The 133,935-nt window shown below is 32.6% G+C and overlaps 9 protein-coding genes and 1 long non-coding RNA gene across 10 annotated transcripts; 4 read left to right on the forward strand and 6 right to left on the reverse strand.

The window, feature by feature from the left end:
- Positions 1-11,147: 11,147 nt before the first annotated feature.
- On the reverse strand, positions 11,148-14,748 carry LOC132724376 (uncharacterized). Its single transcript, XR_009624898.1, has 2 exons — positions 13,790-14,748; positions 11,148-13,193 (listed from the first exon to the last, which is right to left on the reverse strand). It is a non-coding gene; the product is annotated as an uncharacterized LOC132724376 (long non-coding RNA).
- Positions 14,749-18,343: 3,595 nt separating this feature from the next.
- On the reverse strand, positions 18,344-28,672 carry LOC132724377 (metabotropic glutamate receptor 3-like). The gene is made up of 7 exons (XM_060709228.1): positions 28,487-28,672; positions 28,150-28,282; positions 25,755-27,093; positions 22,805-22,959; positions 22,316-22,479; positions 19,144-19,253; positions 18,344-18,670 (listed from the first exon to the last, which is right to left on the reverse strand). Exons 1-7 carry the CDS (start codon positions 28,633-28,635, stop codon positions 18,498-18,500), a joined length of 2,223 nt encoding a protein of 740 aa, XP_060565211.1. The 5' UTR covers positions 28,636-28,672; the 3' UTR covers positions 18,344-18,497.
- Positions 28,673-34,930: 6,258 nt separating this feature from the next.
- On the reverse strand, positions 34,931-37,440 carry LOC132724382 (uncharacterized). The gene is made up of 2 exons (XM_060709235.1): positions 37,077-37,440; positions 34,931-35,166 (listed from the first exon to the last, which is right to left on the reverse strand). Exons 1-2 carry the CDS (start codon positions 37,312-37,314, stop codon positions 34,931-34,933), a joined length of 474 nt encoding a protein of 157 aa, XP_060565218.1. The 5' UTR covers positions 37,315-37,440.
- Positions 37,441-38,922: 1,482 nt separating this feature from the next.
- Positions 38,923-45,445, reverse strand: LOC132724387 (UDP-glucose 4-epimerase-like). Its single transcript, XM_060709239.1, has 10 exons — positions 45,336-45,445; positions 44,726-44,853; positions 44,038-44,135; positions 43,193-43,306; positions 42,218-42,394; positions 41,569-41,749; positions 40,963-41,048; positions 40,202-40,279; positions 39,771-39,885; positions 38,923-39,589 (listed from the first exon to the last, which is right to left on the reverse strand). The coding sequence occupies exons 2-10, from the start codon at positions 44,850-44,852 to the stop codon at positions 39,546-39,548; spliced, it is 1,020 nt and encodes a 339-aa protein (XP_060565222.1). The 5' UTR covers position 44,853; positions 45,336-45,445; the 3' UTR covers positions 38,923-39,545.
- Positions 45,446-47,412: 1,967 nt separating this feature from the next.
- Positions 47,413-50,174, reverse strand: LOC132724378 (carbohydrate sulfotransferase 8-like). The gene is made up of 3 exons (XM_060709229.1): positions 49,931-50,174; positions 49,081-49,172; positions 47,413-48,668 (listed from the first exon to the last, which is right to left on the reverse strand). Exons 1-3 carry the CDS (start codon positions 50,031-50,033, stop codon positions 47,613-47,615), a joined length of 1,251 nt encoding a protein of 416 aa, XP_060565212.1. The 5' UTR covers positions 50,034-50,174; the 3' UTR covers positions 47,413-47,612.
- An 892-nt stretch (positions 50,175-51,066) lies between these two features.
- On the forward strand, positions 51,067-61,300 carry LOC132724379 (galactosylceramide sulfotransferase-like). The gene is made up of 2 exons (XM_060709231.1): positions 51,067-51,528; positions 59,946-61,300. The coding sequence occupies exons 1-2, from the start codon at positions 51,509-51,511 to the stop codon at positions 61,096-61,098; spliced, it is 1,173 nt and encodes a 390-aa protein (XP_060565214.1). The 5' UTR covers positions 51,067-51,508; the 3' UTR covers positions 61,099-61,300.
- A 7,978-nt stretch (positions 61,301-69,278) lies between these two features.
- LOC132724383 (uncharacterized) lies at positions 69,279-71,895 on the forward strand. The gene is made up of 2 exons (XM_060709236.1): positions 69,279-69,309; positions 69,717-71,895. The coding sequence occupies exons 1-2, from the start codon at positions 69,279-69,281 to the stop codon at positions 71,660-71,662; spliced, it is 1,977 nt and encodes a 658-aa protein (XP_060565219.1). The 3' UTR covers positions 71,663-71,895.
- A 10,619-nt stretch (positions 71,896-82,514) lies between these two features.
- Positions 82,515-83,456, forward strand: LOC132724384 (uncharacterized protein K02A2.6-like). The gene has a single exon (XM_060709237.1). It carries the CDS (start codon positions 82,515-82,517, stop codon positions 83,454-83,456), a length of 942 nt encoding a protein of 313 aa, XP_060565220.1.
- An 893-nt stretch (positions 83,457-84,349) lies between these two features.
- Positions 84,350-89,957, forward strand: LOC132724385 (uncharacterized). Its single transcript, XM_060709238.1, has 5 exons — positions 84,350-84,667; positions 85,484-85,956; positions 86,206-86,354; positions 86,515-86,654; positions 87,155-89,957. Exons 1-5 carry the CDS (start codon positions 84,375-84,377, stop codon positions 88,926-88,928), a joined length of 2,829 nt encoding a protein of 942 aa, XP_060565221.1. The 5' UTR covers positions 84,350-84,374; the 3' UTR covers positions 88,929-89,957.
- Positions 89,958-93,373: 3,416 nt separating this feature from the next.
- LOC132724380 (protein tyrosine phosphatase type IVA 2-like) lies at positions 93,374-120,113 on the reverse strand. The gene is made up of 5 exons (XM_060709232.1): positions 119,163-120,113; positions 118,135-118,227; positions 108,095-108,225; positions 106,958-107,032; positions 93,374-103,786 (listed from the first exon to the last, which is right to left on the reverse strand). Exons 1-5 carry the CDS (start codon positions 119,277-119,279, stop codon positions 103,675-103,677), a joined length of 528 nt encoding a protein of 175 aa, XP_060565215.1. The 5' UTR covers positions 119,280-120,113; the 3' UTR covers positions 93,374-103,674.
- Positions 120,114-133,935: the final 13,822 nt, after the last annotated feature.

The following is a 133,935-nucleotide window of genomic DNA, read 5'->3' on the forward strand; positions in this document are numbered from 1 at the left end:
AACTTAAGCAAATAGATATTTATCTTACGTTCCGCAGGAAAAGGGGGCGGTAATTCTGATGTCTTCCCCTAAAAACCCCCCCGGGGTGAGTGTCGAAAAAGGGTTTAAAAATTGAATATTTTTTGTCCCCAAAGTTGTTCTTTTTTGTTTCTTGACCCATAAAAAAGGGTTTAAAACCCCCCTGTTTTGGTAAAAATTAAACCCCATTTTCTGGTACGGGGATAAGTGCCTTTTTGGGTTTTTATTAAGTTTATTTTACAGGTTGGGTTGGAAACCTTTTATAAAACGGTTGGGAACTCTAATTTTGGTAAAGGTTGGGGCTATTTTGGGGTTTTGGGTAAAAAAATTAAAAATTTTCAGCATCCCACTTTTTTAAAAAAAAATAATATTTAAAAGCAAAAAAACCCCGTCCCCAAAACAATTTTTTACACAAAATATAAACAACAATAATTATTTTCAAAATTTTACTTTTCATAAATAGTCAATAAAATTCACGTGATCATTTTTTTTTTCTTCTAAATGTATTTTCTATGACTATGGTACAGCATGAAGTTACATGAAAGTTTGTTTGTTAATGTATATTCCCCGATCTAGGACATCATATATAAAAACTGAAAAGTACTCCACTGAGGCCCAAAAGCCTAAAATCATAAAATTTGAAAACCCTACATATATGAACAGAAGCACTTAAAACGGGGAAATATGAAAAAAAAAATATAAGAAAGAAATCTACTAAGAATTCAATTTTTGTGATTTTTACGCCTTTTCTTATAGTCCGTTTAGTATAAAATCACTCAGAATATTGCCAGTCCCGTCATATCCAAAGGAAAAAACCCAAACCTCAGTCGGACCCTCACCTTACATTTGGCAAGCATACAACTATGGTAAATACAAACAACACGGATTTTACACACACAATACATGTCAATAAAACGATTGTCATTTCGTTTAATTTTTTAACATTTCTAACACCTTAAAGTGGTGTCTATTTTCAGTCCAAACCCACCTTACTAACAATCATTATAAAAAAAAAACAAAAAGGGAAATGCAGACAGTACGTTTTTTTAAATAAACAAAAAATGCAAACTGTAAAAAAAGGTCCCGCTCAAGCGGGTGCTGGGGGTTCGTGGGTGTTGCCTTGCGTCAACCAAACCGACTCTAAAATTTTATTAATTTTGTGATTTTAGTTTGGGTTCATTTTACCAATTTTCTTTAAAATTCTGTTTTTTGTTTCTAACCTTAGTCAAAACTCTATAGGGTCCTTTTAAAATTTTAATTTTTCTATGAATCCCAAAAAAAAGTTAATGGATGTTCCATAAAATGGAAGTTGGACAAGTCCTTAAAATGTCAGCTTAAGGGTGAATATATGGGGAATACAACAACAAAACAAAAAATCATTTCGTCAATCTTAAATAATTTAAAAAATTTTTACATTTTTAATTAAAAAAATCTAAGTCACAGGGTGTATGGTCCTAACAAAAACATCATTATTCGAAATAAATTCACTTAAGATGCCGCCCTAAGGGGTTTTGTTTTTTTTTGGAAATTTTAAAATAAATCATGAAAAAAATTTTTGAAAAATGTAAAAATTAAAAAAATTCTTTTTGCAAGTTTTTTAGATCCAAAAAATACAAAATTTTGTAAAAATATTCAAAGATTTTTTAAATTTTAATGTTAATTTTAAAAGGTGGCCTAGTAGCGTTCTTTTGTTTTGGAATTTTTCCTTTTTAAACTAAAAATTTTCTTCAGTAAGAATTTTTTGAAAATTTCTCTAACCAGGGGACGTGCATCTAAAAAAATAAACTCAAACTCAGCCCACGAAAAAAAACATTCTTCACTTGTGTATAAAACTCAATTTTGACAAAGGTACTTTGTTTTTCTTAACATCAAATACAACTACATCTGTGTTAAAATTAAACCATGTTTGTTATAAAACCCATATATTGTACCGGTAATAAGTACATTAATCAAAGGTAAAAATAATACATGTTAACAATTTAATATAAAATACATGTATATTGAAAATAGTAGTGTTATATATGTTACAAATATAGATACAAATAAACAAGCTATAAAGTAATGTTGCGGGTTTTTTTTATATCTCTGTGCATCTACAAACTATAATGAGTAGTATCTAGGCATTTGCATACACATAATGCCGAAGAGAATTAGAAAAAAAATATATGTTTACAAGAAAACAAGACATTTTTTATGAAAGAAATCCTGGAAATGATACATGGACCAAAAGCCAAATCGATCAACCCAAGAGGAAAACTGGTAATTTTAATTTTTCCTCTTCTTAGACTGATTTTAAATATTATTTGTGATGAAGCTGAAACTGACCATTGTTCTTTGTTCTTTCTTACTCTCTATGCCTAAACTTACAAAGCAGTTGTTTACTATCTTGCTGGAAAACCTTTTGATGACACTGAGTAGAGTATAAAACTAAAAGCGTTATTTATGTATAGAAACGTTTTCTGCAAGCTTATTAATAATAATAGTTTGATATTCAGTCAACATGTTTTCAATATACCTATACTCGATGAGCTTAGCAACCATGATCGGAACAACACAAACACAATGGAAGATTCCCGCAGCTATACTTAAGCGCGTGAATTTTGTCAAATGTCGTCTGCGACTGGTTACAGCTGATGATTTCCTTTTGTAAAGAATTGAAAAAGTAACAACGTTACATATTGTAATGAATGACAGAGGAAAGACACAGAGTACATATATTACAGATAGTTCTCCCATTTTATTGTGTTCAATTGAATAGTTAGAGAAGATGCCTTTACACAATAAAACTGCATTTGTCAGGTTAATTCCTACAAGTAAAATCAAAAGCGAAATAAAGCAAAAATGTGCTCTCCTTCCAGCCCCCTTTGTATTGAATTTTAAAGGAAAGCAAATACTCAACATTCTTTCAGCACAAATACAAACAATGATCCAGGACGAAAGTTGAGGAAACGAGAAGCCAATTGTTAAAAAAGGTATACATGTTTCTCTTAAGGCAAAATGCATTGTGGTCAAATTATAAAATATTTTAAACAGCAAACAAAGACCATCAGAGGTGGACAAATATATAAAGTATGTTGCACACGCAAGTTTTCTTGTGTTTTTTCCTCTCACCCACACAATAAGTGAGATTAAATTTCCTAAAAGTCCTATAACAAATAAACATATTTCAATGTAATGCAATGATACCCCTATTTTTTTTTTAAATATAGTAAAGTCATTCGAGTATCTAAAATTTGTGACATTCATGTCTGTATTGCTATCATTCATGTATGTATTGCTATCATATACATCTTTAATATCATAGTATGAATGAGGTTTATCACCCAAGTATGTATCATCGATATCTGTTGTATTTGACATATTATTGATCGGGTTTATAGTGTTCATTTTGCAAATCAAAAAATAAGTTTTTTGAAAAGTTTAATGCATTTTAATGTTCGTTGTCTACCCTTTACTTGTATATAAAAAACATTAGAAACTGTAGAGAAAATACAAACAAAAAATAAAAATCATTCTATTTTATCCTTTACACATTTCTGTTTTAATAAAAAATTAATGGAAAAATCACTTGCTTATGATACGAAATAATTTAATTAATTAATCATTTATCAATCACTCAAAATGGAAATTGTGTAATTCTTATGGATGTTAACAATTAATTGACACTCTCAATAAGTCACTTTATTATATATTCCAGCTATATGTTAAGAAAAGTAACATTATTTTCTTGTCTCTATGGTAATAAGGCTCCTCGTTAATTGTCAACTAAGATTTGGTCTTGACTTATCATTGAAGCTGCGTTTATATCAACATATGGTTTTCGTTTTATGCTTGCTTGTTATTTTTCAATTGCCTTAAACAGTTGTAATTGTTTTAGACTGAATATTGCTTGCTTGATATTTTTCTGCCAAACTGTACTCTTATAAAAAGTTATTTTGCCAAAAGGAACACTTCTTGTATGCAGTTTGTTTTTGCCATATTGCACGATTCTTGGTTGTAGTTTTTTGCTAGATTGCACGATTTCTTGATTGCAATTTGTTTTGCCAAATTACACGATTTCTTGATCGCAGTTTCTTTGCCAAATTGCATGATTTTTTTTATTGCAGTTTGTTTTTGCCAGATTGCACGATTTTTTATTTGCAGTTTGCCAGATTGAACGATTCTGAACTCATTTTGTCCAGCTGTTGAAATCAAAGTTTTGTTTAAGGCATTTTTTTATATATCTTTTGTAAAAAATTGCAAGCCAGAGCTATGAATCTGTTCGAAGGCAAAGTCAGGTCAAGACATACATCTACGCATTGAAGACATTGAAGACGTAATCAAATTAATTCGATGAAACAGTTAAAATGTTATTCCAAATATTTTCTGATATTTTTTTTTCATTTAAAATTTTCCACATGTATTTTTGTCATAAAATTTTTGTTTATGGGTTTGTATGAAACAAAATCCTGAAGAAACCCGTCAAGCTTAAATTGAAAATTTTAAAACATTTTTCTTTTTAAAAAGTCGAGCAAAAACTGTAAAATCCCAAAAAATAAAATAATCTTTAAAAATGTTACTTTTTCAAGAATAATTGTAATTTCACAAAGGTTTTGAAAAATTTTTTACAATTTTGTTTTGGGTAAAAAAACGATTAAATTACCCAGCTAGAGATTTTAGTTGTTTCTCCAACACATTTTACACGATAGGAATTTTTCTATTTCAAGTTATTTTTAGTATTTATATGCCATTAAATGGTAAACAATGGTTATTAATGCCTTTTGTACCCAAAAAAAATTAAAAAATTTTTAAAAACTTTTTTTTTGAAAATTTTTTTTGAAAAAGTTTCCAAAAAAAATTTTTTTTGGGATTAAATTTTTTTTTTTTTTTGGGGAAATTGAGAATACTTGTTTTAAAAATATTTTTTTTTTCCATTTTTTGACAAATAAATTTTAAAAGTTCACTTTTGCTTCGGCAAAAAAGCACAACATGCCCTAAATTCTTTTAAAAGTTATAAAAAAATGTGAAAGGAAAAATTTTATTCGTTTTTAGGCATAATGCCTTTAAGATGAAATTAATTTTATAATGAAATTTTACCTGATTCCAAAATTTTCTTTTGTGTGCTTTTAGCTTAAAAATTGCAATTTTTTTTACGTAAAAGGGTTAAACTAATTGGGTGAAAAAAGGAAAAAAATATCTAAAATAACCCCAAAAATATAAATTTAAAAGTTGCGATTGGGTTTTGTAATTTTTGCGGGGGGGGTGTAAAGTGCACTTAAAGTTTACAATATTTTAAAAAGGGAAAAATACAAACTTGGTTTTACTGTGGTGTCATAAAAAACCTTTAATAGAAAAAATACAAAAATAAAAAATTATATGAAAAATTAGTAAAAATGTCTTTAAAAATACAGTCTTACCTGTCTGTAAGATAGTCAAACTTGTCGATAGAAATTAAGTGAAACTTGTCAAACAGTTAATCAATATATACTTGTTCGGTGAATTTTGTGAAAAGAAATACAGTAAAATTTGTCTATAGATTTACAGTCAAACTAATTTATAGATACACATTTAAACATGCCTGTAGATATACAGTCAAACATGTTTAAAGATATACAGTCAAACTTGTCTATAGATATAATGTCAACCTAGTCTATAGATACACTAACAAACTTGTTTATAGATACACTGTCAAACTTGTCTATAGATATTATGTCAAACTTGTCTATAGATATAATGTCAAAGTTGTCTATAGATACACTGTCAGACCTGTCTATAGATACACCGTGAAATTTGTCTATAGATACACAGTAAAAGGTACTGTCAAAGTTGTCTATAGATACACTGTCAAACTTGTCTATAGATACACAGTCAAAGCTTTTGTCAAACTTGTATATAGATACACTTTCAAACTTGTCTTTATATATACTGTCATACTTGTCTATAGATACACTGTCAAACTTGTCTATAGATATACTGTCAAACTTGTGTGAAACTTGTATGTAGATATAAAGTCAAACTTGTCTTTAGATACACTGTCAAACTTTTCTATAGATTCACTGTCCGTAGAATTACATCTCATATGCTGAATTTAAAGAATTTAGTTGTTATAAATTATATATAGTCTAATGCAACAGACTGTTCCAACTTTCGGAGCTGTAACAACGTCAATCATGCATGACATTTGTGTAATGGCTATAATGATTATTATTTAGAGGAACACAGTATAATTTTTACGTTATTAGATATGTTATTACAACAAATGTGAGTAAAGTATTTATTTTCCATAAAATTTGATTAATTTGATAATTGTGTAGACGAAAAAGATAATTACTAACGTTTAATATAGCTGGTTACATTATAGTTTGCTATTTTAATTTTCCGAGAATGTTATTTTTTCCCTTTAATGAAACCATTTGATAAATAACACATTGTCGTACATTGTTTTAATAGCATTCAAGAAACCATTTTGCTGTTATGTATATTATATTACCATAGAATGACTTTGAGATTGAATAGTTTCATCTCGATATAAGCCCATACCCTGGTAACTATCTGCTTCGTTACCTGTATTTTGTTTTTAGAAACCATTGGTTGTGCCATGCTTTACACGTGCTTGTGCGATACCATTTGCTAGTCATACTACTGGGGCTATAATTGCATTGAGATATACTTACATTGCACCAAGAGTCATACTTATGCCTAGGCCACAAATAAAACGGCCGCCGCCCGATTAAACGATTTTTACAACATCGGCGACTTGGACGATTTCGCGAACGCCGTAAGATTTTTAAATCTAATACCTTGCGTGGACATGAATGAAACTGTCATCGGGCGATTATGGGTCGTATCAATTGGTGTTACAGAAAGCATACAAAAACCGGCCGGACGCCGGATGATGTCCGGACGGCGACTGTGCAATTTTTAAACGGATCGGATGTCCGCCCGAGTGCCTTTAAAATCGGACGGTGTTTTTTATGTAAAACAAATCGTCCGATCCAAAAAAAACAGCGCCCGGGCCCTGCCCAGCAACCGGGCGAACCCCGCCAGATAACTTTTTTAACTCACTTCCTCCAAAAATTATCGCCCGGACGCCGTTAGCTTTTAAGTAGTACTTAAAACTCGGCGGCTGTTTGTCATTTGTGACTGAGGCATTATCAAGTGCGTGCAACATCGGCTCATGGTCCCGTTAATGCATGTTGTCTTCTCCATTATTGAATATTTGTGTGCGAAGCTTTTATTCAGGAATGAGACGTGATTCGTTACTTGTCATGTTATTATAAAAAATCGCTAATGACATTTAAGTCAACAATCCTACAAATACCACTTCCTTTATTCAAATTCATCAAACATAATTATCTAGTTACATGATTTACATAAACGTTTCATTTGACATTCAGAGAATATTAGTTTTTCCCTTTCATCGAATTTATTTAATATATTTCACAGAAATAGTTATTTCTATAACAGATATTTCATCAAAATAACCATTTTTGCCGTGACGTTTATTATTAAAAAACATAACTGTTTAATAAAAGATTGTTTAATACCGTTCTTTACAGCAGTCAAGAAACTTTGGTTGATCTGTTTTTTTTTTTTTCAAAAGTAATTTTTTGTATTTTCGGCTAACATACAGTAAACAAGCACGTTTTGCATGTTTTTCGCCTCTATGTAAATTCTCAATAACGCATACTTATACAGCAAGGTAATGTGCTATCCTAAACTAAATACTCACCGGTATGTTGTTGACGATCGACCCGGCTAGAGCAAATGACATTGTCATTCTTAAACGAGAAGACATCCAGCAAAGGGTGTCTTAAAATTCAATTGTTAGACTTCTGTCTGATTTGTCTTTCAAGAAAGCATGCAAAATCCCTGGCGCGATTCGAACCCAAAGCAATTGAAGTGTAACTGGTTTAAAATCAATGACCTTACCCACTCGGCCACGCACGCATGCTTTTCTACAAAATGCTCTTCACACTTATATCAGCCAATTGTTTCAAACTCTTGAACACATTCCTTTGAAAGATGGAAATGTCTTATGTGTGTTTTTTTAGGACAATATTTTGATGTAAGTCGAAAAAGACAACTCTTTCTATTCGGTGGTATAATGGGTTATGCAAGTTCTTTTTTATTACATTTTGCATTTTCATTGCAATAGAATAGAATAAAAGTTGGTATAGACACATTAACCCGAGAAGCGTAGTGATTAGAGCGTTTAGGTTATGAAAATGTTTTTTCGAGTTCGGATCTGCAGTCGCGTACATTTTCAGTATGCTTTTTACTTTCCAAATAGTCTTAATAGTTTTCCACATGATTGTTCATTTTCTCTTTTATAAACGTTTTATCATGACATTGTTTTATTTTAATCATTCAGCTGAAATCTAAACGTAGAAGGTGAAAAAATGTACATCATTATATCGAACTGAATAGTATTTTTAGATTGTTTTTGAATCTCTTAAATTCATTACCCACAATTTTTCACAATTTTGTCAAATTTGTATATATCCATTTGTTTAAAAAATGTACGAGGACCTAAAATACAAATAGCTGCAATGTTTCTAAAACAAGAAAAATAATGTAAGATAAAAAATGCATTTTCCAGGATCCGAACCAGGGTCTCAACACTTACGAAGCGGACACTCTACTACTATGCTAATATTACGGTTTGAAATGCTGAATAAGTAACTAATTAGGTTGCGATAAATCGTTTTTTTTATATAAGAATTTTCGACACTCCTATATGTCAATATTGATGTAAACAGATAATGAAAGGACTATATATATATATATATATTTATTTTTTTTTTGGTTTCACTGCGCACCAACACATTTTAGGTCATATGGCGCCGAAACAGGAAAGATGAATTCGGCTTACCTCGGGTGTTTCGAACTTAAAGCAACAGAGATATTTATCTTACGTTCACGCAGAGATAAACGGTGGCGGTAATTCTGATGTCTTAACCCTGAAAGACAACCCCTTAACCGCAAGAGGTGAGATGTCGTCAAATGGTGTAATAAAGTTAGACATGATATTTGTGCAAAGTTGATTCTTTTCTGATTGATCAGTTCTGTGACCTCATAATAGTAAGGTTTAAGACCAACCTGGTATTTGGTATAGAATTAAGACCCAATTTTAGTCGTGGTACAGGATAAGTGCTCTATGTTGGTTTTATGTTAAGACTTTATTTATACAGGTATGGAGTTGGAACCTTTTATAAGAACGGTGTGAGGACACTACTAATATTGGTACAGAGTTGGAGCTATGTGTGGTTTTTGGTAAAATTAAAAGATTTTCAGCATGCCACTTTTATTAAAAAATAAAAAAATAATAGTATAAAGCAAAAAATCACAGTAACAAAACAAGTTTTTTTACACAGAATACTAAACAATCAATAAATCTATTTTTCTAAACCTTACTTTTCATAAATAGTCAATAAAATTCACGTGATCAGTTTTTTTTCTTCTATATGTATATTCTATGACTATGGTACAACATGAAGTTATAAAACCTGAAAAGTACTCCACTGAGGCCCAAAAGCCTAAAATCATAAAATTTGAAAACCCTACATATATGAACAGAAACACTTAAAACGGGGAAATTTGAAAAAATATAAGAAAGAATTCTACTAAGAATTCAATTTTAGTGATTTTTTACGCCTTTTCTTATAGTCCGTTTAGTATAAAAATCACTCAGAATATTGCCAGTCCCGTCATATCCAAAGGAAAAACCCAACCTCAGTCGGACCCTCACCTTACATTTGGCAAGCATACAACTATGGTAAATACAAACAACACGGACTTTTACACACACAATACATGTCAATAAAAACGATTGTCATTTCGTTTAATTTTTAACATTTCTAACACCTTAAGTGGTGTTTATTTTAGACAAATCGCCACCTTATTACAATAATTATAAAAACAGAAAACAACAAACAATGGAAATGACAGACAGTACGTGTTATTTACATAAACAAAACATGTCAAACATGATAAAAATTGCGTACCGCTCAAGCTGGTGCTATGGTTCGTGGGGATGTTGCACTTGTACAGCCTCAACCAAACCGACTCTACAATTTTCATGTAATTTTGCTGATTTTAATGCTTATGAGGTATCACTTGTTACCAGATATTTCTTTTAAACATTACTAGTATTCTTGTTTCTACACCTTAGTCTAAACAGACTCTATACTGGTCACTTTAAAAATTTTAATTTTCATACTGATATCCTGATAAAAAAGTTAATGGATAGTTCCATAAATGGAAGTTGGAAAAGTCCATTATATAAAGTTCAGCATGCTAAGGGTAGAATATATCGAGGAATACAACAACAACAACAACAACAAAGTAATCATTTCGTCAATCATTAACAGATATTTGAATAAATATTTACATTTTTAATTAACACAAATCTAAGTCACAGTGGTGTATGGTCCTAACAAAACATCATTATATCGTAATAAAGTTGCACTCTAAAGATGCACGATCCTACATGTGTGTTGATATTTTTGGAAATTTAAACATCGAATCATGATAAAAATTATTGACAAATGTACAAATTTAAAAGGACATTCATTTATCCTAGCTAAGTCTATTAGTATCCAGAAAAACTACCTATAATTTGTCAAAATATTCAAAGATTTCTCTTAAATTTTAAATGATATAATTTTAAAGGTGTGCATCTAATAGTCAGACGTTCATTTTGATTTGGAATTTTCCTTAAACTATAAAAATATTTCTTAAGTAAGAATTGTTTGAAAATTTCTCTAACCATGGAGGCGTGCCATCTAGAAGAATAAACTCAAACGTCAAGACCACGAAAAGAAACATTCTTCACTTTGTATAAAACTCAATTTTGACAAAGGTACTTTGTTTTTCTTAACATCAAATACAACTACATCTGTGTTAAAATTAAACCATGTTTGTTATAAAACCCATATATTGTACCGGTAATAAGTACATTAATCAAAGGTAAAAATAATACATGTTAACAATTTAATATAAAATACATGTATATTGAAAATAGTAGTGTTATATATGTTACAAGTATAGATACAAATAAACAAGCTATAAAGTAATGTTGCGGGTTTTTTTTATATCTATGTGCATCTACAAACTATAATGAGTAGTATCTAGGCATTTGCATACACATAATGCCGAAGAGAATTAGAAAAGAAATATATGTTTACAAGAAAACTAGACATTTTTTATGAAAGAAATCCTGAAAATGATACATTGACCAAAAGCCAAATCGATCAGCCCAAGAGGAAAACTGGTAATTTTAATTTTTCCTCTTCTTAGACTGATTTTAAATATTATTTGTGATGAAGCTGAAACTGACCATTGTTCTTTGTTCTTTCTTACTCTCTTTGCCTAAACTTACAAAGCAGTTGTTTACTATCTTGCTGGAAACCTTTTGATGACACTGAGTAGAGTATAAAACTAAAAGCGTTATTTATGTATAGAAACGTTTCTGCAAGCTTATTAATAATAATAGTTTGATATTCAGTCAACATGTTTTCAATATACCTATACTCGATGAGCTTAGCAACCATGATCGGGACAACACAAACACAATGGAAGATTCCCGCAGCTATACTTAAGCGCGTGAATTTTGTCAAATGTCGTCTGCGACTGGTTACAGCTGATGATTTCCTTTTGTAAAGAATTGAAAAAGTAACAACGTTACATATTGTAATGAATGACAGAGGAAAGACACAGAGTACATATATTACAGATAGTTCTCCCATTTTATTGTGTTCAATTGAATAGTTAGAGAAGATGCCTTTACACAATAAAACTGCATTTGTCAGGTTAATTCCTACAAGTAAAATCAAAAGCGAAATAAAGCAAAAATGTGCTCTCCTTCCAGCCCCCTTTGTATTGAATTTTAAAGGGAAACAAATACTCAACATTCTTTCAGCACAAATACAAACAATGATCCAGGAGGAAAGTTGAGGAAACAAGTAGGCAGTTGTTAAAAAAGGTATACATATTCCTCCAAAGACAAAATGCATTGTGGTCAAATTATAAAATATTTTAAACAGCAAACAAAGACCATCAGAGGTGGACAAATATATAAAGTATGTTGCACACGCAAGTTTTCTTGTGTTTTTTCCTCTCACCCACACAATAAGTGAGATTAAATTTCCTAAAAGTCCTATAACAAATAAACATATTTCAATGTAATGCAATGATACCCCTATTTTTTTTTTTAAATATAGTAAAGTCATTCGAGTATCTAAAATTTGTGACATTCATGTCTGTATTGCTATCATTCATGTATGTATTGCTATCATATACATCTTTAATATCCCAGTATGTATAAATTATTTCACCCAAGTATGTATCATTGATATCTGTTGTATTTGACTTATTATTGATCGGGTTTATAGTGTTCATTTTGCAAATCAAAAATAGACTTTCAACAAGTTTAATGCATTTTAATGTTTGTTGTCTACCCTTTACTTGTATATAAAAAATATTAGAAACTGTAGAGAAAATACAAACAAAAAATAAAAATCATTCTATTTTATCCTTTACACATTTCTGTTTTAATAAAAAATTAACGGAAAAATCACTTGCTTATGATACGAAATAATTTAATTAATTAATCATTTATCAATCACTCAGAATGGAAATTGTGTAATTTCTTATGGATGTTAACAATTAATTGACACTCTCAATAAGTCACTTTATTATATATTCCAGCTATATGTTAAGAAAAGTACATTATTTTCTTGTCTCTATGGTAATAAGGCTCCTCGTTAATTGTCAACTAAGACTTGGTCTTGACTTATCATTGAAGCTGCGTTTATATCAACATATGGTTTTCGTTTTAAGCTTGCTTGTTATTTTTCATTGCCTTAACAGTTGTATTGTTTTTAGACTGAATATTTCTTGCTTGATATTTTTTTCTGCCAAACTGTACTCTTATAAAAAGTTATTTTGCCAAAAGGAACACTTCTTGTATGCAGTTTGTTTTTGCCATATTGCACGATTCTTGGTTGTAGTTTTTTGCCAGATTGCACGATTTCTTGATTGCAGTTTCTTTTGCCAAATTACACGATTTTTCTTGATCGCAGTTTCTTTTGCCAAATTGTATGATTTTTTTATTGCAGTTTGTTTTTGCCAGATTGCACGATTTTTTATTTGCAGTTTGCCAGATTGAACGATTCTGAACTCATTTTGTCCAACTGTTGAAATCAAAGTTTTGTTTTAGGCATTTGTATATATATATCTTTTGTAAAAAATTGCAAGCCAGAGCTATGAATCTGTTCGAAGGCAAAGTCAGGTCAAGACATACATCTACGCATTGAAGACGTAATTAAATTAATTCGATGAAACAGTTAAAATGTTATTCCAAATATTTTCTGATATTTTTATTTACATGTTATTACATTTTCCACAAGTAAGTATCCACATTACCGTTAACGTATTATCAGGTCATAAGTACGTTGTTGTTTTTTCTCAAATTTATAACTTCACAATAAATGTCAGACAATGTATCAAGCTATCAGGACGTTGTTTGTTTTGCTTTTTTTTTCTCAGCTTTAAAATAATTCACATTAAGTTGATCACAGGACAGCTATACATGCTCATTGATCTGCTATTTTCATATTGTATTATATACATGTATTTCTGTCATATATATTTATAGTATGATATTTGTGTGAACGAAGTCCTGATAGGAACCCGTCAAGCATGTATTGAAAATTTTAAAACCACTTTTTTACTTTTTAATCGAAGTACGAGCAAAACTGTAACTCACAAAATATAAAATAACTCTTACCAACGTAGTTATCACTTCTTACACAGAATAATTGTATATTTCACAAAGGTTCGAGCCAAATTGTTATAACTAAGTTTGTGTTTCTGGGTAAAACAAACGCATTCAAATTACCCAGCTAGAGATTTCAGTTGTTGCTCCAAACACATTCTACACTGATAGGATATTCTCTCATTTCAAGTATATATATAGTATTTATATGCCATTAAAATGTGTAAGCAATTAGTGGTTATTAATGCGCTTTTGTACAAAGAGAATTATGTTAAAGGCCCATTATGTTCTAAAAAAGCTTTTATAATTGTTTCTCAAAACTTTCTATTTTTCATGTTCTGTTAATATTAAGTTTCCAAAATATTACTTCTGGGCTAAACACTTGAACCATCTTTTGCTTTTCTTGCTGTTTGGAAAAAGTACAGTTATAGAGACTTAGTACTTCGTATGGAAGTCAAACTACTTTGTTTACGTTTTGCTATTTTTATGACAAATAATTTCAAGTTCAGCGTCATTTGCTTCAGGCAATAAGCACATAACATGCCCTAAAACTCTTTTAAAACGTTATAAAACTCATGTGAAAGGAAAATTTGTATTCGTTTCTGAGGCATAATGTACCTTTAAACGATGAATGTTGTTAATATAATGTAATGTTCACCTGATTCCAATTTGCATTATTGTGTGCATTTTTAGAGCCTCTAAATATATTGACAATTTCATTACGCTAAAAGGTCTGATTTCTAGATGTGTTAAATAGGAAAAAGATATTGTAATGGAATACCTCCCTTACAAATTTTGGACATTTCAAATGACATGACAATTTACGTTATACTTTCAACAGAAATCAACATGTGCATATATAATTCTATAAATCATGAACTGTTCTTACTTTAAATGTATTAACAATGATCAAATAGTGCTACCTTTTTAACAAATGGACTTTATTCCACGAAACACAACGTAAAACTTGAATGTCAGCATTGTTGACAGTTCTCTTTTAAGGATAGAAAACTCTCGCCACAAAATGGTCAGATGACCCTAATTTATTTCCTGATGAATATCTAATAATTTGGAACATTTACAGTTACTATAATATATCACAAAGTGAATATCTACAGACATTATTGGAAGATTCAGACGGCGCTTTCTTCTGTCATTTTCCATGTTTAAAAATGGCGGACACAGAACTTTGGAACTACTTATTTGTATTTCAGTCTGGCTTTTTATGAATGTATATTTGTTTACATTTAAACTTTCAGGATTTCTTATTTATGTAAAAATAATTGTAAGCCTGATTTGAGCCGGATGATTTTCTGTCTTTATCATATTTTATTAAGTGAGAACTGTATTTTATCTGCGTAATAGAATACGTCTGCATATATTACTACGCTCGAGTATTTTGGACCGGCTTTTTGTTAATATGTATTTTTAAATGTTATTTCAGATATGTTTATGTGGCTTTTCAATTAAGCCATATATGTGCTACTTATGTCTGTTAGAACTTTTATTGTTATTGCTATATTGTTAAATATTGTTAAAGACTGATCACTTGTTTGTTCTGCATGATGTTTTTGTTTCGTTGGGGGGCCTTATATCTTTATATACATATATAGACCGATTATGTAAAATATTTGATTATGTGACTAGCGCCTGTGCTCACAGCTGTGTTGTTACTGTGGTGATCATAAAATCTTCAATAGAAATATACAAATATACAACCAAATAGCTCTATAAATGCACAGTCAAACCTGTCTTTAAATATACAGTCTTACCTGTCTGTAAGATAGTCAAACTTGTCGATAGAAATTAAGTGAAACTTGTCAAACAGTTAATCAATATATACTTGTTCGGTGAATTTTGTGAAAAGAAATACAGTAAATTTGTCTTTAGATTTACAGTCAAACTAATTTAAAGATACACAGTTAAACATGTCTGTAGATATACAGTAAAACATGTTTAAAGATATACAGTCAAACTTGTCTAAAGATACACTGTCAAACTTGTCTATAGATACACAGTCAAAGGTTCTGTCAAACTTGTTTATAGATACACTGTCAACCTAGTCTATAGATACACTAAAAAACTTGTTTATAGATACACTGTCAAACTTGTCTATAGATATAATTTCAAAGTTGTCTAAAGATACACTGTCAGACCTGTCTATAGATATACTGTCAAACTTGTCTATAGATATAATGTCAGACTTGTCGATAGATATAATGTCAAACTTGTCTATAGATATAATGTCAAAGTTGTCTATAGATATAATGTCAAACTTGTCTATAGATATAATGTCAAAGTTGTCTATAGATATAATGTCAAACTTGTCTATAGATATACTGTCAAACTTGTGTGTCAAACTTGTATGTAGATATAAAGTCAAACTTGTTTTTAGATACACTGTCAAACTTGTCTATAGTTATGTCAAACTTGTCTTTAGATATACTGTCAAACTTGTCTATAGATATAATGTCAAACTTGTCTATAGATATAATGTCAAAGTTGTCTATAGATATAATGTCAAAGTTGTCTATAGATACACTGTCAGACTTGTCTATAGATACACTGTCAAATTTGTCTATAGATACACTGTCAAACTTGTCTATAGATACACAGTCAAAGGTATTGTCAAACTTGTATATAGATACACTTTCAAACTTGTCTATATATATATACTGTCATACTTGTCTATAGATTCACTGTCAAACTTGTCTATAGATACACTGCAAAACGTATCTATAGATACACTGTCAGATCTGTCTATAGATACACTGTCAAACTTGTCTATAGATACACTGCAAAACGTATCTATAGATACACTGTCAAACTTGTCTATAGATACACTGTCAACCTTGTCTATAGATACACTGCAAAACGTATCTATAGATACACTGTCTGATCTGTCTATAGATACACTGTCAAACTTGTCTATAGATACACTGCAAAACGTATCTATAGATACACAGTCAAATTTGTCTATAGATACACTGTCAACCTTGTCTATAGATACACAGTCAAAGGTATTGTCAAACTTGTATATAGATACACTTTCAAACTTGTCTTTATATATACTGTCATACTTGTCTATAGTTTCATACATAATGCACATTTACAACAGCTTGCTTATAGAAGACAAGAGCACTGCAAAGGCGGAGCAATATACGCTCAATGTAAATTTGTTTGAGTAATAGAAAAATCAAATTAGGGAATAGATCTAATCCAGAATTGTGTCTGTAAAATGTTCAATCTTTATGACACCATATGACCTTCAAAGAGGGGTATTTTTACTCTAGTTGCATGATTCATTAAATTAGGCAATGATATATACGAAATAAAGAGGCATAGTAGTTATCCAGAAAATATAATAGGTGTTTTCCTTTACCTTAATCTATATAAAGCAAGTGACTCCATGACAGGGCCAATTTTGAATGGAGGGTCATGATAAATATAACGTTAGTAGATATCTATAAATTGATGCTACATGTCAAATATCTATGCTTTATAGTTTCACACAATAATACTCAAGTTATTTTCCTATACACGTTTAAGTCGATATAAATCATGCTACCTAAATGCTAAACAATAGTGACAACAGGGGCACGATAAATTTCAGTTTTCAAGATCTACACGCTAAATGTCTAAGCTCTAGGCATTGTAGTTTCACAAAATAATACTTGAATGTGTTTCCTATACAAAAATGTATTAACTTAGTGACCACCGGAGCGGAAACCAATATTCGCAAAAGGGGACATTTAAATACCAGCTATGTTGTGGTCCACAATGCGAAATTACATGCCAAATATTAAAGCTGTGGTCAGCGTAGTTTCACACAAAAAGTCTCCCTGGGGCAGGGCAAATATTGAACCAACAACCATCATTCATATCAGTTTTGTGGAGGTTAATAAAGTAATGCTCCATGCTAAATATCTTCGCTCTAGACTTAAAAGTTTCGAACAATTAAACTAAAATGTGCGTTCTTATATAAGTCTATAAAATAAAATAATTTTTTACCTGTGTTCTGCACATCGTCTAATTGTAAGTGATATTTCTGCCGGAAAGTTTTAATTTCTGTATTTTGGTTAAACAATACAGAGCGGACACGAAATTTCAAAATTCACACAAGATAACTGTGACCTTGTCTTTGATCTGAGGAAGGTCAAAGCTGCGCTCTTGACATTGTCTCCATTTGATAATCGTGTCTGCCAAGTACACCAATACATGTAGTTTCAATTTCCTTCAACCGATTAAAAAGATACAGACCGGACACAAATTTGCTATCAGGTGGACGGAAGACCAGGTGTATAACAATAAAAACCGACTTATGTTCGGGCGTATAACAATAGAAATATTGTTTGAGGAACGTGTAGAATTTCTTCGAACTACACTGTGGCAAGTTATATACTTTGTAAAGGTTATATATTGCAAACATATTTTGCGTATGAGTATAAAATATGACCATGATGCATATAAGAAAAAAACCCGTGACTACATGTCACAAAATTTTATTCTTTCTCCAACATGTGATTATCGCGGATTTGTCTTAACTATACAAGTTATTAAAAGAGTGTTAGTCCAGCTTAAATTATGACCCTTTGGAATATAGGAAAGTACATGAATATGATTTGGACAAATTGAAAATTATAATACAACAGACAATGTAAAAATACTGTTTTAGCTATATACTGAAGAATTCTGAGACATTTAAACGGTGTCGTGTTATTTACACGGTGTCACAAGGGCTTGCACTAGCACTGCTCATAGGCACATATCTACGTTCATGCTGCACAGGTATTTCCATGTATATTTTACTTGGTGTGGTTGCCTCCCTCGACACGGTTTCACAGTCATTCGCAAAGCCATTTCGCGCACGCATATATATATGAGGGCTATCGACTGAAAATATACAACTGGGTATTGAAAACAAACACAATGAAGAACAAATGTGTTTATCCAATGACAAAAATCTGGGTGTCTAGGTAAAATAATAATAAAAAACATTTTTATGTAAAACTCGTGTAAAAACAAAAAAAAAACAATGTTATTGATATAAATTGATTTGAGGTTAAATATCAGAAAAAAAATACTTCACTATACTCTAATAAGATTCAAATTTTACATTGTAAAAACCTTTAGGAACATATATCTTTACCGTCACTGATCTATAAAAATTCATTCTAGGATAATATAAAATAAGCAAAAATATAATATAATAAAATATAATATTATATAATATAATATAATAATATAATATAATATAATTTAATGAAATGTAATGTAATGTATTGTAATATAATATAATATAATATAATAAAAATGTAATGTAATATAATATAAGTAAGAAAAAAATATGAAATTTGTTTGTTTACATTGCTTCTTTTGCCTGCAGAGTAATACTGCAAGGACAATTCCTATAATAACAGCTACCCCAAACAACGCACCCAGAACCTTCACCATAATCCCTTCAACATTCGTTTCCCTGTAAAAAACCCAACAGTAGATCACTTTAAGTCGCTGAAAGAATCAAAGCATTGCAAGCATTGAAGTATACAATGTATGGTTAGTAAAAAAAACTGTACTATGAGTTGATGTATGCACTGGCAATTTCTCCCATCTACAACGTAGAAGCGATTTTTTGACCCAAAATAAAAAGTACCACAGATTCTAGCTTTGGTAATGAAATGTTTTGACTATCAGGAGATTCGAAATCAATAGAGTAAAAGTTTTCATGTATCAAATCAGTTTTGCATGGATGCATAAATCTCAATGGTCATCTGTTTTATATCATATTTTTTAATATAAGTTAATGTTTTAGTTTTGAAAGTGGTATATAATTGTAAGAATGATGATTATTCAAATATTATTAATTGCGTTTTTTAACGTTTCCAAGTTAATGTTACCCATAATCACATACAATTCCACTATCCATGAGCAAAGACCGAAGACGCCGGCACGTACAAAACATTCGCTTCAATTCATTTCTACCGTGATCGTGTATATTGTTTTAAGATTATGAATAGCGGTTTACATTGGAACAGGATTTTTTAGCAATATGAATACTTCTGAATGTCATTTTAAATTTGAAAAGAATATACTTAAGCAATTGATAGATAAATCAAATCGAAATTTTAATGAGAATGATTACACCAACGAAAATACCGAAAGAAAACGTAATTAAACTAAGTGTAATCTTAAAATACTTTAGAAAAAAATACAATTAATAATTTAAATGATGACGATGATACAATTATTTCATGCTATCCATTGTTTGACTGTAATATATCAGATGATTATATTATGATAAACCACTTGTGAAATTTATAAAATAAAATATAATTTTCACGGTAGCCGGACTATATCTGAATGCGGATGAAAAAAATATCATAACTCAATGGAAGCACACTTGCCACATGTAATGACCTGTTTATTGCATATGTTCCGCAGCAATTTTTCAGACTGGAATTAAATCAAGCAATAACGTAATTGTTCTAATATATTTATTAATTGCTTGAAAATAGATATTTCAATGTATAAAATAAATAGTTAATCCACAAAAGTGTCAGCTGGCTGTCCTTGGTGTTCGATTAGATTATCTTAATCCATCAAGCAATTCGCCAAAGATTCAACATCCTCTCGACGACCTTTCTTTTGCGGACAACAGGTGAGTGATGACCAGGAATAGCCTTAATATGGGATGTTGGCACACTTGGCAAGTGCGCCAATATGGCTTATTTGCACACTTGCTCAAATACGGGATTTTCGCATGTCATATTCAGAAAAATGAAACGCATTTTTATTACTAATTATAGTAACATTATGCAATAATGCCGCATAAAACATTTTGCAAGCATAATAAAACGGGCAATGTAAAAGAGCTACAATTGACAATTATACACCATTTGAATCTACAAATATTTACCTGGAACATGGTATTTGTTCGCATACATATTTGATTGCAATGTATTTTTTGATGTAAGGAGGGTCATGTGACCCGTATTTGAAATTTGAAATTTGGAGGAGCACATAATATGTTAACCGTACATGTAAGATTGGTAAGTCAACATTGCATAGTTTATTTATTTATTTAATTATTTATTTATTTATTTATTTATTTATTTATTTAAATACTACAGCTAGAATGTAAATTACTAAAAATGTTTCCCACAGGGAACCTTTTTAACTTTTTCAAATATTGAACGACGTTACATGATCACCCAGTTTATACGGGTTGTAAAGGAGAATTACGTTTGGTTCATCGAAAAAAACTTCCTTATTCGGGTCGAAGCTCATCTGACTTTTTTAATTTCTTTTATTCAAAAATACGTGATCATGCCTAAAACTCGGCTTAAATATCAAACAGGAAGATAGTTAAAGTATTTATCTAAATGATCATGTGAAACTATAGGATTGAAAATTTGAATAATGTTTTTCAAGTTTGTTTTTGTTGTTTCATGAAATATATTTATAGTACAAAGATTGCTTTAAGATTTTTATTGATTTTTTTGTAACTTGACAATTAAAGGCAACTTTCATAGTGATTCCTATAAAAGAAAACATTAATATGTGACGCCCATTATAATTCATTCATCTGCATTAAAATGAATTATCAAAAGAAAAAAAAGATCCCAAAATCGTAAACTCCAAAAAAAAAAACTTTCGCGTTACCGCATTGAAGATGAACGCTATCTGAATGTTAAATAGAGTAAGAAAAAAAAAACACTGAAACATACAGTCAACAAATTAATTTCCGTATTATTTGACACACTACTATCATTATTTCCGTGTTATAAATTTGATAATTTAAATAGAAAAAAAAATAAAAATTACTTTATTTAAATGCAATGTATGCGTATCCAGTTTTATTAATGCATTTAAACTATGTATTAGGCATATTGAATGATTATTTAGGATGAAATCTTAATACCTATTTGGGTTCTTCAAAGTAATAAAACAAAGCCCTACCACATTATTAAATGGACAATTATTGTGTAATATGCTCATGGACATTTTTATTTAACTTCATAAATGTCCCGGAAACGGACACGTCAAAATAATGAGGTAATTATGAAATAATATTATTTGATAATCGTTATGCTTATAGTTTTAAATAGAACTGTCGATAATTGAATGAAAATAGTTTTAACTAACAATAAAATTTCATGAATATATGATTTAATGTATAACTTGTATAAATGTACAGCCTTTGAATTTCACAATTTTATATCATATTCTTGCAAGTCTCGAATCAAGATATTATATAAATTATTTTTAATTCGTTTTCAATAACGAGGACATTTTTTCCTTTGGCGGAACAAAACGTCAAAAGAACTAAATTAGGAATAAACAAGATACATTATATACTAGTCACTATTTGTAAAGAAGAAAAAACACGTGAACAGCTGACAGCGTTTTTTACTGAAGCACGGTACGTCTTTCAGCCTTCTGTAAGGCTTAAGCTCTTTGCTTTTTCGTCACACCATCAACTGAGAATGACGCGTAAATTATCATTTATAAAATAGCAATAAAACTTTGAATACATACCCATCTTTTGAGTCTTTGTCAATAATGTCTGTGTCCTTTGATACCGCATAACAATTACTACATGCTTGTTTATTAGGACATCTTGAAACAATTGACACATCATTCGGATAGCTTATCTTGCTTGCCTCAAACGTAAAAGTGCCTTCCAATGGATACCTTCCAACCTGTTGTTCAACGAAATCATAAGTTGACTTGAAAAAATTGCTTTTTACCGTTCCAATAAATTTTTTGATAGGTAAAATGTCTTTCTTAGTCCAATTTGAGTAAAAGTCGTTTAAACACTTAATTTTGGGTCATTTTGCAAAATAAAATTTATTATTCAGGAAAAAAATGTATTAGCAAACAATGTGAAAGTTTAAAAAAAATATTGTTCAAATATGGACAAATCTGGAAAAAATCCTATTCCGTCATGTCAAAAACAAATTAATATCCAACAAAGAAATCTCAATATAAAGCTTTAAAAAGTAGGCATGGCGATGGAATACTTACTTCCTTATAAAGAAGCATTGATAGGTCGTCGTCATCTTTTTGTATGTTGTAGATTCTGTAACCTACATTTCCATCACCGTTTTTGTCAAAAACTTTCATCTTGTTCCCTGATCCATCCAAGTCCATCTTAATATTCAATATTTCATTAACAAGCCCTGTTAAAATGAAATAATGAACACTGTTTTGAACATCTTATATATAAACTTTCTACGCAAATGACCTTCTAGACATTATTAACACTGATTTTAAAGGTATTTTTACAGTTAACGAACTCATGATTTTTGCACACGACCAAGTACTTTTGGCTAAACCCCCTTGAATCTCTTCAGGCAATGTTAACGGATATTGAAACTTATTGTAATACATGGGGTTTGAAAATAAAAACGTCTAAAACAAAACCAATGATTTTTGAAAAAGGACAGGTATACTCAGCATACTTTTCATATTTATAGCACACCAATTGAACTTGTAAAATCATTTAAATAACTTGGAATTACTCTTTTTAAAAATGGCAATTGGTTTAGAACCCAAAACAGAATAGCTCAACATGCCTCATTTGCTTTACATAACCTGTTTAAAGTATTAACATAGAACTACCAATTTATCAGAAATGTAAATTATTTGATTCTCTAGTCGGTCCATTTTGAATTCAAAATCGGAGATATGGGGAATGCACGATGCTAAAGATATAGAATTAATACATAGTGAATTTTTGCGGAGAGTCTTAGGGGTCAAACAATTAACTAATTTGTCAGCGCTTTATGGTGAGCTTGGTCGTTATCCGTTACATATTACTAGAAAACATAACATGATAAGATATTGGTAAAAAAATCTTAAACTTAATCATTCATCACTCGTAAAGCAAGCGTATTTACTTCTCAAGTCAGATACAGATGTTAGTCGACATTTTAACGGAGAAAATGGACTTCTTTTATAAAAGACATCTTGTCAATTCTTGGCTTTTCACATATTTGGGACAATCAGTTTGATATAGATATACCATATGATACTATTAAACAAAGATTAATTGACACTTTTCTACAAACTTGGTAAGTATCTATCAATAATTCACCAAAATTACAAATATACTTCATATTTAAACATTCTTTTGAAATGGAAAAGTATTTAGATTATGTCCAAGACAGTAAATATATAACAGCTTTAACTAGATTTCGAACTTCCTCCCATAATTTATTTACAGAAACTGGTAGATATGAAAACACTCATAGAGAACAGCGAATATGTAAATCATGCAATATGAAGAGAGTGAATACCACTTTCTCCTTGAATTTCCCAACTACCAAGATCTTCGAACATATATTTTAAACCGTACTATTTCCATTGACTATTGCCATCATGAACTTGTTAGTCTCTTGTCGTCAGACCCAAAGAAAACTAAAGGTGCCTTAGCTAAATTTTTGTATTGGGCAAATCATAAACGTATCTCTTAATCTGCTATTTTTTCTGTCAGACTATATTAATGAAAATAAGTATAGTTCCTATAATAACTTGTATTCTTCAGAAAACTGTGTATTGTTAACTGTTTTTTTTTTCTGTACATGTCTGTACATGGGTATCATTGTTATTTGGCTATAAGCAATGTATTTTGTTTCATGCGTAATAAAATTCGTATTCGTATATAAAAACTTCTCGCATTTATTTTATTATACATTTACTTACCATGCCTGCAAAAAAACGAAACATATACAGTTGTATATTTATCTGTGTATATGTAACTTCATATGCAATTAATTACAGTGCTCGAATGTATGTTGAGTGTTGTCAAAAGTCAATATTATTATGATAATTGAAATGTATTTTGTATATGTTCACAGCCCCTACACTCTTAATTGATATTTTGTAATGTATTGTTTATGTGTTGGTCGGTAGCCGTAAATAACACAATAAAGAGTTGAATCGAATATGATTTTTATCTATTTACTAATTTGTAATAAATAAATGAAATAAACTTTATTTTTTAATGATTTAATGTACTAGTATCTAGACTAAACAAATGCAATTATGGCAGTGAACTATTAAAAACGTCCTGTCTGGTTTTAAAACATTGTTAACCTAGATTCCTACAAGGCGAATGGCCCCGATAAGATTAAGCCAATTATTCTTAAAACAACAATGGCATCTGAATACCTTTTTTACAAGACATGCACAATTTGATGTGTTTCATAAAGTATAAATTAATAAAGTAAGAAGAAAACTTTTGTATTAAGACCACACATTATCATATAAGTTCAGCTTATTATGTCAAATGCTTTGGGTTTTGTCTAAATGTCTTGAAAAGACTAAACAGTAAAAGCAAAGATATTATTTAAATGTTAACTCTCCAACTCTTGAACAACGTGGTAGCCAGTATCTTAAATGTTCATTCTCTTAACGACAATAGAAGAATTAGGTAACAAGTCTGCATTTGTCTAACAAATGTTCGCATCGATAAACACTACATTCGATGAAACTTAGAAGTTACGTTAAGGAGGCATTTTGAAACTTTTTTCCAAAGGTGTATGCTGAAATGGTTTTCGGTAGGTCCAATGACGCCTTGGATTTAATAAACAAGGTAATTTGGACAGTCTGTTGATAACTATGATCGGGAGATCTGACAATTACCAGCCGAAAAATGTACTAACATTATTCAAAGAACGATTTAGTATTCATTCATTTTTTATGCTAAAAGTGTGTGACCCATCCATGTATTTAACTTTTGAATCGATCGCATCTTTACTTTTCATTGTATTGGTATAAATAAGTCCCCAGTCAATGTCACCGCTACCGTAATTGAAAATATACAGTATACTACTAGTATTATATATGTATGGGTGTTTACTTATGTTATGACTTTTGATATTTTAGCTTGTATACAATATATGAAAGCGAATATTCTTATGCAATATGCATGTTAAGTGTTTTAGTATGGTTTTAAGAGATGCTTTCTTACCTTTTGTGTTATCCTTGAAATCTTTGCAAAGGTTTTTTGCGTGCGAACCACATTTTGATTTTAGAAATTCATTTGCACCTGCCAGGAGACTCTTTGCTGCGACGTAAGCTTGTGTATCGTATGTATCTAGTTTGAAGTTTGGATCCTGACTGTAGTCATTAGAGTCATTGCATTGCTCGACATGTGTTTTGTCAAAACTGAGATCAAAATAGCACTTCCTCTCGGCTTGAACAAACAGCATAGCCCATGGATCTTCGATGTAAGTCTTAGATTTTATGTTCTGGGCGTGGTTTCGAAGTTCTCGGTCTTTGTACATTTCGAGTGAAACGGTGAAAGAACCCAAAAGAATTTGGTTTTTGTCACTAGCTAATACGGTTGTATCACGTGCCCATGCTTCAGATCCTATGAAAACGAAATCCCCTCGCTTCATTTGTGTAGTGAAAGCAGACATGATCTTAATAAGATGATCTGGGTACAAGAAAACTACAACTATCTTTGCTTGAGCGTATGTTCTTAGTTTGTCATAGATTTGAAACTCGCTATCGCCCTCGTTAAAGGAAATGTTCTGAATAACACAAATCTTGTTAGAAGCTGCGAATTCTTTGACTTTATCTCGACCGGCTTCACCATAATCGCCAGCACTATGAATGATTTGTATGTAATCTGCATTCAACTTCTTCATCATTTCTACCATGGCTTTTGCTTGAGCATCATCCGGTGTAACTACACGCATGAAGTACGGGAATTTAGACCTGTCACTCAATGCCGGGCTTGTTGACGCGTAGCTTATCTGTACAAACTTCAGAAACGACAATGTTGAAGCTACAGCCATGCTAACAGTGCTTGTGTATTCGGCAACATAACCTAGAATTTTATCATCGACCTTCACAACTGTGTTGTTGTCAATCGAAACTCCATTAGCATGTAGATCGTATATTTTCCTTTGGACAACAGCTGGATTCCTACATGAATTGATGATGATTGAGCCCACTTTAAGCTCAGGATAGAAGTTCGAATAATCACCACTTTTCTTGTTTACTTTTTCTACGGCAAACCTTATAGATTCAGCGAGTTGGTATCCGCTATTGTCTGATATTGCACCACACTCTTGCGTACCGCTCGTATGAAAAATGGGAACTACACCAACTAAATATACGTCGCCTGGCTCAAATAAAACACGTTCTTGTAATTCTAATAAGGGCGTGCATTCAGAGCATTTCTGACCAGGTGAACACTGGGCTCTGCGAACGTCTGGCCACAGTAACTCTTCACCAGATGCACGGTAATCACGGATTTTATTCAAGTCCACTTTAACTTCATTGCCAATCATTTTACCTATCTAAATAACAGGAAAATGACATTTTATACACGGCATACTCTGTACAGTATCAGGGGCAGGTAACAGAGAATATATACGTCACTAACCCAAACTATGATAATAACTAGAATAGAAAATGCAAACAAGAAATCATTAACTCTTCTGTCAGCAAATTCTCACAATTCCCTGATTATATTTACATTTCCTATAAGCATAAAACATTCTACAATATATACACATTGTATTCAACAATTTAGAGCTAAAAGCAAAAGCAAAAAAGAAAAGTCTATATTAGTGCCTGTCAAAATAATCCCCTAGATTTCGGAACATTTAAAAAAGACTACGCCTCCTGAGTTAATAGATATACCGGAGCATAAATTGTTCAGTCGAGATGAAAATAACATGTCGTGTATAAAATAAACAGTTTGATCAAATACAAATTAGAACAGTGTTATAGAAAAGGGAAGAATTCGTGAACATAAACATTAAAACGATTTATATTAAACCATTTTATTTTAATAGTTGATTCAATTGCATTTCAGTAAAGATATAAATCGTTCGAGCTAACTCAAACACTATAAGCAGAGAGTTTAAGAAACAGGAACATAAATTTTCTTTTAGGTAACCCTTGTATCTGTTTATTTCAATAATCAATTTTAATTGCATTTCGTGATGTATTCAATATTTTACCGACCGTGAAAACACATCCATAAAGATAAAATGTTCGCGTTTGAAAAGATACAAAAAATGTGACATTCCTTACCATGCTTCATATCTTAAATAGACTTATTCATCTTTCATTCTTGATTAAACCACAGAACATTTGAGGGAAAGTTTCAAAATTTGTGTTAAGTGTATAGCGAACTATGCACACGATAATTAGGCGACACTGGTGTGTCAGCTGATCTTGGTCAGCACGTTATCGCACGGGTAGAATATGTTGCCGCCAACAGGGTAAAGGTTAATATGTTATTATCACATTGGTTATGCCAAATGCTGAGAAAATGAAAGATCAATTAAAGCTTATATAAAAGTATACTATTAGACCTTTCCTCAAAACTGTTTTAAAAATATTACCTTTTCGAATTTGATTTCATTCGAACTCTCTGAAGACTGGATATTAAATAGCTCATACGATGATTTGCCGTCCTTTTGCGTGACTGTCCCTGATTGGTCAAATTCCAAACTTTCGTCTTGTAGGGAATCAGGTCTTAATAGAGACGTTACCTTGTTTAATATTACGCTACCATTTTTACAGAACACAATTTATATTAATTATTGTAAAAGAAATTGCATGTTTGAAATTCAATTAGATGTAACAGTTAAAAAGCATTTAATAAATGTAAACGCATTTGCATTATACGATGATATTAACAGAAATAAAATAAAAAGCAACAAAATAGAAATTTCTTACGTCCAGGAGAAGTCGTTTTGGAAGTCGATTTGGAGTCCGGAAATAGCGTCGATCATATCTCCCTGCTTAAATGATTCAACAAATCCTGTACATGAACCCGTTTTTGTCTGGCAATATTCCGTCCGGAGTTTCGTCACGGCTTTGATCATAGTATGTACAGCTTTTATAGCGTAACTTATTTGCAATGGCTGCGCGTGAAATGATTTTATTTCATTCAGTAAAAAGAGGAAAAAAATTTTTACGTGAATGCACAACCAAGGACCTTTTGTAGAGGACATAAAATAGCCATTGGTTCGATTTAATTCTTTATCAAAAAAAAAAACTGTTGGGTAAAAACCCCGGTTAGTGCCGAGGGTTTGGGAAAAAATTTTAATAGGGGCGAAAGAACCGAACCCCTTTGATTTTAAATCATTTTCCCGTTATCCCCGTTTAAATAACGGATGTCCAAACTGCGTCTTCGAAACATAATGATTGACGGGGCGAGTATGAGACTTACCTAATGACGTAAGAAAAAATTTTGCAAACGTAATTTTGAAGGTTTTAAAACACAAATTCCGTTAATAGGAGGTTGGAATTAGGAACCCCAATGAGAATTCCTTAAGGGTATTTTCGAAATTTCGTTTACTTATGCCTTTTTGATCGCCCCGTCCTATTTAACGCTTAAAAAACTTGTTCTTAGTGTACAAAAGTTGTGTATCCTCTGACCATTTTTTTTTTCAATAAAACTGCAACCCTTTTCCCCTTTAAAACTTTTCCAGGGTTTTTACCATCATTTTAATAAGAAAAAAAAATTAAAAACTTTATTTTCATATCTTACGATACAAAAAACTTATATCTCTATCTCCACAGTTGTCTATAAACTAAAAAATTTTTAAAAACAACTTTTAAAAAATTAAACCCCATAGTTTTTTTTCCACTCAAATATAAGTTTTTTTTTGTAATTTAAAAAAATTATGTGGGCAAAATTTATAAAGTATTGACTGGTTACAGAAAATAGATTGTTAAAAAATTTTTTGTGCTTATTCCGCTTTTTAAAAGTGCTGACCCTTCTAGGTCTTTGTTTCAGCATATTTAATATTAAAAGATGATACGTTTAAGGTGAAAGGGCTGAAAGATTTCATTTTTACATTTTTTCTCTGAACGACCAACATAAACCGAGTACTTTTTTGTTTTTTTTCTTTGCTTCTGGGGTTTTTGTCCTTTAAAGACGATAATAGGAACCTATTGACCCTAATTTTCTTAATTAGGATAATTATGGGATAAATAGGAATCAATTTTTTTAGGAAATTACGTTATGGGAAAAACACTTTAATTAGCTTTTTAATTTAAATTATGGAAAATCATTTTTTAAGATGTTATCAGTATAGGGAAATCATTTCTTGAGGGGTTTAAATAGATGCGGGGGTTTTTTCTAAAATTTTTATTTTTTTTGGGAGCCTTTAAAAATTATTTTTGGAATTCTTTTTTGTTCAAAAAACGTTTAATTTCTCTGTCGGTACGTATAATTATTTAACAGAATATCTTTGTAATAGCCTTTAACCGTTAATTAACCCTATCTTTCCCAACCTGAAAATTTCCAAAAGAAATTTCCCTTGAGTAGTTGTTTTTAAAACATTACATTTTTGCGATTTTTTTGATCGCTGTTTTTAAAAATTTGTTCCGTAAAAATTTAAATTTAATGAACAAAAATTTTTGAAAAGGGAACTCCAAAGGGAAAATATATATTTCGCTCATAAAAGTAGAAAAGGCCTTAAAGATTACTATTTACCTGCGAATTAACGTTTACATGTCTTTGGTGACTTTTTAAAATTCCCAAAATTACATATGCCTATTTAAAAATTTCCCAAAAATGGTTGCATAGGGGGGGCTTTTTCAAAATTTGGATATTCCGGAAAAGGAAGGCCCTAAAAAAAAAAAAATGTTAAAGTTAAAATTTAACGAAAGTGTATCGGGGTTTTTCAATTACCATTATTTCATTTTTTCTTTAGAAAAAGTTTAAAAGATTTTATATAACCATGGAAAAAATTCTACTTTTAAATGATCCCATTCTTTGTGGTTAAATCTTAAATGCCGAGTAAAATTTATTTACTAATATCTAATTCCCCTTTTAACCCAAGTAGCAAGCAAAAATTTTTAAAAAAATTTCTGAAATGTGATGGAAAAAATAAAATTTTGATCTTTTAACCCCATGTACTTTTCTCATAACTTTTCTTTTCCAACTTTTTGCACATCTTAAATTTTTTAACTGATAAAAAAATTATGTATTTTTGGAGGGAAAATGGGTTAATAATATCTTCATATTTACGGTTGGGCCGGAATATCCCCCCGGGGGGACCCCCCCAATTGGGGGTAAAAGGCTTGCGAGTTACCGCCCGGGGGGGTTCCGGGGGAGGGATTTTCGGGGTCCGAACCGCAAACAAATGTCGATATTTTTTTTGCTATTTGCCTTTTTTCTATTTAAAGGTTTACCTAAATAGATATATGCTCAGGGAAAATTAAAAGTCATTTCATCCTAATATTTTTTTAAAAAGCTAGAAAATTCCTTTAAAAAACAAAGGGAAATGATCTCCTAAACAATATTTTTCCCTTTTAAAAAGACGTCATTAAAACCGCGGTTTTTTCAAAAGTGCGTTAAAAAAGACTTGTTGTTTTGGGGACGCGACTCTTTCCCCGGCCCCCCCATGCAGATGAAATTTTCCGGGATGGGTAAAACTCCGGGAAACGCCCTCGCTATGCAGAAAAATAATTCTGTTATTTAAGTTGTAAAATTCTACCCATTGTAAGAAAAAACTTGGAAAAGACTTTTAAATTTCCAGAACATATTATATTTAGGTAAAACCCTTTTAAATTTTAAAAAAATTGGCGAATAAAGCAAGAAAAAATATCTAACATATTTTGCGGTTTGGTCGGAAAATCCCTCCCTCGGAAACCCGCCCCTGGGGGGTAACCGCAGCCCCGTTTTCCGCCCAAAGGGCGGGTCCCTGGGACGGGTATTCCGGGCCAAAACCCCAACATATGACAGATATTATTATTTGCATATCAACTGGCGTTTCCCCTGGTTTTGCCCATGCCGGGAAATTTCATCTGGCATGGGGTGCCAGATGGTCGCTGCCAAAAAACAACGTCATTTTGCGCACTTTAGAAAGAACGCGTTAAAATGGCGTCGTTTAAAAAAGGGAAAATATGTGCTTAGGTGACTCTTTCGCCCTTGTTTTTCAGTTTTAAGTTCATACCTATTGTAAGAAAATAGTTATGGGTGGAAGACTTTAATTTCCATCACATTAAACATATTTTAGGTAAACCCTTTTAAAAATTAAAAAATATGGCGAACTCGGGGAACCCCCCATGGCGGAAACTCGGAAGCCTTTTTACCGCCCAATGGGGGGGTCCCCGGACGGATATTCCCTTTCCGAACCGAACAATGACAGATATAATTTTTCTTGCAAAGCAGACTGGCGTTTTCGTCGTTTTATCCATCCCGGGAAATTTTATTGGCATGAAGGATGCCAGATGGTCCGTGCCATACAACAAAAGGTCTTTTAGCGGGATTTTTTGAATGAAAACCGCGTTAAAAGACGCAATTTTAAAAGGGGAAATATTCTTAGGTGACGTCATTTTTGCCTTTTTTATTAATTCTTTTTTTAAAATTTTATAGCTATTTAGGAAAATGTTATGGGGTTTTTGACATTAATTTCCCTGAACAAAAATTTTTTTGAGGTAACCAATTTTAATTCAAATAAAGTGGCAGAATATGAAGAAAAAAAAATCTGACATATTTTAGTTCGGGTGGAATATCCCTTTTCCCCCGGGAACCCCCCCATGGCGTTAACTGGAAGCCCCGTTACCGCCCAAATTTAAAAGAAATGAAGATATTATTATTAATCGAAAATTTTGCGTCAATTAAAGACGCGTTTCCCGTTTTTTTTTTTTACAAAGAAAAAAAAAATTTACAGTGCGTAAAAAAGATAGTCAAATTTTTTACAAAAATTCAGAAAAGTTACTTATGCTTTTTTTTTCATTGTAATTTGATGAAATGACTATATATTTTAAAATACCTATAATATAACATTTAAATTTTTCGAAAATGTTTATATAAAATATTTTTGGGCCCCTTAAAAATAAAAAAAGGACTGTCCCCTTTTTTTTTAAATTAAACTTTACAGGTAAATCTGTGAATATTTATTAAAATTTTTTGGGCCAGTATTATTTATCGTTATGTTATTTTAATTGAAAAATTAAAAGGAATTAGGGCCCAAAGGAAAACTTATTCAATTCAGTTTTTCACTACTTTATAACCATAACGAGATAATGGGCTTTAAATTTACTCGAGGAATCTCAGAGTTATTGAGCCTCCTTTTTTTTAAAATTCAGCTATGAATGTTTACAAAATTAAATTTAAAAATAAGGTATTGGTTAATTAATGTTTAGAAAAAATTTTTCAAATTCTTTTTCATTTTTTTTTTATTTTAACTTGTCTTTGTAATGAAATTAAATTTTTAATAAAAAGTAATGTTTGTTAAGACGGGTTAAATGCATTGTTACAGTTATGACAGACGTTATTTTCGAATACGTATTTTTGGAAAAATCTTTTTGAAATGAAAAATAAACGAGATGAATGGATATTAAAAGAAATGGAAAAATAAAAACAAAATTTTAATTTACTTTACCCTTTTCGAAAAATTAAAAAATTGAATTTTTTCCCGGGTTTTGGTTTTTCAACTTTAAAAAAATATCTATTGTTATTCTTTATTTTTTTTTTTTTATAGATAAAAATTTTTAAAATAGGTTAAAATTTAAAAAAAGTCATTCAAAAATCTAAAAAAGGGGTTTTTGTTGTTGCTTAACGAAAATGCTTATTCCTATTTTACAAATAATTATAAATGAACATCAACCAAAAAAAATATAGTCATTGATTGTTCAACCCAACTTTGTTTTCTTGCTGATTTTAATTGGTCGTAAAAAAAATCAATTTATATTTATGTTTACTTCTGTATATACATACATCAAGAAAAACGGGTGATTTAAGTTTGGGGAAATTAAAAGAAAGGTGGAATTTAACTAAATTTGGGTTCCTTTCACAGGCGTGAAAATTTTTTAATTCTAAAAATGTATCTACTACGCACAAAAATATCTATACGCACAAAAAATCTAAATTTTACGCACAATAAATCTATTACACGCACAATAAAACTTCTACCACAAAAAAACATTCAGCAAAAAACCTTACCCTTTAAAAAGCAAATTCTATTATCCCAAAAAAATTTTATTTCTACCACAATCCCTTTTAAGCACAATAAACCATTTACACGCCTAAACCCACCCATCCAAAAAACCTATTTTAAAAAACATTTTTTATAAATCAGTAAAAAAATATATCAAAATTAGATCAGCACCCAGTAGAAAAGCTTTTACAAAATTTAAAAAAACCAAAATTAAAAAAATAAACGCTAGAAATAAATGTCCTGTAATTTCCCCAATGGGAAACCCCGCCTTATAGTGTAAAAACCAAACAAAACGAATTAACGAAAGACCCTTCAAAATAAAATTATATTTTTTAAAAAAAAGTTAAAAATTTTTAATGATTTTCTTCTTGTACTAATTTTATATTTGAACAAACCCGAAACGAGCTTTTTATCTGGATCAATCGTGCAAAATTTTGTATTTTAAAAACATTGCCCAGTCTCGTGCCGTTGTTGAAAACCTATCTGAAGCTCGTTTTTGTTTTTTGGTAGGCACCTAAAAATTTGGGAAAAAAGCCCCGGCCCCCCAGAGCTTTTTTTTGGCCCAGAACGCCCGAATAAAAAAAAACTAAAAAAATTTTGTGAGGAACCTAATTAATCAAATAATGTTAAAGTTAAGGCTTACAAGCAAAAAAAGCAGTATAACGTGTTTTTTGAACTTTTCGCGTTATAACGCCTTTATTCGCGTTATTTCGCCATTGGTTTCGCGTTATTACGCCTTGATTCGTGTTACTTCGCCTTTTGCTTCTCGTAATAATGCCTCTTGATTCGCGTTATAATGCTTTTCCAATAGTTTATTTCATTTCATTTGATACAATATTAGCAAGGCTTTAATAAATCTGACTTTGTCTCTTTAGGCTTGTTAATAACATAATTGTAACATGGTTTACGTAATATTTTATTTCTGAATAGTTGGAGTGTGTGAAGCTTGAATTACTTTTCATAACACAAAATTTGCCATACAAGAAAATTTCACAGAACTTAAAAATCGGTCGTCTCTTCAAATCTACTCATTTGTTAACCCCTTTAACCTGGTTATAATTCTCGATATATTACATCGGAAATGTGTGGTTTATATCACGCAAACTACAAATACATTGGATATTTTGACGTTACATGGTGGCTAATACAACACTAATACTAGGCTACCTTAATAAAATAAGAAAGGCAAGATAAACATTCAAAATGGCCGCGCCAGAATCGTCTATTCAACTGCATATATATAGTTTGTCCTTGCTAAATGCTGATGTGGAAGGTAATTATTCAGTGATACGTGATTTACATGTACAGTTATAAGGGAAATTATCTCACATATTGTGGACATGTATTTGGTTAATCTCCTACCTATAACTGTTCCATTGCTTGAATCCCTGTTCAGAATTTCAACAGCTTTCTCAGCGGCTATATCGTCTACCTGGCATGTTTCAAATGATTCTAAACCTGCAAAAAGAAAAATGTTGTTTGTTTTGTTTTAAAAACCAATATAATGAGGTTTTTATGTTATTTTTTTTTTATGCCGTACCAAAACCTAAACGATTGCTTCAGATAGGATTTTCAACAACGGCAACGAGACTGGGCAATGCTTTAGAATACAACAACTTTGCACGAGTGTAGTAGTAAAGAAGAGAAAAGATCAATATGAACTATGTAAATAACTTTAAACACGCCATTACGAACTACCTTTTAATTATGTATCGTCTTATTTTAAACAGGCATATAAATTATATTAGGGTGGTAAGTATACTATTCCGTAATTAAGACAGGTCATTTTCATCATCTAGATCTATTTTACAATATAATTTGTCCTTATAATTGTGTGGGTTTTTTTTTGACAAATTAGGAATAAAAAGATAAAGAGAAATAGTTTATTTCGGTAACCCACTAGTATATATTTACAGTATCGGCAGGTGGAACAAACCTAGTGCTATACCTTTTGATGATAGGAAATGTAAAAATTGTTTTATTTTGGAAGATGAATTTCACTTTATTTTAGAATGTTCCCTATATAATGAATTACGAAAAAAATATATAAAAAAACACTTTTGGGAAAGACCAAATATACCTAAATTTGTTACATTGATGAATTCAGAAAATGAAATAGAAATTAGAAACTTATCAATGTATATATTTAAAGCTTTCGATGTTCGAAACACTATTCTTTATAGTTAATCAAAAGTTTGTCCCAAACGCTGTATAACTGTATCTTACATAAACTTTTTACGTTTTGTTTTGTGATTTACTTCCTTATTAATAGGATGGTATCTTTCCTTAGTATTTATTTACCAGTTTATGAATTGAGACATGTTGATAGTATATTATATCTGTAGTTTACGTTTTCTGATTGCTAAAAATACTGTGTAACTTAATGATATATGTTTTATAAAGTGTGACATTGACCATTTGATTGTATTGTATGCTTTGTTATATGTACTGTGTATGCATGGACATATTGTCCAAATGTACTTTGAAATAAACTTGAAACTTGAAACTTGTTACATACAATGATTGACGAATTAAGTTGATGTGTAAGTGTTGAACCTCACACAATAACATTAAAGTGACATTACATTCACATTTATTCGCTGTTAAGTTCAGTTGAATTAGTGATATATTTCAAAAGATTGACCATCATAATGGTAATTGACCAATAATTGATGATGAAAAATGTTTATGATACCAAATAAAACGACCTGAATTATAAAAAAGACTACCCCGCTCGTTTAAAGAATTGAACGTTACCAATATATTCTTTAAGGTATTTATAGAAATTTCTTTCCATTGGTCACATAAATTATTGATTATATACAGTAAAATATAAAGTTGAATACAATTGTGGCAAAATGTCAAGTTGTTTTGATCTTTTAAGGTTCATTCACAAATTACACTTGGATGGGCGTAATGTCACTTTAAAAGAATTGCTATGAAGTTTGATTCACAGTGCATACAACGAGATACAACGCACATACACAAAGAGAACGCTTAAAATTACTTAATTAAAGTGACATTATGCCCATCTAAAGGTATATAGTGAGTGAACAGGTGAGAGTCAAAAAAATATTCATTTTGCCCTAATTCCTTTTGATTTAATTCTTTACTTCGCATAAACAATAAATAACCACCGGATTTAAACGAAATTTCAGTAAATATCATTTAGAATTTACCTTAACCTTCAATTTATAAAAAGACTGGGCAGTCTTTTATATTTTAGGCAGATTTTTAATTTTATCCTATATAATCTGTTGGCCAAACATCATTTAAACAGTCAATCTTTTGAAATATAATGTCAAATTCAGCTCAACTTGACAATGAAAATATGAGCATAATGTCACTTTAAATGAAACATAACTTACCTATATTAATAGGCAAATTTCCCACCTCATTCAGTTTTTCAATATACCATTTTACAGCTTCAACAGTCATTACCGAATCAATATCAACGTCCGTGCTACAAGTTTGTCCGCTACGTTCAAATACTCCAAACAGACCGGCCACCATAATGTCTCCTTGTACATTGATATATCCGTAACAACCACCATATAAAAATGTTAAAACAATTAAAGCCCCTACAATATGGGTAAATTGTTTCATCTTTATATTTCTGTTGTTGTTTTCTTTTCTTCAGTCACTTGCAACTAAGGTTTAACTGTGCGCATTTACTTTGTATCAAATAGGGTGCGATTAGTTTCTTCCTCTTCGTATTTATATCCATCAGTAATAACAACCATGCTTCAGCGATTTCAAAATAAGACGGGTATTTTTCTATGACGTGAAATTTAAAAAAAAACGAGAAACAAAAACCATACATATTTGAACTTGTTAAATATTTTCCTTGTTAACGACGTGAAGAAATCGAATTGTCCATAATTGAATCACATCACTCAACTAAACTATTTTATGTTTTATGTTTGTTTCGTAAATCGTGTTTAAATTTGTTTTTCTTTATTTATTTTTTTTTAACGTAAACTGATAAATATTTAAATATTAACTCAAATGAATTGATTAAATCATTATAAGAATAAATATATCGGTATATTCATGTTTTTATTTCGACAAAATCAGGGGCCATTGGTCTTTGAGTTACTAATACATTGTACAATGTTTTGACTTGAAATTTGAAATCAGATTTTAAACAATTTAAGTGCCTGTGCGTGAGAGATATTGTACTTTATTTCTCTTCTGAAAAGTCATTAAATTTAAGTCTACAATTTTCACCTATTAGTTTTTATGTTCTTGAGGGCTTTTCATGATTTACATATATTACATATATTTTCACACCACAGATTAATACCAATAGATTATTTATATTCCGATAAAATGCATAATACTAGTACTTAATTGTCATTAATGAAACATAAATTATGCTCCTTTTTGTATACTCTATTTCTAAATGAAACGCATCAACTTAAGTTTTAAAAAATAGGTTTGGACATTAAGGTCAAGTTGGAATATTGAAGTTTGGTTAATCAGATTTGATACAGAAATCTTAAATAAAACATTTTAATATGTAAAATAGGTATTTTTGTGTTAAAATACAAATACCTTATTTATAAAATTGTGAAATGTTGAAATTTATCATTTCAGAAGTAAAGTTATTCAAATTTACAGTATATTATTATTGTCTATATACGTGTTTGAAGGGGTAAGCTTTCAGAAAATGTCTGTGAAAGCTATGCATTTAGAATAAATGCCTGACAAAATGTTATATATGTACTTAGCGATATTCGGATTATATCGCCTTTTCCCGCTTAATACCATCATAAAAACGTGTTACCAAGAAAGGTTTTATTAGTGTAATGAGGTTTTGAAGTTTGCCGAACTAATATACCGATTTATTAAATTGGTTAAATATTATATCGACATTATATCGATACATTTAAGCAAAATCGACATTATATCAGTATTTATATCGAAATTATATCGGTATTTTTACGTTCATGGAAAATGGGAATTTCATTCCTTCTGAGATTAACAGTACAGTAAGATAAATTTTGTAGGACAGAAGAAGGAAAGAAGAGAAATTTGCCAGCGAGAGAGAGAACAAAAATTTTAACCCATTTGTAGGGGTGTGTTAAAATAGAAAAAAACGCTTCTTTTTGCTAATTAAACAAAGAAAACAACAATAACAGTAGAAGCAACAACAGCAAACAAACAGCTAATGCTACATTCGTAACACAACACAGTTTATACATGGTATAATGGCACGACCTTATTTAATTAACAATCATCGAAAGAAATTTCTCAAGGAGTAGGACCTAGATCATGTATCTCGGTGCTTTAAGCAAGAGAAACGTGTAGTCTATGACTAATGGCGGCAATTTACTTGTAACTGGCCATATATATGTTTACTAATTGAACATTAAGATCATTCTGTGTAACATCTATTCTTAATTGATGTTGATTTAAATTTATCAAATTAGAAAATAGTGCAAAATGTTCTTTTAGAATTTTAAACTTTATTTTTCAACTGCTTTCAAAAATATGCGAACACATAGCCTTTACATTTAACATCTATGACATTTTTATCCAAATACATGTCCATGCACTATTGTATTATTATTGCAATATAGTTAAGTGAACCCATGTTGCAAAATGTAAGTAAATATAACACAAAGAGAATAATAAGATTATAAGATCCGAAACGGAAAAATTGAAAATGGTGCAAGCTCGCTTTGATTGAGTCTGTTCATGGACAGTACTGGAAAGTAGAAGCTGCTGTGTATGGCCCCTAGCATCTGCTTAAGCAAAATAAACCCTTTTAAGTAAAATAATGATGTAATAATAAATAGATATTTTTGATAATATGTTTCTTCAAACATGTTTTATTTCTGATTGTTGTTAGTATACCATCTCCACGCATCTGTACCTGAAAGAAAAAATGTTTTATCCATTATCTACTAATTAATTGAATTGTGATTCACTATTGATAAATATTACATGCCTGTGTATAGCTTGATATAAAACTACATTAATAAAGATGAATTTTAGTAAAACAATCATAAAAAAGGCAACGCAAATGGACATTTAACATCTTTTTATCAACTTACAGACATCTGTTATATTCAAGCCAACGTTCCATTCAAGTTCCTTCCTGGCCAATGAAATGTCTGCATATGACGTGGGCGTGTCATATGATCGAGGTTCCTTAAATGCGATTGGAATCTACAGTAAACAAATAAAATAAATAAAGGAAATACTCGTATCTGTAGATATAAAGGATTAATCACTCAGTCTCAGCGTTTTTCCCTTAAATAAGTGTTTAGAATATCAAATTTTAGATAGGCTTAACCTGTTATTTAAATCAATTTTCTATTCAGATCTATTTAAGCTAATGCATGTAAAGCACTGTACGCCCAACGTGTAAACAGTTCAAGTGTAAATTATCTCTACCCTGAAAGAAATATCGAACCGAGAGAACTCTTTGAAGTTGATATAATTTAATTCCATTATTATTTTCTATATTATAAAGATCACTCACTGTTTTTCCTGATGCTTTTTCAAATTCTCTCACCATGTTGAGAGCTGAGCATGGACTTCCAGTCCCCAAGTTAAACACCTGTTGTATGATATAGTTTATAATGATTCCGACATTGAATAGAAAAGTTAAAATGATCTTTATTATATCATTTACAGAAATTTGGTAAAAATTAAAAAAAATAAATAAAATATATTTTGAAAAGTTAAAAACTAAACTTAATAAAGTTAATAAAGTTTCAGTAACACTAAAATGATACAATAACTTTTCCATCAGACCTTCTTATAAAATGTTTAACCGGTATTATGTATAAAACATCAATTAAAGGTGTGTTCAGTCGAGCATATTTTATCTTACATTTGTATAATGTATCTACGAAACATCAATTGCATGAATTCCATTGTTTATGAATTATTTCTAATATAATGATGTTTGTTATACATACAATTTTTAAATGTAAAATAACCATTTTTTCGAAGTTTTAAACTTGTAAACACAGTGTGAATACATATTGTCATGTTTGACACAGGCAGTTTCTTAAGAAAAGACAAAATTCCACAGTAATAGGGAATGCAGCTTCTCAAACAAAACAAGATCACATTATACATATTCATTAACGTTAGGAACTTCTTAAATTATTTTTTATAGAATTCTACAAAACATGTATTTTACCCAAAGATGGGCATGGTGTATCTTTTCATTTTCCCGCCGCGTCTTGATTTGCGTAAAATTTTATAGAACTTCCCTTTTGTTACTGTACAAACCTTATAACCGTTTATAGCTTCTATCTTTTTTAGTGCTGCAATATGTCCTTTTGCAATATCAACAACGTGCGTATAATCCCTCTCACCTGAATATATACGTCAATTTGTGAGTTAAGATTATTTCAGAAGATGGCAAAAATGTATCTGTGAATTCTACCAACTACAATTTACACTTTTAATTCAATTCACAAACATGCATAAGGGTGTCAATTTAGTTTCATATACATCCTGTTATAAAATATGGTAAAAATAAATTTTCATACTATATCGTAAAACAATTTATTACATGACAGCGCTTGATTTCCATTACATGTAAAATCATAAAAATAATAAAGATAATTAAGCATTTCTTTATTTAACAAATGTATAGTAAATCTTGATCTTTTTGCCTTTATATTTCGCAAGGAAAACTGCATAAAAGCACGCATAACAAGATAATTTTCTTAAATTTCACAAATGTTTTATGTATGTGATAAAAAGTAGCACATTCGTTGCCATATAATAATTATTAAACTTTATTTTAACTCGAAGAAACCTACATTTTCTTAAACTTGTTTTGATAAAAATTTTGTTACATAGGATATTATTTAAGGTCTTATCTTGTACCTGTTCCATCTATTGTTTTGTATTTATCACCATATATAATGAAATGATCTTGCTTTCCTAGTGCAGTCTTTGCGATATTCGGCATGAGGTTTGGTGGATTGTCTGTCATGATTTCTCCAATAAGCCCGGACTTGTGCGCGCCAACTGGGTTAAACAATCGTAGGGTAATAATACTCCAATCCTGAAAAATATACACTAAGATTAAAGAATAATATATATATATATTCACACACCACCGTAACTTCATGGCATCGTGTTTTCTTTTAAAGCTTTGTTTTTAAAAGGAGCTTCACTGAGGTCAAAAAGCCTTAAAACTTAAAAATAGATAAATGAAACACTTGTAAAGGACAAATCTGCAAAGGAGAAAAGCTGGCAAAGGATGAGAAAGAAATACACTAAGAATTTAATTGAATATCGATTTATTTTGCGCGATTCCTAGACTTATTTGAGTTACCTTTTTGTGTTCTTTAGCACAATGAAAATAATGACGGTGACGGGAATATCTGAAAATTTGCACACAAGTTATTTGTATAGACCTACATCAAAAGGTAAACAAATCTCGGAACTCGTATATCCAGTCTCGCCATTCCAAAAAAGTGAAGTCCTTTAAGTAGTACAATGAGTTGTCAATTAAATCCAAAATTCTAACCTCTTCAGCTATACATAAATCCTTCAAGACTTCCTCACAAAAATATTTTGTTCTACTGTATGGGTCGTTAACATCTCCAGCCGTATGCTGCTCATCAATTGGCAAATGATTTGGATGGCCGTAAACTGCTACGGAACTGGCATATATCATTCTATACACACCGTGGTTCTTCATTACCTGCAAGCTCAAACATGTTGACGGTATCATGACCAGATCTTAAAGGTAAAATTTCTATTCAAATGTGTACATTTTTTCAGTAATTTTGTTTTTAATCTTTGCTTAAAATGGCGAGCAAGTATACATTAATGTGTCTGGAAAGCTAAAACACCATTTCTTTTTCGAAGAAATATTGAATCAGCCTAAAGTTGTTAGTAGCTGCATAATTGTGAATTAGGCATAAACCTAGCTGCTGGTAATCAGCGGATTCAGCATCAAAATATATACAATTAAATGAACACTGACATGTATGTATCATAGAAAATCCATATCTATCATACATAGTTCTTCATATAGTAGCGAAAAAGCGTTACCCTTTATTGTGAACATTGTTTTAATATTACAGACGCTACAATTTTATTGTACACACAGTGATATTGCTAGCATGTTGTGTGTCAGCTTCTTGGATTGTCAATTTCGATTGAAAGACATGAAAAGCTATTATTCATGTACGTTACCTTACAACTACAACACTGTATGGTATGGGAGCGCATCGGTGACAAAAATAAATGCATGTCATTCGCGTAAGAAATCATTTATAAAAACAAACAAAAATAATATTGTTACAATGCTTTGATGGCTATTAATAAAAATAATTGGAAAAGATCCGTTTAATTTCTATTATATTTTCATCTTAAATGTATGGCATGCAATTCAAGTGGTGTTTAAAAGATAAAAGGTGGCGAAATGGAAATATGTAAACGATACATCTACGTTATCAGTGGCGCAAATTATGACGTTTGATTTGTTACTCATTACCTCTAAAAGTGTTACCAGCCCGACAACGTTGTTCTTGTAATAGTTCAAAGGAGACTGAATTGACAACTTATGTGACTTCTTAGCTGCCAGATGTATCACACAAGATACATTATTCTGAAACAGAGTAAAGATGTTTAATTCGATTCTTTCACACATAAACATTTGATTGGCATTCCTTACGTATAGGTTAAAGTTTATTAGTTCGTATTTACAAAAATAAATTGGTCAGGCGCGGCGTACTATTAAACTTTAACCTATACTTAGTTACAGCTAGAAAACCCTTTAAAACATGTCGCGTGCTCCAGATGGCGACATTCCGTTGCCTTCTATAAATGAATTACTGTTTATGATTACGTCATTTTGCCCTTATGAATGAACATGAAAATTTATACGCTACTATACGAATAAATGTTCAATAAAAATATAAGCTTTGGATATATTTCTAAGAATAAAATCTATCTCTAATTTCAAAAAAAGAACCAAGAGCTTCGTTAACGCCGTAAATAGTTACCTTTTTAGAAGCGTTACAACATTATCATTGACAAGATTATTTGAAAGCAATCGTGGGTCTTTGCAAAGTGAAACGAAATGGGTTAAAAAAAGTCCATACCGAATCGAAATACATATGAACAGTTATTAAGTAATATTTTCTTTTGCTTTCTCTCGTCGTAACCAATGCAATACATTGTTTTACCTTTTTGGCATGGAGGAATGCCACATGGGTAGTAGTGTATGGACGTTCTTTATATAAATGGAACCTCGAGTAATTTATTTCAACCTTTTATATATCATAAAACAAAAGATATTATGTGGTACCTACCCAAAACAGGACTAACTGTAATTACCTCTTGAAAGATAAGATTTAGACTTTCCTTATCCGTAATGTCTACATTGTGAGCTTGAACTGGTTTTCCAGTAATAACCTCTACTTGTTTTAACGCCTCTACAAATAACAGTTAAATATATAATTCATAGAAAGTGCTTTTGCCCATTGAGTCAATCTTTTTAATAGCTACTTTGTATTTGTATTGCATTTACTCTTAATATACTAATCGTATTGAAATATAATTATCGTATATATGTGTAAATATGTTAAAGTCTGGTCTCGTCTAGAATGATTCTGCAATGAAGACACTCATTATCGGTTCATATTGGTAAGATACGAGTATGTAAGTATACTAAGTTTATCGCATATTTGCTTTTTTTACGACTCATTTTAATTGAAATTTGATGTCCGAATGTATTTTAATATTTAGTTTTGTTTTTTGTTGTTTTTTTGTGAAACATATGGTATTATAAGTGAGAAACGTAGAAATGGTTTATTTGTTTTTAATATTCAATGTATGAAACGTTATTGTAATTTTATAAGAACATTGTTTGTCGAGTAAACAATACTAATATTTCATTTCAAATCATTAACAGTGTGCAAACGATCAACAGAAGTGTGAGCTATTTTGATATGAGACCTATTTAAAATGTCCAATGAAATTGCTTCTGTACCTCAATACAAGTAAGGGTTCACTTGAAATTTACCAATTTTAGAGTTGTCCAATCTATCGATGACTATCACGTGATAACCTTCTTTTAGTAATTCTACAACCACGTGACTACCGACATATCCAGCACCCCCTGTTACAACTATATGATTTTTAGCTGACATTCTACAAAACAACAATATGCCACGTATTTATGTGAGATCAAAGTAATTAAAGGCAAACGATTTTTTTCAATCTAACTATAAACTAATACCGAAAACATGACACCGTTGTTATTAGATTAAATGAATGAAGTTTAATGAAAATATAAATTTATACAATTATATGAACCTTGGAATGTAAACTTTTACAGCGGCACTTTGTGTCAAACGCCTGATTATAAAACCAACTACATATCAATCCCAGTTTTGAATTATATCGACTCTTAAACGTATACGTTGCATTGTACGAGTTAAATCTTGTAAAACATAAAAATGTATACTCATATATGTATAAACAAAATCTGATCAATCAAAATGAAAACCTGTATTAATATCAAAAATGGATTACAGCTGTACCTAAGATTTGCGGACAAAAAGGTAAAACAAACATGAAAACACCTCAATCTGTCAAACATAAAAAAATAAAACAAAATGTAAGCGTCTTACCTTGATCAGATCACATTCCACAAGAAAATAAATTACATTCAGTTCTGTGTAGTTTTTCTATGATATGTTGATCACATGTTACCAAATCAATGCCTGTGAGTTTGAGCGATTTTGTTCAATATGAAATTCTCTTACAATACATACAATGTATATATACGATATAAAACAGTACAAAAATGAATAGATGGGGAGACATTTCATTATAATGGAGGTCATAAGACCTCCCTATAGTGTCATAAGACCTCCCTATAGTGTCATAAGACCTCCCTATAGTGTCATTAGACCTCCCTTTAGTGTCATAAGACCTCCCCTATAGTGTCATTAGACCTCCCTATAGTGTCATAAGACCTCCCTATAGTGTCATTAGACCTCCCTATAGTGTCATAAGACCTCCCTATAGTGTCATTAGACCTCCCTATAGTGTCATAAGACCTCCCTATAGTGTCATTAGACTTCCCTATAGTGTCATAAGACCTCCCTATAGTATCATTAGACCTCCCTATAGTGTCATTAGACCTCCCTATAGTGTCATAAGACCTCCCTATAGTGTCATAAGACCTCCCTATAGTGTCATAAGACCTCCCTATAGTGTCATTAGACCTCCCTATAGTGTCATTAGACCTCCCTATAGTGTCATTAGACCTTCCTATAGTGTCATAAGACCTCCCTATAGTGTCATTAGACCTCCCTATAGTGTCATAAGACCTCCCTATAGTGTCATCAGACCTCCCTATAGTGTCATTAGACCTCTCTATAGTGTCATAAGACCTCCCTATAGTGTCATAAGACCTCCCTATAGTGTCATAAGACCTCCCTATAGTGTCGTTAGACCTCCCTATAGTGTAGGGGCAATCATTTTTGCATTACAAATTTAAAGTAAGTGTACAGGATTTAAAACGTTTAAACGTTTAGAACGTTTAAACCACAATGGAAATAAGTCGGCTTATGCCTTCTTTTTGTGTCATCCTTGGTATTGAATATATGGCATCAACATATGCACTTTCATGTTCAAATGTATCTCTTGATGTTGACATTGAATTTGTAGTTGTTTTATGACATGTACTTTTTACCAAAATAAAACTATCTAAAAAAATCTATAACCTGTCTATAAAAATTGGTGAGCGTATGCTCTGATTTCAAAATAACAAAGAATATAGTGCAGAACTGTAATTGCTAAACCAAAGCAAACATATTTCTTTCGCGGATGAATATCTAATTCCTTCTACGACTGCACACGCTGTCTCACTCAAATAATTGCGTTGAACATTTTATATTTTACTGCTGAACATTTGATATTTTACTGCTGAACATTTGATATTTTACTGGTCATTTTCTCCACCCTATCTTCATTTAAAGTTTAATACGACCTTGAAACTCTGACCTGTAAATGTTTAAGTTGGTAAAAAAAATTGGCCTCAATCTAATTATCCTCAAAGCTTTAAGCATACTACAAGAATTTATATCTTTCCGTAGACTTCTAGATATAAAAAAGACAATACTTTACTTCATTAAATAAATTACAGAAATTGTGAAAGTCTCAATGTTTAACATTATCACATCATCAATTTTGATATTTTCTTTTAAGTTGTTTTATTTATCAAAATTGATTAAATACTTAAGATAATGTTTAATAATCATAATAAAACAAGTTCACTGAATTTATATGATGTCAATTATTTGCTTTACTTGTGCTTACACCAAATGAAATAACCAAATAGTCATTAATTAAATTATTCATCTGACTGTTTCTTCACTAGTATGTTTTTTTACAGTCATTTCTTCCAATTACTTGCGACAGATGCAGTCCGTTCATAAGTAAACCGACAACTTAATAACAAAATTATTTTGCTATATATAAAACATCCCCTGACCCCAGATATAATAGTCTATCGTGGAGACGGTCCAGTACTCTTGACTTAAAAGGGAAGTATGACGTCACGGCGACGTTATCATTTGACAAGCCTTCTGCAGCAGGTAGAAAAATTCTCGTACGAAGCTTATTTGTTTTACATGTTGCTTTCCCTTTCAGACAATGACCAACGAGTGAGAAAAGTTATTGAACTTATTTTTACTTGTGATTTGCTTTCTATCTAGATAAATCATTCTTTGGCAACACTTCAACATTCAGCATTTTAGAAAAGTACCGTAATGCGAAATGATAGAAATAAATAATTGTAAATATTGAAGATTAAAATTCATAATATAAGTTAAAAAAAAACTTTCGTGAGAAAATAAAAAAGATTTAGTGTTTTTACTATTTAATAAATCTCTCGTATACTAAATACCCTGAAAGTAGTCATGGACGTTTTGCAATTTATCACTCATTGTTTGTCTCTTAAACAGAATGTCTGGTTCATTGTCATACCCAAATAAACGACAATCGTTCTCAACAATCTTTTTCAATTTTTGTATTAACTGTATTGGAACACTTCTAAAAGCTTGTACCAATGCTTCTTGATGCTGTGCCTTCAGTTCCTCTGAATAACTTTTACTTGCATACATAGCGGATTGAAAAGATCTTGTAAACGTGTTTTCGTCTATAACTCCTTGGTCATCTTTGAAGTACGGAATGTTGTAATACTTTGATATCTTTCCGCGAATTTGTGAACTCGACCAAAACCTCTGAAGCAGTTCAAACTGTGGAATTACAGATTTGTACTTTGTGTACATTTGATACATTTCAGTAATCCAGTTTATTGAGTGTCTATATTTAATTTCTGATTCAATTTCTTTAATTGTTATGATTCTGTTTAGAGTTGCGTTTTTGTTAAGATATTTATTCACTAGCACGGCAAGGTCGTCAGAAAAGGTTTCAAGCTTACCAATGAAATCAAAATTTGATTCACACGGATTACATAAAGAAGACATGGGATAAAAAAAACTAGACGTCATATTTTTATCATCTAACATCACTATATATTTAACAAGCTCTGTAAACGTAACATCATGTCCCAAGTTTAATGTCCTCGAAGCTGTGTTATTCCTAACTTTAGAAATTATGTCAACTCCTACGGTATACCAAACGTCGCTCGGATGATAAAAATACCCTTCATATAAAGAGAATAGTCTAGAATACGGATCTCTTACAAACATGAATTTGTGTCTTGAAAGCGAAGATATTTGCAGGTCTGTGAGAGCGTTATTGTAACTTTTTTTATTTCCAGTTTCCAAGTAGTTAAAAAATGTATCGACAAATGCAGATGCGCATTTTGGTATTTTACAATAGTAGAGATTGTTTGTTTTTGAAAAATTACTATGAACAGCTATTGAAATAATTTTGCACATCTCTTTTGCGTGTTCCAATCTTCTATTCACTTCTCGCATCTGTGCTTCCTGTGATGAGCAAAACATTATAAAACACTTGAATAAAAATACATGTGTTTAAGTAAACAAAGGTTGATAGCGGTAAGATATCAAATAATGAAATTAACAATCATAGTTTTGACATTATTTTACAATTTCAAGTCACGCTTGTGAAATATCTTTTACATCTTTTACATTCCTTTATTAACAAGCATGCATAATCAACCTGTACTTAATCTGCTAGATAGCTAAAATGGACTTGTCCATCTTAAATCTGGACAAAATGAATTATCTTTTAAGTGAACTCATAGAAATCACTACTGTCTGAATAACAAACAGTGCAGACCATTATCAGACAGCACTGACTGATCATGATCTGCACTTATAACATCGGTACTGTCAGGTTTAGGGTTAAAACAAAGTAACATACGAGTTCATTTACCATTGTCATTATCTGATCATGCAGTTTGATAGAGCTTACATTCCAGTCTCTGTTTTGATCCTTATAGCTGGCACCATTACTAAAATTGTTTCCTAAAAAAATCAAATTAATACCATAATCACGCGTACATATTTGGCCGAAACATTTTTCACATTAATAAATACTGCATACAAATTAGAACAAAATAATCTTTTTTTTTTAAACTGGTATTACAATAGTTTTATCTGCATGACAGTTCAAACACAAACATTTTAATATCGTTTTTATTCTAAATCCAATAATAACATGCATTTACAACTTAGGTATAAGATTTGAGTGACGAAACATACGGAAATCCGAGGTCCATATATTCGTTTAATTTGAAAAACATGTATTTGTTAATTGAAATTACAGTAGACATTTATGGATGTCATTTAAACAAAGACCATTTGCAAGCCTTTATATTCTTTTTTTTAAGTAGAATCTACATTTGTTATGTTATCCTTGTTGTTCTTTCGCCGTTATCACATTGATTAAAATCAATAATAAATGTTATTTATTTATACCTGAATCTTACTCTTTTGTATCATATTCAAACATAAAAACACGCTCCCTGTTGTCAAAATATGACACCCCAGAAAAAAGGTAACCAATGAACGTGCATCTGAATATGATATTGTTATCGCTTTCCGTTTTCCTGGCACCACAATAATACCCCAGCAAAAATAAGCCAATCAACGGGCATGCTTTGGAGTGCGGGTAACTGATACCTGCACTCCACTTAACTCATTGTGCATGTATATGTATACGATTTAACTATGACACATTTTCAACAAAAATGTTCCCCAAACTATGATACAATTATCTATACCTGAACCCATGAGAATAAACAAAACGAACGCTGTTAGAATGTATATCTGCAAACGTTGTAACAAACATGGAATTGTCGGATTCATCCCTCTGACCGGTGTCATACCTGTAGAATATGACTATTTGGAAAATCTGTATTTTTGTTATAAAGAAACAGACATAGATTAGCCATTACATGATTTGCTCTCCACAAATATTTTATTCATATTTTATATATATGTACACGCGTTAACAAGGTCTTTATTTAAGCCGACAAGCTCTTATATAAGTTAATGATTCTGAACGCAAAAGCTGTTCACAGTTATAAGGTTTATTAAGTTGATTTAACTAAACTTAAAAAATAACTTTACCCATTTACCTATATAATTTGATTCAATTCAAGAAATTAAGCTATAAATACAAAGTAAGAAATTCGTAGCTGTGTAGCATTTTGTTCACTTCATGTATCACCTTCCCATTTTTAGTTCTAGTATGTTATTTGTTATATCTGCCTTACAAAAATAGTAAACTGATTAACATGAGTATTCCAAAGACATAACGAGAAAATAAACAACAAACACTTCCGACTGATCACGTAAATTATCTACAATTATTTACCTTTAAAAATTAATTTCATTAACAAACGTCTTTAAATTAAACTTATATCCTTTTAAGAATATTTGATCTCACATCCTTTTAACCACTTCGATCCATTATTGCTCAAAAATTTAATTATTGTTAATTATTTCAAAAAATGGAAGAAAATAAAAAAAAAAAAACCTAGATGCCATGATAGTTACAATCTTTAATAATAATATAATTACCTTAAATACTAAATCGAGACACAATTGCACTCTTATATTTTGAAATGTAAGATATATTATATCCTTGATTTGCAATGACGCATTTTTGTTTACGCATGTTTCTTATTTACCAGCAAGATGAAAAAAAAACATTAAATGGCGTAAGATCTTGCCAATAGAAATATGAAAAATCCGAAATCACACACAGCTGCAGACAATTATGTAATTCTTTAAGGAAATTTGTAACGAAATAGAACTAAACAATATCTATAGTATACATGAAAAAAACTAGTTTCTGTCGCAAATCTATACTTTTTAAAAACATCTATAAACATCTGTTTCTTTATTTTTGTCTTTTGCAAATGAGATTTAAAAATCACAAAATAAACACAAATTCATTATTTGACGTAAAGAATCTAAAGTATTTTGTAAAAATAATTGTAACTGACCATACTTTGAGAATTAATATACGGATGTGGAGATGTTGTGTTTGTCAAGTGTAGATTCTGAGCCGCAAACTGTTACATATTTTCACTGAATAGACCTTTCAACTATACTTAAGTATCCTTATACAATCTATTACCATTTCATTTGTTGTGAATCAATGTTTAATTCAAATAAAATATAAAACCGTTAAAGTTATTCTTTTAGCAGAGAGTATGTATGACATAAACAAGCCAAAAACTGATGATTTTTGTTCTAACGGACATGATGAAAAGATCGGTGAACAAATCGAGTAGATAATATTTGATTTCATCTAGTGTAAAAGGATTATTTTAAGAGTGACTTATTTTACAATGAATTTTCGCTTAGTAAGGTACATGCAATTTTTATATATTTCAATGTTACATTTATTTTTTAAATATGCAAAAATAAATGGTCAGATTTTCTTTTTTTTAATAATCAAGAAATACGGTTGCTTTAAATGATACATCAATATATATAAACAATATTCATCATGCATGACGAAAACACTTTGTATTAAAACAAAGATACAATAAAATGCCTAAATATTATTACAAAATGTAAATAATCAATTAAAGTAGATAAACGACATTATTGTACCCTGTTTTGCCAGCGTAAACTAATCAATGTTACCCTGTCTCGAGATTACAAGCACGTGTTACTTCCGATCACTGTACCTTACTTGAGAGCTCGAACCACTCATGCGGTAACAAAAGTAGACTTGTTTTGTAACTATATATACTGTGATAATCCTTGCTATAAAATGACGTGCTCCAGAAATCAAGAAATCAAATGGTAATTTTCATACAGTGTGTGCTATGTTCTCTTTACATAATTATGCCATCATATCCTTGTTTATGATTCCTAAGGACAATCTAATTGATAAAAGCTGTTGTTTTTTTTTTATATTTGTTTTCATTGATTTGTATTTTTTATTGATTAATGTACTTCCCAGTGTATATATCTTACAGCGTTTTCAGATTGCTGTATTTATTGAAAAATGTAAACCGGCCAAATACTCTGTTGTCAGTTAATTACAAGAATAATATTGGGACCTGTCCTTAACATTGTATTGTAAAAGTTTTTCAATGGTTTCATATATTCCCTATGGCAACTGCATCTTTGACAATTCTAACTGACAGTTCCAGGTTGTATTTAATGATGTCAAAACCGGTGATCCCTCTAAAGCAATGAATACAACAATTGGAAGCTCGGTTTGATTGAGTCTGTTTATGAAAGATAATATTAAACAGTGCAACGTCTCTCATGATTCATAGCACCGGTTTAAGCGGTATTCAATCTCCGACACTAGCTAGCCGGAATCACTGTGGACAAGAAAAAAAAACTAGAAATGTGTCCATAGGACAAAGGTGCCCCCACACTTTACTGTTTTGTCAAACTTATGACTCTAGGTCAAATATTATTTTGGGCTACACATGACACAAATTGAAAATTAACAATTTTTTACTAAGCCAAGGGCAAATACTCTTCAAAAACTGAATAGATCCAGAATCAAGTGCACAACTACACATGCCAACCAACGTTACTTTAAAGTTTCATGACTTTGGGTTAAAAAACTTTTTGAGCTATACACGACCAAATTTGAAATTTGCATTTTTTTATTAATTCTAGGGAAATAACTCTAAAAATAAAGGATAAATCCACTAGCGAACCCCAAAGTACAAAACTACACATGCTCACCAACTTTCATATTAAGTTTCATGGCTTTAGGTAAAATAGTTTTTGAGCTAAGCACAACACAAATTGCAAATTTTCACTGGGTCAAGGGCAATAACTCTGACAAAACAGAATAAAACCGCAAGCAAAACCTCAGGTGCAAAACTGCACATGCTGACTAACATTCCTGTAAAGTTTCATGACTCTAGGTCAAATACTTTTTGAGCTACGTGCGACACAACATGAGAACGGACGGACGAACAGACAAGGGTAAATCTAAATACCCCCTCCCTGTAGTGGGGACACACATGAAAAAATACTGAAGTGAAATATGAAGTAACTTTTTACAGCTCAAAAATTGGAACTTGACACCTGCTGTAGTAAAACATAAAAATATAAAAATAATTAAAAGCATGAAAGTGTACGTCGTTTTAAAGCAGCATCAGACATTTCATTCTGTAATGACATGTGCCTCTTGACCAATCATTCGTTGATCCAATAATTCAAAGAGTTTTCGCCTTATCATTTTTTCAATCATTTTTTAGGCATTTTATATACATATGCAACAAGTTTGTAATTGTGTTTACAAGATAACTGTCTTTTGCAGATCAGGGTTGTTTTGTCCGAGTAAATCATATCTGTAAATCTATAACAAAGTTATGACAATCTAAGCTAAATTTAAACTTATCATTTGACCTTGACGGACAAGGTCATATTCCAATTACTTAACATAACATTTTATATTAGTGTTGTTTTGTCCAATATTAATAAAAGAAACCATTGATTAATAACATAGATATGCCCAATAGTACACAATTCTCTAATTTTACCTTTTGAGGCAATGTCACATTAAGGTCAAGGTGAGGTTAATTCAACTTCTCCAATATCTTGTCCAAAAGATTACTTCGCCTAAGTATATAGCCCATGCGTTCATTATTTACTGTTATAGTCAATTGTATCAAAGAACTGTGAAATTACAATAATTTGACAGACAAGGTCATTTATAAGGCAAGGTCAAATATGTTTGATCTTCTTTAAAACGTTGACCTTAAGGCAGATATTATCAACAATGAAGACAATTTAATAAAAAATAATAGCCAACTGTAGCAAAAGTTAAGCAAAATTCAAAAGATTGACCTTCAAGGTCAATGTCATTTGTGAATGAAAGTCATAAACAATTTAATCTATTTGATGGTCTTGTCCAAATGATTGCTGTGTTAACGTATGAAAGACATCAATTTATAAATAACAAAGTTTCAGCCAATTATCATAAAAAAATCAAGCAAAATGCAAACATTTGACATTAATTTAATGTACCACAACATGACTGTATCGATAGTTGTTCTTTCTTTTTCCATAAGAAAGTCGGGCTAAAATGGGTTCTGACAAGAACCCAGAGATTATAAGACCTGCATTTCACAAATAAGACGTCGAAAGAAAAATTTAAATATAAGGAACTAAATCTTCCCCAAACACAACAATAATTTCTTCCTGAACGATCTTTGAGGCAGTATAATAATTATATCACTGAATATACTAGGCTCCAAACAGCGCAAACAACGTTGACGTGACGATAAAATGCAAGGAACTAAAAATATCACAAACAAAACAATGATATCATGCTGAACGATCTTCAAGACAACTCTGATTTTGTGAGCATTTTTACCCTTATCGCATTGAAAACACGTAAATACCGGCAATGTGTTACAAATTACCGCTGGGGCGAAAAATAAGCAAAATGAAATAAGGCATAAAAAGGAAATGCATCTTACAGCAGCTTGTATAGATTTGAACTACGGCAAAACAACATGCTAATGGTGCAATTTTAAAGTACAAATATGTATACGATCTAAAGGGCAATATGCAATCTTCTTACTTAATCACGGAATGTCTAAATTTATGAAGACATAAGTTTGGGAAAGAAATCCTATTACTAAATATATGACTTATCCCCTTAAGATTCATAAAAATTCTTTGTTAATACTGATTATACTTTTATCACCGGTCAATGTAGTCTATACAAGATTAATGTCCAAAAATTCATGAACTAATATGTTGCACTTGACCGAACTTAATTATTTGTTACGTTCTCATTGGGGTTTGTATGGTTGCAAAGTAGGTGCAGCCGTCGTTTTACTTCTAGACTTCGTCTACCTTATAATCCATCTATAATTACTGCTGAACCGAAAGCCTTAAATTAGCATTGTCATACATTTCACAGCATTATGATAAGACATTTGTATTTTTTCAGACTACACGCGTTATTGTCAATTATAGTCCGGTTATATCATAATGAATGACAAAGGAACCCTTTTGCAATTTCATGATATTTGTAAACTAAGTCAGTCAACTTCTGTTGAATCCCAAGCCATAAAGGAATACTAGAAAATAAAAGATGATGCTTTGGCTAAATAATCCTTAAATTCTCTACCAGTAAATTTAGCGCTACTAAATAAGATTTTAAATCCTCAATAAATAATTTTATTTCATCTGAAATGAAATCAAATTTGAACAAAACTCCATTTAACATACTTCATGATATCAACGCTAGTTTTGACAAATTATCATCTCCATCTCACCTTAACCGTCAATATCAAGTTGTTCTACTAAGATGAAAAATTGCACATACTAAAACTATACATTCGGATCTTTTAACAGAAGGTGATGCTCTGTAACACCGCACTTTGGGGTCCAACGGACTTTGGGGTCCGACCCCAAAGTGAGTTTTAAACTTCGCATCGCACTTTGGGGTCCAACGCACTTCGAGGTCAAAATCGAAAAATTGACCCCAACGTGCGTAAATATGCTACATATCAACGCACTTTGGGTTCTAGAGGTCTGAAGCTGTTAACTGAGAGTTCTGCTTAAAAACTGAGTACTGACTTGTTACTGCTTGTTACTTGAATAAAGATGCGATAAATGTGAAATTGTTTGTCATAAAAGTAATCAAAACAATGTAGTATTTGCCTTCCATATAAAATACTTATTCTATTCACTAAAACTGTACCCATTCTTGCCAAAAAGCAACAGATGAAAAAGATGGTTCAAGTAATTGGCCAATGTGTATTTTTGGATATTATAGAAGAACATCAAAGTAAAAAAGCTTTTAAGAAAAACAAATAAAAGCATAATGAGCCTATAAAACATTATTTTAACCCTTGGGGGATCGATTCCCCACAATCCCCTCTATACTTCCAGTGAGAATTTTACAGGCTTTTAATGTACGACTACTTAAATAGTTTATGATCTTGTTAGTACTGCCTGTACGTTCTTCTACTTAAAGCCGCATCTACACCTAGTCAAATTACTTATTTGTCACATTTGGCTAAATAAATGGCTCTTTCAACATATTATCATGCAAATTTTTTACTGAAATGTCTTACGAATATTTCCCAGAATTTATACTTTTGTCTATGCAAAGTCTATCATATTTCTATAAAATGTGTAAATAAATGCAATTAGCTAAAAACAATGGAGTTACTGAAAGGTATACATTCTTTTAAAATATAAATATATATTTGTAGCTTAATAATTGATACAAATTCTTTATTTGATGAAAGTTCTTCACTTACTGATCAAGACCTAATTAAATCCCTATTGATTCTACTATAATTCAGGGCACATGTTTTTCGTATATTAAATACCTTGAATTCTGTTTACCATTGGATTTGACTACAGTATATCATTTTAAACATAATGAAAATTATTTTGAAGAACCCAAAGTGCGGTCGTTTGTCTGATGTAAAAAATGCATATGTACCTGTTTAACGCACTTCAGGGTTGAAATTTCCCAAAGTGCGTTATTACACTGCTCCATTTTAGGTATCCTGCAATGGATTCTTTACTTTACTGTCAAACATTCCCTTCTATAATGCCATGATCTTGCACATGTTCTTGATAGATTTCATCTACTCAATTCACTTAGAATTTTTTTGCCTCAAATGTATTTAAAACCCTAATCGGTTATATAAAGGTGGTAAACTTTTATTTAATATTTACCTAATTGATTATTCCAGCTCTTTTTAGACCTACTCATTATAGTGTTAGGTGTGATATGACGAGTAATGTGTCAGTGATGCCGTTAAACCCAAATAAACAAAGTGTTTGTATGTAAAACCCTCTGTTTTGTGAAATATAATTGACACATTGTCCATATACAATCCTTTTGAACTTACAAATTGTTATGTTTTCATGTCATTTGTTTTTTGTTTTTTCATATCATTAACTAATATTCTGAATACATTTTATTGCCGAGTCAGTAAAAGTTCTACCGCTATTATCTTAAATCAAAGCTTTCCATTATCTCACAACTTTATCTGCTGTTTTTTAGTTTGCTTTTTGTTTGTTTGTTTGTTTGTTTTTTTTTTTTTTTTTTTTTTTTTTTTTTTTTTATTTTGTTTTTGCTTTGCAAGCAACTTCATTACAAGCTTTTTTTAAATAACCTAAACGTGTACCTCCCTTATATACAATGTATATATATTGTATTTCATACATAATAAGCAGTTTGGAAATAGACATGTTCCAAGTAATTATCCTAAATAAAAAAATAATCTAAGGTTTCTTATAAGTTTTGCCAATAGTTTGGTAGTCTCTACATTTTTTAAAGCATTGCCTAGGATACAATGGGATTATGAGTATTTTATCATAACCGCCGTATGAACACACCTGCGGATGTATAAAATTTCAAATATTACAAGTTCATGTTAAATGTTGAATACTGCTTAAGCCGGTGCTATGGGCATGGACGGTAACTTGCACTTTCCAGTACTATCCATGAACAGACTCAATCAAACCGAGTCTGCAACATTTTAAATATTATCGTGTTGTGCGCTTTGTAGGGATTCTTTATTTCTCTTTATTTTACTTTGGAGGCGACAGTGACATTACAGAATTAATAACCTGCAGATAAACTCATGAAATTCTTTTTAATGTGATCAACATTCCATTTAAGATTACATTCTAGGTATGCAAGGAGGAATTTAAACTTCAATATATTGCAGAACAATAAATGCTGCCATATTAAGTATTGCGCAGATCAGTTATAAATTAAATCTATTTATTCAGAATATATTAAATGTTCATGTCTTCTTCATTTCATAGTCAGTAAGTTGATTGTATGTAAAAGGTTTTTACTGCAAATATTTACTGACTAGCAAACAGCTGCTGCAAATCTCTCGGGGCAAATGTACATGCATGGTTTTCATATTATATAAAACAAAACGTGTCCTTGTTCTTTTGTTTTTATTTCGGACAAACAAACAATTTTCAGTCATGTCAAGTGCGTGATTTCTAGCATCAACACGCAATTTCATGGAATATGTTACATACTCTTTAATCAAGATAAATTCTCCATTGTTTTTCAAAAGCTTGAACGCCACAAACATACAATTAATCCATGAATTTACAACATTGAATTAGAAAAAGTAAAGGAAACAGATGTGTCTTAAATGTTTAACAACATCCATCATGAAAATAAATCGGTCGGTCATGTCACGGACATCTGTACTTTTCGATGAAGGTGACAAATGATTCATATTTATCCAAATTACAGTACCATTCATTTGACCTAAATATGCTTATTTGCAAAAGATTTGTCCACTGGTGTTGCTTCCAGAGGTTAGCCAAAATCATTTTCCGGTTTCAGCACAATGTGACCTTCCTTAACTGTGCTTGTGCGTCGTAAAACAAAAGAAAAAAATGCAAATGAACTTTTGTTTTAAATACCTATGATATCATCTGAAGAACGTAGCAATAAATATAGAAAAGTTTGTAATATAAGTAGCAAAATATAAACAAAGTACAATTTTGACTTTCATAAAAAATACTAATTCACTATAAATGTTGCCACACAGCAATAGATGAAAAAAAATGTTCAGTCATTCTAACAATGAGTTACTTTTTGAAAACTATAGCAGAACAACTAACATTAAAAACTGTTAATAAATAAAAATAAAAGCATTTCTGAGACATAATGCGAAACTCTTTTTCAAACGAGTAGTAAACGAGACCCCTATACTACTCAAACGTACCAACTTATCATTCGTGCATCTTTTGCATTGATCCCTCTAACAACAAGGTGTGGACTTCAGTGATGTTATATTTTCTGGTCATTCATAATCATTGACTCCATACTTTAAAGTGTTAAAATTGAGTACCACTTAAGCTGGTGCTTGGGGCGTGAGGGATGTTGCACTTTTTCATTTTCTCTCATGTACAGACTCAATCAAACCGAGTCTGCAATTTTCATGCAATTTGTTGTGAATAATGCTTCCGAGGGATCACCTTTTGTCTAGATTCTTATATAATGTAATTCTTTAGGATAAAAAGATTGGTAGAAAAAAGAGCGTATTTTCATGAACATTAAAATCAAGCTTAAGATATATTACAAAATGGTTCTTTATTATGTAATGTGATATATTATCTCTCATTCTATTTCTACAATATTTTTTCTTTCTTTCATATGCTTATAAAAGATTTGAAAAATATGAAATATACAAATAAATGTCATTGACAGAAATAACATGCCAGTGTATATATGTTCAAATATTACCCTTCAAATTACTGAAACCGAAAGTGGTTAGTATTCTAGAAATACTTAAAGGTTTTTATATGGTTTTTTTTTTTTTTTTTTTTTTCGGTGTCCTGTTATAGATTCCAAATAGTTACTTATTGGCCTTTTACCTGAACCATCTTTTTTTCCTTCTTTTGCGTTTATGGTACTCATTACAGGAATATAAAGTGATGTAGTATACGGGAAATCAAAATACTACTTAACTCGCAATTCGATCATTTTATTGTAAACAAGTTCAAGTTCAGTGCTACTTTCTTCAGTTGATAAAAATCTTATATGTTCTAAAAACATTAGTTCAATGATATAAAACTCATTTTTCCCTTTCTAAAGAAGAATATATTCAGTGTTTCTGAGACCATATGTGCCTTTAACACTTAGCATCAGTGTACAACAGAGATAGGTCCCCTTGTGCATGGAATAGTTGCTGGATGCATACATATGACGGTGAACAGTCGTTTGATAATATTTTCAGGGTCAGATATATTTTTGCTTAAACTTTTTACAATTGTTTACTCTTTAAGGGCACAGATGATTACCGGATCGATAATTGGAACTTTGATGTATGTGCTTGTGAAACATATAATATCTCAAGTTTCATACAATGATATTGGTTTAAGACCCAAACTGATGGACGATATTTTTGTTAGAAAACGTCAACTTCAGAGCGGTCATCCAATTACAGAAAATAATACAGCTAAACATGAAGTTCGTCATATAGCATTTGTAAAGGTTCATAGAACAGGGAGCGCAACGCTTAAACAAATATTTCTTAAGTTTGGACACATCAGAAATCTGACGTTTGTGTTACCAAACCTCCGGTACACACACACAAGAGGGGTTATCAGTGAAGTGGAATCTTTAACAAACAAAAATATTCTGCCACCGCCAAAATCGCAGCCTTATGACATATTGTGTCATCACGTGATATATAATAGAAACTTTTTCAAAGCAATTTTCCCAAAAGATACTGTTTATATTGGCGCCGTAAGAGATCCTATTTCTCGATTCCAGTCAGCTATATACTTCTTTGAACCTAAGTACATACTTCAACTCCAAGGATTAAAACCATTATCAACATATTCCAGAAACCCTCTTCTCTATGAACCAACCGATCCAAGGAACTCAATGACCAATAACAGAATGGCAGTGGATTTTGGGTTCCCCATACACCTGTTTCCCGATCATTTAAGAAATACATCCGTCAATGAGATAAATGAATATATAAAGCAATTGGATACCGATTTCCAGCTTATTGTTGTAAATGAGCTCTTTGATGAATCACTTGTCTTGATGAAAAGATTACTTAACTGGAGCATCGGAGATATTCTTTATCTACGGAAACATGTAACAATTACAACGTCTAGACGAAATACTTTATCCGAAACAGATATTTTGAATATTAAAGATTTTCTTTACTTAGATTACGCGTTATATAATTTTGCTGTGAGTCGAATAAAAAGACAAATCAGGGAAGAAGGTGACACTTTCAAAAAGGAGGTGGCATTTTTCAAGAATGTAAATACAATGTTTGAAGACTATTGTAGTGATTTAAAGCAACAAGTCAGTCCTCGTTATTTTCCAGGTACAGACTCAAACAGGGAATTTGAATTCTCACATATTGATTGCCTGCTTTTGAAAATGAAACTATTAAACTCAGAAAAAAATAGTAATTAAAGCTTAGCTGATTACAAATGTAAACATAAAATTCATTCATGACATCTTATGCACAATCGATCTCTGCTTTTATTATTGTTTATAACAGTATAACTAACTTGCAATTAGATATATTTTATCATTTAACCGACACAAAAATTGGCATTTGTATATATGACAAACATATAAAAGTATTTAACTAATATATTTAGTATTGATTATGGCTGGTTGTCATTTACATCTTATTAACGACCTAGAAATATTTCCTAATCATGGTGCGTTGCATGCCCTTGTCTTTTATGTCCCTGTTTTCAGAAATTTGACAAGAAGCAAATAACTGACCTTCAATTTTAATAACAAGTGTTTGTCTTGATAATTAGTGTTAGAGGGATTATTTCATTTTTAAGGCCTATTTGGGTCCCATAATGCTATCATGTATACATGTATTTTTATGAACTTTTTTTGTGGTACCTTAATTGTTACAGTTTTTAAAAAGTTTCTCATTTGCCATATATTAGGTGAAATATATTTTGCTACCTGTGCTATTTGGTAATTGATATACATTTGTAAATATAATTGTTTAGTTATTTGTATTGTAGTCGATTGAAGTCAAATTTCTACTTTGTTTACATTTTGCTCTACCTTTACGACGTATATTAATGTGTGTTCAGCGCTTTTTTTATTAGTCGTTTAAAAAACATGGTTTGAATTCCTTATGTAGCATTATTAAACACATACATGTATATGATCTTCCTAAATAAAAAAAATGATTCAAGAGATGAAATATGCAATTTAATTCGGGAGGTACACTATTATGTGATATAAACTTTTCTATATCAGCAACATTTCATTTCCTTTGACCCTCGGAATACTTTATGATAAATATCTTGTTCAATGATGCTGTAGGTGTTTCAAAGATTTATCGTAAGTGTCCAGAATGCATTTTCCAGTATCTTTTGCTTGAGACAATAAAGCATTCCTTGTACATTACTGACGGAAATATGTTACACATTATCGCAGGGAAAATACCGTGGAATATCAATATATGCACTAAGAACCATTTTGAAAAAACAGCTTTTTTCCCAGTAGTTTCTACCAATGTCACATTGAACATAAAATGTCATATTTAAATATGATTATACATAGCTTATAAGATAAGCAATAAGCAAATCATTTTCTCAGTCAGTGTAAAGTCCATTTTCAAGCCGTCATTTGTGTCAAATCTCTATGAATGGGGGTGTCATAAGATAAGTATGAAACAAACAGCATTTATGCATGATGATTCATTATTATAATTATTCATTTTAAATATCCATTATTATACATTGTCATGCAGAGACTTAAATTACAGAGGGATAAGAAGATGACCAATTTCCGCCATGTTTTATAACATAACCGAGTGGGTTTACAATTTCATTCATTACCGAGAATAATATACATCTTTTTAATATTTGTTGTTTTTTGTTTTACATTTGTGCAACCTCTTTTTCATAACTTCTTTCGATTACCGCTACAAATTTCATGAAGCATGATAAATTTCCTCGTGTCATAAATGGTCTCTGAAAATCTCATGAAAATGTGAACTTATGGAAAAATCAACTTTAGTGAATCACGTCATAACTTCCTCTTTTTTTATTCATAGCTCTGACATTGTGTAATCTGGAAATTCGGTATAGTAGAAGCTGACAATAAAAGAATTGCATGAATGTGAAAAGCTGTTGACTTATGTCTGCTATTAGCTCAGATGAAGGGGCGTCCATGGCCGAATGGTAAAGGTCGTTGGTTTCAAATCATTTGCCCTTCACCGCTGTGGGTTCGAATTCCGATAGAGACTTTAAATTTTCTTTTGTGAGAAAGCTATCGAGCCAATTATCGGAGCATCGGTGATTCTACTCGGGTGCCAGTACGAGCCTGAAAAAATGCATGAAGAGGTGCACCTGAGGCACTAAGCCAGTAAAACTTGAAAGTCGCCATATGACCTTTACAGTGTCAGTGCAACGTAAAGTCCAATCAAGAAATCAATTTTAGGATATCAATTAGCAGCATATGGTCTTAAAACATATAAAAATTCGGCACACGCAGCTTAAGGTTTGGAGACGAAATATACCATTTTAGATTGTAAAAAGAATTACTTAAAAACAATTCATGTTTAATCTAAGCGAAATTTGTAAAGGAAGTTTATAAATGAGAACGTTTGATTGGTATAATAAACCCACGGATGTGTCACACGTACAGAGGGAAATACTGAAAAACAATGAAAATCAGAAACAAATATTAAGTAGCCTTTCTTATATATGTGTTTCGAAATAAACCTGTAGTGAATCAGTAAGTGAACGCAATTAATAACACCAACGTCTACGTAGTCAGTAGACAATTATATTTATAAATACTTGATTAACATGCATAACTATATGAAAATTATAAACAAATGAACAAATAAATGATCATTGGAAAATTCAAATTATCTGTCGATCTAAGACTTTACAGAAATAACAAATCAAGTTTATCAGCGGTCTGAATCCGTTGCAAACCAGCAATAAGAACAGGCCCGCATGGCGTGGTCTCTTTTTCTCTTCCTCTATATAAAGTCTTTGAATTTTAGTAAAAAGCACTATTTTCAAAAGCTCACCGGCAGAAACCGTTTTATTTTATTCCGTAGCGTATTGACCACAACAATAGTTTGAAGGTTCGTTTTCATGGCAATATAAGGCACAAAAGCTCTAGTCCAAGGAAAATAGCCGCCACAGACTCGCATGGCATGGACAGTTTTTCGTTTTGTGATTTGTTCTTTTCTTTCTGTATATAAAGACTTAAAGTGTTCGAATTTTCCTTAAAAAAAAACAACAAAAAAAAACGTTATTTTCTACAGCTCACTGACAGTAAAAATCTGTTGCAATTAGCAATAACATTAGTTTGAAAGTTACGGCAATATAAGACACAAAAGCTCTTGCCAAAAAATAGACTCAAGAGGCACGCCTGGTATGGTCTCCTTTTCGGTTGTCCATTTGTTCTCTCTGTATGTAAAGTCTTTGAATTTTCGTAAAAAAAAACACTATTTTCTGCAGCTTTCCGTCAGGTTACCATTGGTTTGATTCCGTTCCAAATTAGCCATAGCAATAATTTGGAGATTAGTTGTTACAGCGGTATAAGTCAAAAAGCTCTAGCCCAAGGAAAATATCCGCCAGAGGTTCGAGATCTCATGCCTCTTTTCCTGATTGCGATTTGTTGTTTTCTTTTTATTATTTTACGTTACAAATTGCATCATCTTCTTGAATGCACCATCAGAACCAAATTATTTTAGTGATTGTAATAATAATATAGATGTAAGTATGTTTCAAATTCATTAAAACACATGTCAGGTTCAATCTTCGCTGCGACGTATTTCTGGAAGTATTATGCCCCTTTTTAACCCATTACTTCATGAGCATTTTGTGAAAAATGGCTGTTTTCATTGAAAAGTCTCCCGTTACAAGTTCAAATTGCTATAATACTATAAAAACTGCTTCAACACTAATCAAATTTGGCACAAATGTTGACTGGACCTGATTGCCCTTGCAACAACATGCTCAGGCTTAAATTTTCTGTTACCATGGCAACGAGGGGACATCTCAAAATTGCCAAAAATCACTATTTTGCGTTGTTTTTTTTCCATCAAAATTGACTTCAAAGTGCTGCAACTTCTCAATGGATTGAGATAGAGTCAAATGCTTTTCAGCGTTGGTTACACGTTACCTTATGATCAATCTGGGGTCATTTACAGCCTCTCACAAGTCCAAAATTTTCTTGGCGATGAGGGGGACTCCGCCCCCCTTCAAACCCCCCAAACAGAAGGGGGCACATCCCCCTTCTGGCAACCCCCTGATGTATCTTTTGGTTGGGGGGCCGCGCCGAAAAAGAGGTCACTTTTTTTAACAACATTACTTAAACAAAAACAAGTGTTTGGGGCCTAAATAAGGCATTTTTTCATCATTTGAGACAACAAAAAGGGGGTGGGGTGAAAAAGGCGTTAAAAGGCGTGTATATGAAGTAATGGGTTAAGCCAATTGTAAATGAAATTTTGGGTTTCAGGAGAATAAATTTTTAAAGATTTTCAATGTATCTGTTTATATTTGGCATGAAAGTATGTTATACCACAATGCAAGTTGTAAATGATTTCCATTGCAATTAAATCATTATTGGAAGAATTATACCCTTTTTCAGGAATTTTTCTGTAAAATATTGGTTTCCACTGAGTACAGTAACTGGATAACTGATTTCACTAAATGTGTTGAAATGTGACATACAAGTATGTTATATCAAAACACAGGCCAAATTCGATTTTCTCTGAAATAAACTACATGTAATTGCAATCTTGATTTAAATGGAATTTAAAAATTGATTGAAAAGGGACAAACCCTGCAAAATAGGAGCTCAAATAAAATCAAGTCTTGATGTTCAATCAGTTGCTATTACTAATATATTCAATTCCTACATTGAAAAAAGCACTAATATTAATTTGATCAAAAAGTCATAATCGAGCCATTTACAACAATAAATTTGGTTACATTTTTGTCTACGATACTTCTTATAAATTTACCATCGGGCATATTGTAACTCCTTTAAAATTTATCGATAATAAGGTGAATAAAAAGTCAAGGATTTGGTAGGTTCTGAATGTTTTATTTCTGTTGGCACAGCATGTATCTTAGACATCAATAGACAATCAATCTTCATGTTTTCAGCGTTTATTATAACACATTTAACCACACTCTGAAAATACATAATTAACACATTCTAAATAAATATAACATTTAACATTCTTTCTTGAATTGCATAAAGCAAACAATCATAATCATTCCAGTGGCTTTTAATTAACATCAAGCATTTTATCATACAATATCATAAAACACTTATATACATTTACAACAATATATCACACTTACCAGTTTATGGAACTAAGTGTTTACATCAACACAACAAATACAAAACACTCTTCTCTCTCCAGTGTGTTGTTATTATCCTGCAAATTATAATAGAAAAATGTAATAGAATGTGAGATCATTTATTTATTTATTACTTGAGAGAAAAAAGATATGATACTATCGATCCCCCTTCTGGCAACCCCCTGATGTATCATTTTGATGGGGGACCGCGCCGAAAAAGTGGTCACTTTTTTAACAACATTTCTCAAACGAAAAAGAGTATTTGGGGCCTAAATAGGGCATTTTTTCACTGGTTGAGGCCTCAAAATGGGGGGACAAAAACCGTCAAAACACGTGTATATGAGGGAAAAGTTAACATTTTTGTTTGTTTGTTCGTTTCATTTTACGCCTTTTTCCAACAGTATTTCAGTCATATAGGCGGGTAGTTTCCTAACCATCGTTCCTAGAGAGTTACACCAGTACTAGACTACCTTCCTCCGCGCTAAACTACCAAAGCATCTCCCGGGGATCGAACCCACGCCAGAGAGGTAACTGGATTAGAAGTCATCGACTCTAACCCCTCGACCACGGAGGCGGCTAAAGTTACAAAAAAATTATGAAAAAGCAGCGTGGAATTACCCAAAATCGAGTTTTTCCGTGTTAACTCGTGGCCTAACACCTAATTTTCGTGAAAAATTGTTGTTTTGTGTCAATTTTTTTTAATTAACCTTTTACCCCATGAGCATATTGTGAAAAATGGCCGTTTTATTGAAAATGCTCCTGTTACAAGTTCCAACTGCTATAAAAACTATGCAAAATGCTTCAATACTGATGAAACTTGGCACACATGTTCACTGAACTATAACCTTTGTAACAACATGCTCAATCTTAAATTTCCTGTTACCATGGTAACAGGGTGACGTCTTAAAATTGCGAAAAATCACTATTTTGCATTGTTTTTGCATCAAAACTGATTTCAAAGTGCTGCAACTTCTCAATGCGATGAGATAGAGTAAAAGGCTTTTCAGCGTGGGTTACACGTCACCTAAAAATCGACCTGAGGCCATTTTTAGTCTGTCACATTTCCAAAATTTGCTTTGCGATGAGGGGGACTCCGCCCCCCTTCAAACTCCCCAAACAGAAGCGGGCACATCCCCCTTCTGGCAACCCCCTGATGTATTATTTTATGGGGGACCGCGCCGAAAAAGTGGTCACTTTTTTATACAAAATTTCTCAAACAAAAAACAGTGTTTGGGGCCCAAATAGGGCATTTTTTCACTGGTTGAGGCCTCATGTGGGGGGGGGGGGGGCAAAAAACCGTCAAAACACGTGTATATGAGGGAAAAGTTAACAAAAAATTATGAAAAACCGTGGAATTATCCAAAATCTAGATTTTCCATGTTAACTCGTGGCCTAACACCAAATTTTGGTGAAAAATTGTTGTTTTGTGTTAAATTTTGTTTAATAAACCTTTTACCCCATGAGCATATTGTGAAAAATGGCCGTTTTATTTAAAAGGCTCCTGTTACCATGGCAACGGGGGGACGTCTCAAAATTGCGAAAAATCACTATTTTGCATTGTTTTTTTTTCCCATCAAAACTGATTTCAAAGTGCTGCAACTTCTCAATGCGATGAGATAGAGTAAAAGGCTTTTCAGCGTTGGTTACACGTCACCTTAAGATCGACCTGAGGCCATTTTTAGCCTGTCACATTTCCAACATTTGCTTGGCGTTGAAGGGGACTCAGCCCCCTTCAAACCCCCAAACAGAAGGGGGCACATCTCCTTTCTGGCAACCCCGTGATTTATCATTTTGATGGGGGACCGCGCCGAAAAAGTGATCACTTTTTCAACAACATTTCTCAAACGAAAAACAGTGTTTGGGGCCCAAATAGGGCATTTTTTCACTATTTGAGGCCTCAAAGTGGGGGGGGGGGACAAAAAACCGTCAAAACACGTGTAAATGGCCGTTTTATTGAAAAAGCTCCTGTTACAAGAACCAACTGCTATAAACCTATGCAAAATGCTTCAATACTGATGAAATGTTCACTGAAACATAACCTCTGTAACAACATGCTCAATCTTAAATTGCGAAAAATCACTATTTTGCATTGCTTTTTTCCCATCAAAACTGATTTCAAAGTGCTGCAACTTCTCAATGCGATGAGATAGAGTAAAAGGCTTTTCAGCGTTGGTTACACGTCACCTTAAGATCGACCTGAGGCCATTTTAGCCTGTCACATTTCCAAAATTTGCTTAGCGATGAGGGGGGACTCCGCCCCCTTCAAACCCCCCAAACAGAAGGGAGCACATCCCCACAGTGTTTGGGACCCAATTTTTTTCACTGGTTAAGGTCTCAAAAGGGGGGACAAAAAACATCAAAACACGTCTATATGAGGGAAAAGTTAACAAAAAATGATGAAAAACCTTGGAATTACACAAAATCTAGATTTTCCATGTTAACTCGTGGCGTAACACCTAATTTTGGTGAAAAATTGTTGTTTTGTGTTATATTTTGGTTAATAAACCTTTTACCCCATGAGCATATTGTGAAAAATGGCCGCTTTATTTAAAAGGCTCATGTTACAAAATAGATAAATACAGAATCCCTAAAGAAAGCCCAACACGTCAAAATTGAAAATGTTGCAGGCTCGGTTTGATTGAGCCTGTTCATGGACGGTACTGGAAAGTGCAAGTTACCGTCCACGCCCCCTAGCACCGGCTTAAGCAGAATTCAACATTTAACATGAACTGGTAAAATTTAGAATTTTGAAACATCCGCAGATGTGTTCATATGGCGAAGTTCCATCTGCTTTAAAACTATGCAGAATGCTTCAATACTGATGAAACTTGGCACACATGTTCACTGAACTAGAACCTCTGTAACAACATGCTCAATCTTAAATTTCCTGTTACCATGGCAACTGGGGGACGTCTCAAAATTCCGAAAAATCACTATTTTGCATTGTTTTTTCCATCAAAAATGATTTCAAAGTGCTGCAACTTCTCAATGCGATGAGATAGAGTAAAAGGCTTTTCAGCGTTGGTTACACATCATCTTAAGATCGACCACCTGAGGCCATTTTAGCCTGTCACATTTCCAAAATTTGCTTTGCGATGAGGGGGACTCCGCCCCCCTTCAAACTCCCCAAACAGAAGGGGGCACATCCCCCTTTTTGGCAACCCCCTTGTGTATCATTTTGATGGTGGGCCGCGCCGAAAAAGTGGTAACTTTTTTTAACAACATTTCTCAAAGAAAACCAGTGTTTGGTGCCCAAATAGGGCATTTTTTCACTGGTTGATGCCTCAAAAAGAGGGGGAGACAAAAAGCTGTAAAACACGTCTATATGAGGGAAAAGGTTAAGGTAAACAATACTTAAAATACTCTGGAAATCATAAAAAGCGGTTTAAACTTTACATGCCTTATTAATAATAATAATATTCCATAAATCACAAAAATTTAAAAACCATGAGGACAATGTTATTGATATGAGCTCAACTAAACACAATAGTCACAAATCATTAACTATGGTAATGCATGTACATATACTATTGCACTTAATAAATTAATTTTAATAGTTCATTATACATGTTTGCAGAGTATTTATTATTATGCACACATATAAAAAAAACCTTAATTTTAATGGGTCTGGAAGGGGAAACAAACATAATTATATTTTTGGCCTAATAATCGCAGTTCTTCCCCTTTAAAACTGATATAAATGGCGACATTGATCAGATCAAGTTTTGGTACGTGATGAACATTTTTACTGCAGTATTTGTTTGGAGATATATGACACACCTAGAACATTACCGTGTTTACATTCATTCTGTCAGGAATGTTTAAAAGGTTATATTCTGAAGATTACACAGGATTCACAAACTTTGTTATGTCCAGTTTGTAGAGCTGACACGAAAACAGATAAAGTCAGGTTTAAATCGGTTGAAAAGTGGGTGGAGAATTTTCCGATTAACTTTACTCTACTTTCGATTTTAAAAGAAAGAAAGTTGGCGATGAATCCAAAAGAAAATGATTGTGAGGCGTGCTTAAGGGAGGATATCAAGGTTGAAGCTATTGTTTATTGTTATGATTGTTCTGAAAAACTGTGTGAAGATTGTAAAAGACATCATAGGAAAAATAAAGTATTATCAAATCATAAATTGATTGAAATTAATGAGTCAAAAGCCGTAGATCTTTCAGAATTCGAATATTTAGCAAATCTATCCAAATGTTCAACTCACAGTACCGAAGATGTAAAGTATCTATGTAAAGATCATGATCAGCTTTGCTGCAATGAATGTGCGATTGTTACACATAGAAAATGTGAAGATATGGTATCCCTGATAGATGAAATAAAAGAAAAGGAAGAGTGCATAGAAACTTGTCTTGAAAAGAGACTTATTACGATTGACAGTTACGTTGGAAAGCTGATTAAGCACGAAACTACATATTTAGAAAGCACGAATAAAAAAGAAAAAGAAGCAAAGGCCTGCTTGACGAATTTTAAGGAAAAACTTGATGCCGCCTATAGCAAACTTGAAACGAGAGTCATGTTGGGAATAACATGGAGGAAACACTCATTATCAAAAGCTAGTTCTTTACAGAAAGAATCTGCCGAAAAACTGAAAGGGGATATCAAGTATTGTGATGAAAAAATTAAGAAAGCTAGAACATATGGAACAGCGATACATGCATTTCTTCTTGAAAGAGAAATGGGTAAAAAAGTTATAGAATACGAGGAAACATTCATAAATCTAAGACAGCAATCAAGCAGAGTATTACCTACTCTTTTAGAAGCTTGTCCACTACAAGAAGTATTAGGAAAGATTGATGGACTTTATCAGATCAGAGAAATGAGAAAAGAGCCTATTTTGCCTTCGTTTCCACAACGCAAAGCATTTACGAGTAGGAAACTGAATTTGGAACGTGAAGTTAATTTGAATGAAAGTCAGCCTAGATACTGTCTTTGGGTTGGCAATTACATCGTAGTTTCTTTTGAACGCACTTCTAAACTAGTAGCTTACAAAACAGGCGACGGTTCACCTGTATCAACATACCAATGTCCCTCTCCTACATCAGTAACAGCAATTGAGAATGATAAGTTTGCTGTTGCCTTGCCATCAATAAACAAAATAATTATAATGCAGATTCAACAAAATCATATGATGTATTTAAGAGAATTGACATGTTCAAAACCGGACCTGATTGCCTATGACAAAAAGACCAAACGTTTATTAACACTGTCTACGTCAGAAACCGTCATAAGAAAAATAACGATTGATGGTAAAGATGCTGATTGTATCGATTTGAGCAGAATTGAGAGAAAATATATAGAGAATACACACAACGTCTATGTTGATTCTCAGCTTAGACATATCCTTATTTCATCACACAGTATGCATATGTTACTTTGCACTGACATGTCTGGGAATGTAATTTTCCAACACAAAATTGAATATCCGTGGTCTGTTATTACAGACTCACAAGCGAATGTTTATGTCGCAAATTACAGCGAAAATAGTATTCAACTACTTAATCCAAATGGACAATCTATGAAAGCTCACATTCTAGGGAAACATAAAGAATCTTATCCATTAGCAATGTCTTTTAATAAAGAAATGACCAAACTGGTTGTAACATTAGATAACTTATCAGGAAAGATGAGAATATTCAAATTCGAGTAAGAGAGACAACTATCATGAAGTAGTACAAAAATAGTTCTATGTGGCCAGCTTAGAGAAGAATTGTTTGAGTGATGACTGTTCATACAAAATATTTGGCTTTACTCATAAGCGGACTGTTTATATAAGTCATTTATTTAAATGACTTTTCAAAATAAAAATATATATCGTATAATGCTACTTTTTCTATAAACAATACACATGATAAATACATGGTTCATTTTTATATGCCCGTAAAAATTTCGGGCATATTATGTTATACCCCCTGGGGTCCGTCCCTCCGTCTGTCTGTCTGCTCTCACGAGACAGTAATAATGTGGCTAGAGGGACAATAGGTAACTGTTCTTTCTCTTTGATGTCATTCATTCCGTGATGCTTTTATGTGGCTATTTTCATTTGTGTGGCTAAAAAGAACAAAAGAGAGAACAATAGAGTAGCCACATTATTACTGTCCCTTTAGAACGTCCGTCCGTCTGTCCGTCCGTCCGTTACCGATTTGGTTTCTGGAGCATAACTTATATTCCATTTGGCCCACAATATTCAAACTTCATAGGATGATTGTCTATATTGGGTAGAAGACCCCTCTTGATTTTGGGGTCACAAGGTCAAAGGTCAAGGTCACTATTACCTTAAAACTGAAAACAGTTTCTGGAGCGTAACTTATGTTCCATTTGACCCACAGTGTTCAAACTTCATAGTATGATTGTCCATATTGGGTACAAGACGCCTATTGATTTTGGGGTTACAAGATCAAAGGTCAAGGTAACTGTTACCTTAAAACTGAAAACAGTTTCCGGAGCATAACTTATGTTCTATTTGGCCCACAGTGTTCAAACTTCATAGTATGATTGTCCATATTGGGTACAAGACCCCTATTGATTTTGGGGTTACAAGATCAAAGGTCAAGGTTACTATTACCTTAAAACTGAAAACAGTTTCCGGAGCATAACTTATGTTCTATTTGGCCCACAGTGTCCAAACTTCATAGGATGATTGTCCATATTGGGTAGAAGACGCCTATTGATTTTGGGGTCACAGGGTCGAAGTTCAAGGTCACTTTTACCTTAATAGAATGAATAATGCTCACAAGGTCAAAGTTTAAGGTCACTATTACCTTAACACTGAAAACAATTTTCGGAGCGTAACTTAAGTTCCATTTGGCCCACAATATTCAAACTTCATAGGATTGCTATTTGAAGGAAGTAATACTTTATTTAATTCTCATGTCTAACAAATGCTTCATCCTTACTAAAAAAACACACTTTCGGGCATGTAATGCTCCGCCTAGCGGTGCTCTTGTTGTTAATATACTTGAAAAAATGTTTAAGATAATCAGTGTCATGTGTGTAAAAATCGAAATATGTTTCTCAATAATTTACATGTATGATTCGAATAAAAAAAATGTTAACCATGTGAATACCAAAGAATAGGTTTGTTTGACAAGGAGAATGACCACTTAAAGAAGTTTACTCGGAAGAACCCTAATAAACCCATCCCATGCCTTCATACAATGTAGATTTTCTGTATACTATACGTTACCTTATCCAAAAAAAGTCCTCGAAGCATAAGCTATAACATATTGAAATTTAAATTAAAACAACATTTTAATGTACCAATCAACCTAGAGATTGTGCAAGGTGTTATACATTTATGTCAACATTCTTTTGAGAGGTAACCAAAAATGCTTGTCTCAAAACTTTATTTTGTTTTCATGATTAGAGTATTGTTAACTTATGAAATGAAACTGCTTTCTATTTATATTTTGTTATATATTTAACAAAGTTGCCTCAATTGTTGGCAACAAAATTCTTGATGATTACACAGCAAAATATAGCTTTTCAAAAATACTATCTGTTGCACAATATATAATTATATAAACATGGGCACTAAGGATAATAAATGAATTTTATTAAAACGGAAAAGTTTTCCATGAAAAGGCTTGTTTTATTAACTAAAAACTAATATAAACACTAATACTTAATTTACAATATTGTCTATATGACAGAAAAACAAATAATAACTTTTATAGATCTTTAATGTGTAAAGACGTTCTCAGAAAATTAAAAATGACTTTTTACCCTAATTCGACAGTCCCTACTTTTAAACATGAAGTATCTTTAAAAATAGATAATCAGCCAAAGTAAAACTGGTTAACTATAATATGATAGTTCTTAGTTTTCCATGCAAAGTCATATAGAAATGTTAGCATAGCTTGCATAACAATGGCATAATAGTTTCTTGTAGGGTTATAAATCTTGATAAATGAAAATCTTTAAGATGTGTTTCTAAACAAACCTGTCGACCGTGTTTCGGTATGTGAACTCAATTTCTATCACCAATATATAAAAAGTCGGCAAGGCTATTCTTTTTATAAATATTTGATTAAAATGCAAACAATATATAAAAATTGTAAACATTATATCAGTGCATAGATCCCTGACCTGTGCAATTCTAATTATCAGATTAGTGGATACAAAAAGAATTTCACCACAACATAATTGTTAAGAGCACATGTCAATGTTTGTGGTTAAATCTATTTTATACAAATGAAAGGTCAGAGTAGGGATCTATCAATTGAACACATCAGAAATCATATAATATAATATACATCTATTGTACATGAACTAAGGGTACCAAATAAGTTCTGATATTATGCTTGTTATTTTGGACACAATTTAAAACCCAGATCGTGTGTGTTGAAAAAACTCAGTAAGTTCTTACGTAAAATAAACTGTTCACTAGAAAATGTAATGAGATATGAATGCAAGAAGGAAGAATGGTTAAATAGAACCTAAATATGTGAGAAAGTTAACTAGAAAGTTAAAGAACTGTGAAAACCTTCTTTAATTCAGTTCTACAGGTAGTCAAACTGAAAACAGACCAGCCTTCGGCCGGAAACAATGTTGTATTTCATGTCACATGTTCCTATGAACGATATATAAGAAATATCGCAATGTAAAAATGTCTATTTTAAAATATGGTTGTTCCTCAAGTCATTCAATTTATTACGACCAAATTTGTTATAGATATTTATTGCGATGGATTTGCCCTCAACAGAGTAAAGAGCTATTGGTTTAAACATATTTATTTAAGCTCGATTGCGAAACAAGATCTCGCAACTTATCTTAATCACTTTCGAGTCCGCGTCCTGGAACCAACCATTACTTGTGTCATATGAAGAAACATGGTCGTGACCCAAGTAGGGCTCGAACCCATGATCTCGGGGTTTAGAGGTAGACACCTTAACCACTAGGCCACCGCTATTACATATGGAATTTGTAAACAGACAATAATTTGGATTGTTTGAGTCAAATAGCATATCACCTAACATAGTATTAATAAGACGCGGTAAATATGCTTTTGTTGTTGCTTCCAATTACACTCAAAAAGGAGGACAACAAATAATACATTCTAACACTCCTAGTGATTTTGTCACTATAGACAAAGAAGAAAAAAACGGTGTTAAACTGCCTAAACATTGGTTATGGACTACTTGTATATGCGGCTGTTATGTTTTACAGTTTTGACAAAACGCGGCTCCAATCTGTAAGCAAAGTAATGACGTCATCTTAAGTATACAACTCATGTATTCATAAACGCGCTAGTAAGCCGTCATGTCAAACATACAAGAATGATTAATCAAACACAGAATATAAATACAAGCTCCAATATTGGTTAATTATTTTACCTATATAATGTTAAGATGGATTGGAGCCTATTGAAATTTTCTCCAAATGAAAATGTACGTAAATTATACAAATACAAAATAAGAGACTGAGAAATTTACAAGACAATTTAGTTCATACTCATTTAAATGCCAAATTCATGGTTCAGTATCTAAATGCTGTCGACCTCGTTGTACTCATTGTAATAATATTGTTGAAACTAATAATTTTTCAAGTACTACTATACCTTAAGAATTTTCTATAAAACTTGATTTTTCATGTATATGTTCAGATGTCATTTATCTAATAACTTGTAAAAAAATGTAAAAAAAAACAGTATGTTGGTCAAACTCAGCAAAAATGTAGTCAAAGAATGAATAGTCACAAATTTGATATTAAACACTTTCCTGACACTATTACCAATGTATCTGAACATTTTAATTCTGAAGGGCATTCTATCAAAGACTTTTCATTCATGCCAATTGATAAAGTAAAGAATAATTGGCAAAGATTATTAAAAGAAACTTCAAGGATGTATAAGCTAGGTACAATTATTCATGATGGCATGAACTCCAAAATTCTTAATTAATTTTGTAGATTATAATCTTCACTTTAATATTTTTTTTATAAAAAAAAATTGGGTTTTTTTCTATTTTTTGCTTATGAATTAAAACTAATTTCATGTCAATATGTAGTTTATCCTGGTTTTCTAATTTTACATTGTTTTTTACTTCATCTTTACCAGTGTTTTGTATCTTTTATCAAGATCCTACATATTACATTTATACGCCAACAAATTATGTATTACATTTTGACGTCGTTGTCCTTGACGTCATATGACGTTGAAGTCATTTCCTGTAAACGAAGTATACCTGATGAAGACTTTTGAGTAAAAAACGTTGAATATTTTACAAATAAAATATAACATTTTTTAATTGAAACTGGAGTTGATTTCTATATTCTATATAGATAAAATAATAATGTTTAAGAAATAACAAACTCTATGTTTCTTCGCATATCTTCAGCCGAAACGTATACATATATAAATATACATAGAGTTCTTCCTTAAACATTATTATCACACACCCGTGCCGATTTTGCGACTCCGTAAATATGATATTGCACGGGCGCGTGATGCCATTAGCGTTATACAAACATAGTGTAAAAGATGCGCGTCAATGAAAAATGACTTTATTTCACTTTAAACGGTCTTTATTTTGGGTATGTGATAAATAGAATATTAAATTCGTGTAAGCTCATCACTGAATTTATTGCACTCGTTGAATAAAATAATATTATGCTCGCATAATATAATTTTATTCACCTCGTGCAATAAATTCAGTATTGAACTTGCACTCATTCAATATCCTATTTATTTTATCTATTTCAACACTGCACAAGGAACATTTTTCACGTTTTAATATATTATATATACAAATGTATGAAATTATTAAAATTACATAGGTATGCTACTTTAAAATTGCCTTCACATAACCAATGATGCAGATAATGCTATTGTTCTATATTGATATATATTGAAACAGACTTTAGTTACTGATAAGCTCCGCCTCCATAGCATGCTACATGTAACATCACTTGTGTATTAAATCTTGGAATATTAAGACGTACTCTTGTTGTCTCTTCTAGTTCAAATTATACAATAGTATACTTTACTGGACATCTCATTTGAGATATAATATTCTTGATAATATACTTGTCACTAAAACAAAACATACAACATGGTGTCAGAAAAAATGGAAATTAAATTTAACTTCACCTGACATTTAGATCAAATTCATATTAACTGAAACTTTAAAAAAAAAAAAGTGAACAAAATGGCACTCTCTGGAATAAACCCACCAAACATGAACTGGGACAGTGTTAATCTACCTACAACTTGGGAAAAATTTGAACGAAATGTTAAACTAATATTCAGTGGACCCCTCAAAGAAAAATCAGAAGAAGAAAGGATTTCATATCTACTAATATGGGTAGGAGAAAAGGGGCAAGACATTATGCAATCATGGAATTTAACCGCAGATGATAGAAAAAAGATCGATACGTACTTCACAAAATTTCAAAACCACGTTCAACCTAAATTAAACCCAATTTTTGCTAGGTACCAATTCAACAACGAAAGGCAGGGTGATGAAAACATAGACCAATTCATCACAAAACTAAAATTGAAAGCCAATGAATGCAGATACCAAGAAGGAACAAAGGACGAAATGATCAGAGATCGAATTGTTTTCGGGGTAAATAACCAAAGACTGAGAGAAAAATTAATTAACGAAGGAGAATCCTTAACATTAGACAAGGCAATCCAAATCTCACAAAATTTCGAATACTGTAAAAAACAAATGGACATTCTTAACCCCAAGCAAGACATAAATTACGTCAAACATGGACGAAGGCAAGGTCGTGCCAAACCGGAACACAGCGCTGCCAGGATCGACACGAAACAGAAGTCTCAAACAACTACCTGTAGAAATTGTGGAACATACCATGACATCACTCAAAGAAGGAAATGTCCGGCATATGGACAGCAGTGCAAATCATGTAAAAAGTACAATCATTGGGCAAAAGTATGCCGTTCAAACAAACAGAAACATGTTCATGAATTGTCGAACAATTTAAGTGAAAATAGTGATGATTCTTGTATGGATAACTATTTCATTGATACGGTAAGTCACAAAACATCGCCAGCCCCAGATCGCGCGTTTGTTGACATTAAGATTGGCCCGAAATGCCAAAACATTAATTTCAAACTTGATACAGGGAGCAGCGTTAACATACTCTCTAAGCGCAAATTTGAATCGCTCAACATGAGAATCCCTTTGCAGGCCCCCGATTCTCAACTTATCTCTTACTCAGGTGATACAATAAAAGTTATAGGAAAAATCAGTTTAACCTGTAGCTATCGTACCGCGCAAGTTACTGTAGACTTCTATGTCGTTAACAGTGACGCACCACCGCTTATAGGATTACAGACATCCATTGACCTTGGGTTAATTAAACTCACATATGACATAAACTGCCAAAATACTCAGTACATGACTAAAGAGTCAGTAATGTCTGAGTACGGTGATTTGTTCAGGGGCGTAGGCATACTCCCTGGTAAAAGCAAATTACACCTGCGTGATGACGCTATTCCAGTAATTACACCTCCGAGACGTGAACCGGAAGCGCTCAAATCGCGACTTAAGCTAGAGCTTGAGCAAATGGTCAAAGACGCCAGTAACGGAACCTACGGACTGGGTACACCCTATTGTTGTGGTCGAAAAACCGAACGGAAAATTACGTATTTGCTTAGACCCAAAACAGCTCAATGACGCAATACGTAGACCTCATTATGTCACATCAACACTTGATGACGTAACAGCAAAGCTCGCTGGAGCTAAATACTTTAGCATGTTAGATCTTACTCATGCATATTGGTCTGTACAACTAGACGATCAATCGTCTTACGTCACAACCTTCGCTACTCCTTTCGGTAGATATAGATACTTAAGGTTACCATACGGTATATCATCATCAAGTGATATATTTTGTCAAAAGGTCAATCAGATATTCGAAGGAATAAATGGAATACTCCCTCTTGTTGATGATATTTTAATATGGGGAAACACGCAAGGTGAACATGACAAATGTCTAACACAGATTCTATTACGTGCGCGCGAGCAAGGTATCAGGTTTAATGAGCAAAAATGCACAATTGGCGCCAAATCAGTACCATTCTTTGGTCATATCATTACGGAAAGTGGGTTAAAGGCTGACCCGTCTAAGATTGAGGCAATTATAAAATTGCCAATCCCCAATAACCGCGAAATGGTCGAAAGGCTTTTGGGAATGGTCAATTATCTCTCTAAATTCGCGCCAAATCTAGCAGAAGTTACAGCCCCCTTACGGAGCCTCTTGAAAAAAGATACAGAGTTTATATGGGATCATGTTCATGACCGAGCATTTTCTCAAGTCAAAGATATTACAAGAAAAGCATTGATGCAAAGCATCAAAGGGCGTCCAAACAAGAAATGCAGCAAGTGAAGATGAACTAGTAGACATATGATGACAAGATATTCTTATAAACTTCTAGAAATGTATATCACTTATGAATGAGCGGACGAAAGACATTGTTCATTATGAACTTTGAATTATGTATTTTTCAAGAAATATTTAGCTTTGATATTATCCGAAGCCGTCAAAGTCAGCGACGAGTAATGAAATGGGAATAATTTTATAAAACGTGTTTTTATTCGAGATTTGCTTCGGGAGAAGACAACTTTCTGTCCGTAGAGCCTGAATACAAGACAGTGTCTTATTGATCTCAATTATGGTACATGTAAATATGTTTAATCTTTATGTTCAATTAAAATGTTGCTTAACTTGCAGATGTTATTATCATGCAATGATATTAAAATGGCATAACGTATTTATGATGAACAGTCCTAGAATATTTTGATAAGGAACCGTCAGTTGTAAAATGGTATTATGATCTTATAATGAACAGTCGTCATACCTGGTATGTCATTTATAAATGGTTTTTAGGTTTTTCAAAATTTGCATGATTAACAGTCCGAATGTAGACCTCAATGAAATGTTCTGGAATATTAACAAAATGAATAGTCAACCATATTAACCATATTTATGAATGGTTGAACGATAAATCATCGGCGCAATGTGCATATCTTCTTATTTAACAGCACAGTTTAAGCAAAAAGAAAAGAAACTATAAGTCTGAAACATTCTGTCATAGCCTCCCCATCAGTACATTCAGTGCTTTGATTTTAAATTGTAACGCTCCAAAACCGGGAGAGACCGGACAATAAACGTGTGGTACTAGTAAATCCCGGTCAAAAAAGACCGGGAGAGACCGGAAATTACCGATAGGATTGATAAATAGATATATCTATAAATAGATTTTCGGAATATTTAGGTCATCAGATACAGGTACAACAATAACATACCATGATAACCCACTGTGTACTACAAAATGATAAATAAAAAACCTCGAAGAGCGCGATTTATTGACGGAAAAGGTTATTTCATTTGAAAATGTTTGCATTGCCAAATTCTCCAGTTCGCTGCTCATTGTAATATATCGCGACATTTCATTCAAGCACCCTCATACCGATCGGAATGATCGGCTTTTATTATGGCTGACTAAAAGGCTCAAGAAGTTGCTGTCGCCCTTTCACAAAATCTGATTTCATTCCATAAGGGCGCCGCGCTTCGGCGCGGACACCAATAACACAGGCACCAGTATTAGGTTACTATGACCCGACAAAGCCGCTTATACTGGAAACGGATGCTTCAAAATTCGGAGTCGCTTGTTGTTTATTTCAAGACAATACCCAGCCAGCATGACCATATCGGGCCGATATAGGATTAATGTCGGTATGTCGGCAAAATATGCCGACTATTGGCCGACGTCGGGCCGCTGCGGTACCGACATATTGAGTATTATGAAAAATTCTAAATGCAATGGCATTGTTTACTTAATAATGTGAATAAATTGTCCTGTGTATGATTTCAATTACTAGAACCACACTAACCACATTTCGTGTTACATCAAAAAAGATACATCGGGTCTGCGTCGGGCCTACATGACCTATCAATGCAACTATTTTGTATATCGGATTGACGTCGGTACGATATTGCGTTTTCTGTTAAATTGATTATCATGCAGAAAATAATTGTACATTTTGATATTAATTTCTTAAATAATCATAGTTGAGTTTGGAAATGATATGTGGTTTGTAATTAAATTCAATATTTATGTTTTGACTACATAAAAATCACTCGTTTATTATATTTTAAATGAAAAGCTTGCAAATATTCTCTGCAGTCCTACAATTAACAGATTTAAGCGCCAAAAAGAAAAGCTAACAAAGGAAGGTGATGAAAAGCATGTTTTTTTAATGTAATGATGATTCAACAAATGTGTAAACGCTGTTAATATTTTGATTTTTACACTTAAAATTATTGGAAAAATACCATTTATCTGTTTGTCTCTTTTTTAAATGTAAAATTATGTTTGAAAATATTTGACACATGATTTCGCGACATGAATTATCATTGTAGTGATTAAAGTTAAATATTCGCCTTTATTATCTTATATTTTGTAAAATAATAATCTTTTATTTTGTGTGTTTGCAGGAGATGCCAAATGCTTGTTGCTAGATGTCATAAACATGCTAGCATAAGAATTATACCTGGTCGATATATCTACTGTTGGCTGGCATCGCACCGCTATTGTTTTGATGTAGGCCCGATGTTGGCAAGAAATATCGGGCCTATATCGTTAAGATATCGGCCCGATATTGTGCTGCCGATGTCGGACCAACATCATTCCTATTTGCAGCCGAGGTTAAATCCGACATCGGGCCGTCATAGAAAACCATGTCGGTTTGATGTCGGGCCGATATAGGATGTTGGCTGGGTAGACCTATCGCATTTGCAAGCAAAAGCCTGACGCAAACTGAAATCGGTTATGCTGTCATTGAAAAAGAAATGCTTGGAATTTTGTTCGGATGCAAACGGTTTCATCAATTCACTTATGGTAGAGAAGTTATCGTACATTGCGATCACAAACCAATATCTGCCATTATGAAAAAACCAATGTCCGCAGCACCGCCTAGGTTATCTAGAATGCTACTAGCTCTGTCTAAGTATCAGTTAATCGTAAAGCACATTCCTGGTAAAGAAATACCAGTTAGTGACTGCCTATCACCCAAAGTCTCCCTAATACATACTTAAATATGTCAGACGAGCTTGATAATTACGTGCATACCGTCCAAAAACAATTGCACATTACCGACCAACGAATAGAAAATATTCGCGCCGAAACGTGCAAAGACGCACAAATGAAAATTCTGAAAAAGACTATATTAAACGGTTGGCCAGAATCGAGATCAATGTGCGAGCAATCAATCCTTGATTTCTGGAACCACCGCGATGAGATATGCATAGAAAATGACCTAATATTTCGAGGTCATACGATTGTAATACCGAAAATCTTGAGAAATGAACTTGTACAGAAAGTTCATACAGGTCACATGGGAATTACGAAAACCCTTGAACGTGCTAAAGATTCAATATTCTGGCCAGGCATGTCCAAATAAATTAAAGAATATGTAAGCAAATGTAGCATATGTCTAACATACCGCGACGCAAACACAAAAGAACCGCTTATGACTACAGAATTCCCCGACAGACCTTACCAAAAAATAGCAGCAGACCTGTTCCATTTTCAAGGTAAAGAGTATCTATTGACGATAGATTATTATTCAAGATTTTTTGAAATAGACCATTTACAAAACACAACATCAAAAACAGTCATTCTGAAACTTCAGAAACACATGTCGAGACTGTCAATACCTGAAGTCTTTGTCTCAGACAATGGTACTCAATTTTCAAGCTCCGAATTCAAAGAATTCGCTAAAGAGTGGGGTTTCGAGCACAGAACTTCATCCCCCGGATACCCCCAGTCGAACGGTCTTGCGGAAAAAGGCGTAGGTATCGCCAAAAAACTAATGCAAAAGGCTAAAGATACAAACACAAACATTTACATTGCATTATTAGAATATCGTAATACACCTCTTGAATGCGGATATTCTCCGAGTCAACTGTTAATCGGCCGGAGAACTAAATCCGTTGTGCCAGTTACAAATAAAGCACTGGTACCCATTTTAGTAAATAACTCAAAAGTGCGCAGTCTAATGAAAAAATCGAAAGACAAACAAAAGGTCAATTACGACAAAAATGCAAAATATTTGCCACCTTTGTCCTTGAATCAATCAGTACGCATTAAAATAGGAAAAACTTGGAAACGCGGGAAAATAGTAAAAGTACATAGTGACCGCTCCTATCATATACAACTTGCTGACGGCAGCATATATCGGAGAAATCGGTCAGTATTACGCAAAAGTCCGGAAGACACAACCGATATTGAATCATTTCATGCGCAAGTCTTATATCATGATAAAAATTCAAGTACCCCTGAATTACCTCTCGAGGAAAATAACTCATCTCAGGAACAAAGTGACCCGCCGATGAACTCGCGTGCTAGAACAAGGGCTGGACGATTGTTGCGTGGCAATCCGAAGTATGATAATAATGAATGGGTTAGATAATAACAGTTATTGAAAATAATGAGTTTAAAGTATTTTGTAATCACAGTAATATACCGTGACTATCTGAAAAAATAAAGAACTAAACTATGTCACGTAGAGAAAATTAATAAACAGTTCAATCAGTATTATTGAAATTAGCTATTAATATTATTTCTTAAGCACGCATTATTATTTAATAAAATAATGATTTAAAATAAAAGAAAGGAGATGTTCTATATTGATATATATTGAAACAGACTTTAGTTACTGATAAGCTCCGCCTCCATAGCATGCTACATGTAACATCACTTGTGTATTAAATCTTGGAATATTAAGACGTACTCTTGTTGTCTCTTCTAGTTCAAATTATACAATAGTATACTTTACTGGACATCTCATTTGAGATATAATATTCTTGATAATATACTTGTCACTACAACAAAACATACAACAGCTATCTAGGTCTCTGATTATTATGCAGACGGTTCTCCCCCAAAATAAGGAGAGAACCGTCAGGGAGGAAACGTCAGGGAAGGAACTGGTAAGGCAGAGAATAGTCTGACAACCGACTCCGTCTCTGACATAACATTAAGAATTGAGAACAAAATCGGCGGCGTCTTCGACTGCTTGAAATAAGTAACAAAGTCACGTGTGTAACGCTGGTCAGCGCATGGGAAATGTCTACCTACATGTACAATCAGTTAGGCTTCTTAATTGGTAGAAGAGCTGCAGCTAGCTGCTAAGAAATGTACATAAGTATGAAAAAAAACACTCTTGAAAAAAAAACCTTGAGATACACGTACAGGATTTTAACATATTTATTTTCTTAATTAAATGTGCTACCCTAATTCAAAAATAAATATATAAAGTTATTTTGCATTCATATAAGATATCGGTGGTCTCCTTCGGGCAGAGCTCCCGAATTACGTGGTTTTAGTCATGCCGTCTCAGTTCTTTCCCTTTAATCCAAGACAAATGGCGACGTGTGATAAAGCGCGCGATGAACATTTCTATTGTAGTATTTGTTTGGAAATATATGACACACCTAGAACGTTACCGTGTTTACATTCATTCTGTCAGGAATGTTTAAAAGAATATATCATAAAGATTATAGAAAAACAGGATTCACAAACATTGTTATGTCCTTTTTGTAGGGCGGACACGAAAACAGATCACCTTAAGTTTAACAGGCTGGGCACATCTCCCAATCGGGCTAAATTAGCTCAATCGGGGTAATTTAGCCCGATTGAGCTAAAATCCAATGAATGAAAATGATAAAATGTGTCTGAAATTTATGGAAGCGTATAAAATCGAGTACTCTCCCTTGTCATGATGTGATCCAGTTTCTACAATAACACATCTGATACATTAAAATATGCTGTACTCGCTTGATCTTATTGCGCAATTTGGTGTAAAAAATACCGAATTTTGAAAATTGGATCAACATATACCCAAATCTGTTATATTAACTCCAAAACTGTACAAAATTCTTCGCCCAAACTCCTCACAGCGGTTACGTCACGCTTTGCTACTTTAACTGCGCATTAGAAAATAAAAGTGGGAACAATAAGATTTATGAAAAACCATTGCATTATCCCAGAAAAGGCAGCATCTGTGTGTGATGTTTGTTTGAATTATGTACAGGATACCTTAATGATAGAACCAAGTCATAAAAAATTAAAGGCAGAAAATGATTGTAAAACATTTTTAGAAAATTTGAAAAATGATAAATTTGAAGAAAATGAATTAGTAGAAATTGTTGCAGCCATTGGTGAAAAAATTTCTTCAAATATATATGAAGATTCAATGGTTGTTTCGTCATCGTACAAGAGTATAAATTTTGATGATGATGTAAAAGTAAAAAAATATATAAAAAACAGAAATCGTATACTCACATAGATCTTTCCTATTACCTGTTGCAAATATAAAATCTGTAGACGAAAATGAGAAAAAAATAAAAGTATTGCTAGCAGCATTGACTGTTTATTGAAAGCCAGGAATCTTCCAACTATAACACCAATAATACCATTTTATAAAAATCTTATTAGCTATTATATCACTGGCAGCAAAATTATAACTAAATTGAATAGCGTACATTCCCCAGCAGGTAGCTATTCATGTCTAACTGAATGGCTGAAGAATGTCTCCGACACGTCCCTCAGTTACTCCGAGTCCACTGACACGTTTACTTATTTTGACAATAACCAAGTTGTGGCCAGAAATTGGCGGGTTAATCATAATTATAAATCAAAGGCAAGTGTTGTTACCACGGTTGTTAATATTATACCAGCAAAGAAAACAAATCTTCAAAAACAACAAGAAATTTCACCGTCAAAATGGTATTACAACTGTAATAATGTTGACACATTTTCAAAAATCAAATCAATGTTGCATGACAATGAATCGGTCTTCCAAAATGTAAGGAATAAATTTATTGAAAAACGACTGGCCAAAGTTGTCAACGACATGGGAGCACACAACACTAGTATGACACGTGATTACATTGATGAAAAAATTGAAGGTAATTTCTGACATAATTTGTATTCATTATCCCAAAATATTGTAAAGATTTAGATTATATTAGATTTTGTTTCGTTGCATAAGTAATAATAAAGCAAATAAATCTAATTACACGTACAAAATTACATCATGAACGCATTTTGATTTCGTCATGAATTCAGACAAACACAATGTCTATTTAAATGTCATGATGCAATAGTTAATTTGTCTTTAATTTCTCAAATTCAATTACAATTATATTTATATTCAGCTGGAGTTAATCCAGTCGTTGAACAGGATATGTTTCATCATTATAATTGGATTCCAAGCATGCACCATAAAGAGTCCCCGAAAGTTGTTGTAGGAGAGCCTATAATGGTCAATCCATGCTCTTATGCTTCTGTGACAAAAGTTCTACAGGTACACATTCTCTTAAAATTAGTGTAAAAAAATTAATATATAACATGTGAAAAACGATTATTATAAGAATCATTTGAAACAACAAACAAGTATTAACAATTACTGAAACTAAAATTATTCAATTATTATTGATGCTTTACAAACGAATATATCATTTCAGAATCTGCAGAAAGTTCAGAGAATGAATACGAATAATCATCAATATACACGTGTTCATATGTACTTACCGACATCTCTAGTCTTCACTGCATACGAACTCAATATGACCTCAAACCGAAAAACTCGTGCAAAAGTCATGTGGTATATTTTATAAACATATATATAGATATTATTATTTTTAATTCATTTTACATGTATAAAAATAATTATGATGTTTCTAAAATATGCACACACCCTATATCAATTAATGAAAAACAATAGATTAAAGTGTTTCGTGCATGACGGATTTTAATCAATCTTTCCAAGATGGCGTCGATGATGAAGCTGCGTTGAATTGGCGAAGAATTTTGTACAGTATTGGAGTTAATATAACAGATTTGGGTATATGTTGATCCAATTTTCAAAATTCGGTATTTTTTACACCAAATTGCGCAATAAGATCAAGCGAGTACAGCATATTTTAATGTATCAGATGTGTTATTGTAGAAACTGGATCACATCAAGACAAGGGAGAGTACTCGATTTTATACGCTTCCATAAATTTCCGACACATTTTATCATTTTCATTCATTGGATTTTAGCTCAATCGGGCTAAATTACCCCGATTGAGCTAATTTAGCCCGATTGGGAGATGTGCCCAGCCTGTTTAAAGAAGTTGACAAGTGGCTGGAGAATTTTCCAATAAACTCTTCATTACATGACATTTTAAAAGAGAACACGTTGACCATGTGTTCAAAAGGAAACGAGTGTGAAGCATGTTTAAGGGAGGATATTGAAGTTGAAGCTATTGTTTATTGTTATGATTGTTCTGAAAAACTATGTGAAGATTGTAAAAGACATCATAAGAAGAATAAGTTATTATCAAACCATAAACTGGTTGACACAAGTGATGACCTGGAGGGAAAGAAAGATTTTACAGATTTAGAGTACTTAGCAAACCTGTCCAAATGTCCAATGCATGATAGCAAAAGAGTGAAGTATCTTTGTAAAGATCATGATAAACTCTGCTGTAATGAATGTGCCATTGTTACTCATAGAGAATGTGAAAATATGGTTCCACTAAGTGATGAAATACAAGCAAAAAAGAGCACAGAATCTAGTATTGAAAAGAGACTTGATACAATTGATAATTACGTTGTGAAGCTGATAATGCATGAGACTTCATATTTAACGAAACTTGGTAGAAAAGAAGATGAAACAAAAGACTGCTTAAAGGATCTTAAGGCAAAGCTAGATGCTGCCTACAACAAGCTTGAAACAAAAATCATGCATGAAATGTCTGAAAGGAAACGGGCATTATCGAAAGCTAGTTCCTTATTGACAGAATCAGCAGAAAATCTGAGAGATGCTATTACACAGTGTGCAGAAAAAATGGAAAAAGCAAGAACATATGGGACAGTGACACATATATATCTCATGGAAAGAGACATTGATAAACAAGTTACAGAGTTTGAGAAAACATTCACAACTCTTCGACAACAATCAAGCAAGTCGTTGATCACTCTGTCAGAAGCACATCCACTTCAAGATGTTATAAGAAATGTTGAAAATCTTTACCAGATCAAAGAAATGAAAGAAAACCCAGTTTTGCCTACAATTATGAAAACTAAAGATTTCATGAATAGGAAACTTACTTTAGAACATGAGGTCAGATTGAATGAGAGTCCACCAAGGTATTGCGTCTGGATTGGAAATTACATTGTTGTATCATTTGAAGACGCTTGTAAATTAGTTGCTTACAGAGCAGACGATGGTTCACCTGTTACTTCGTATCGATGTTATTCACCTACATCAGTAACGGCAACCGAGAATAATGAGTTTGCTGTTGCCATACCATCATCAAGGAAAATAAATATAATGAAGATTCACCAGAATCAACTGATGTGTTTAAGAGAACTAATTTATGCAAGTCCTGACCTTATTGCTTATGATAAAAAGAACAAACATCTTTTGATATTGTCAAAGTCAAGAATGTTGATTCAAAAGATGAGTCTTCATGGGAAAGAACTTGGAGGTAAAGACAATGGTTGCATAGATCTAATAAATATTGACAGAAAGATACTGCATGGCACTTGCAACTTCTATATTGATTCTCTGTATGGATTTATTTTTGTTTCTTTACACCATTGTCAGGAATTAATTTGCTTTGACACGTCTGGAATATATATATTCCATCATACACTTGAATATCCGTGGTCGGTTATTACAGACTCACAAGGAAATGCATATGTCACAAGTTACAAGAAAAATTGTATTCAACTACTTCGTCCCAATGGACTAGTAGTAAAATCTAACCTATTAGGAGAATGTAAAGTGACAAAACTATTGGCAATTTCTCTCAACAAAGATATGAACAAAATGGCTGTAACATCAGATGACAGTGGAGGAAAATTGAGATTATTCAAATTTGAATAAAATTATTTTTACACTTGAAAACACCTTTAAAATGGTTATATATTGGACTTTAAAGTGTTGGTATAAAACATAGGACTGTACAGATATGTTTCAAGGTGTTTTAGGCAGATTTTTTTACTTGAAAAGCCATTAATCAAATGTAACATACATGTATATATTTCACTTTATTTGTCTTGAATGACGAATAATGAGCTACAGTTGCAGAATAACTTTGATTTTATAACAAGCAATAGTTGCTTAATCAACACAATGTATAAGACATACATAGGGCATAACAAATGGTTGTAAATTTGTAGTATAATTTTCAGTTTATGAGAAATGTGAAAATTGTGTATTATCTTTCACAGTTGTTCATGTATAATATTTTATGATTATTTGTAAGAAAGATCAGAATTATGTAAACTGTGTAAAGGCTAGTTTTGTTGATGTTGTACGTATGTGTTTGATACAAGAAAATGATAAAACATTGCTCATTTGGCTGAATAAGACGATTGACACACCTGCTTTAATTATTTGACTAAGAACTTATTCTATTGTATGTATTGTAGGCTTAATGAGGGTCCATCTGCACTTTTAGGCACACCAAGTGTACGTACACTAAGGAGAAGCCTTATGTTTTCTTATAAACATACTGGCAATTCCATACTTGTCTCTTCAATTTCTGTCTCTGGGAATCTGTTGTCAGTCATAACAGACAGGGATATGTTTACAAGTTTTGCACAGCACGGTTGTTGTGCACAAAAGAAAAAATATACTATCTGCCCAATACATAAAGTATGACCAAGGTCTTAAGTGTTGCATGCAACACAATCATCATTCATGCATGACATTTTGGACTGTAAAGAAGTTTGTTCAATGGCAATGTCTTTAAAGTCTGGAATGAACAAAATGGTTGTACATAACATTTAGCAAAACACCAGTGATGATGATAAAAATATCAAGATTATAAGTAAAATTATTAAAATATTTTTCAAATTGGCAATGTCAAAATTATATATTATGTCAGTAATTTGAGTTTGTCTGGTGGATAATAATAAATTGATTATTTATTATTTTATTGTTTTGCCTTTTAGCTTGGCTATTCAATATGAATAAGTAGAGCTATCCTAGTCACCAGAGTGTCGGCGTAACGACTTATGTTAAAGTTTTTGTAATACCTCAAATATTTTCAAAGTCCATTGACATATGGCTTTGAAACATTGCACACTTGTTCACCATTATGACCCTAACCTGTAGACATGAGGAGGTAACTATCAAGTATTTTGACAGGATTATGCCCCTTCTTTGACTTAGAATTTACCTTCAAGTTTTCGTACCACCTCAATGGCTTTGAAACTTTGCACAGTTGTTCACCATCATGCCCCCAACATGTACACAGGAGAAGGTAACTATATCGAGAATTTTGACATAATTATGCCCCTTTTTCGACTTCTTTGAAAGCATTATAGGACTCTCTCCCCAAGGCTTATAACTGTAACATGGATTTGAAGAAAGATTTGGCCCGTTTGTTAAATTTTACATTATCAAAGCTCTTTTACTATCAAGCACTAAGAATAGTCGAGCGTGCTGTTCTAACTACAGCTCTTGTTAGATGGTCAGATTCAAGTTAATTTGTCGAAAAGCTATCAATATATATAGTCTCCTTTATTTGAATGCTCACAAAATTGACATCTGTAAAACCTATGTTTGATATCACCATATTGTATAGTAACTCCAGTGCAAAGAAGAATTCTTTGTATTTTAAAATTATTTTTTGATAAATAAGCACATACATATAGTTCATCAAAGGCATTTTAAGATACCGTAATTTAATGAAATGATTTGTTTAAGAAACTGTTTAATGTTTAATAACAGATCAATCTCTGAAAAAATAAGATTTACTAGTTGATCAAGAATTTCTCAGATAAAAAAAAATGCCCAAGTTTTGGTAGGTTATAGTAATATGCAGACTTGAAAACTTTACTAAACAAATTGTCTCCCTTCAGCAATTTACTACAAGATGTATTAATGCTTATTTGATAGTTGAAATTACTTATATAAAATAAACATGTCTACACACAGAAACTCTACACACTTTAGAGAAACACATAATACATAGTGTGATTAAGTAAAACTGGCAGTTAAGAGGACACCAAGTTAAGGTAGTCTTACTGCAGTGCTTTCATGCCAAAAGAATTCTAACATCGCCCAATATCTTAATAAATTGTCATTTCCAGAATGTTATTTTTCACAATCTTCGGTATTCAATATGTTTTAACCATTTATAACCGGAATTCAGTACATATCCATTTTATCTCTTTTATCAAATTACCTGCTCAAGTTGAAATGATCCTTTGCAAACAAATGCACTAAACAAAAGGAAATGTCTTTAAGCTGAGTGATTCTTGTTGGATACAGGAAACTACATCATTTTCTATTTGTTTGTTTCTGGTATATTTGTTGCATTGTTGGGTGTATTTTTATCCAAACAAAAAACAACAAATATCCTATCTCTCCGTCCTTCCATCATTTGTGTCCAGAGCGAAACCTGAAATGGTTTTTTAGCTTGACTTTTTTTTTTTTGAATAAAAAGGGGAGGTATTGTTATAGTCCTGGGGCATTGCCGTTGCTGTCCGCAAACTTGTACCTGGATCATAACCGATGGAATCGGGAGGGGGATATAGTTTTGGCGTTGTCCGTCCATCCGTCCGTCCGAATTTCGTTTCCGGAGTAGTTCTCTGCAACTTCTGGCTGGAATTCAATGAAACTTTATGGGAATCATCAATATCAAGAGGAGATGCGCATATCGTTGGCTTGTTTCGGTCCGACCCTTTAACTCAGAGTTATGGCCCTTGATTAGTTATGTAGTATGCATATAGAGTAAAAATCGTTTCCGGAGTAGTTCTCTGCAACTACTGGCTGGAATTCAACGAAACTTTATGGGAATCATCAATACCAAGAGGAGATGCGCATATCGTCGGCTTGTTTCGGTCAGACACTTTAACTCAGAGTTATGGCCCTTGATTAGTTATGCAATATGCATATGGAGTAAAAATCGTTTCCGCGCTACTTCTCTGCAACTACTGGCTGGAATTCAACGAAACTTTATGGGAACCTTCAATACCAAGAGGAGATGCTTGTTCCGGTCAGACACTTTAACTCAGAGTTATGGCCCTTGATTAGTTATTTAGTATCCATATAGAAAAAATATTTGTTTCCTCGCTACTTCTCTGCTACTACTGGCTGGAATTCAATGAAACTTTATGGGATACTAAGAGGAGATGTGCATATAGTAGCCTTGTTCCAGTCAGATACTTATAATTCAGATTTATGGCCCTTGATTAGTTATGTAGTATGCATACATCTCATTGGCATTTCCAGATTTTACTATTTAACACAAAGTTATGGCTCTGTTATTGCCCTGAATATTTATCAAGTTCAAAGAATATTACTGTTTATGCCATGATTAATATATAAATAAAGCCTTATGTCTTCTTAATTTATGCCATGATTAATATATAAATAAAGCCTTATGTCTTCAGTTGTTGTGTTAATAATAACCAGTACTCGGCGGGGGATATAAATTCAACGAATTTGCTTGTTAGTTCTTGGTGTATTGTCTTCATACTTGGCCACAACAACCCTTGGGACAAGACAGTAACCACACTAACCTTGACCTTCATCCATAAATGACCTTGACTGACAGACGACAGAGAAGTGATCCCTGTATGTCGCCACTACTCTGTAAGGGCGACACAAAAATGTTTATTTTTTGACCAAGCTGTTCTGAGATATCTGTTTGAACTATTGTTGGAGAATAGATCTCATACTAGGGCTTTGTAATTTTCGGGTTCCAGCACTTGAATGAGAATTAAATGTTAGTGTGTCCTCTTTTTACAACTTCACCTATTCAGCTGGAGATTTGGCAGTCAGTGACTGGTTCTGGTTTGTCACCAGGCAACTTCTTACCAAATGTTATGCTAAACAAGTGTGGCAATGTAACAAAATAGGGCTGTGAATGACTAGACTACTTCATTTGAAACCAAGTTTTTATTTATAGGGACACTACTACAGTTTTTTTGACATTACATGACTGGAAGTGTCTTTGGTGTTGGTTTTTTCCCCTAAAATAGACTGATAAACTTGTGTGTAAAATTTCATGATTGTGTACTCACTTCAGGTTGTTTTTTTTTGTTTTTTTTTTTTTTTTTTTTTTTTTTTCAAATAATAGGTTACCTTTACTCTTTAATCAAAATCGGGCTATTAATGATAATGACACTAAAAATCAATTTTCAATTTACAATAATTCTAAATAAATATCTTTACAACTTTTTTCCATTTTAAGTGATCCAGTCTATCTATGTAAGATACTAAGATATTCAAATTTTATATTTCTAGGAATTCAGACTTCAGTAGAGTTCATATAAAAGTTCTTCTATTCTCAAGTCAAAAGAAAAAACAACAAGTTTCAACTGGACATAATCATAACTTTATTGCCTCTTCAATTTATATACACATTTTTTTCTAATTTCTTTCAGAGAAAAAATTAAAAAACACCCAAGGCCCAAAGAAACAACAAAAAACATACAACAGTATTCTGGGCCTAAATAACTAAAACAAACATTCAGATATAAAGTTCTATGATAAGGGATTACAAATATAATGTAAACCAAGATAAACATCTAGATGTTTGAACAGATTCCAGTTTGAGGCACAATTTTTTCTTTTCTTTTTTTCTACATAAAAATCATTATTAAATGAAACATACAATATAATTACATATAGTATTTGTTTATAAAAAGGCTTGATCTTAAGCTAATGGGTATTAAAACTTAACTGAACTTTAATTTAACCAAAGACATATTTTTTGTCATTTTGGAACTAAACATATATGCTGCATGAAATATTTTCATTCTAAATAATTTTCACATAAATAAAATATGAATACTAAAATTGCCACATTTCAAATAATTATCTTCTGCAAAGTTACAAAAAAAAGCCTCAAAGAATCGTACTTCTCCCTCATGAAATAGGCATAAATTCAAATCTTAAAAGAGATCACATGACAGTTCAAAACTTGTCACATGACATTTATACTTTGTCACATGACTATCTATATTGGGTCATATGACATTCTATAATAATAAGGAAAATGGGGAAGCACCAATAACACTGATGATAGTATGAAAGTGGCAAAATAATTCTTTCTAAAATGTTAAAAAATATATCATTTCAAATCCTTATATACTTCCACCCTAACATTGCTGATATTTTTTCTGCTTTTGAGTCTGAAACATCCATTAATACCGTCATAATTTTGTACTATAAAAAAATTAAGAGGGCAAACAGTAATGTCTTTCCACACAATTGCATAAGTATGTCATTACATGTAGCAATATGCCTGTCGCTGATAACACCACAGCAAATGTACAAAATAAATGATTTTCCTCATAGATTTTTTATTTCGGACACTATTACTATTATTAGTGTGTTCACAATATTCCTTCAAAACCCTTAATTTCTTAGACTTTAATCCCATATTTTTCAAAACTTAAAGCTTACTTTTTTATCTAGTTTCTCTTCCAAAACATGTGTTTATACAAGACTCAAAAACTCATTGCACTTGTTTAATATAATGTTTCCCTCTGTCAAAATAGTCAAGCATAACTTCATAGCATAGCTGTATTACTTTTTATCCATACCTGTTTGTTATTTATCAAAAACCTTAGGGTAGCTATTTGCTAGAACCATTGATAATTCATTTTCATTGTAATATTAAAGAAGAAAGCCATAATAAACCCTATATTGCTCACGTTGGAAAACATTTCAACATTTCATGTAAGCATGTGCAAACATATAATGGAAAATAGAAAAACAAATTCAGACACTAGTGCATATATCGTCTAATTTAGCCCTTTGTTTACAGTGTAATACATCCCTTGATACTGTTGTTGTTGTTGTGGGGCCGCAATAGCCAACAAAAATGCAGCCAAAAATACTTAGGACTTCATATGTGTAATTCTTGCTCTAAGGAGCTAAAAATTGCATGTATTTTTATCATCGATGAATAACATGTAATAAGCATCTTAACACCATTGGCAAAAAAATGGATGATACAATAAATATAAGTAATATTTGAAGAAAAAAATACACAGAACAAAATAACCCAAACACTTCAAAACCAGTTGCATACAATATCAATTCATTATAATGGGCATGTCAATTTGAATGATACAATAATAACATATAATGGAAAAAAAGTATTCAGAAACTATTATGTTGACTTTCAAATTCAGGAATGCAAGGCTAAAATATACCATACTACTCTGACACTACGCATGCTAAAAAAAACACTATAAACATACTGTAGCATTGTGCAATCACTTTGTTACGAACAGTAATGAAATAAAAGCCTTTATCTTCAAGTATATTTTGAATTTATTTTCACAGCTGTCAAAGATGTTTTTTGTTAAGAAAAAAAACACATTTCAAATATCATCAGCTTCAAACCAAAATAACCATTACAAACATGGATGAGTTATTTGGAGAATACCACTTTCCTATAAAAATCTATGTATTTGTTTGCCTACATCGTGCGCTAAGACTGTTTCCCAATATTTTGTTTCAATTAATTAGCATAGTTGTTATGATCTTAGTTTTTTTCATTTCTTTTAAAAATCTACACCTGTCTAGTAGATCACATATTTCCTACAGGTTCTTATTGTACTATAATGGTCATTGTGTCTGCTTATTTTCACACAATTAAATTCAGTTAAACTGCTAGTGCTTAACGCTCGCATAAACTACATTTTCTATTCTTATTTAGTTTTGTTATTTTAATCACTGACAAAAAATACAATTTATTCGAAGTACCTTGCATAAGGAAAAGATAATGTAAATAATTCTACGGCATTGTAAATTACAGCAATAGATCTTTAATACATTTTTCTTTAAAAACTATGCTTGCATATACACAGGGGTGAAGACAATCTATGCTTTGTCTATATTTACCACACTATGTACATATTGTTAATACGGGTACCGTGTTGTAAATGTATCAACTTGACAACAATATTATTATATCTTAAATCACATTGATATGGTGAAAACATGATAGGAAAGTGTTGGCTTGAACATGACATGCTATAACGGGGAAGATAAAATCTGTTGGAAATATAACCACTGATATAACACAAAGTAAAAGTTAACATACCTTTCCAAGTATATACATTATGTCACAAAACTGGTGCTGTCAGACTAAATTAAAAGTATATATATATATACACTACTCAAATGTGTTCAGCAGATGATTAGGGTAAAAACAAGGCATATGGTAGAATGAACAAGGAGGGAAGAACAAAGAGTAAAATGTTAATATTGAATCCCATGTGAAACTTTTCCCTCAAATATATGTACCTGCTATCATATCCTAAGTCAAGACTGTGATAGGGGAAATATTGTTTGTCTCAACGTAGCACTGGTATTCAGTCTGCCAAGGTTTAGAAATTATCGCGGGATACAAATGTCCAATTGCCGGGCTATATCTCCACACAAACTTCCCTCAGAAAATCAACAGTGTTAAGGTTACGAGAAAAACATGGGTATTTTCATTGTTCACAACAACAATGTTAAGACCATTTGACCACATGGTCTTTTCTCGCACCAACAGTATTAATTATGAGACTTTCTAGCTTTAATGGGAACAGAACACTACTACGCATTCACAGTGAAACTTCTGCAAAGCAACATCCAAAGACTTTTATTGTTGCCAAGAGGCGTGGCTCTTGAAAGTTTAAATTCATTTTGAAATCTATTCTGCCATCTCAATTATTTAAGGGAACCAAAATTCAGGTCTGCTGAACATAATTTAAAATAAAAACATTAAACATACCAAAGAACAACAAAAACGGAGAGCAAATTTATCCAAATGACTTAACTGTTTAACAAATGCCTTTGTAAAAAAGGCTAATTTCATTGTAAAGAACAAAAACCAAAAAATTTATCTTGGTCAGTAAGTTTACGGTCAATTTCATTATACCAAATGCCCTTAAAGCCTTTAAAAGAATATTATACAATCTATATCTAACCCCTAACCAAACTTAATATTTTAAATGGACGTGCACATATTTCAATCTGGACAAAATCATTCATCATTTATTGGGAAAATTTCCAAAATATTTACTGACTGAAATGCCAACAGACCAAATCATGATCAGAGCAGACCATGATCAGAATGCATAAATTTGCCATCTCATCTTGGTCTGCACTGGTCACATGTGGATAGAATCAGTTGCCGGGTTACCCTTCTTTCTATGTAACAATTTTCATACAAATTTCCTTTAATTCCAACATAACCTATCAAATTTATTTACATTAGTTTTTAAAAAAAACAACATATTGCATTTAACCTTCAACCTGCTGACAGTGAATGAGATAGCCTTTGCAAACAGTTTAGCATTGGACCAGAATCTGAGTAACTTCAGCATTAAGTCAGGTACTGTACTTGATTCTGAGTACCTCAGCATCTTGTCAGGCTACTAAGCTGTTTGACAGTCGCCATTTATACATCTATTTCTAATTTCAACAAATATAACAGAATTCAGTAATTAAGCAGGCAATATTTTTAGCAGAAGACAATTTCCCCAAGCATGCAAAGGGTGTTGAGATTTTTGCATAAAAAAACAACAACATTATTTATGAATGCTACAATTTGAACAAGATTGCATTTGAGAAAAATGCTATGCCACCGCAATAATACAACACTAAATAGTAGTGTAGGAACAGATTTTTTTTGTTTCTTTACAATTTTGAAGATTGTCATAAAGCATAGATCCCTGACCTATCTTACTCTTATTATCAGATAAGTGGTTAAATTAAATGTTAACTCAATAAAAGATCAGAGTAGGAATATATCAATGCACTCGAGTCTAGTGAATTTGGTGGTGAAGGTCATATTTCACACAGCCTAAATTTCATGACTACATCAAAAGGACAACACAGTAAGACACTTTGTCAAAATCTAGGTCAGCTGAAATCAAAGTTCACTTTACATCTTAATCTGTGCACAGGGTTCAAATTTCATAGCTGTACATCAAAGGACAAGAAAGTAGGTCACATCAACAAAATCTAGGTCACCTGATATCAAAGTTCAATTTTACAACTAAAACTGTGCACATGGTCAAAATTTCATTGCTGTACATCAAAGGACAAGAAAGTAGGTCACTGTCAACTTGGGCGAGGCAAAATTTTGGACCCAAGGGCTTAATTCAAAACAATCTTGATACAGGTCCACCAAACAACATTTCAAGTCAAATATCTAAGCTGTAGCTTTCTCCCATTCAGAAAACATTTGTTTTATTTTCTGTTTTTACTATGTGTACATAATGAGAATCACTGCCCCCGGGCAGGGTCAATTTTGACACCAGGGAAAAAATTAGAACAACTTTAGTAGAGGACCTATAGATGATATTATATAGCAAACATCAAAGCTCTATCCCTTGTTCCTTCAGACAAAAATATTTTTTATTTTTTCACTATGTGTACATAGTGAAAATCAATGACCCCAGGGGGTGGGGCCAATTTTGACCCCAGGGCTATAATTTGTACAATCTTGCTAGAGGTTCACTACATATGATGTTTCATGCAAAATATCTTAACTCTAGTCTTTGTAAATTTAAAGAAGATGATTTTTTAAGTTTTTACTTTATACATATAAGGAAAACCTAATTTTGACACTAGATTTTGACACTATAGAGGCAAAATTTGAACAACTTTGGTAGAGTTCCTATAGATGATATCATTTAACAAATATTAAAGCTCTAAGCCTTGTACCTTCAGACAATAAGATTTTTTACTATATATATATTTAAAATCAATGACCCCTGGGGCGGGGGCAATTTTGACACTGGCAGGGCTATAATTCAACAACAATCTTGCTAGAAGTTCACTTCACAATGTTTCATGCAAAATATCTAACCTCTAGCATTTGTCAATTGCTAGAAGAAATTTTTTAAAAGTTTTTACTATAAGTTTTTACTATATACATAAAAGGAAAACCAATGACCCCCCGGGCGGGCCGAATTTGACACCAGGGCTATAATTTGAACAATCTTGGTAAGGGTCTACCAGACAATGCCTTATGCAAAATATCTAAGCTCTAGGCCTTTTGGGTCTTTACAATTAAGAAGGTATTTTAAGTTTTTACTATATTTACATATAGTGAAAATCAATGACACTCGGGGCGGGGCCGATTTTGACCCCAGGGCTATAATTTGAACAATCTTGGTAAGGGTCTACCAGACAATGCCTTATGCAAAATATCTAAGCTCTAGGCCTTTTGGGTCTTTACAAGAAGGTATTTTAAGTTTTTACTATATGTACATATAGTGAAAGTCAATGACCCGCGGGGCAGGGGCAATTTTGACCCTAGGGCTATAATTTGAACAATCTTGGTAGAGGTCTACCAGACAATGCCTTATGCAAAATATCTAAGCTCTAGGCCTTTTGGGTCTTTACAAGAAGGTATTTTAAGTTTTTACTATATGTACATATAGTGAAAATCAATGACCCCCCGGGCCGGGCCAATTTTGACCCAATGGGCTATAATTTGAACAATCTTGGTAGAGGTCTACCAGACAATGCCTTATGCAAAATATCTAAGCTCTAGACCTTTTCAGTCTTTACAAGAAGGTATTTTAAGTTTTTACTATATGTAAATATAGTGAAATCAATGACCCCCGGGGCGGGGCCGATTTTGACCCCAGGGCTATAATTTGAACAATCTTGGTAAAGGTCTACCAGACAATGCCTTATGCAAAATATCTAAGCTCTAGGCCTTTTGGGTCTTTACAAGAAGATTTTTTAAATTTATTCTTTTAATTCCTTTTGGTTGCCATGGCAACCAGATTTCTGCATGGAATGAAATTCTTTGAACAACTTTGGAACCCCTTCACCCAAGGATCAATCCTGCCAAGTTTGGTTGAAATTGGACTAGTGGTTTTTCACAAGAAGATTTTTTAAGTTCACTATATAATCTATATAACACACACACACACAAACAAACAAACACACACACACACACACGCACACACACACAGGTGAATCGCTATATGCCACCGCATCGCAGATGCTGCGGTGGCATAAAAATAAGAAGTCATATAAGCTTTGAATTACCCTTTCCTTTTTGCTTCAAAATATCAACTATATTTTCAAAATGCTTTCACCCTGACTCAGCTGAATTTGTGAAATAGACTAGTCCTACTTTGACTTTGGAACAGTCCATTGTTACTTAAGGGGATTTTGATATCAAAATGCTCAAATTCATTATTTACAAGGGTTTCAATCTCAAAAATCTGAAAATGAGCTGGCAACAGTACCGAGTCCGGTCAGACTGCATGGCTGTGAAGGCCGGCCCGACTTTGTACTGGTGGCAAAGGCAAGTTCGTCATTTCAAAGTGAATTCAAATGGAGCAGTGTAATACTAAGTACTGGGGTGATACATAAATATAGTATTTGCATCTTAAATAAACTTCATTATGTCACAGCAATTTCATCTTATACATAATTGAGCCGCGTCACGACAAAACCAACATAATGCGTTTGCGACCAGCATGGATCCAGACCAGCCTGCGCATCCGCGCAGTCTGATCAGGATCCATGCTGTTCGCTTACCAACTCTTTAACAAGTAATGAAACTGATAGCGAACAGCATGGATCCTGATCAGACTGCGCAGTAGCACAGGCTGGTCTGGATCCATGCTGGTCGCAAACGCACTATGTTGGTTTTGTCGTGACACGGCTCATATAACCAATTGTAAATATAAAATAAAACTTTCTAAAATCAAATGATATACCCCAAAACACTACATTAAAGTGACATTATGCTCACATTTTTTTCTGTCAAAATAAGCAGAATTAGGTGTAATATATACTATAAGATTTAATATATTAACTGCCTAAAATATGAAACACTGCACAAGTCTTTTTGAATTTTTTCGATACATTACAAGGATATTATATAATTTTCTGTAAGCCATATGTGTTATTGATCATACATATGTAGTAGAATATAAAATTTAGAAATAAATTGTCCAAACATATAGTTATTTCCACATTGACTGGTACTCTTACAATTTACACTTGCATGGGCATAATATCACTTTGATAAATGTTCTTGAAAAGTTTAACACAATAATGCTTACAAAAAATACACTAAATAACCCTCTAGTTATTCAGATTTTTTTGTTCAATATTTTAAATCAGAAAATAGACAAAATGATAAAACAAGAGGGCCATGATGGCCCTGAGGTCGCTCACCTGTATATAGACCCCCCCCCCCGGCCCAATTTTTACCCAAGGGCTTTTATTTGTTTATTTGAACAGACTTGGTAGACACCCATAGGAAGTTGTTTCATGCAAAACATCTAAGTTCTAGCTCATTGGGTTTTTAAAAAGAAGATTTTTTAAGTTTTTACTATACACATATAGTTAAAAACAATGACACCCCTCGGGCAGGGCCAGTTTTGACCCCTGGGCTTTTATTTGAACAAACTTTGTAGATATTTACTTAAAGATGTTTCATGCTTAATATCTAAACTCTAGTTATTTAGGTTTTTTCAAAGAAGATTTTTAAGTTTTTGCTATGTATATAAGGAAAATCAATGATCCCCGGTGCGGGGCCAGTTTTGACCCCAGGGCTTTTATTTGAACAAACTTGGTAGACACCCATTAGAACATGTCTCATGCTAAATATCTTAGCTCTAGCTCTTTGGGTTCTTTAAAAGAAGATTTTATAAGTTTTACTATATGCATATAAGGAATATCAATGACCCCCTGGGGCGGGGCCAATTTGGACCCCAGGGCTTTTATTTGAACAAACTTGGTAGACATTCACTAGAAGATGTTTCATGCCAAATATCTAAGCTTTAGCTCTTACGATTCTTTAAAAGAACATTTTTTAAGTTTTTACTATATGCATATAGGGAAAATCAATGACCCCCGGGGCGGGGCCAATTTTGACCCCAGGGCTTTTATTTGATCAAACTTGGTAGACATTCAATAGAAGATGTTTCATGCCAAATATCTTAGCTCTAGCTCTTACAGTTCTTTAAAAGAAGATTTTTTAAGTTTTTACTTTATGCATATAGGGAAAATCAATGACCCCCTGGGGCGGGGCCAATTTGGACCCCAGGGCTTTTATTTGAACAAACTTGGTAGACACCCATTAGAACATGTCTCATGCTAAATATCTTAGCTCTAGCTCTTTGGGTTCTTTAAAAGAAGATTTTATAAGTTTTTACTATATGCATATAAGGAATATCAATGACCCCCTGGGGCGGGGCCAATTTTGACCACAGGGCTTTTATTTGAACAAACTTGGTAGACATTCACTAGAAGATGTTTCATGCCAAATATCTAAGCTCTAGCTCTTACGATTCTTTAAAAGAAGATTTTTTAAGTTTTTACTATATGCATATAGGGAAAATCAATGACCCCCGGGGCGGGGCCAATTTTGACCCCAGGGCTTTTATTTGAACAAACTTGGTAGACATTCACTAGAAGATGTTTCATGCCAAATATCTTAGCTCTAGCTCTTACAGTTCTTTAAAAGAAGATTTTTTAAGTTTTTACTTTATGCATATAGGGAAAATCAATGACCCCCTGGGGCGGGGCCAATTTGGACCCCAGGGCTTTTATTTGAACAAACTTGGTAGACATTCACCAGAAGATGTTTCATGCCAAATATCTAAGCTCTAGCTCTTACAGTTCTTTAAAAGAAGATTTTTTAAGTGTTTACTATATGCATATAGGGAAAATCAATGACCCCCTGGGGCGGGGCCAATTTTGACCCCAGGGCTTTTATTTGAACAAACTTGGTAGACACTCACTAGAAGATGTTCCATGCTAAATATCTTAGCTCTAGCTCTTTGGGTTCTTTAAAAGAAGATTTTTTAAGTTTTTACTATATGCATATAGGGAAAATCAATGACCCCCCGGGGCGGGGCCAATTTTGACCCCAGGGCTTTTATTTAAACAAACTTGGTAGACACTCATTAGAAGATGTTTCATGCCAAATATCTAAGCTCTAACTCTTAGGGTTGTTTAAAAGAAGATATTTAAAGATTTTTCTTTCGGTTGCCATGGCAACCAGAGTTCTGCATGGAATTAAATTCTTTGAACAATTTTTAAAGGTGACCACCAAAGGAACATTCCTGTGAAGTTTGGATGAAATTGGCTCAGTGGTTTATGAGGAGATGTCTTTTAAAGCAAAAGTTTACGGACGGACGACGGACGGACGACGGACGGACGGACGGACGACGGACGGACGGACGGACGCCGGACGAAAAGCGATCACAAAAGCTCACCCTGTCACTTTGTGACAGGTGAGCTAAAAATAATAATAACATAATTGTAAAATAAAACATGAATCTCTTTTACTTTCTCTATATGTTTCAATTTACTTCATTGTACACATAGGAAAGTGAACTAAAACCAGTACTGTTCTTAGACATGTAAAATATGTTTTAAATATCAATTTCCTTGCCAAATTTTACTGTGAAAGTCCGCTTTTTAATCCATACAAAACATACCCTTGCCCCTAAAAACAAATCCAATCCTTTGACTAAATTCCTAAATTTCAAAATGTCCAACATTTGATGTGAGAAGAGAATGTGTATCCATTGCTGATGAAAATTTAGTTCCTAGAATGACTGTAGCTATGGTAACTGGGTTGTGAAGAGTTCAAAAGGGCGGGGAAGGAGTGATAGTGTCACATGACAACACATTGCTTATGTCCATTGCCCTTTGTCTTCAGGCGCGATTTAGGACGGTAATGCTCGAGGAAGGACAGCTGCTTGGAATTGATAGCACCTCTCCTCTTCCTGTAATATAAAAGGAAAGTGAGTTGTTATTATTAAAGCTAATAGTTTGTGTTATATGCAATTAATGACTGATTTTGCAGTATTTATCGCCATATTTCTACTTATCACAGTAAGGGCTATTTTATATGCTCTGACCTCTTATAAGTAATCTAAGTGTATTATAATTGCTCATTGCAATGTATTATACACTTTCTTTGTTCTCTACAAAATATTTTACTTTTCAATACAATTTTTTTTAACTTTTCGGGAAAATACATATGAATCTGGTCATAATAATAACAAGATATGTTTGTAAAACATGTATGCCCCCTATCTGCAGCCAATTAGTCATGTGATAAGGTTATTATGCATGACTTCTGACCCAGTGATCAAACAATTAATAAGGGTTATCAAGTATCTACTGGTCATGTACTTAACCTTTGACCCCTTGACCCAAAACTCAATAGGGGTCATCTGCTGGTCACGACCAATCATCATACAAAGTTTGAAGTTCCTAGGCCTAAGCGTTTTTAGTTAATTGATCGGAAACCGTTTTTACCTACAATGTCAATGTGACCTTGACCTTTGACCCCTTGACCCAAAATCAATAGGTCATCTGCTGGTCATGACCAATCACCATCCCAAGTTTGAAGTTCCTAGGTCTAAGGGTTCTTTAGTTATTGATCGGAAACCGTTTTAACATACAAGGTCAATGTGACCTTGACCTTTGACCCCAAAATCAATAGGGGTCATCTGCTGGTCATGACCAATCACCATGCCAAGTTTGAAGTTCCTAGGCCGAAGCGTTCTTTAGTTATTGATCAGAAACCGTTTTTACTTACAATGTCAATGTGACCTTGACTTTTGACCCCTTGATCCCAAAATCAATAGGGGTAATCTGCTGGTCATAACAAATCACCATACCAAGTTTGAAGTTCCTAGGCCTAAGCGTTCTTAAGTTTTTGATCTGAAACCGTTTTTACTTACAAGGTCAATGTGACCTTGACCTTTGACCCCTTGACCCAAAACTCAATAGGGGTCATCTGCTGGTCATGACCAATCATCATACAAAGTTTGAAGTTCCTAGGCCTAAGCGTTTTTAGTTAATTGATCGGAAACCATTTTTACCTACAAGGTCAATGTGACCTTGACCTTTGACCCCTTGACCCCAAAATCAATAGGTCATCTGCTTGTCATGACCAATCACCATACCAAGCTTGAAGTTCCTAGGTCTAAGGGTTCTTTAGTTATTGATCGGAAACCGTTTTAACATACAAGGTCAATGTGACCTTGACCTTTGACCCCAAAATCAATAGGGGTCATCTGCTGGTCATGACCAATCACCATGCCAAGTTTGAAGTTCCTAAGCCTAAGAGTTCTTAAGTTATTGATTGTAAAGCATTTTTACCTACAAGGTCAATGTGACCTTGCCCATTGACCCCTTAACCCCAATATCAATAGGGGTCATCTGCTGGTCATGACAAATCACCATACCAAGTTTGAAGTCCCTTGGCCTAAGGGTTCTTTAGTTATTGATCGGAAACCATTTTAACCTAAGAGGTCAATGTGACCTTGACCTTTGACCCCTTGACCCCAAAATCAATAGGGGTCATCTACTGATCATGACCAATCACCATATCAAGTTTGAAGTTCCTAGGCCTAAGGGTTCTTTCATTATTGATCGAAACTGTTTTTACCTACAAGGTCAATGTGACCTTGACCTTTGACCCCTTAACCCTAAAATCAATAGGGGTCATCTGCTGGTCATAACCAATCACCATACCAAGTTTGAAGTTCCTAGGCCTAAGGGTTCTTTTGTTATTGGTCAGAAACCGTTTTTACCCAAGAGGTCAATGTGACCTTGACCTTTGACCCCTTGACCCCAAAATCAATAGGGGTCATCTACTGATCATGACCAATCACCATACCAAGTTTGAAGTTCCTAGGCCTTAAGGTTCTTTAGTTATTGATCGGAAACCGTTTTTGCTTACAAGGTCAATGTGACCTTGACCTTTGACCCCTTGACCCCAAAATTAATAGGGGTCATCTACTGGTCATGACCAATCACCATACCAAGTTTGAAGTTCCTAGGCCTAAGGGTTCTTTAGTTATCACTCGGAAACCATTTGGTCTACGGACCGACGGACCGACAAGTGCAAAGCAATATACCCCCTTTTCTTCGAAATGGGGGCATAATAATTTATCAAAGGGAAACTATTCTTATAAATAAAGCAATGCAAATAATTGCAGTTGCTTCCCTTTACACAGTATTATTAATAAAGTTGTAAACAGGACTTTAATGGCAAAGCAGGATTCAAACAAACAAAATTACAAGACTTATTAACATAACACTGTTATACACTCACTACGTTCATGCATTTTTAAGACTTGCAAAATTTTCAACATTCCAGAGTTCATTTTTGAGAATTTCCAGCTTTACTGACCAATTTGCTATTTATTTAACAAAACAAAATAGGTAGACAAGTTTGACAGCAACCTCTCATGAATTTTTTGTATTCTTTCCGTTGACAATTCTGAACATAAATCAATAAACAGTTTAAGGTGTTAATATAATTTTGCTTGGTTTTAACAACATGCGAGAAAAAAACACTTTATATTGGTTGAATATAGTATCAGACACAATGTTTTCATATTTAAGTAATTAGAGTTTAGTGTTCCATACTCTATAATACAATTTTTGTTAAGATACAATGAGAGTTTAGAGAAAGATATTTCCGATAAATTAGCATTAGATGAGTCTAAGAAAGTATCATCAAGCCTCACTACGGCAAGCATTTCTGAGAAAAGTAAGCCTAACAAATTGACAATAAATGTGAAGTTCTTCTTCATGCATTATCTTTTTAAAGTCACATAATACTGCACCTTCAGGCATGATTTAGTTTTAGTAAAATGAAGGAGTCAATCAAATGCAAGTCAGGATCAAAATATTCTTAAAGTGACCCTTTTTATTGTATATCTCATCATACTTCTATCATAACTTATATATATATATATTCAGTCGTTAGACAAGTCATCATTATGTTGGCGACGACATATCGAATCACATTTGTATGCAATATGTAAGTTCTTTCATTCTCATCATGTTCATGTACATTACGTAATGGATGTAACGGTTATATTACTAGTATACTGAAATCAAGCAACATCTTATGACGATAAAAGTTTACATACTGTCGGATGAGTTCCACTGCATCCTCGTACTTCAGTCCACATTCAATTAGTGCAAGCGCCACCAAAACTGGTGCTCTGTGAAAACAAAATGCAAAATATAGTACATCTATATAAACTTTGAAAGAACATCATACTCAGAAACATCCCTGGAACGTTTCATTATCCTGATGCATCAGTTGATGTTGTTTACAGCAACAAATTAAAGAAAATTGCACTGGCCAATCATAAAGCTAACCTTTATGGACTGTCCTCAGGTGTGCTACAAAGGGAATGGACATTAACCCTTTCCGTCCTTACTTTGTCATGAACTATCTTTTTTTAACCTACTGAATTTTTGTGGTATTTTTGCCCTTCTTTGAATGATTCAGTGATACAAAAACAAGGTTGTTATCATGACACACAGTATATCTATTATTCACTTCACAAAAATGTTCCATAAATAAGTTTCACACACTGTACAACAAACTTGAAAATTCCCCCAGTGTCGCTAGTTGTAAACACTTCCTTAATGTATATCCTCAATTTTAAAATCCTTTTAAAAGTTAGAAACACTTACAAATAAACTGCACAAATGAGTTTCCTTAAAGATTGCAATAACCTAGATTAAAATAGTTTACTATCATCTATTAAATCATTATGTCCCTACATATTCTTATGATGCTAAAAGCAATCACAACAAGCTTTATATAAAGGAGAACTTTTTCAATAGAAAAACCCTTAGCTCAATAGGGAGAGCATTGGAGTTATAATCCAATGGTGGCTGGTTCAATTCCCAGGCTTAAAAAAAAATTCTCCATGACAATTGCTCTTGCATACCAAGTCCAATGGTCAATTGTCCTTCACCACTGATTCATCAATCATGTGGGATAAGTAGTTGGTCATGTGTGGAGAAAAATGGTAATAGTTGGTAAGTTAAAGGAAAGCGGGTATAAATTATTATTTCAAAACATGAAGTGCCCAGCTTAAAGTACTCCTGAAAAGTTGTAAAGCATTTTTTTTATTATAATGTATAGTTTGGCCCAACTGGCAATAGAAACTGTAGCAGTCACTGTGCTTTTGCCACAAGCTCAGGAAGCTAACATCACTGCCAGGAATAGAGTCTAGTAAGGAAATACTAATGCAGGTTAAAACACACACCTTCCTAACCCCGCTACACAGTGGACAGCCACACAACATCCTGGCTCCTCCTTGAACCTTGTCTTTAGGAGATTGAACCATTCATCTACTATTTTACTAGGTGGAGGGTTCCCATCATCAAACTGCCAGTCCTGAAAATATATATACATGTACATAATATTCTTTGTTAATACATTGTTTATTTAGATTTATACAAATATACCTTTAAGTAACCATGATTTATACAAATATACCTTTAAGTGTTCATGATTAATACAAATATACCCTTAAGTAACAATGATTTATACAAATATACCCTTAAGTTAAAAATATACCCTTAAGTAACAATGATTTATACAAATATACCCTTAAGTAACCATGATTTATACAAATATACCCTTAAGTTACAAATATACCCTTAAGTAACCATGACTTAACATTCAAAACAAGCATTTTTCAATCTTATCCCGATGTAGCTTAAATCAGTTCAAAGTACTCTACTTAATGAATCAAGGAAGTAATGACCAAATTTAAATTTATCTGCAGACAGAAAAACTTGTTAGTAAATTAAAACTCAAAATCAACATTCAGCATTAGAATCTATTGTTTCAAACTAACAGTAATACTTTTCGTGTAATAGTTGTAAAAACAGGTATTGTCATTAGAGAAATTAAGTAAATCAAGATATCGGCTAAGAAACATTATCTCATCTTACACGACAGACCACATAAGAAAGAACAAGGCTCTGCAACATTCTCATGTTATAAAAAACCAACCCTCCACAGACAGTACACATGTAACAGACAGTACACATGTACCGGGGTAAACTCTGCCAATACATCAGGAATATTACTCCAGCCAGCCTACAGGTTTCCTTGACTTTTTTTCATTTTTAATGTTTGAACAATCTTACAATGTAAAGGAACATTCATACAGACTTTCTTGCATACAGGCAAAAAAAAAATAATATAATACGCATAATGATAGCTGTTTCTACATACGGACCATCCTTATTTTCCACCTACACTGTAAACATTGAGAAAATAAAACGCTCCTGCAGCGTCTGATACTGTTCCGGGAAGCAAAACAAACTCTTGTATTTGAAGGAATTATTCTTTACTGTGATAATGATTTCCCATTAAATCTTAATACCATTAAGGTGTAAAACTTAAGTGGTTATGATTACCAAATGCTGCAGCCGAGAAGACTAATATGAAAGATAAGACAACAAAAATAGTTTCCCTGTTACAAAAAAAGCCTATAAGAAACTTTAAACAATATCTGACATCACAATAGATATACATGTACTTCATTTCCTACTTTCAGTTCTTAATTTTACTCAAAGTTTGTTTGGTTTTTTTTTGGTTTTTTTTTCATAGCACTCAAGCTTCTTTAACTTCAAGGAAAAATCCACTCTGTTGGTAATTTCACACAGCATTAGTGGAGGCGGAACAACATATCTTTTGGAAGTACCAAAAGGAAGGTGTGTTTTATTTGTCTACCAAGTATTAGAAGGTAGACAAATAAAATCCCCTGAATACCCCATTACTGCTAGTTGTACATATCCCTTCAATGTGCTAGTTTTGACACCAAAATAAAATCTTTTCCTCCCAGACAGAGAACAGACTGAAGGTAAAAACCCTGTGCATTTCCAAAAGCTATTTCCAGCAATTGCCTAGAGGTTTGGACTGAGTTTTAACATATACCCACATATTAACATTGACAGGTTCACCTTCCTATTATTGAGATTATGCAAGGTGTCTTCTGATAACTAGTCGTGTTTTGTTTGTGTTTTGCATCACACTAATACAATAAAGGTCATATGGCGCCCTTATAGGAAAGGCAACACCCTCCACCCACCCTCAGCCTCAAGGGGAGGCAGCTATTCCCTTATTGAGGGGTGCTAAGGAAGGAAGATCATTAGCTTGCCCTCACTCTGGCAAATAATATTAGACAATTAGATATAATCACAGACAGGACTGTGTATATAGTGAACACTAACCGAAAACTAGATGGCAGTATGTAAACAATTACTTGAAGATAAACATCATAATGTTCCGTTCCAAATAAACTAGTTACAATGCACTGCTCTAGAGACTATTCTTTTTTTATTCATAACATTATGTCTGGGGTAACTAAAGTCTGTATATATAAACAGAATACCAACATTTCACACCTATAGAATACAACAGACAACAAGACAGATAAAATGTTCACTGATGTCCTACAAGCAGAGAAAATGACTTAACTGCCTCAGCCACCAGTGTAGAGGCATGTTAGTCCTGATATTCCACCCTTTACCACTTTAAATGGACTATCACAAATCTAATTTGAAATCCAGGAGTCCCTGGTTTGACCCTCGTGTTTGGCCAAAAATTATTGTGCGATACGATCCTGGGCATTGAGCCTTATGGTCATTTGTCCTGCAAGCAGTAGTTAGTCATTTGTAGGGAAATTATAACTGGTTAGTTATCAAGAAAATCTCCTTTAGTGGACTGATGACAAGATGACCAAAAATGTTTTAAAACGGGCATAAAAAAAACCAGAAAATTAAACAAGCCTAACTTTACCTAACTGTAGCATAATTATGTCTTTAAGGAAAACAATATGCCCTATATGACATGTTTATAAAGGAAAATAACTTAAGATTCACTTTGCAACATAAAATTTTTCCTTCTTCATATCGCTATTCAAAAGTCAAAATTAAACAATTTATCCTGTAGGATCTATACTTTCAGTAACAACAAAAACACAACAACAAACACTTTTGTCATTCATCTTTCACAGGTAATTTCTGGCACAGATTCCCCCAAACACTTGCCAACATTCTGTTTGGTTACAAAATTACATACATTCTCCAATATGTTATTGTTCGATGTTTTGTTATTGTTCCAGCCACTTCAAAGGGGAAATCGGTTAGCAATGTAACAGTGGCTGTGAAATTACTTATATATCACTATTTTGAACAGGTAATTCTACCTACTGAGTTACTTTTAAACAAGTAAGACAACTGAGAAAAGTTTGAAAATTAAAGCTTTTAAATGCTTAAAAAGGATATATTTGTCACTTAAGTGTCAGGAACTCTGTGGCGACTTTCTTTATTGGTATTGTGTACATACAATGATACATGTATGTAGATTTGTTTGTTTGGTTTTACGGCGCACCAATACTGTATAGGTCATATGGCATCAAAACAGGAAAGATGATTTTGGCTAACCTCAGGTGTCGCAAACTTCAAAGCGACACCAAGGTTAAAAACCACCCCACCTGCTGGAGCTAAGAGATACATAGACTATAGTTATTTGAACACAGTCACCTCTTAGGATCATTTAGGGATAAACAGTAGCTGCAATTCTTATGCCTTAAACATAAAAGGCAACCCCTAAGCCACAAGGGGCACAAGTATGTAGAATCTCTCAATTTTTGACTTTCTTCATTTTTCACGTTAATACTTACTATACTAAATACCTTAGACTTGTCCATCTTTCAATCAAGACAAAACACTTAAACCATTCTTCAATTTAGGGAAAATTAAAAAAATAAGTTTAATATAAATGAATGGGAACAGTGCTGAATAAGATCAGAAGACTGATTTTGGCTGCACTGGCCGCATTGGTATATACAGTTGTTGCCACTCAGCTAGAGGATTTCAGGCACAGACAGGCGCCCGTGTAGAACCACCAACCATCCGCAAGCTTGCTGGATAGCCATCTCCCCCTTAATGACAATATTTCTACAGATTAAAGAGCAGAACCAACTAAAAGTAGACACCTTCTGCAGTGCTCTAAGTGACATTATATTACAACAACTTAATATATAACCAACAACATATCCAAATAACCAACATATATCCAAATACAAACACAGCCATCATAATGAAATTTTTGTGAAAATATTGACTTAAATTTAGAAAGTGTCTCTGTATCTGTTAGTGAGAATAATTATAATTGAAATATCAAGGTATGACTATGACGTTCATATGAAAGTATCAATATAATCTACAAACAATCCAATGTTTTGCTATTGACAAAATAACCGAAATAATGGTTTTGTATGAAAACAAGGCAAATGCTGTGCAGCAGCTATTATTAGTAATCAGTAAAGTGGTGCCAAATCATTTGGAAAGTCAAGTCACAAGTTTCTTGGCTTTCTGACAATGTTTGCAAGTTACGCATAATATATAAGTGACCTATGCCTGGAAATGCCTGCCAATAGTGTAATATAATCACAATATCTAAAATAGAATTGTTTTGCATCCTCTAGATTATTTTACCACTAATTTACATTCAATTAGCACAATCTTTTTTTCATTTATTTCTGTCTTAAATTGATTTCCCAATTATGTTACACAATGCAAGAGTTCATGTCTGTGTGTGCAGGTCTCTTTATATTGGGTGTACAGCAACAATTCTACTGTAAAATCAGATGTTTCATAGAGGTGTAACGATTCATCGATGCATCGATGCATCGCGATCTGTCTTGTCCCCGATGTATGCATCGTAATGAAATTACAAATTCCAATATATTGCGATGCAATACATATTTCACCTCCCGATGTATCGATACAGCGGGAAGGTATCGCAATACACTAACAATATCTTCCAGGAATATAAGGACAAAACGTAGTTTTTGAAAGATTGAAGAAAGAAAAATAGCTCGGATAAAAACAATAAACAAGCGCGACTATTATCATACCATCGTTGTCATCTCGTTTCCCCATGTCCGCAATCATTTAATGGTTACTAACCAAGTTTTATCTATTCCATGTAAATGGGCTGGTGTTCTTTGAACTTGTTGATAATAAAAACATAATTAGAGATCTGTGCGATTTCAAGAATAAACAACCTACAAACATGAATTTGTAATTTTATTTTGTAGCACTTAAATAGTGATGATGACAACATCCCCATGTGATATTCGTCACGTATTTATACTTTCATTTCCGTTGACATCATTTTCCCGTAAAAAAACAAGAAAGCAAGCAAACAAACAGAAAACATGAAGACTGCAAAATATGTAGACGGGGAAATTACAGTCAATCCTCCTTGGTCATATAAGTCACGAGTATTGGGAAATTGTAGTTTTTGGGGAACCATCAGACAGTGTTGTATAATGTGGAAGACCGGACGCGGAGTGTTTGCAAAATTTGCAAACTCAAAATAAAATACTCTGGGGTTGAGCACAAATCTTTCGAGAAAACTGAGACTGAAACTTATAAACTGTCATTTTCACAGTTGTTGACCTAAATGTAGATCACTTGTTACTATTTTTTCACAAGAAAAATCTTTAGTGGTGTATTGTAAGACTGAAATTGTTAAACTGCCATATTTACAGTGGTGGACTTTAGTGTTAGAATAGCAAGTAGATATCAATTTGCTGTTATGTTTAATTAAAAATACCTTTAATCCTCAAGTAATCAGAAAAGTAAATTGTTAAAAGATCAAAATTGGAAACTCAAGTTATAACAACAAGTTAAAGAGTTTATTTTTTTGTTATTGTAATTAAAGTTTTATATTGTATTCGTAATTATGCTGTAAACAAATGGCCATTTTTTTATATACTATGTCTTAAGTCAGTATCGTGATACGTATCGCATCGCAACATAAGAATCGCAATATGCATCGCATTTCTTCAAAGTATGCAATACATATCGTGAATCGCATCGTTTTGAAAAACAAATATCGTGATATGTATCGTGACAGAAAAAAATGGCAATGCACAGCCCTAATGTTTCATAGGTGTAAAATTTCACAAAATCAACATTATATCAAAATCAAAATACTTGTGAATTTCTACTTTCAGTTAAGTTTAATCAATAGACAAACATCTTTTCTCCAAAATATCTGCAATTTGCGAAATTCCTTGGCAAAATTTTTGTTGTTATATCAATGAACAAGACAAGTATCTATCTGACGACTTGGTCATGACAATTTGTTTTCTTCAAAAAGTGGAGCTGAAAATGAACTCCATTTACCACTATTTTACTATTAAAGCTGACCAAACTAAACTGTAGATGTCAAACTTTATAATTTAATAGACAATTCTAAATCAAGAGTAAGAAAAGTCCATTAATTACACAAATTTAAAGGTAAGGTCTAAATGGTCACTTAAGTTTCCTGGTATTATTGGATAGTGGATACTACAATAAAAACTTAAATATATGTATGTATACAGTCTCAATTTCCGCAATTTACAGTTTATTTAAACTAAATACTTTGTGGCCATTACAGTGCTCCTATACCACTTTAGATTTATCTTCAATTTAGGATAAAGAATTTGAAGTATTTAACCTTGCGTAGGCGATATATTTAACCGAGTAGAAGTTTCGAGTAGAAGTTTCGGTACATTTAAATATAATACTATATAAAAGTTAAAAATGCCTGTAATATCATATCACATAGATGACTGTATTATTTGTTATACGAATGTATATAAATATATCAAATGTGTCTGCATTTGGAAATATATAACTGTCATACAATTATGGGAAAAAAGGACATAATAATTCCAATTTCAGGTTTCCATGAAGCATTAGAGACTAAATGTTAAAGAAATTACCAGTACTGTACAATTTATTACCTCATGACATCCACAACACCCTAACCTGTATGTCAGTGACTTTTGTAACCTAATTAACATTAATGCCAACACAAAATGTGTTTAAGTCTAAAACCGGTGCTCATAATGACAGACTTTTTAAAGTCTAGCTACATTAATTTTGTAATTGCTGAATTCTTGCTTTTTTAAATCTCAAAATGGAATTTGATGAACAATTTGACCTTATGACAGTTTGTTTGTTTGTTTGTTTCATTTTACGCCTTTTCCCCAACAGTATTTCAGTCATATAGGCAGGTAGTTTCTTAACCATTACACCAGTACTAGACTACCTTCCTCCGCACTAAATTTCCAAAGCATCTCCCGGGGATCGAACCCACACCAGAGAGGTAACTTGATTAGAAGTCATTGACTCTAACCCCTCGACCACGGAGGCGGTCACCATAGGACATTTAGGAGTACCTGAATGGGCTATTATTGCACATTATACAAAAGATGATACTGGCTTCACACTACCTTGATTTACTATCCGAAAATATAAAGTGTCCAGGGTTTTAAGCAGAACTATATGTAAAACTATAACACCTTTTCATCACTGTAAATGATCGCGGGTTAACCATAAAGGCCGAATATGCCCCAGAAATGCTTTTATTATTCTCAAAATATTTTTTATTTGTTGTGTCCTATCATATTTCTAAATGGTTACTCATTTGCCAATAATCTGGTCCATTTATTAATTTTCTTTTTTTTATTATTTTTTTTATTTTTTGCTTCTGTTGCTTTTTGGCAATTAGTAAAGTTATAGTGATTAAATATTTTTGTATAGAAGTCAGAATACTACTTTGTGTTTACATTTTGCTATTTTTATGACAAATAGATTCAAATTCAGTGCTACTATCTTCAGGTTTTAAGCATCCAACATGCTCTAAAATCATGATTTAAATATTTAAATTTCATTTTAAACTTTTGTTGGCCTTTATAAAGAACAGGGAAACAATTTTTTGAGGAATAATGTGCCTTTAAAGTTTTAGGTTATCCTTTCTGCTCTGTATCATTTATAAATTTGATACCACAGGGTAGAAGGAAATTAAAATCAAACTAAATATCACACAAAAGGAGTCAAATCAAATCAAGCCAATGAAAATACTTCACAAGGAGATAAAACAAGAGCTGTCCGTAAGACAGCGCGCTCGACTTTTTTATTGCTTGCCAATAAAAAAAGTTTTTGCAGTAAAAGGCAATACAAGAATCTCTGTATTTTTAAAGTGAACAATGGCCATGAGCATTAAGATATTTAGTGAAGAATTATTTTACTGAATTGTGTGATACCCTTGAACACTGCAGCAAAGTTTGAAATGTTTAAGTCAAAAGAGGGCTGGTAAGAAAGAAAAAAAAACTGAGTTGAGCCTTAAATAAATTTAATAGTATTAAACCCACTTTGAGAGAATAAGGTATTTTTACGTCACTCAGAACTACTGATTTTAATTTCAAGTACAAAAAGAGAAAAATAACTAGTTGTTTGATACCCTTGAATATTACAGCAATGTTTATATGACATAATTTATGGTAAAGTGAACAAGTGGATAGGAATGAATTTTTTTAGATTTTTTAAGTTTTTTAGTGCTTGCCTATAATACAAAACATTGACAGTTAAGGGCCATAATTCAAATAAAATCTTTGACAGAATTACCTTCTCCTGGACATGTTTGGGAATCATGATTGTAAACAAGTATTCCAACTTTCAAATTAATATCTCAAACAGTTCAGTCAAAAAGTGGACTGGTACTAAAAACTTAACCAAGATTCTAAGTCGATAAAAGGCCTTCATTTTTAAAACAAATCCTTGACAGAGTTACCTTCTCTTGCGTACAGATGGGGGTAATGATGTGAAATAGCATTAAAAGTTTCAAAGCAATATCTCAAAGGGTTAAGGCAATAAGTGGATTTTACCCATATTCAATGTATTTTCTAAGTCAAAAAGGGGCATAATTCTGTCAAAAACCTTGACAGAGTTATGTCCTCTTGTCTGTTGATGAAGGTCGTGATGGTAAACAAGTATGGTCAGTTTCAAAGCAATACCTCCAATGGTTTTGAAATAAAGTGAGGTGGTACAAAAAACTTAACCAAGCTCAATACACTTTCTAAGTCAAAAAAGGGCCATAATTCTGTCAAAAACCTTGACAGAGTTATGTACTCTTGTCTGTAGATGGAGGTTATGATGGTGAACAAGTATGGTAAGTTTCAAAGCCATACTTGTAATACTTCTGAAATAAAGTGGGGTGGTACGAAAAACTTAACCAAGGTGTGACGCCAACGCCGACGCCGACGCCGGGGCGAGTAGGATAGCTCCCCTTTTCATAGAAAAGTCGAGCTAAAAAAGCATGAACAAATATTACATGTCTCACAATAAAAAAAAATCCAAAAGCTTCTATTGACACAGACAAGTGTTGTGATCAGAATCCCCCAGGAGCTCTTTGTCATAATATAAATCAATAGGAGCAGATTCACAGGGATATGTCAGATAGTGATAATTTCTTCCAAGTGACCTTTCAGCTGTATCATTCTCTGATATGATCCACAAAATTGATTAACCCTTCACCTGAATGAACTTGACCAGCATCCAGTTTTGGTCAAATTGGAACTGTCCATTATCAACTTAATGGTTAACAAGATGAGACTTTGGTCAGCTTACATTGTAGAGTCTGGTCGGACAGACTACACAGATATAGCAAGGGCTTAGTTTTCAAATAGTCACAAGTGCTTTATGTACTTGTATTCAAATAATCGCCTATCTCCTGTCAAAAGCTGATACAGTTTTCATTTTTCAATCGCAAATTTTTTACTCTGCAAAACAAGAGTAAAGCCAGTGTCTATTCTAGGATTTGAAAAACGGGATTTTTATGGAAAAGTTAGAATTTATTACATTACATTTGCTGATTTTGTTCCTTCTTTCTCTATGTAAAATATTTTCCCCAAGTCTCTGAAAAAACAGTGGAATAGAATTATTAAAAATATGAGTGAATCCCCCCATCCCCTCTCCTATTATAGACACTGTAAAACTATAATCTATTGCACTTAAGGATGCAATGGTGTATATATCGCCTATTTAAATCAAGGGACTTTACCTTTAGCCTGCCAATGGCAACAGAATCTACCCATGTAACCAGTGCTGATGAAGATCAAGGTATGCACTGTTCATGATGGTGATAGAATCTACTTATGTAACCTGTGCAGTCTTCCAAGTTATCTAAACTTTATTTGAAATTACCCTAGTTTTAACATGCATCTGCCAGCAACTTACAGTTGTTGTTTAGTGTTGTTTTTTTTTTTTGTTTAAGGAAGACAAAGTTATTCAGTCAAGTAACAAAGTTGTTATCAAGTTTAACTGGTACTTGTATGCCGTGTTTTTCCTGCACATGTTTACCATGATAATACTTGAACTCTCATACGTTTGACCCGTAACATAGATGAAAATTTCTGACTGGAATTCCTCATATAATACTCACCAGCACCCGGATCCCTTCAATATCAAGCTTGTCCGTCTTGTAAGTGGGCTCACACACCCGAACAACATCCTTAGCACCCCTTTTCTTCAACTCCTATCAATATAATATTCAACATGAATCTTTATCTATAAATGCTCAATTTACAAACTTTCAAATTAAATATAAACATGTATTATCTATATATTTTTTGTTGGGTCATGAGGAGACTTTCCAGCTTTACTAATGAAGGAAGAACTTTGGTGCCCCTCAGTACATTATTTCAGGCACAAACAGACTCCCAAGTAGAAAAATATTTGAGCCGCGTCATGACAAAACCAGCATAATTGGTTTGCGACCAACATGCATCCAGACCAGCCTGCGCATCCGCCCATTCTGATCAGGATCCATGCTGTTCGCTATCAGTTTCTCTACTTGTTATAAGAGTTGCAGCAGGCTGGTCTGGATCCATGCTGGTGGTAAACCCATTAACTTGGTTTTGTAGTGACGCGGCTCAGTTAGGATTTGTTCCCATAATCCTGCACAATCTGACAAAGCAAAAGTCAAAAGATGATAAAAAACTACTGACAATTTCAAGAATATCTATAATGTGCTGGGCAATTTCAGTGAGAATTTAACTTTGAAATGAAACCAAATATAAAGTTTCAAGCATATATCATCATGTGTTATATAGTTAATTTCCTTCATATATTTGAAGTTATTCAATTATATTTTGAAGAGCATACAGGTGTGGTTACCAATGATAAACAGGAAACGCAAACACTTTTAATTTTGTCATTTTTTTTTTCCTCTATAAAATAAACTGGCTAAGAAAAAATGCATTATGTACAGCGTTTAACTATTCAAATAACATTCAAAGGCAACCATTATTTTATACTTATAGGCAATAGCTATCTTTAGAATGCATAACACTCAAAAGCTAACATTCAATATGTGGTAATTATCTTTAAACAGGATTGTACAATATAAGCCCATCTGAGAATCAAAATTACAGGCTTGATTTAACAGCCTGGTGTCAACATAAAAATTACCTCTATGAATTTATCCATAGTGGCATCTGTTGGACGATCCATTATCAAGAACCGCATGTTCTTATACTCAATTTCAGCAGGTTCTGGTCGTCGAGTCTTCATTATGTTTGTTGACATTTGAAGACTGTAATCCCGAAGAAGGAAATATAAATTTTACACCAAAGTTGGCCGTAAGTTCACGACTGCACAGGTCATGAAATATCACTGTAAATGTAATCTCATTCACTAGCACTTTCCTCCGGAATTTTTTTTCCAAAGTATTCAGATCTAATTTTGTTAACGTACTTACATATATATACACAGTTTTTAATTCTGTACAATTTTACGTCGACTAATAAAACTTTGGCGTAATATTACAGAGTGATATATACAACTGTCAATCTAAACAAGTATATTAAAATCTATCCCTTTTCCAACAAGTGAACAAATAAATAAATAGATAGAACTATGTGCACTAATTACCGATGTAATGAGAAACTAAAACTAGAACCAAAGTATATTTCTATCTAAATGACAGAGTACCGATGATGATGCGCACTTGATTTGCTTGCTAATCTCCAAACTTGATGTATGATTCCAGGTCGGAGAATATTTCTGGATCAAGAAGGGTCCACGAAGAGCAATGCTCTCGATAAATTTCTCTCCAAATCTGCGTACAGAAAACACTGCAGATACAAAGTTGGCTCTAATGTCCCGTACACAGCAGTTCGGTTCTGCTTCAAATTCTTGTACGGTTGTTAGAAAACCACTATCCGGAGATTTAACACTCCTTAAACACCTTGCCTCCGGCACTAAGTAATGTACGGTGAAAGACAATTGGGCCCCGAACTGCGGGTTCTTTCCAGTAGCTTCGCCCATCCAAACGCACCTTACCCCATCCAGAATGCCGGTTACAAGGTCAAGGGGGGTCAAGATCCAGGTTACGCATCCAAAAGGAATAATGTTTAGCACCTGAAGTAAAATAAAGTTTTTTTTAAACAGAAACAAATACAAGCAACTTGAGAATTGAACACTTCTTCCTGATCCAACATCAACACAGCTATGATTTAAATAAAATATGTAGATGTCTTATGAAGGAAGTTAGAAACTTTACCTTAACTGCATTTTTAAAGTTCATTGTCAGTTTAACTGTTTATATCATTATATTACAAACTAGAAATGTGTCATCATGCCACGGATGCCCCCACATGCAGCCAAAATTTCAGATGTTATAATATTTAGTTCCAAATTTGTTTGCACAAATTATTTTTTTTATTTTAAGGTCAAAGCCCTTAAAACTTTTCAATGTTAACACAAACCATTTTCATACAATGTTCAAGACACTGAAATTATTCAGTCTTAACCTTTTGAAAATAGCATATTGCATATTTGTAGCCAAAATAATGGCTACATACATTTCCACAAAAGTACGAGTGCTGAAACTGAAAGTTCAAAATTTTTCCAACATTCAGGAAAGATAAGTCTGTCCAAAATCACTGAACCACGACCAAATTCAAACTTAAACTGCTTATTCCTAAGATGTATCTATATTTTTTTCAAAGTGAAAGGGACATAACTCTGCCAAAAAATCATCAAACCATGACCAAATTCCAACTTGATCTGCCCATTCCTTTGACATATCCCTATGTCAAATTTGAGTTGTGTTGAGTAGATAATGAACAAAACTGTTAATTTCAAATTATTTTCAAAGTGAAAGGGGCATAACTCTGCCAAAAATCATTGAACCATGACCAAATTCGAACATGACCTGGGCATTCCAAAAACATATCCATATGTCAAATTTGAGTTGAATGTGTTGTACCGTTGGGGAGATAATAAACGGAAACCGAAAATTTCATATTATTTTCAAAGTAAAAGGGGCATTACTCTGCCAAAAATCATTGAACCATGACCAAATTTGAACTTGACCTGCACATTCCTTTGACGTATCCATATGTCAAGTTTGAGTTGAATGTGTTGTACCTTTGGGGAGATAATGAACGGAAACTGAAAATTTCATATTGTTTTCAAAGTAAAAGGGGCATAACTCTGCCAAAAATCATCGAACCATGACCAAATTCAAACTTGTCCTGTATTTTCTCATGACATATCCATATGTCAAGTTTGTGTTGAATGTGTTGTACCGTTGGGGAGATAATGAACGGAAACTGAAAATTTGATATTATTTTCAAAGGGGCATAACTCTGCCAAAAATCATTGAACCATGACCAAATTCAAACTTGACCGTTATTTTCTGATGACATATCCATATGTCAAGTTTGAGTTGAATGTGTTGTACCATTGGGGAGATAATGAACGGAAACTGAAAATTTCATATTATTTTCAATGTAAAAGGGGCATAACTCTGCCAAAAATCATCGAACCATGACCAAATTCGAACTTGATCTGTATTTTCTCATGACATATCCATATGTCAAATTTGAGTTGAATGTGTGCAACCGTTCTTAAGATAATGAACGGAAACTGATGATGACGGAATGACGGAATGACAGAATGACGGAAGGACGGAAGGACGGAAGGATGGAATGATGGAACAGGGTAACACTATATGCCCCGGCCATTACATGGTGGGGGCATAATAACACTATATGCCCCGGCCATTACATGGCAGGGGCATAATAAAGAAATATTTGTTGTTACAGGTCTATCCATAAACCTTTCAATCAGCTTTATTATTACTGGTATACAAAATGTAGCAGCTGCTTAGGACTGTAAAACTCTTGATCTGAATTTCTTAAATGGACTTGTCCAGCTTCCATTTTTTTAAACTGTCAATCATCAACTTCTGGAAAAACATATATCAAAATGACAATTTCAAGCAATCAGCCAACAGTATAGAGCCTGTTTAGACTGCACTGATATAAAGGCTGACCTGAATTGGTCTTGGCTGTAAAGCTTGAGGCTCATCACTTTCTGCCAGGTTGAGCAAGTAAAGGGATAAAAATAACACATCTTTATGTACAAATCAAATAAATAATATTTTGATAGAATTTATCTGATCTTAGCTAATGAATTTTCTTCTGTTCAAATGTATCTTTAAACAGAAATTCCTGATGAAATTTATTTACTGAATGCTGGGGTTTAAATTACCGTAGTCTGACTAGGAGGCATTAGAACTTTTTATTAGGTAGTAGGTGAAAATCTCAGGGGTCCCATCAACATTTCAGACGCAAATAGACCACCAACCTTCTTAAAGGTAGCTGAATAGCTTCCTCACATTTTTGTTTTGTTTTGTTGAGTGTTACAGTGCAACAACACTCTTAAAGGTGACTGGTCATATGGTGACTTTCCAGGGAAGACATCAGGTGCTCTGCTTTGTATTATTTCAAGCACGAACAACCATCTATGTTTCAGTAAGCTAGCCAGATAGGTTCCTCACATATGAAAGAAGTACCTGACGGGAATCAAATCAACTGCAGCAAGGGGCAACTAGTATTAAGTCAATCATCTTAACCACTTAGCCATAGACGCCCATCTTTCCTCTCATGAAAGAATCTTAAATCTCTATCTTGGTTTAAAACAACAGATGTTGAGGGGTAGGTGATTCAAACTTGGAATGTCGGCAACCAATACAAGCAGGCCCCTAGAAAAATGAATATACTTTACCTTTAAAAATGACAACTGATTGTATTAGCCAGGTTGCCTCACACGTGAACGTGTTGTGCCAAGCAGTATTCGCCACTGTTTGTCAGAAACTCCATAAAAGTATGGCCAAGTTCACCAAAGAACTGAAAAGACAAAAATGATTTCATATTTAATACATTAAGCGGACAGAACACACTATACATGCTACATTATGCCCTTTACCTTATAATCACAACCTGAAAATGAATTTGTTAGAATCACATATGAATACAGAGCACCAGGGACTGATTTAAAGCCCGATTCTCAATCCAAAATAATCCAAGTGCAAAAAAAATCAATTTAAACAGCCACCAAAAATTCAAACTGTTTCAACTTCTCAGAAAGAATTTTTGGAACATTTTTGACTTGTTTCTTAAAAGCAATAATAGATTATATAATCACACACATGAATACAAACTTGTATAAAAATAGGTTTGAAACTTTCTAAAAAAAAATTAAAAATTTATTGTTCCAAACTTATTTTGCCGTCTTGATTTCAATTTGTGTGGAGATAAAATGCCACCAGTAAAGAGACAGGCCATCTGAATCTGCATGTTAGTGCTGTCTGTTGACAAGAGGACAAGACTCTAATCTGTTGGTAGCTCAATTTTTGTATTTTGACACCCCTGAACTGTTCCAAATTAAAATCTGGGCAAATCTATTTTACAAAATTCACAGGTATAGGATTCAATGGCAAAATTCAAGTTCTCAACAGTTACAAGGTGATATTTTGATGACACCACTGTAGACCGAGTCTCACATGACAAGAAAGGTTAAAAGTTTACATATATACAATATCATATAGTCCACATCTGTAAATGTCATACACTGTGTAACATATATGACAGTTGACCTACTGAATTTATTGCCTGACACACAGATAAATTGTATATTCAATAACAAACTTTTAATGAATTCGTATCAGCCTTAGGACAGTCTCTTAAACGTAAATATACCAAGGGTAGGTGTTTTTATGTCTTTATTAAAATAACATTATTACATACACAATTTTCTTTATAAGGAGAAAAGCATACAAGGTTGTATATCAAATACTTAAAACTTTGGTCACCTTTCCATCTGAACAAAACTATTAAATTTTTTTTATAATTTTCAAGGAAACTTTCTTTCAAAATAAGTACCACCTGAATAGCAAACAGTGCAGACCATAATCAGACGGCATGGATCTTGGTCTGCACTGGTAGCAAGGATGTAATCAATTGCTTCCTCCTGGGTAAGGGTTCGTATAAATAATATAGTTTATAAATAGAAATATAGCATATCTTATCTTACTGCACGTTTGTAACGTTGTTTTTCATTGGATAATCATGACATTTATATAGTTTTATATACACAGCTGCTGTCAATTTACAAAGAAATCTCACTTTTCTTCTTAAACAAGAGCTGTCGGTAGGACAGCAACGCTCGACTATTCTTAGTGCTTGATAGTAAAAAAAAGGCCTGATACAGTTACCTCCTCCTGTTTACAGGTTGGGGTCATGATGGTGAACAAGTGTGCAAAGTTTCAAAGCCATATGTCAATGGACTTTGAAAATATTTGAACTATTACAAAAACTTTAACGTAAATTCTAAGTCGAAAAAGGGGCATAATTCTGTCAAAATGCTTGATACAGTTACCTCCTCCTGTCTACAGGTCGGGGTCATGATGGTGAACAAGTGTGCAAAGTTTCAAAGCCATATGTCAATGGACTTTGAAAATATTTGAACTATTACAAAAACTTTAACGTAAATTCTAAGTCGAAAAAGGGGCATAATTCTGTCAAAATGCTTGATACAGTTACCTCCTCCTGTCTACAGGTCGGGGTCATGATGGTGAACAAGTGTGCAAAGTTTCAAAGCCATATGTCAATGGACTTTGAAAATATTTGAACTATTACAAAAACTTTAACGTAAATTCTAAGTCGAAAAAGGGGCATAATTCTGTCAAAATGCTTGATACAGTTACCTCCTCCTGTCTACAGGTCGGGGTCATGATGGTGAACAAGTGTGCAAAGTTTCAAAGCCATATGTCAATGGACTTTGAAAAATATTTGAACTATTACAAAAACTTTAACGTAAATTCTAAGTCGAAAAAGGGGCATAATTCTGTCAAAATGCTTGATACAGTTACCTCCTCCTGTCTACAGGTTGGGGTCATGATGGTGAACAAGTGTGCAAAGTTTCAAAGCCATATGTCAATGGACTTTGAAAATATTTAAACTATTACAAAAACTTTAACATAAGTGGTTAAGCTGCCTGTCTTTTTTAAATTGTTATAAATATACCTGATATGTTATATGACCTTATAAAAATGGTTGTTTGCAATATAACACTCACCTAGGGGCTTTGGTTATATTGCCAAACAACTGTTTATATAGAGCCATATAACCTGTCACAATCCAATTTACCAATGAATCGAATTTCTTTCAAACAATTTTATTTAGTTCCATAAAGACTTAATACACATAGCTGACCTTTTTGTTCTGTATAAGTAGTAAGTACTTATTTTCCTTCAGCTTTCTAGGTATACATTAGGTTCATTTTATGCGGAAAAACCACAAATAATCTATGTGGTTAAAAACAACCACAGGGGGAAATTATGTTGACCTAAATTAAACATGAAAACAACAACAAGGCTATTTGCCATTACAATAACAATCTTCCAATCATGTTGTTGATAACTATGATTATAATTATAGATGTCTTTATTGTTACACTTTGTGACTTTCATACTCATTATCTGAAACTGAAACTGGCTTTATAAAAACTTCTGTTTTTGTTTCAAAGAAATTAGAAATTTGTTGTTTATCAATAAAATTGGTGAAGTTACTACACTGATGTTTAAATTGTCAACAAAATAATGTTAAAACTTTAATAAGTCGTGTGTGGACCCCCTACAGCCATTGATTGAACATAAATAAAGCTAGATCTGTTTTGTCCATTTGAACTGTTTTACTAGAGAATGCAATGTTCCAACAGTGAATGTTGGTTCATTAATACTGGAAAAGTCCCCAAATCTTAGCAATCTTATAACACTTACACACAATTATTTTTTATAGCTGACTGTAAAATATAATTATATTTAGTCACACATTAGAGCAATAACTGGTTAACACTTATTAAATTTAGAAAGACTTTACCCGTTACTGCACTAAGAATATATAGAGGATATTTGTTTAGTTCAGTGTAAGATCGAAATATATTTCACCGAGTGAGCACCAAAAGGTATATTTCACGAGTGGCGCAGCCACGAGTGAAATATGAACTTTTGGTGTTCACGAGGTGAAATATATTTTGATCTTACACTAAACTAAACAAATTTTCTTTTTATTATATGCAAAGAAACGTTTAAAAAGACATTTAAGCATAGAACTTAATGAAAAGGGCGCCAAATAATAATACAACGTGACGTCATTTACGACGTCACGTCATTAAGTTGGTTTCCATTATTGTGAACGCTTGTATTTCACTGAAACAACGTACCGGGCTCAAATATTCAAAACAGTGAAATTATCAAATTGATAATTTCACTGTTTCAAACAGTGAAATTACCAGTTTATAAATCACTGATATATTTCTATAAACCACCGAAAAGCATGTAATAAATAAATTAAATATAACAGTTTGTTTCTTTGTAAAATAAGTTAGTAACCAATGTTACTTACTAACATCAAGTAGGTAGTCCATATAAAAACAATTTACTGTTAAATCTCATAAATACATACAAAAGATAATGATATAGTATAAATTTCAATATAAAGCCACATTAATTCCTAGTATATGTATTGTAGAAACTTACGTAAATAAATAACATTTATATATATATATATACCTCAAAATGTCATCCACCTTAAATAAATCTATAAATATAACAGTAGCACAACAACATGATTGTCTTACCCAACATTTTTTTTTCCTGTCTGAAAATATCAATAATTTCTATATCTATATTTATATCAATGACTTTTGCAATATTACTGAGAATATTCATATCTATATGTTTTATCTATGACTTTCGCAATATTACAGTGAATTACACAACATAGCGTAAAACAGGATGTTACAAAAATCTCAATGAAATCTTACTAGTGAAACAAGAGCCATGTCAACATGGCCACACCCGCCGAATGTGTTTGCTCATTGGAAGAATGTATATGTAGTAGAGCGGAATAATTCCATTTTAAGAGGTCTTTTGGTAATGAAAACTGATGGCTATAGTGATTACAGATTTGAAACCTATGTGAATACTGATGGCTGAAAATAACAAAGGGCAATTACTGAAAAATAATGCAGGGTAGGTTATCATTCTCAAATTGAATTGAAAAATTAAGTATGAAAAAGAACAAAGGGCAATAACTCAAAAATTATAAAAGGTAGAGTTATCATTCTTGTGCAGTGCACACCTCCTGAGTGAGATCTATGCACCTATGAAGTTTCATTTTGATATCTCAAAGGCTTTTTGAGTTATGCTCTGGACAAAAATTAATTTTGAAAAATAACAAAGGGCAATCACTCAAAAATAATGCAGGGTAGAGTTATCATTCTTAAGCACTGCACTCCTCCTCAATGAGATCTATCCACCTTTGAAGTTTCAAGTTGATACCTCAAATACTTTTTGAGATAAGCTCTGGACAAAATAGCATGAAAAAAAACAAAGGGCAATAACTCAAAAATTGTATAGGGAAGAGTTATCATTCTTGCGCACAACATTCCTCCTCAATAAGATCTATCCACCTATGACATTTCATGTTGATATCTCAAACACTTTTTGAGTTATGCTCCACTCAGGTGAAAAATTAGGTATGAAAAATAACAAAGGGCAATAACTCAAAAATTATGAAAGGTAGAGTTATCATTCTTGTGCACTGCACACCTCCTGAGTGAGATCTATGCACCTATGAAGTTTCATGTTAATATCTCATAGGCTTTTGGAGTTATGCTCTGGACAAAATTCAATTTTGAAAAATAACAAAGGGCAATAACTCAAAAATCATGCAAGGTAGAGTTATCATTCTTGTGCACTGCACTCCTCCTCAATGAGGTCTATCCACCTATGAAGTTTCAAGTTGATAACTCAAATAATTTTAGAGATATGCTCCGGACAAAAATGTCGGACGGAAGGACGGACGGACGGACGGAAGGAAGGACGGAAGGTCGGACGGACGGAGACTATTTCTATATCCTCCGCCGAAATTTTTCGGCGGGGGATAATAAGGGAATTCTTGCTGATGATTATGATTACTCCACAGTGACAATGTATTAATATATAAAATATGTTCAGTGTGTGTGTGTGGGGGGGGGGGGGGGGGGGGAGAGAGAGAGAGAGAGAGAATGAGCGGAAATCGAAATTCTAAGCCAATTGAATATTCAGAAGAGTTACAGTTCCAAGTTCGATTAATGCCAAACTGTTTTGTTTTTTGCTATTGTTTTTAAAAGCAACCAATAAACATTGCATCTACAGTTGAAACAAACAAAAATTTGTGAAAGGTATTACATTCAAAATTTCTCAACCAACTACCGCACACTACCCCTGTGCACCAAGTCATTTTCTTCCACTCTAAAATTCACTCTGCCCTTTCCCTTAAGCTAGAAAGCTAGAAAAAGTAATTATCAATGGTTAAAAATCAAACTATAATTCACTCTGCCCTTTCCCTTAAGCTAGAAAAAGTAATTATAAACGGTAAAAAAATCAAACAAATAATAAAAATATTCTTCTAAAGGCCCATTAGGCTAACAAATGATATAATTTCTCAAAAGTTTTTTTTACATGGTGACGATCCTTCACAAAGTGTTCCAGTTTCTGATAGGAACTCATATATCTGAGGCATGACACGCCTTTAAAGTTAACATTTTAACCCCAGAATGTAACCAATGTATTATTCTGCTATTCATTTTAATTTACCTACATCTCCTATTAGGTTGTTAATGAATGTTGTACAGCTTGATTTTTTCAGAATTGATAAACAGATGGCAAAATAAAAACCACACCAAAAATAAATGATTATTATAAAAACACTCACAACAGACATTAGGTTCACACAGATCGATCATTGTGAAGAATTTAAGGGCATTTACTTCAATGTGATCTAAATATAGGTCACTGGGACAGTCTAATGATTTAAATGTTGCCCTGATTTTAGGACACTGAGACACAGTCTAGCGATTCAGAGTTTAACATATCTTTCAACTTTGTTCAAACAATAAAACCCTTAAGGGTCTTTATAGACTTGTCACTTGTCAATAAATACTGTTAAGTTAAACAATTTTTGTTTCCAAAGCTTCATAGGTTATTAGATTTAATATAATCCCCTTTGAACCCCCCTCCCCCACACCAAACAAAAAGACAAAGCAACTTAAAGAGAGACCAATTAAAAGGTAAATTATTTTATCTTACAATCATCAATGTCTTACAGCAAGAATGTTAAAGATTTATGTACAAGCCTTTATAACTAGTGTTAATAATCTTTTAAAACAGGATTTCTGTACAAAATACCTCTATTTTTTTTCCCTCAATGGCCTCTTTCCCCAAGAAAACAAAACTGGCAGTACACAATTATACACCATTTTACAGGAATTGACACTTTCCATTGCAATAAACAGCCAATTCCATTGATTTGTTAAACAATCTGCATGATACAACAACAAGTCTACTGAAAATGCCTTCACAACTCAGAAATCTCTGCCAGTGTATAAATATCCTACTAACCTTGTCGTCTATATTGGTACCTTCACACAGACAGATCTATATACTAGTCTAACATTCCATGGCTCTATTTAAAACACTTCAGTTATGATACTATACAGTGGTTCCAATATGAATACAAAACCTAAACCTATGTGCTAACAAATAACCAAGAATAACATTACAATGCTACATGTATTACTATCTTCCGATCATAATACAGATACTGTAGGATTTTAATAACACTCACGTAAGACTAACACTAGACTACAAAGAAACTGAAAAGCGGAACTTACTCAAACCTGTCCTAAGTAGAGACCTCTTGCATATAAAATGCAACTAAAATACAAACAAGAAAAGATCTTCTGATCATGGATAGAGGTCTTATAAATTTAATACATCTAAGGTAAATGTAATTCAAATTATAACTAAGATATTGGCAGATAAATAAAGTCTCTATCCCCTAAAATAGAAAAATTTATCTTAAAATTTGATGACCTCGACCCCATTGACATGTAATTCCACCAAAAAGTTAATCAGTTATGAAATGTACAAAATTTAATGTACCTACCTACCAATATCAGTGCTATGAAGAAAACAACAACATATTAAACATCTCATTTCTTAACACTAGTCCTATTTAAATACATGATGAAACAAATTTCAGAAAAATTATATATATATATATGTATACATATCTTAAAATATACCAAGATATTTATAGGTATGACAAAAACCAGTGTTAAACTGTCACCGCCTTGCACGAAAGGCTACATTTTATGGGACCAAAGAACTAATTTAGTTTAAATACAGATATTAAAATTTCCTATAAAGGAAGTGTAGCCTTAGTTTAGGTAAATAATATAATCTGGAAACCTCAGTTTAACAGCTTTGATGTCTTTATTTGGCCAAGCAGTTGATAGGAGGATTTGATAACCTGTACATGTTAAGTGAAAATGTGTCAAATTAACAAATTCATTCACAAAACTGCAATTTAAACAATATCCTGTGCATATATCAATTACTTTCTCTTCTTCAAATAAACCAGCCCAAAAATATTTTACAAGTAACACACAATATACCAAACAATATCAACATTTTAACATCTTTTTGTTTTTCATTAATCTACATATCTTTTAATCACTGTCAAATTTGCTGCCAGATGCCTCCTATGACTTGAACATTATGACAGGGGGGCAGCTAAATTAATTGTCAGTACTGCCTGGGTTGTTTCCCAAGTGAAATTTTTCCAGAAATACATTTATAAATAATCATCATCGGAACAAGTCTGATAATATGGACCAGATTTCTGTTAATGATGAATTAACCTTTTTAGGCACTGAGTAAAAATAAATTGCAATGTGTTAACATCACACACAAACTTAAATTTCCACAATTGTGTCTGCCTCTGAACTGATGGATGTCAGATTCGAGCCCTACTCTGGTCACAACCATGTTTCTGATAGTTACACACAATATCAGTCCTGGAAGAAGACTTAAGATCATGCAGTGTAAGAAATTAGGATTTGAATCGACTAGGCTGGTCAGACTACCAGATTGGAATATTCACTAGCCCAACAGACATTTCACTAGCACGATTCATTTGTTCAAAACAGTTGTTTATATTGCCTCTGAAAAAACAGTAGCCTGGTCGGGCTTGTTGCTGTGAAAAGTTGGTAGCCCGAGGAGAAATTTAGTAGTAGGGGCTATCGGACTACTGCTAATTTCGAACACTGTCATGAATACTCAATAAGGAGAGATTTATTCACTATAGACAAATTGACCTGTGACCTTCTCACCGAATAAAACAGATTTTTCACCAAATGAAACAGATTCAAACTAAGTCTTGAAACTTACATGTACCAAGGTTTTAACAGTACCTTACAATCTATCTTTCAGTAGTGAGGTAAATGGATCAGAACTCAAAATAAAACTGAATCATTCCATTTTAAGTTAAACACCAAATATGATAATTCACTTTAACAACGAAAATTTCAAGTATTTACCTAGCTATTAACCTCATTCTAGAGTGCCTCCATTTATTATAATTCATATAGTTGATCTTGAAGTTGGTATTCCATTCAATAAACTACACCATCATTATTAAATAAAATATTTTTATCTCTTACTCACACATGAGTGCTCTGAAAAATATACACACCTTAATTTCGTTATCTTACACTATCATTCATGTGACGCCTGTGAATGAAATTGCTTTAAATAAAATGATAAAATACTATTTGGTTTTTCCGGGTGTTTAAGTACAGAAATTGTACAAACAGGTCTCGTTCACTTCACTTAATGTGATATATTGCTGTGGGTTTCCATTTTCACATTCTCTATACTATCTTTACAACTGTTTTTCACTCAGGTATTTGGGGTATCTAATGGGTGGAAAGATTTTTGACAAAATGTTAACTGCTGATAAGAAAAAAACATGAGTGGAAGACAAAATATTTTAATTTACTATTTTAATTTTACCCGAAAGCCTGCTCCGATGGCTAAAGAAACCATCTATTAACCAGTTAAGCCTGAGATCAGCCAGCATGTGAATATATGTGCTGATCATAGTCTGCAATGTGCGCGATTTATCCCTTAAATTTACTTTGATATATAAAACAATATGAGTACAAAGGCTATCAAAAGCGGCTACTGGTTTATTTATAACAAGTTCAGTTACAATTTTATGACGTTTTTTCCCAAATCTGATGTTGTTATTGGCATTTCCAAAAGAAAAGATGGCTTAGCTAATATTATGGTCAATGAGTAACATTTTGGAAACTGTAAACACAGGACATCAAAAAACTTGTGAAAAATGACGATATTACCATTGAAGTGCCCTTAACAGTTTCTGAGAGTAAATTGATCAATACAATGTTTCTTTTTCCAATTATTAAAAACAAAAATCATCAGAAATCTTGATTACTTTGTACATTCAGAAAAGTAGCTACTTGACCTTGATATACTTTTACATCTGTACAAAACTGATAACTTCTCAGCTTGCCTTAATAAACTAATTAAAACCATTTAGGTACATTGTGTCAACCTCAAATCATGTCTATCAGGAAGCTAAGACACAAGAACATATGATGTGATAATGACAAACTGAACAATTAAATTGAACATATTTTGAGGTGACCAAGAAGACGTCAATAAAGTTAACTTTCGTTTAAAATTACTATTTGAACAATTAAAAAGTTTCGTCAAGTAAGAAAAGACCACAAACATAGAATTATGAAGACCAGGGCTAAAAATGAAAACATGTATGTTAGGCTAAGAACAGTCTCATGGGCCTCTGTTGCAGATTTGTTAGTCTTTGTTTCATATTTTTTAATGTGTTTTTTCTTTCTTTTTTTTAATTTACACAGCAGACTTCCCGAAAGTTGAAAAAAACTGTCAGACATTCGGTCTAACAAACCATGAAAATCTGTCGGACCGAAACAAAATCTGTCGGACCAAACAAAAATGATCAAAATCAAAGAAAAACTTGTGTTTGTATTTCTAAAGACATTTTTTGTTTTTTATTTTTTCGCTGTAAAAATCGGCACAATCCGTACAGCGCATTTTCATCTCCTCCCTGTCATACACCAATGATTCATGGTCCTGCTTCCATTTTTCATTAAATTTTGTCTCAGGTCTCTTCTTTTCATCCTTTTATTACTGTTCTGCGCACTCTTCTGACGTAGATTTTTGGTTTTTCCCAGGTTTGGCACCTTTAGCGACGCCATTTTGTATACATGCGGCTTGGATAAAAGCCGGACAGTCGGACCGATCCGGAATAAAACAAGATTGCATTTGTGAAAAATGCTATGCCACCGCATTAAGACAACACTTAAAAATGGCGTAGAAACAGAATTACAGAACAAAATTAATGATAAAATATAAATGTCTGGCTTGCTAATGTCATAATCAGCCGTGTTTTATGGTGGCCATTGAATTGTAGAAACCACCAGAGGACACAATACGTACCTCAATAATATAAAGTAAGTACGTACTGTGCATCGTGAAACTTAGTGGTGACGATTGGGATAATACCACAAAAAAGACTGTATTTCATTTATTGCCACTACCACTACTTTTTAATTGTTCATATGAAAATTTGCATTACATGTCACCCAGAGATGATCACTGAAATGACAGAAATGCACATTCGTATCAATGACTTCCAAATTACGGGTATACATATGATCTAAACACGATCCGCTTGTTTGTGTTGGTACATATACATTTTGAACAAAGTTTCGTTGTTGCATATACCTACAAATAACAGGTGATCTGTTTAGCAAAAGCAGATTTTCATTAAAATCTCCCGTGACGATAGTTGCTATGTTAGTCTTTGTCACAGCTTGGTTTAAAATATCAGTTAAAGAAACGGTACTGCTTGGGGACTTGTAAACAGCAACAATGCGTAAACGTTGATTTGTAGTAGTTTCAATTTCTATGGCTAGAACTTGAAGAAATCTGTCTGAT

The sequence above is a fragment of the Ruditapes philippinarum genome, unplaced genomic scaffold (assembly GCF_026571515.1).
Source record: "Ruditapes philippinarum isolate M1 unplaced genomic scaffold, ASM2657151v2 ctg224_1_1_1_1, whole genome shotgun sequence".
NCBI lineage: Eukaryota > Metazoa > Mollusca > Bivalvia > Venerida > Veneridae > Ruditapes > Ruditapes philippinarum.

Bases quoted from the DNA above. Each gene is read 5' to 3' on its own strand.
- LOC132724379 (XM_060709231.1), top strand. From the start codon at position 51,509: ATGAATTTTCGCTTAGTAAG. The intron at 51,529-59,945 runs GTACATGCAATT...TTACTCTTTAAG, and splicing joins ATGAATTTTCGCTTAGTAAG to GGCACAGATGATTACCGGAT.
- LOC132724380 (XM_060709232.1), bottom strand. From the start codon at position 119,279: ATGTCAACAAACATAATGAAGACTCGACGACCAGAACCTGCTGAAATT. The intron at 107,033-108,094 runs GTGTGTGTTTTA...TTGTTTTCACAG, and splicing joins TGTGTAGCGGGGTTAGGAAG to AGCACCAGTTTTGGTGGCGC. The intron at 103,787-106,957 runs GTATGTAAACTT...TTTATATTACAG, and splicing joins GCAGTGGAACTCATCCGACA to GAAGAGGAGAGGTGCTATCA.
- LOC132724378 (XM_060709229.1), bottom strand. From the start codon at position 50,033: ATGACACCGGTCAGAGGGATGAATCCGACAATTCCATGTTTGTTACAA. The intron at 49,173-49,930 runs GTATAGATAATT...TGATTTTTTTAG, and splicing joins GTTTATTCTCATGGGTTCAG to GAAACAATTTTAGTAATGGT. The intron at 48,669-49,080 runs GTAAATGAACTC...TGCTCATCACAG, and splicing joins ATGATCAGATAATGACAATG to GAAGCACAGATGCGAGAAGT.
- LOC132724377 (XM_060709228.1), bottom strand. From the start codon at position 28,635: ATGATCAAAGCCGTGACGAAACTCCGGACGGAATATTGCCAGACAAAA. The intron at 22,480-22,804 runs GTAAGTATTCCA...GTTGAACAACAG, and splicing joins CAATGCTTCTTTATAAGGAA to GTTGGAAGGTATCCATTGGA. The intron at 19,254-22,315 runs GTATGTATTCAA...GGTTTTTTACAG, and splicing joins GACAAAGACTCAAAAGATGG to GGAAACGAATGTTGAAGGGA.
- LOC132724385 (XM_060709238.1), top strand. From the start codon at position 84,375: ATGCCGTCTCAGTTCTTTCCCTTTAATCCAAGACAAATGGCGACGTGT. The intron at 85,957-86,205 runs GTAATTTCTGAC...ATTTATATTCAG, and splicing joins CATTGATGAAAAAATTGAAG to CTGGAGTTAATCCAGTCGTT. The intron at 86,355-86,514 runs GTACACATTCTC...ATATCATTTCAG, and splicing joins CTGTGACAAAAGTTCTACAG to AATCTGCAGAAAGTTCAGAG.
- LOC132724382 (XM_060709235.1), bottom strand. From the start codon at position 37,314: ATGAAACAATTTACCCATATTGTAGGGGCTTTAATTGTTTTAACATTT. The intron at 35,167-37,076 runs GTAAGTTATGTT...TTCTTTTTGCAG, and splicing joins AAATTTGCCTATTAATATAG to GTTTAGAATCATTTGAAACA.
- LOC132724383 (XM_060709236.1), top strand. From the start codon at position 69,279: ATGCCTCAAAAAGAGGGGGAGACAAAAAGCT. The intron at 69,310-69,716 runs GTAAAACACGTC...GACATTGATCAG, and splicing joins AGAGGGGGAGACAAAAAGCT to ATCAAGTTTTGGTACGTGAT.
- LOC132724387 (XM_060709239.1), bottom strand. From the start codon at position 44,852: ATGTCAGCTAAAAATCATATAGTTGTAACAGGGGGTGCTGGATATGTC. The intron at 40,280-40,962 runs GTTTGTACAGTA...ATCATACAACAG, and splicing joins AAGCTATAAACGGTTATAAG to GTGTTTAACTTGGGGACTGG. The intron at 39,886-40,201 runs GTGAGTGATCTT...TGTTTACTGTAG, and splicing joins AAAAAGCATCAGGAAAAACA to ATTCCAATCGCATTTAAGGA.
- LOC132724384 (XM_060709237.1), top strand. From the start codon at position 82,515: ATGACTACAGAATTCCCCGACAGACCTTACCAAAAAATAGCAGCAGAC.